Source organism: Nelumbo nucifera, chromosome 1 (genome assembly GCF_055504915.1).
Source record: "Nelumbo nucifera cultivar China Antique chromosome 1, China Antique-T2T, whole genome shotgun sequence".
Lineage (NCBI taxonomy): Eukaryota > Viridiplantae > Streptophyta > Magnoliopsida > Proteales > Nelumbonaceae > Nelumbo > Nelumbo nucifera.
In genome coordinates this window covers 186890894-187035072 of record NC_142649.1, presented here as the reverse complement: position 1 = coordinate 187035072, position 144179 = coordinate 186890894, and the positions used below count along the sequence as shown (strand labels likewise).

Here is a 144179-nt window from a genome sequence, read left to right as displayed (position 1 = left end):
TCTAAAATATGGAAAAAGAAATTCCTTTCTATTCCATGGAGGATTGAGGACCACAAAAGCAGGTTTCATCTGCTCCATTACTTCCCCAAGAGAGCCTCTTTCATCTCAAAAATCTGTTGATTACACTGTTATGAGAAGGATCAAAAAACAAAAAAGTGAATGCAACCTCAGAGAGTAAGCCTTCATTGTCCATGCAAACAACATGTTGATTAAACTTGAGCAGCAAACAACATGGATCTGTTTAGCTATTAACCTAGGATGTTATTAGTGTTGGATAAGGAGAAATGTTTAGAAAATGCAAATCCATTTCTTTTGACAGGCATATAATAGATGAAAAGTAGACAGACAGATAAGGTGCAACTTAGCAACTTTAGAAATTCACCATCCCTTCTGGTCCTAAGCTTCTGACACATTGATACTTGCAGGGTGATCCTTCACAATAGCCACATTGTGACTCAATGAAATCTGAGATGTCAACAAGGGGTTCACTGTGGATGCATGAAAAGTTCACTAGAATACATGAATTCATCAACATAGAGTTGTTATAGACACACACTGTTGAATAGGGTATTTGAGTACATCTTTCACCTTATAATATATCAATATAATCAGACAAGAAAGAAAGAAAAAAAAAGTCTGTGCTCCTAATCAAATCTGCTCATCAGGTTTACTATTACCATTTACCAGCAGGATTGACTTGACATGTTACAGAGAAAAACCAAGTGTGAGAGAATTAAGTAATAAATGGAGATTAATGAATTAAGATGGTTTTGCAATTCAGAAAAAAAAAATTGAAATGTCAAAATCCATCCCTTACATTCATAAATTCATTTAATACTTGCTTACGACTAATCGGTTCACCTTGAGATTTTGAACAATGCAGTCTGATTTATAAAACTAAATGTCAGTTAAATGAAGAGGCAGCATCTAAAAAATCTTCACATAAGATAACATAAGATGATATAGTTATAAATAAAATTTTATTGCACATAATATGAAATTCACAGACATGTGATTGATAATTCCAATGAGTCCAAAACCATTTATAGCATATGCTAATGAAGTTTATTATTAGCAGAAGAGCAGGGGGTAAGAACAAAAATCCAAAATCCCTTGGGAAAAAGACCCGTAGAAGTAACAAGTCAACATGTAACTGCAATGCTAAGTCTTAATTATTAGGATTGTTAGCATTCCATTCCACAATCTTTCTCCATCCATCCCTCTATACTTCTATCTGTTGGAAATAATGTGGTGAAGGTAAGTATTATGGCAAAGCAATCATTACTCAGATTTGAGGATTATGAGCAGGTTTGCTGAGTCAAAACTATCCTTTGTAGAGGATGGCAATAGGGGTGCTAATTTCATGTTTTTTTTTTTGATGAATACTAATTTCATGTTTTTTTCTGGATTTTGTCATGCATGTATGTTGCAGGCTTGCAACAGTGTATTTCTTGTAGTTATATCATGAATTGGTTGTAATTTGAATTGTAAAATTTCTCTCCATTCCTCAGTTGAAATTTGAATTCTAAAATCCCTCCCAGGGCTTCAGCCCTTTTCTCTATTTGGGAAATCATGGGCCCCACCTCTCTTCACTCTTTACTAATATAATGGAGCATACAAATCTAAACAATAGCTCCATCGAATGATTCTCATGGGCCCCACCTCAAAGTACAAACAAGTTAAATAGAATGATTCTCATGGTGTTTTAAGGGATTAACAGCTAAGATGATTTATTTTTTCAGTTTAAGAATCCAAAGAGTTTGCAAGGATGATCCAATTTGTCCATCATTGTGTAGATTCTCTTTGTTAGTTGAAAAAGAAAGAAGTTCTACCATCTTTTGAGTTTTGATGACATCATTTATTTATTTCTTAGAAATGGTAAAGTATAGACTTTCATTAAATCCAAAATGAATATCCCTGTACAACTAGAGGCTGTACAATGAGAATGTACAAAAAGTATCCATTGTCCGTATAGCACTAAAAAGGTATCCCATGAATTTTTACAAAAAGATTGTCATGTACAAAAATGGAATTACAGCTTTTCCATTTAAACAACTTGTGAACTGCAAGCCAAGAATGAAGTTTTCCTACTATCTTCTGAACCACAGAGTCTACTGAACTACATATGTTATGGAAGAGCGTAGAACTTCTCTCCTGCCAAACTACCCAAAATGCAGCAGCCGGTACTATGCTCGAAGCAATTCTTCCTCTTTTACTCAGGCCTTCCAACCTCCATTTTCTTAACAAGTCCATTACTGAAGCTGGGCAGCAATTCCTTGCTGCAAATAATCCCATAACTTTGATCCAGACAGAGAATGTAAAGCTGCGACGAGGCACTAAGTGATCAACTCTATACATTCCTCACCCAACGAATATTCTGCATTTACCATAATCACCCCTCTTCAATAGGTTGTCTGTAGTGAGAATTCTATTTGAACTTGCACTCAAAACAAAGAATTACACTTTGGAAGGTATATCCTTGCACCAAACTTTCCTGGTAAGAAACTCATAGTCATCCAACCTGGTCAAGAAGTTATAGAAAAGTTTAACAGAGAACTGGCCTGTTTTCTCCCAAGTCCACACCCTTCTATCGGCTCTGTTGTACACCACCTGTGTATCCATCAACATTCCAACTTCCAACCTCCCAATCATTTAAATTTCTCTGGAATTGCAGAGTCTGAACAATGTTCCCAGCTTACTTGCATACAATCAGCCACCCTTACTTCCTTGTCTGAAGCTAGCTCAAAAAGAGATGGAACGGTCTCCATTAGTGGGCTGTTCCCACACCAGAGGTCCTTCCAAATTTTAACTTTTTGGCCATTTCCACCTGAAACCATACTCCCTTCATTAAATGACTTTGTACTTTCTCTATTCATTTCCAAACTTAGCTTGAATCACCCTCCTTCACAAGCAGTCTTGCTGCTCCCTGAATCTTCAATACCACTGGCACAAAAGGGATACATTCACCTCCTTCATTCTCCTTACCCTAAGGCTCAAACCTCCCACTTTTTTGTGCCTACAACTTTTCTCCAATAAACAAGGTGGTATTTCATATACTCTTTTCAGCCCATCCAGAGAAAATTTATCATTTTCTTCTCATTAATTGCTGCCATATGTCCGAGACAGGGTACATTGAGAGCAGATACAAAGGTAAGAGATGAGACATGCTTTTCAGCAGTGTAAAGCTTGCACCTATCCATAATTGGTTCCCATACTGCTTTTTAGTTGCTTCTGGCTCCCAATGGCATTCCTAGATACTTTGAAGGCAACTTCCCCTTTTTACATCCCCATTCTTCTGCCCATTGCTCCAGATTTTGCACCTCTCCCACAGCTATCAATTCACTTTTATGTGTATTCATGTGTGGACCAGAGAGCACTTCAAACCACGTTACTATTGCCATTAGGTTTTCGATGCTAGAGTCAAAACTGAAAAGTTAAGATCATGCTTTACATGGATCAGCGAAACAGGATTCATGTAGCCGACCCCATATAGTTGGGATAAGGCATGGATGATGGTGATGTTTCACATGGATGCACATGCAGAACCAGGGCTTTGTTATGTCCTGACACAGAGAGAAATAATGGAAGACTGTGGCTATGAGAGTGGAGGTTGGAGATTTAGGATGGTAGATTAAGTTACATGACTATTCAAGTTTAGGTAAAACAGAGCTATTGTCATGAATTTCTATTATGTCAAAACCTCAAAGGTTGATGGCCAAAAATTTTAGGAATATAATGGTCATGGTAGATCTCATGCTGTTGAGCTTTTATATTAATTTTTTTTGTTGACTGTCTTATGAAACGTTTACGCTATAAAAATTGAACTTGCAAAATTTACCTTAAACAACATCTTTTTATTTGTCAACTAAAGTCTAAATTGGTTCTTAATGGTGCAAAGCAATGACAAGGTAAGCAAAGATGTTGCACATTCAGGAGATAAAAAGAACTTCTAATTATCATTTTAAAATAAGAACCTTTTAAAAACAGAAAAACCAGTAAGGTGCAGAATAAAATAAGAAATCTATCTAATATCCAAGTAAATAAAAATAAGAGATCTCTCTTTAGCTTTTCTAATGGCAATACTTACGCTAATACTGTGAAGACCAGAATCCCGACCAAGATCAAGCACAACAACACTAGATACTGAAAGCACAGTCAAGGCCAGGTCTAGATGAGGAAAAAGATAAATAACGAATTAAAACACATACACATGCACAAAAACAAAGACATCGCATAACTTATTGAAGAAGGATACTATCCATAGCAATATGGAGATGTTCTTCAATGCGCCCATAAACCCAATCAAAGATCTGTAAACGAAAGAGAAGTGGCATTTAATTCCTGTGTAGATAAATGTTTGCGTGTTTAGTCTTTACTTGTTTATTTATATTGTGGTGGGTAGGGGGAATAAGCTTCAAGGCAAACCAGAGATGGACTGCATACATGACAAGAATGAAACCACCAAGGGCCAGAACAGGGAGAGTGAGCGACTTTCGACAGCCATCGTGGTGAGTACTCATCCAAACCCCAAAACAAATAACAGCTATTGCCAGTAGCTGCACAATAAGTACATGGTTAGAACATCAACCATCTCAGAAACAAACTGACTGTGATACATCTTTTTGCGGAGGACATATGTTCTTCGGAATGGGAAGAAAGCTTAAACAGTGAAACAAGTATTATAAGTAGCGGGAAAATTTTCAACTCAAAAAGGAAGGAAGTAAACTCCATTTTATCAAAATAGCAAGAATAAAATTATAAAACAACAGAAATTTGCATATCACAGAAAACAACACATATCTCCGAACATGGAAACTAAATATCATAACAATGTAAAGCGACAAACAGATAGAACAAACATGAGAAGAAAAGAGGGACAAAAGGCTAAGAAAGCGAAATCACAAGGAATGAAACCCATTAAAGAGACGGTAAAAAAAAAAAAAAACAATAGAAGGAAGAAGAAAGGCAGGAGTTACAAAGAAGTTTCAAACATGTAAAATTCACCTTAAGACGACGATGAATAAGCAAATAAATCAGGAGGAAAGGCTAAACAAAAAAAAAACAGGGAAAGAAAACAAAAGCTTACCATGGTGAGAAAGTTGATCCATCTGATCACAAAGGTGCTGGTTCCTGAACCCATATTTCCACTCTGCTCTCCCTCTTAAAGCTTCCACAGAAACGCAGACGCATACAAAGAGAAAGAGAGGAGGATCTCTGCTATGCAAGATTGTAAAGCAAGACTTTATATTTTCTGCTACTATACATGATCCAATTTAAAGAGAAGTAATTTTCTGAGGTGGCACCTGCACAGTTGCACTGCGAAAGAGAGGAGCGATAAAGAAAAAGGGAACAGTAAGGACCTGAGTGGGGATAGATGATCAGAAAAGGGCATTTTGGTCAGTAAAAATAAAAGAACTCACATGGCAGCCATGCTTTATTGCTTGAAGCTTCATTCATTTCGTTACTCAACATAACAAGGAAAGACAAGAGTAAGCAGAGGGTTTACTCCGGTCAATACTCAAAAACACATATAGGATAAGGAGGTTATTTAGTTGTTAATGATGAGCACGCGAGGTCAAGAATTATTTGGTCATACATGATTGATGTATGATATTATAGAGATTTATGTGGGTCCACCATTATATCTATGTAGATCATCATTGATCCTCTGCACTTTGGCCCCTAGATTTTAGATTATCGTCAGGTATGTGGGGGCCAACTATTAAAGTTGCAAGGCGAAGATCAGACCAGACGGTCGTTGACCAACTGTGGGCATAATATGGAAATGTGAATGAACTTGAAAAATAAGGTCCCGATCCAACGGTGGTGGGTAAGAATCCATGTAATCTTGGCCATATGATGCATATGAAGACCGCCCAGTCACCCGACTCGGGGCGGGGGCAACGTCGTAATCTTTTGATGGGATCCCATTACAGAAAAAATCGTGTCCATACAAAACACGACATCCAACCATCCAACCGTATATAGGAATCTATTCTATACATAGCAAGGTGGTCCATGTCACAGAACCTCTCCCTATGCTCCTAATCCTTTTCTTAATTTATAGTTTTAGTTTTATTAATTGCCCATTAAACCAATAAGAAAATAATATAAATAATAATCCCTGTATCTTATTCTTAAAATCTCTCTCACACACATGCAACTCCAGAGACAAGATTGCCCCCCACAACGTTCCACACCACATTCCTGTAGTGTATTATCATTTCTAGGATTATCATCGGAAGATGTTCTCAATACACGACGAAGATGAGCTGTGGAATGTTGTAGGGAGCAATCTTGTGGGGGGCTGATTTGAATTTGTAACTCCAGATCTCCTATCCACAATAATTCTGCCCGCGTGTACGCACAATACACTACCCCATACCTCATGCCTCATGCATTAGGAACATCTCCCCGTGCATAATACTATATAAGAGTATGAGATGTTCTTCATGTATGGCAACGATGATATTATTCTTCATGTGTGACAATAATATTATACATATTTTATAATAACAAATTACAACAAGATTAAAAATTTTAAACATTAATAAACATAGCATAATATCATAACTTAAATTACGGATCAATAACAATTTACTAAATAAATTAAAATTATTAATTTAAACCCTATTTAAATTTAATTTTCAAATAATGAAAAATAAACACAATAAGTCGAGTTCAATACAGGTTTACCTTCATGCTACATAGGCCCTCATTTTGCCACATCATCCGACTCTTAGCCTCTAGCCATGTCACCCTACCTTCCATTTCAACGCTATAACAAAGTTGGAAACTTCTCAAACATTAAACGTATAAGATAATTAATATAATGAAAACATCAATTTATTTTGATGTTTTAGTAATTAATTATTCATAAAATACATAAATAATTGAAAATTGATTTATTCATATCAATAATTATTGAATAATCAAATTTTAATATTTAATTATAAATTTATTATTATATGAAATTAATTATATATTAGTATTATCTGAAAATGACAATTATTACATGAAAATTTCAGTAATTTAAAGATAATTATTTATTTTTAAAATTTCAAAAAAATCTTTTAGCAATTTTTAGGTAATTTCAGAAAATTATTGATTTTGAAATTTAATTTTGGTAATAAAAAATATTTATTGATATTTTCTTTTACATTGGCTTTTGGTAATTATTAAATTGAAAAATTATTGGGGAATTTTAATATTGATAATTATTAATAATTTCTATAATTATCATAATTTACATAGGTTTTTGGTATTTATTGGGAATTTTTAATTTAGCGATTTCCAAAAACTAATTTTCATGTTTTTGTTAATTTAAAATTTTCTTTCTATTTTTTACTTTTTATTGTGCAGACAACATTAAATTACGAATAGATATTTTTATTCATTTAGTTTTAATATCATATGCCAAAGTGTCAATTGTAGCAAAGGCTTGAAATCAAATTCAATTTGCACCAAGGTTGGGAGGGCCCTACTAGTATTCTTAACATGCGACTGGAGTGAACACGATTTTTGCTTTCGGGCCGGGAGATACTGTGCTTAGCTCTTTAAAGCTAGAGGCCCATTAAAAATTAAAATTTGCTCTTACCAAAAATCAGCTAGGTTGGATTATGTGTTATGGTTTTAAAAAGTGACTCGAAAATGGAATCGTTCTAGTCATCAATTTTTGGGTTAATACTTTGATCATTCGGTTTGAATGGATGACCTATTTTAACGACAAAAATTAAAAATAAAAATGGTAAAAAATCGTTGAACGGATCAACAGGTCAATGATTCGACCACCTAGATCAACGAATTATTAACTGATTTAACAGTTTTTTACCAGAAATCGGATTTGAGGTAAAACAAAACCAATTGCCTAAACGATTCTTGGGCCAAACGATCCGATGATCCGAATAACTGCAGTTCGAAAACTATGATTTGTATGACCATACTAATTTCTATTTTTGTCAGGCTGTGGTGCATTTAGTCTATGAGGAGCAAAAGGAGATGAACATTTCCGTCTTACTTTTGACAGTTGGAGCATTATTAAGTAACATAAAGAAAATAAGGCAAAGAATTATGAACTGTAAGCAATAGCAGTAGCGGTGAAAGAAACATCAGTACAGATTACTAAAAAATAATAAATATAATTTCAGGGGAAGAAGCTTTTAGCCGGGTGGCTCCCCTCCCCCCTTTCCCCGGCGGAACACACGTCCAACTCCAACTGAATTACTGGCTTTACAAGTCACAACTCAACTGGCTTTAAGCGGAAACTCAGGTCGATTTTGCTTTTCTCTCCCACAGGCAAAGGTCCAACTTTTATTGTTATTAACTAGTGAATGGAAGTTAATTATATATATATATATATATATATATATATATATATATATATATATATATGGACATTAATAATTTTTATTATTGTTTATAAATTGCCATTTTTAAGACACTCATACATTATATAAGTTCACATAAATTGATTCTTATATGTTAAATTCATAAATTTATGTGGGTCATTAAATTCAACTTGAACCATTTATTACTTTAATTTAACCATTCTTATTATTATTAATTTATTTTAGTATTTAATTTAAATTTTTGTTATATAGTAATAATATTAATTAAATTTGTAATTATTTAAATATTTACTTAAAATATTTTTCTCCAACCAAGTATAATTATTATATAATAGATTTGTTAATTCATATTTTGCATTTACGAATAAGCATTAATGATTTGGCTTAACAATTTTACTTGTTGTTAATAAATATTGATTCTTATTTAAGGTTTAATTACTGTATTTGGTAAATATTATGGGGCCCGCTTTGAATAAACATTAATGATAAGTGATGATTGTTATTTCATTTTTTATTATTTACTTAATTAAGTACTTGATGATTGCTATTTTTATTAATTATTTCTATAAATAACTTATTGTTATTATTATTTACTTAATTCAGTAATTTTCAGCAAGTAATTATTTGATTTAATCTGAATTACTTCAAAATTTTAATTATTTATAATAGACATTTAGGGTAGGCTCTTTATTTGATTTAAGAGATTTACCATGTTTTATCTAGAGAATGACCCCACACTAAAGGCAACTACAGTATTATTAAATTTGAAATTTACTATTTAACAATAAAAAATCAATATCCTGTTGAGCAACCCACTCCCAAAAAAGTAACAATAACTTTGAAATCATTAATCTATATATAAAATAGAAAAGTTAGATGGATGTTTACAACAATATCACCAATACTGCTTAATATATAGGGACATATGAATGGATAAAAGCATTTAAATGATATCCATTCAAAGAGGCAAAGAAGGAAAAAAATTATTCAAAGAGTTATAAGAAAAACAATCCATGCCAAACAATATTTGCAGGTGCATCCATCCTCTAAAGTAAGAGATGAAAAATATATGACTACAATCAAATCATCATCATGTATGGCTACAATCAACTACTAATATAATCAGGACTCCAAAGCCCATCCAACAGAGAAACATGGAAGAAAGGAGAATAAGGGGACCATATCGAGTATGGAGGTCACCTCCAAATAAGGTGGCAATGTTTCTTTTGATCGATCATGGTTATGGATTTTAAGTCTAAGCTCCCCATAGGCTGGGTAGAATTTATCTTTAGGAAAAAGGTAGGGAAACCTATACATAACCTAATGGTATATATGAATTGTGGGAATTGAGAAATAAAAATAGGAAATGTAGGTTGAAATTATAATTTAGGGCATGTTGATGTGTCAAATTCAAGTCAATTAGAACACTCGTAGATTTTAGTTCATTCATTTAGTGGTAATTTGAATATTTTTTTATTCCATGTCTTTATTGAGTAATATAGATTAATAATTATGAAATCAGTAATAATAATAAGTATATTATTATTACTATTATTTACTCGTAATATATTCTTATTATGTGTGTATTGATTTTGAAATCAGTAATATTAAATTATTATTATTATTATTATTATTATTATTATTACTATTATTATTATTGCTATTATTATGAAGTAATTAATTTGTTAATATTATGATTTTTAGTTAATTCCTAAAATAATAATTGCTTTTATAATTCTTTTAGTTTAACAATAATGAATAATTGAAAGTTTTATAATTTAACTTTCACTAAATGATATGTTTATTGGAGAATAATAATAGTATTAGTTATAATTATTTATCATAATAATGTAAATAATTAACACTTATTATATATTTATAAAATAATTAATACGAATTAATATAAATCTAAAATGATTATATCTCAATTAATAATTAATATTATTAAAATACTTCTTAATTATCATAAATTAATTAACATTTCGAAATAATAATTATCATTTATATAATCAAGGAATTAATTATCAATAAGTAATTGCAATCAGTAATTAAATTTTCTCAGAAATTATTATTATTATTAGTAATAATTAATTATAATTATTGACAATAATATAATTATATTAGTTAATATAATATTATTAATTATATTTACTGATAATAATAATATAATTAATTATTTCATATAAATGTATGAATTATAATTTCTGATAATAATTCTAATATAAATAATTAACATTAAATATTTATTTTCAAAATAATTAATATGAGTTAATATAAATATAAAATGATTATTTCTGAATTATTAATTACCATTATGAAAATCAATATTTATTATCATTACGAATTAATAATGAGCAATATTATCAGTAATTAAGTAGTAGTAATAATTATTATTATTAGTGAGCTATTATTATTAGTAATTAATAGCTGAAATTAATTAATCAGAAGTCATTAATTATTATTAGTACCCCTCTCTTGCAAAACGTTGGCTCATCATTATTGTCATCATCAATGACAACAACTTGATAAATACATAATTTGATAAAAAAAGGTAAATATCATTAATTTATTGTTTTATCTTTTAGAAAACTAAATAATAGAAAAATAAAATGGTTAGCATTGAAAATGAAAAATTATTTGGATTTTTGCAAGAAAAAATTATTAAACATAAAAAACCAATTATTCAAAAAGAAGGTCGTTGACCAAAGAGTAATTAAAATTATTCAATAAATAATAATTTTAAGAAATTAAATTAATAATTAATTATCTGTCTGAATTAAAATGGGTAATTTCAACAAATAATTTTAAGTAATTAAATTTTATATTAACATTTTTTTAATAATAATCAGTATTATTGACTAATAATATATTCTTATTATGTGTATATTGATTTTAAAATTAATAATATTAAAGTACTATTACTACTATTATTAAGAAAATTTCTCGATACATGTGAGTGCTAATTTAGTACCAAAACTTTAAAATGCGAAAATTTAATATCCGAATTTTCATTTTACGATAATCTAAAACCTTACAAAATACATTGTTCATATTTCATACGCACCTCGAACGCCTGGAAACAACCAATCCAGATCAGTGACGTCTCCTCCGACGCCGACGGGATCTTCCCGTCTTTCTCTCCCCTCTTGAGCCCCAAAACCAGAACCGTCGCCGCCCGCCTTTAGCTGCCCTGAACCTTTCAACTCTTCTTCCACTTCAATCCAACGGAGCCCTAAAGAATGTCTCAAGACCAGCGACTTCAGACCTTCTACCACAAAGCTAACGATGAAGATTTCCCCGAGAACTTCCACTGTTAGAGCCTTAGGTATCTCATGCGGTGCTCCCACTCAGATCAGTAGCTTCACGGCCTCGAGGTCCCTCCAGTAGAGGTTCTCCTCTGCTACTCCGAAGAAACCCACAATGGCATTTCCAACTCCCTGAGCGTTTCCAAACACCAGGCATGAACCGGGAGTCCAAACGCTCTTACCCTCCACCTTCGAGTTCCTTTGCACCTGCAATTCCTCCCAAGGATTGGCGACCACCGAAACAGAGACAACTTCTTTCTTCCTATTGGGTATGGCTCTGTTCGCAGACGAGTGTTTACCGCCCTGGCATGGACGTTACCAAGGCTGAGCTGGTAGGGCGAACGAACTATAGAAGGCAAGATAGAACGGAGACCGTTGGAGAGTGGAAAGCCAAGGTCTACGAACAGTGGCGGTGAACAGTGCGGGAACAGTGTTCAGCACCATCGACTCCAAACGCTCCAAGCTCAAGCGATTCGATTCGATGGTCGAACTTCCGCTCCAACTTGGTGACGGTGATCAGAGCTACCGCCGCTCTGCTTCTCTGTGAAGAAGATGAACAGTTCAAATCTGGTGAGGGTGTTCATCTTGGTGACGGTGTTCAAATCTGATGAACAGTTCAACTTGGTGACGGTGTTCATCTTCTTCACAGAGAAGCAGAGAGGCAGCAGATTTGAACCCGTGTTGCATGGAGTCGACTCTCTCTGCTTCTCTGCTGCCGCTCTACTTCTCTGTGAAGAAGATGAACGGGTTCAAATCTGTCACCACTCTGCTTCTCTGTGAAGAAGATGAACAGTGCGGGAACAGTGTTCATAGACTGGAATTACACTGGTTTTTTTCTCTGGTTTTCTCTGTGGCGGGGAACGGTGGCGGTGTTGAAGGAGATGATGAACAGTGGTATTAAACAGAAAAAATTACATGAAACTTAAGGACATTTGTGTCTTTTTTCATGACACTTAACAGTGAATTAACGCTAGGTCCTACATTGTCGCAAAATAAAAGTTTGGGTAGTAGATCGTCACATTTTAAAGTTTGGATACTAAATGGGCACTCAACCAAGTACAAGGTACCTATCATCAATTTTCCCTTATTATTATTATAATAATTGAGCTTGGAGCATTTGGAGAGTGGTTAACAGTAATTAATTAGTAATTAACAATAATTATTAGTAATTAATAGTTAGAATTAATTAATTTAGAAGTAGTTAACGGTAATTAATTAGTAATTAAGAGTAATTATTATTAGTAATTAATAACTAGAAATAATTAACAATAATTATTAGTAATTAATAACTGGAATTAATTAATCAGTTTAGTAATTAATCATAATTTCCTTTTTTTAAGCAAGGATTGAGAATGGAAGCTTCCCACTTCTTACAATTCTAGTGGGCTCTGTTTTTTAATTACCATTAATCAGAATTTGACATATATCTAGTGGATTCTATTCTTCAATTATCATTAATCAGAATTTGACACGTATCTATTTTGTTTAAAACTTCGAAAGAACATATGTATAAATGAAGATGAACCACGTTTCTAAGGAGGGGAGATTTTGACGTAAAAACCTTACTTTTAATATATATATATATATATATCAATCAAACCTCCGCTGAATCAGGAGGTTTGAAGTGTTGATGGAACATCCTGAGCAGGCGTATTGAAAAAGACTTGAGACAAAGTTGAAAAAAGTCAAAAATCAAAATTTCATGGTGGTATGTGAAGTAGAGTCTATCCCAACAATGTACCTTGTGGTTTATTTGATCTTACGGCTCATCCGGATCTTGCGAGACTAAACTCGCGATAGCCTAGTATTATAGGCTGATCTGCAATTGGGACTTGTTTATGTCGTCATCATTAATCTCGTTGGACTCATAAATGTGATCTTATCCATAAGTGGTGTAAGATCAATTTTTTTTTAAAGAAAATTTGAAGTCAGTCCACCTCAAAATATATAAGACTGACAGATCGGATTACTGTAAAGGAGGAAAGATTACTAACTTACGAGTGATGTTGGTTATACGAGGTGGGGATAAATACATTTGAGGAATTAATAAATGAATTTTGAGGTAAAGTGGGTTATAAAAAGTACGGAGTGAGTAATTGGGTAGGTTTTACCTAGAAGTGAATGGAACTGACTTTGAACCAGCCCTACCCGATCTGTTATAGGGTAGGTCTGATTCTAAATTCTTGGAATTGATTCCTAGCCAAGCCACTTCTAGGGTTTAGGAGTTTATCCTATCCGAACCGACCTAATGAACCAGATTTGGTTGGCCTTAGTGGAATCTGCTTTAGAATTAGGGGTGTAAACGTTATTCGAAAATCCAATTTCGAATTTGATATTCAACACAATCGAATCGAATTCAGATAATTCGAATATCTAATTGGACGAATTTGGATATGACCTGATTCGATTTGATAAATATTTGAATTTGATTGATTATTTAATTCTTATATATAATATATATAATATTTTATATAATTTATATATAATAATTATGTTATATAAATAATTTATATATTTATTAATTATCTAAAATAATTAATTAATCGAATTCGAATCGAATATTCAAATATTTAATCGGCTTCGAATTTGGATATTAATTTTTAATATCCGTCGGATATCGAATCGAATTCGGATATCAGATTCAAATTTAGATATTGCCTGATTTGATTCGAATTTGATCCGTTTACACCTCTACTTAGAACTGAACTTGCCTTGAAATAAACCCTAGAATACTTTTGGGGATGTAAATATTTGAACCCAAGCACTCATGGTTACAAAAGACAGTGTCTCATTTGACTATTGAGTTACTTTAAGGATCATTTGTTTTCATGTTATACTTGAATGTGTATAATAAGTAATGTAAAAAGTAATACTTACAAAATTTAAATTTTAATTATAAGTTTTGAACCATATAATGATAGTTTACATGTTAACTTATTCAATTTAATCAATAAAGATAATATAAGTTTTAAACTATATATATCATATTTATTGAAAATCAAGTTTTCAAAGAACATTTTTTTTCAAGGGGGAGAGTAAACAAAGAATAGATTCCATGGGTAGACCCTGGAACCGACCCTGGAACCACCAAGGCCAAAACTGACCTTGGAACCGACCTTCACAGGGTAGGTTCTAGTTCCAAAAACTTGGAACCGACCCCTATAGGGTAGGCTCCAGGTTTTGCCATGGAACCGAACCAAGGCCTTTTTTAAACAACTTGTGAGGACCATTCCAATTTAGGGGTTATCATATAAATAACCTTGTACCTTACAAAAATTTATCTTGTATCTTGGGGTCCAAGAAAGAGAACAATGAGTGTATAAAGAAATAGGGAGTGTAAGCTTTGGGTGTATTATGAGCTAAGGCTTTAGTGGGAGGCTATAAACACTGTAATTGTAAATCTCCTTTGCTGAATGGATTTCTACCCTCTAATGCTTATGTATGTAAATTATATGTCAAACCATGTAAATCTTTGTATGTTCTTTGAGTGCTCTATTTTTTGTACTCTTTCCCTTTTGGGGCAAATTTCTTAAACTACACCTAAGGTTTAGGAAATTGACTACCCTATTGTTTCAATAGTGTCTTAAGTTATATTTGATTTGAAGGAAAATGCATAGAAAGGAAGGAAAAAGTAGGGAAACCTTTATAAACTTTGTATAGGTTTCTCTGTCTTTCCCTTCCTTTTCCTTCAAACCAAACATAACCTTAAAGTACACCTACTATTTCTACTTTCTAACAATTGACTAATTCTTCCTTACCGTCATTGTTCATTAACAAAAGAATTTTCAAAATGAGGGCCTGTTAGAAAACACTACCCAATGCTCAGTTTGGATCTTGGGAATGATAGGTGGCACTGATTATAAGGAGCCTCGAACCCATCTTGATGAGCGCAGATCTACCAAATACGGAAGAGCTTCGCCATTCATCTTTTCCAATCGACAGAATAATCTCAAACCCAACTTAGTTTCTTTTCATTTGTCTTCTTCCTCTCCCAAAATGGTTGGCTAGCCCAAACATTGGCTCCTCCTCTATTATTGGTAGTGGCATCAACTAGTGATAGCAGTATCTAGTGGCATTGGCAAGCCCAAGCCTTGCCTCCTCTGAAACGTGATTCTACCATCATTTGAGAGAAGGCTAAAGGTGTAAAACGGACGGCCCACACTACAGTTGTAGAGCTTTAATAATACTTTAGCATATGTCAAAATTTGGATAGGGGAATCGAAATAGAATTAATTTTCAAATTCGTGTAGTTTGCGTTTAGACTTTAAAAGGACTTTCAAGTTAATGGTGTTGCTCGCTCGAACGGGCTAAGGGAAATAAAGTAATTTTGTTTTTGAGTCGAGGGCTGGCTGAAGAGTCTAAGGTTTCTTGTGGCTAAGGGCTGGTAGGTCAGACCTGCAGAGAGGGGGAGGACGTCAGAGGCCTCAGGTGCTAACTCGAGGTAGAGACTCCGACGATCAAGTTAGTATGGGGGAGTAGGTGGACGAGGCCTGAGTGAGGAGCGCTTAGACGAGGTCACACGGGAAGCTATAGAGCTCTTAGTAGTTTGGAGTCCAGATCCTTACCTTGAGGGGGTTGCCCCCTTTTTATACTTGAGGCCGTTTGGAGGTAGGTGGGCTTGGACGATCAAGATGTAGTCCAGTCTTGAGGAGCGCGGCCATCCGAGGCCATCGCGTGCGGCTGCTCCATTGGCTCCGCGTTGCACGCCAACCTCTGCTCCGCGCACGCCCTTATTGGGTCTGCGTTGGGTACCACTGTATTCCATGCGTGTGTGAACTATTGGTCCGGGCACCTCGGGCACAACTCTCGGCTGCACAGTCCGCATGGAGAAGGTGGCTTGTCCTAGCATCAAAGAAGTCCAGATGTTCCTAGTACAGGTCGAGCCTTGTTGGATGGATCCCATCATTGCCTTCCTCCTTACCAAGTAGCTGCCTGCCGACAGAAATCAAGCCAGACAAATTCGACGGTAGGCTGCCCACTACACACTTCTTGAAGGGGAGTTACATAGAAGATCTTTTACCTTGCCCTACCTCCAATGCCTCTACCAAGAGGAGGGCGAGTACATGCTCAAAGTGATTTACGAAGGCATCTGTAGCAGCCACATTGGAGGCAGAGCCCTAGCCCAAAAAGCACTAAGGTAGGGGTATTTTTTGCAGCCGGTTCAAAAGGACACAACCAAGCTGATGCAGAAGTGCGACTGATGCCAAAGACACTCCAACATCTCCCATCAGCTTGCCACGACCCTTTTGGCCCTCAGCAGCCCATGGCCTTTTGCCAAATGTGGCATGGATTTCCTTGGCCCCTTCTCTCAAGCCATAGGAAATAGAAAATACATTGCCATCGCCATTGATTACTTCACCAAGTGGGTCGAAGCTAAACCCTTGGCCACCATCACGGACATAATGATACAAAATTTCTTTTGGAAGAACATTATTTGCCACTTTGGCCTCCCCACATGCTAGTCACCGACAACGGGAAGCAGTTTGACAATGCAAGGTTCAGAGAATGGTGCGCTTCCCTTGGCATCAAGCAACAACACACCTCGATGGGCTATGCACAATCCAACGGCCTAGTTGAGGTCGTCAATAGAACTATCCTAGAAGGATTGAAGACACGACTCAATAGAGCCAAAGTCTCTAGGCTGACGAACTCAATAGCGTCCTATGGGCTTACTAGATGACACCTTGGACTGCCATGAGAGAAACCCCGTTCAACTTAACTTACGGCACCGAGGCCATCATTCCAGTAAAAATTGGTGAGCCAACGCTTCGAACCGAGACATATAATGAGGCTGAAAATGATGAAGAACTTAGAATCAACATAGACCTGTTGGAAGTGGTTCGAGAGCAGGCTCAAGTCAGGGTGGTGGCCTACCAACAGAGAGTGGCCCGCTACTACAATTCACGGGTGAAAGAAAGACACTACAAAGGAGGAGACCTCGTCCTCAGAAAAGTCATGGTGCCCAAGCCCGATGTAAGAAAGCTTGGCCCTAATTGGGAAGGCCCCTACAGAATCAAGCAAGTCGTCGGCCCTAACACATTTTGGCTCGAGTATCTGAATGGAAGACCAGCCCCTCGGACATGGAATTCAGAGAACCTTTGGATATATTAGTGATGAATGTACTCCCTAGTGGACAAATAGTAAATAAAAGTGCAAAGTTCCTCCCCTCCTTGGCTCCAACTCTTAGTGTATAAGTTCTCATCTTGCCAACCGTCAAGACCCCTCGGCCGCTCGACCAACCGACGCATATAGCCTCCCCGAGGTGATATGCTCGAACTGGATGGTGGTTAAGGCACACGGCTCCGTATGAGCCATACGTCCATTTCGCCTGGGACCACGACTATAAGCACCGACCAACAATCTTGGCCTACAACGAACAACCACACTAAAAGCGATCTAAGTACTTCGCCAAACAGGAAGGATGTGGTGGCCTCAGCCGGGCGCAGCTCATTAGCCTTGGCCAAAGTCGGAGAACAAGCCAGGAGATCTAAGGACTTCTCCTCCCTTCCCTCCCCATTGAGGAAAGGGACCCTGAACACCTCGACAGCACAGCTTGGCCTCGGCTGAACTCCTTCAATTCAACACCTTAAGCAAACAACTAAGTGACAAGCCACCTTAGATGGTAACTTCTTTGCTGCTTGTGACCTCTTGGAAGGGGGCACTAACCCCCAACAACAAAAGAGAGAGAGAGAGAGATACGAGTGTGAGAAACAAAAATAAAGGCACAAGTTACGCAAAAAAGTATATTCCATCGAGTATTCATTGTCAGCACTTGACAAAAAATACGCCTCAGATGGGGAGGCCAAGCCCTTTACAAGAAGTAAGTTAAGCAAAATAACAAACAAAAAGAAAGGAGGAAGCAGAAGAAGAGTCGCCTATTTAGCGCCCTCGGCAGCAGAAGTAGTTGGGTCCTCGACAGCAGGGACTTCAACATCCCTTGGGACCTTCAATTGGTCCACCGAGAAGTCCGGCATCGGCCTCAACACCTCGATCTTGGTGTCCCCAGTCCCCTCTAGGTAGGAGTCAACCTCATAGTCGGTGAGGTAGTGTTGGTACTCCTCCATTGTCTTCTAGATGTTGACGGCGTCCCTAGCCCTCTCCTAGGCCTCTGCCACTCACGCTTGAGCTGCTGACAAGGCCTCATCAAGGCGGACATGCTCCAGCTCTGACTTCTTCAAGGCCTGTTTGATCTCGACAGTGAGGGCCTTCTCTGCCTTGAGGTCCTCCTCCAGCATCCTTTGGACCTCCTTCTCCTTGTTCATAGCCGAGACAACAACATCTCGATCGCTCTCGGCCTCGGTGACCCACACCTCGAGCCGCTCCTTATCCTTGGCCTTCTTCAAGTGCTAGACGAGGAGCCCGACCCGATCACCTAGGCCGACGAAGTATTGGAAGACCTACAGCAAAAACACCTTTGTCAGTAAGTTAAAGCCATAAAGACAACGCCAACCAGAGAAGTGATGGAAAGAAAATCTTACCTCGGCCAGGTGGTTCAAGGCGTGGTCTCGGAGGTCAGTCGGGCTCTCGTTCATCATGGCTAGACGATCCCCCTGATCGTAGCCCTACCAACTCCTCGGGTGTCAAGGGAGTCCCTCTCTCGAACGTTCTCCCTGATCATAGCCCTATGGCTCCGATGAAGATAGAGGGCTAGAAGGATGAGGCCCCCTTTGCTGGAGGCCCCCTCGGCGCATTGGCGGCCTTTCCTCCTCGGGCATCGCCCTAGGTTGGGTGGTCCTTGTGTGCCAACCTCTTCCCCGGGAGGGGGGGGATTGAGGTGTATCAGGCTGGCCTCTTCTGGCCAATCTCTCATTTCTAGCTCCCCTCCATCGGCCTCTTGCCTCGGTCAGCTCCAGCGTTGGCAGGAGCTTGAGGCCAAGACGTCCTCTTAGCAGGCGTAGCCTCTCTCGGCATTTGCCTCCTCGGCGGGCCCTCGCCTGGTACCCTCTTCTTAGCTTGGGCCTTCTCCAATAGCAACTTCTTCATGTCAATCGACATCTTTGCAAAAGAGCAAAATACACGTTAGTACCTCTAAACGGAAAAGAGAGCTGACGTGTTAAAAAGCCGATGAAAGAAACTCCCCTACCAAGGCAAGCAGGACTGAGCTCGACGAAAACCAAAGGGAGCTCTACCTCCACTTGGGGCTTGGCCCGAATCATCCTCAACACACGAATGTGGGTAATCACATCGGCTTCATAGTCTCGAAGAAGGACTTTGGCCTTCTCAACCGGCAAGAAAAGCTCCCCCCAGCCCGACCTGAACGACCAATCCTCGGGATAGGACACAAAAAAGAATTTATTCTTCTAGTTATGAACAGACGAAGGGTTGTCAACAGCTTGGCCTCTCCGAGACTAGATATAGTACACACCCCCCTCACTAGGGTGTGGCCTTGGCACAAACATGGCGCAAAAAATCTTTTAGGTCAGCTCCACGTCTCGGAGTCGAGCCGCCACTAGCATAGCGATGTCGTACTACCTCAACAGCTCGACATGAGAGGATGGAGGGGAAACCTATGACCGAATTCTAAAAAATGTTGGTAAATGCAAATTTCCCCTTCCTCCGGTGTCCATGGTCGATCACTGATGTCAGGAACCCTAAGTCTATAGGACCGAGGGATGTAATACTTCCTAGCCAAGGTCTTCACCTGCTTGATGTCAAGGACACTATCTTGCTCCGAGTGCGGAAGGCGGTCTATGTTCACCCCTCGGGCTGTATACTCGGCCACCAGACTCGGGTCGAGCTCAGGGACCTCCTCACCCTTGACCACGTCAAGTGACCTCGACGACCCCTTGGCCTCCCTAGGCCTCATAGATCTGGCGCTCTCATTAGGAGAGTCGTCGCCTCTTTGGCTGCTTTCAGCACCTATAGGAGCAATCCTCTCTCTCAATACCTTGACCTCAGGCCTCGGAGTAGGGACCTCAGGCTCACTTGGGTTGTCTCCACCACCACAGGTAGCAGATGGGGTTCGGAAGGAGCTCACTCCCGAGATATCTGGAGATCATAGCACTCAGGGCCAAAGTACGAACAAGACATGACTGTAGAGGGGTTCTTTACCTAAGGATACGAGGTCTATGAATCTCTAAAGAAAAGCCGAGGTCTCTGAGAGCAACAACACTTGGAGACAAATGGTGGGGGGAAGCATGACTAAGGCCCCTATTTAAAGAAAAATGGACAACCACGATGCGACCGCCTCCACGGCCCAATCGAGCGACTGACACGTGTCGTTCACCTTAGGAAGATGAAATGACGTTGGGTGAGCCGACCGGTCTGCTCGCCACGTTGGTTGGTTTGCCCAGTGACTTTGAACCGGATGAAGCACAACCTGACCGGCCCAATGCCTGTCTCGTGTACGAATACGGCGCAGCACCCTGTCCCGTGCATGATCCTTTCCTGGAACCCGTCCCGGGAACGAATCTAACCTGGCAAAGCAGGAACCCATGACGCACACGGTCTGGACCCGTAGCCGAAAGTCATCCCCTGCACACCTATGGCTTACCCGCAACGAGACCTGTCTTGCACACGATGCAGCCACGACCTCCTGTCACCAAGTGTTACTCTTGTCGACCCCAACCGAGGCCGACACCTCGCACAAACTCGCCTTGTCATCAATGAAACAAGACAGGGGGGCAAGTACCCCTTGCACCTGTATCCAGCATGGACTTAAACTCTCAAGCAACGAAGCTGAGGCCTTCGGGGAGCACAAGCCTTCCGGCACCCCTTAGAGGGAAGAGAAAAGACCAAATCAACACCACCACAACTAGCATTAGATGCATCCTCAGCAAAGGTGAAGCCAAGGCTGAGGCCCTCGCCATGAAGACCCATCGACGCCTCCTAGAAAAGGCAATGCCCTCTCTCCGGCCGAAATAGGGGCTCGTAGCTGAGACCTCCACCACGGCCTCGAGAGTAGGGGGCAAATGATGTAGGTGTAGATGGCCTAGACCAATAGTGCACACGCGCGTGTGGCAGATGATGACACCTGGAGCAGACCCAACAAAGGAGCCAATGGAGCAGCCGTTTGCGGTGGCCTCAGATGGCCACATTCCTCAGGACCGGACTGCATCCTGACCATCCAAGCCCACCTACCTCTAGACAACCTCAAGTACAAATAGGGGGCAACCCTCTCAAGGTAAGGATCTGGACTCTGAACTACTAAGAGCTCTACAGTTTCTCGTGTGACCTCGTTTGAGCGCTCCTCACTTAGGCCTCATCCACCTCCTACTCCCCCATACTAATTTGACTGTCAGAGTCTTTTCATCGGGTTAGCACCTAAGGTCTCTGACGTCCTCCCCCTCTTCGCAGGTCTAACCTTCCTGCCCTCGGCCACAGCAGACCTCAGACTCTTCAGCCAGCCCTCGGCTCGAAAGAAAAATTACTTTGTTGCCCTTAGCCCATTCCAGGTAGCAACAAGGCAAGAGCATTTATTGATCCTCGACTATGGTGCTTTGTTCATTTGAATTAACCAGCGACGAGGCGATGAAGTTGAAGTCAGAATCGGAGTTGGAGCTAGAGACGTAAATGAAGATGGAATCAGAATCAGAGACAAATTTGGAGCCGAAGACGTAGATGAAGACGTAATTGGAAACAGAATCAGAGACAAAGTTGGAGCCAGAGATGTAGACGTAGTTGAAGATGGAATCAAAATCGGAATCAGAGCCATAGACAGTCATAGACGAAGATGGAATCAGAATTGGAATTGGAATCAGAGACAAAGTAGGAGACAAAGATTGACAGAAAATAGAGTAGAACTAGGGTTGATCATGGGTCGGGCCGGGCTTTGCACTTATGATAAGGGCTATAGCTTAGGCCCGGGCCCGGGGTTCTGGGCCTGAAATATAAGCCCTAGCCCAGGTCTATATGGGCCTAGGCCTGGGCCGGGCCTAATTCTGGGCCAATGTCTTTCATATATATAAAACATTACATATCTATAATATTTTATATTAAATGACATAACATGCATATAGTCTTATTTTATACGTTATATAATATAAAATATTACATATAATATAAATTATACATGTCATGTTATAATATTTATATATAAAATATATAATATAATGTAAAATAACTTGTATATATATGTATACATTATGCACAAAATGTGTAAGTTTAAATATATGTGGCTAGGCTGGGCCTGGTTTGGGCTTGAAGTATTAAGCCTAAACCCGACGCTAAAATTTGCGGGCCTAATGTGGGCCTGGGCCCAGGCCAGAACACAAAACCCAGGCCCAAGCTCGGAATTTCTAGGCCAAGCTGGTCCGGGCTGAAATGATTACCCCTAAGTAGAATCATAAAACGGTATTTTAGAGATTTTAAAATATATATATCTGTCACGTTATGTAACTTATAAATGGAATGTAACAGAAAGTTAAAAATTTAAGGATACTTTAAGATAATACAGAAATTTAAAACAATAGGAATACAGTTAGTTAAAAATTTAAAGATACTTTAAGATAATACTGAAATCCCCAACAGCTTGTTTTGGGATTTGGTAGAACTTCAGCTTTGATTGAGTTGCATTGATCAAATACATTAAAGAAGCTATATACCGAAACTAGTTTCACCGAAATGTCAAATTTAGTAGATCCATTAAATTGAATTTTGCTTTCTGGGGTTTTCACCAAGGTTAGCTTTCAAGCATTTTGTGTAAGGCCTACTTGAAAATCATGAAGCCCTCCCAATTGGACAGACATTGATTGAATCGCCTCAGATAATTTACCTTGAAGTTGCAACACCAAAAGTCGGTACAAAGCCCCTCCCTAACGAGCACTGATTTGTTTTGAAGAAGCCCTTAAAAGAAGTTTCAATGAAAAGAATCTGCTAGAACTGCTAGAACTAACTTGCAGCAGGTCATGCAGCCCATTTGGATTTATTTTATGTTTTAAGTCTTAACTCAACGTGATTATATCATGGTTTTGAAAATCGGACCGGACTAGACAGATGAACCAGAAAAATTGGGAACCAGTTTTATTTTTCTCTAAAATCGGAATTTTGTTAGAAAACATTGATTTGGTCAGCAAACTGTTGATCTGGGTGGTTGAACTGTTTAACGATTTTGACATTTTTTTAATTTTTTTTGTCAGAACAGACTATCTATGTGGTTCGAACGGCCAGACCGTTCAACTGAGAAACGGAATCCTGACCGGTTCATTGTCCGGTTTGATTTTAAAAACCTTAATTTATAGGGTGCCCGGGTGAGACATACTTCACACAAAGCCAAAAGCCCTCCCAAACGGGCCCTAAGCTCTTATCTTAGGAATCCGATCCATGATCCAACCCAAGTGCCTGCTTAGGCCGTAATCCTTCTTTTTATCTTTTACCGAAGGGAAAGAGCAGAGAAATGGGCTACCTTATTCCCACAGACTAGTCAGATACCTTTCCGGCAGGCTAGTTGGCACCTTCGACACCTTTTCCATCATATCAAATTGTCCGCTCATATTGTTTTGTATTGTATATTTAGGTTGAGGGTGGATTTGTGGTATATAGGATTTTATCTGTATGAGAGCCCAATTGGATAAGCAACCTGAAGTTGTAGAAACAACTCTTTCTTTTTGCGTAAGAAATGTAAGAGTTGCCTAAAAGCAAAGTCTTGGAAGAAACACTAACTGAATAACAATAAAATGATGATGGTCATCAACGCATCATCATCTCGAGTAAAAGAGAATTTATATAAGCTGTCAACCAGAAGATAAAAAATACAGTTAACAAGAGCAGCACGCCAAGGTCGGAGGGAACCTTTAGGCTATGCTTGGTTTGAAGGAAAAAGTAGGGAAAGGAAGGGAAATGCAGGGAAACCTTTAGGATATGTTCGGTTTGAAGGAAAATGTAAGGGAAGGAATTGAAGGAAAAGGTAGGGAAACCCTTAGAACCCTTGTATTGGTTTCCCTATCTTTCCCTTCCTTTCCCTACCTTTTCCTTCAAACCAAACATAGCCTTAATTTACCACCTCCTATATATTTTTCATCGCAAGTGTGGATGTATGTATGATGGTACTGGACCTGCAATCTCAAGATGACCAAGGCATTTTCAATTGACATATAGGCTTCAACACAAGGCCATGGGGAAATGGAAATTTACAACAATCAATGAAGAAGAAAAATTTAATTGCCTTCACTCTATTCAACCTTATTTGTATAGGCCAGTTTTCAAATCCGTCTAACTTTTCCTCTCAATTTCCCAAACCTATTAAACCTGTCCTGGACCGTTGCACCCAAAAAAAGTTTATTACTTGAACTCGGATCAGTTAATGATAGCATTTAAACTTTTAACACTACCAGTAAGCCATCTTACCTCTGTGTTATTTGATGAAATAAAATAAATTTTGTTAACTTTCATGTTCATCCAAACAAACAATACATATTTATGATTAACAATTATAACTAAAAATTAAAAGAAATAATATTTAAAATTAGTATTTTATAACTAAATGAAATAAATAATTTATCAAATCCAAATTTATATCAAATGATGATTTTAATCTCAAGAAATTTATATAAATAAAAGATTAATAATAGAATAATTATCTTAGTACTTAAAATTTATAAATTTGTGCTTGAAATATATCTTAAAATTTATATAATTATTAGTTAATATTTCAATCTATATTAAATAACATTATATTTATCATTTACAAAAAATAAAAAAAATGTTTACAAAATATAATATTACATTGAATATATCAAATCCACTAATTTACATTTATATGAAAAAAATGATTTTTTGGTTTAAAAAAATTATAGAAGTTCAAATTTTAATAATGAAATAATTATTTTAGTAATTAAAAATTATGAATTTGCATATGATATATACCTTATAAAAGTTAACAAATTGATACATTTTGAGTAAAATTTATATATTTTCATAAATCATTAAATGATAATTGAATTTATATTTGAGAATTGGATATTTAGTTAACCTTTTTGTTAATGTTAAAAAGTAAAAAAAAAATAGAAAAATAATTGATATAATAATTAGGATAAATATAATAGGTTCATATGTTTTGTGTCTTGGACTCTTAATTAATGTATTGTTTGATATTTATGCATATCGCTATATTAATTGTAATATATTTTTTCTTGTACCTCAATATATATATATATATATATATATATATGACCTTAAATTTAGTGTTATTAATGTATTTATGAAATTCATATGTGTTTCCTAGTGTATCCAAGTTTTTCCATATTTTTTGTCCGTGCCCATGCGTTTCCAAAGCATATCTATATTTGTATCCATATCCAAGTTGTTCGATATAATACTCGATATTGATACTTTAGTCCTTGGTTCAATATTAAGTATATAAAAAAATGTTCTTCAAAGTTCATTATCAACCAACATTCAACAAGAACCAATATTACATAGAACACTTCCATATAAAAGAGAAAAACAAGATAGTATAAATCAAATAAATAAATAAAACTAAGTGACATAAGAGAATGGGTAAACAAATAAGTTTGTAATTTCAAAGAATAAAAAATCCAAAAAAAAACTCAAAAGTTAATTACTCTTCAATAAGTCTTGGACTCTTGTTCTTAACTGTTAAACCTTAAGGGTAAATGGGTAAACAAATAAATATGAATGTTGAAGGATTGGAACTTGACTTAAAAAAAAAGAGAAACTCTCTTAATACATTATATATTGTAAATTATTTTATACTATATATTATACCACAAACAAACACACACACACACACACACACACATATATTTAAAACCGGGTATCAGGAATGGGTACTCGTGTCAAATAAAACCATGTATTGGGTATCGGATACCCTAAAGTCAAATCCAAAACCCTAAAGGCATAGTGCATGCCTTGAGAAGAAAAATATTATCTGGGGTTTTAGGGTTCTTCTAATGTTTGGATGGGAATTTTAAAGTTTAGGAACATTTTTTGCTAGAGGGAAGAAAAGTTACGAGAAACATCCCGAAATTCGTAAGGCAAGTTGTTTTGCCACTCTTAAAATACCACCTCACATAAAAATTCTCAATTGGCTTCTTAGCTTCTTTTTCTTGCAAAAATATCTAGTGTTTGGTTTATAGTTGAGATCAGTATCGGAATCAAAACCCATCAGAATCGGAGTCAAAATGATCTATTCCCATAGTCCGTTTGGTTCAGATAAGAATTAGAATGGAAATTGGAATCATCTAGAGTGGAATTTCATTCCCAAGGGTGGGGGAGGGAGTGACCATTCCATTAACAGGCCTCTAGAGTTACTCATTCTTGCATTAACCCCTTTCTCCCCCCATCTGCATCTTGTCATGCTTAGCCTTTTGGTTAGTAGATGAATCTTGTGTAACAAGTAAGTAGTTAGAAGCCCAAGTCAATAAGATCTTTTCTTGGTAGTGATGAAAAGCATCTAAACTCTTGGGAACCAATATTTGATCCATTGGGTAGAGTTGAGATGGTCTTTAAGACATTGAAGAATTTGCAACTTCAGGGGCGTCATGGTTTCTCATACAAAAGGAGGGGGTAAACAATTTGCTAAGATCAGATTTTTCATATGCTTCCATGGAGGCATGATAAGGGAAGACTAACACATGCAAGATCCTTTCCAAAATTTCAACAATTTACCACTATAATTACTACAAGTCGCATGCAAACTCCTTCCAACTTTTTCCAAGTAGTTTTAAGCTCTCTAGGAATCAGGAACCAACTTACCACGAGACTTCTTTTCTTCTCAACAAATTCTTCTTTTTCTCTTGACCTCCCTGAGAACTTGTAGAATTTCTGTCAGCCATTATCGTAATGGTTCTCTATAGAACAGAAAGGCCTGCATGCAACCAAGATTTGAAATGGGAATGATAAAGATTCAAATGACAAGTTTGATCTCTTCAAACATGACAAGAAATTGTTTTTCTCTCGGTTATATGTCTCAAGCAGATTTTCCAATTTCATGTCTGGTGTTCAGAACTCTATTTTTCTGATCCACAAATAGAGATTTTGACCCAGGGAAATATCTTTGTTTTGAACTCCATCACTTCCAAGAAGATTCATATATGGTAAAAATCATATCGAAGAACCAAAAGATGCCTGTAATTGCCACAAAATGGAAATAACAAAAGGATTCACTACATTACATGAATAGAAATGGTGGAATTATTAATTGCATATATGGTGGCATAGTGCTATGTTGTTAGGAGTGCAACTTGGATGTTACGTATCCTTTCTCAGTGAGAAGTGAACATGTATCTCCCTCGAGCAATAGTGCAGAGCACTACTCAGAGGGTTTAGTGAACGAAAGAACACTGAAGAAGAAGAAGAAGAAGAAGAAGAAGAAGATTGATTTAATGGTCAAACGCTCTTGTTTATTGATAGGTTTCACTTATATAGGCTCATGGCTGTTAGTTACAATGGATCTTTAGAGGAGTGATTGACTATCATTACAATCAATGATCATAACGGTAATGATTTGTAATGATTCTATGGCCACGTCAGCACAGAAACGGTTATACTGGGCTGTAATGGTTGGATACTTCTGGATTGGGCTTTGAAGAGAGCTGACTGGTATGACAGGCCCAATAAATCCAAAGGTCTGTAACATTCCCCTCTCCTTAAAAACGGCCTTGTCCTCAAGGCCCCCCATTCGAGGAACTTACGTCATTGACTGTGATAATTCAAGTGTTGTTGTTGCATGACATCGTCTATATGCGTATATGACAATTAGTTCAAAAGCAAACTCATTGGAAGCCCTAGCAGAAGACACCCCTTCAGTTAGAACCACACAATCATAGTCACCCCAGATGCCCTATAGGCCTATACTTGAGACTTGAGTTGCTTGCATCCTCAAATATCATTTCATGGTTTGATAGTGTTGTTTGGCCTCCAATTTGTTTCTGCTGTAAACATAATTGCATCACCCTTGTACTCCCTTTGGATTTGTTCCACATAAAGGCCAAAGCTAGTGCAGCTTTTCCATTCTATGTTGGCCATACCTGATGGTGAGAGATGTGAAATAGATTAGATTGGGAACTAGGATTTGTCCAGAAATCAAGCAACAATGCTGCCACAAATAAATTATTGTCAAACTTGCCAAGATAGTTAATGGCATTGCATTTAGTAAAAGGGAAACATGATCAAGTCATATTCCCTCATCCACCATCAATTCAGGCATGTCAATGACATCCTCTATTGCATCATAGCTTAATGAAAATGTCATCAATGAGCTGCCGCACTTAAAAGGTTCTCACACGGCTATCTTCAAACAAGGCTACTGAACCTTTAACCTGGCCATGTTCTCAATATATGCTAATAACCCGCATAGATTGATCATTGACACTTGCACAGTCAAAACACAATTTTAGAACATAATCTGCCAAGTTTCTACAAGTTGAATGGAAGTCCACTAAAACATTGGCAAATAGTAAACTCATTTGTTCCCATCCAACCTTAATTATGTGGCAATGCAACTGTCCTCCTCCATCCAACAATTCTTCAGTACTATTATCATATATCAAGTAGCTGAAAGTAAAGCCATGTGGCACAACCCCCTTATCCGATCTCATCCTCAAGTAGAATGTTGGCACCTTATTTGATCGAACCAAATGACAGAACCCACAAAAACCCAAATTCCTTTTTAAGACATGAAGCTCTGCAAGTAGATCGTCTTGTAAGAAAAAAAAAGAACATTGCACAAGAAAACCTAAAGAAAAAACAAAAGGGAAGAAACAAAATGGTGGTAAACCCTATACTGTTTTGGAGGATCTTGAAGAAGAAGACCAAACACAAAAAAAAACAAAAACAAAAACAAAAAACAAGAGCAAAAAATGAAAAAAAATGGAACATATCACACACGCTCGAATAAAACCCATAGTAGAAGAAACCTTTGAATAGTGGAAATCCAAAAGCATAAAAACCATGGTTTTTGAATTGCCGTTAAAACCCGGACAGATAGACATTTCAGCCTGGGAACCGTCTAGGCAACCAATTTTGTTTTACCCAAATCCCAGTCCTTAACCAAAAACCGTTGAATTGGTCAATGACCCATTGACCTAGGCGATCGAACTATTGACCCGTTCAATGGTTTTTGGCCATTTTTTTATTTTTTTAATTGGGAACTATCCAGACAATTGGTTCCATTTTATTCCAATCCCGGTCTCTGGTAAAAAACCGTTGAATCGATTAATGACCCATTGACCTAGGTGGTCGAACCGTCGACTTGTTCAATGTTTTTTTGGTCAATTTTTATTTATTTTTTTTAATTTTTGTTATCAGAACAGGTCGTCCGTAAGAACCAGACAATCAAACTATCGACCCGAAAACCAATGGCCAAAACGGTTCCATAATTTTTGTTGTCAGAATAGGTCATCCATTCGAACCAGACAATCGAACCATTGGTTGTTAGAATGGGCCACTCGTTCGAACCTTATGTTTCAATAAAAAATCTTATATATATATATATATAGGCAAATGCTGCCATTTGGCGAAAGGGGAGACGACCCCTTTCCCTTTAATATATATACTAGCGGAGGGGGCCTTACATTGCAGAAGCTCGCTCACAAACTATTAGGCTCAAGCTCGATTCGAATTAGATACTTGAGCTCGAGCTCGAGCTCGGCTCGAGTCAAAAGCTCAGAAGTTCGAGCTCGACTATCTTTGATTGCAGGTCTATCAAGTAGCTGAGGTGCCGAGTCAAGGTCTCCCTCAACTGCTGAAGTGTCGAGCTGAGATTTCCCTAGTTGGCAAGGTGTCGAGTTAAGGTCTCCCTTAGCTGACAAGGTGCCGAGTTGAGGTCTCCCTCAGTTGTCGAGGTGTTGAGCCGAGATCTCCCTCAGTGATCGAGATGCCGAGCTGAGGTCTCCCTTAGTGGTCAAGGTGTCATCTAGCTTGAGCTCGATTCGAATTGGAGACTTGAGCTTGAGTTCAGAAGTTCGAGCTCGGCTCGGCTCGAATTTGACTACCTTTGATTGCAAGTCCCCTAGCAACCGAGATGCCGGGCTAAGGTCTCCCTTAGTTGGAGAGAGAGTGGCATTCTTGTAATTTATAAGGAGAGAGAGATGGCATTCTTGTAATTTGTAAGAGAGAGAGAGAGAGGCATTCTTGTAATTTGAAAGAAAAAAAGCAAGAGAGAGAGTTGGTAGAAAAGAGTGGCATTCTTGTAATTTGAAAGAACAAAAAAAGCAAAAGAGAGAATTGGTAGAGAGTGGCATTCTTGTAATTTCTATGAAAAAAGGCAAAAAATATTGTTAGATTCCATTTCCCTCATCCTCATGCCTTCTTAAGTACACATTTCAGCTTAATATATTTACTAGCAGAGGGAGGCCTGCGTTGCAGGAGCCCACTCATAAACTATCAAGCTCGAACTCGATTCGAATTAGAGACTTGAGCTCAGCTCGAGCTCGAGCTTAGCTCGAGTCAAAAGCTCAGAAATTTGAACTTGGCTACCTTCGATTGTAGGTTTTAAACAGTCGAGGTCTCCCTCAATTGTCGAGGTGCCAAATCTGGGTCTCCCTCAGCTGTTGAAGTGTCGAGCTGAGGTTTACCTAAAAAGCAAGGTGTCAAGCTAAGGTCTCCCTTAGTTGACAAGGTGTCGAGCTAAGGTCTCCCTCTGTTGTTGAGGTGTTGGGCCAAGATCTCCCTCAGTGACCAAGGTGTCGAGACAAGGTCTCCCTCAGTGGTCGAGGTGTCATCTAGCTCGAGATCGATTCAAACTAGAGACTTGAGCTTAAGCTCGAGTTCAGATTGATTCGAACTAGCTTAGCTCGGCTCGAACTCGACTACCTTTGGCTGCAGGTCCCCTAGCAGCCGAGATGCCAAGCTAAGGTCTCCCTCAGTTGGAGAGAGAGTGACATTCTTGTAATTTATAAGGAGAGAGAGAGAGATGACATTCTTGTAATTTGTAAGAAAAGAGAGAGAGAGAGTTGGTAGGAAAGAGAATGACATTCTTGTAATTTGAAAGAAAAAAGCAAGAAAGAGAGAGAGTTGGTAGGAGAGAGTGGCATTCTTGTAATGTGAAAGAAAAAAAAAAGCAAAAGAGAGAGTTGGTAAAGAGTGGCATTCTTGTAATTTCTATGAAAAATAGGCAAAAAAACACTATTAGATTCCATTTGCCTCATCCTCAGGCCTTCTTACGTACACATTTCAGCTTAATATATTTACTAGCAGAGGGGGCCCTGTGTTGTAGGGGTTCGCTCATAAACTATCAGGCTCGAGCTCAATTTGAATTAGACTTGAATTCGAGCTCGAACTTGGCTCGAGTCAAAAGCTCGAAAGTTTGAGCTCAACTACCTTTGATTGCAGGTCTCTTAAGTAGCCAAGGTCCTGAGCCGAGGTCTTCCTCAATTGCCAAGGTGCCAAATCGAGGTCTCCCTCAGCTGCTGAAGTGTCGAGCTGAGGTTTCCCTAGCAGGTGAGATGTTGAGCTAAAGTCTCCCTTAGTTGACAAGGTGCCAAGTTGAGGTCTCCCTTAGTTGTTGAGGTGTTGAGCCGAGATCTCCCTTAGTGACCAAGGTGTTGAGCTGAGGTCTCCCTCAGTTGTCGAGGTGTCATTTAACTCGAGCTCGATTCAAATTAGAGACTTGATCTTGAGCTCAGAAGTTTGAGTTCGATTCGACTTGAACTCGACTACCTTTGATTGCAAGTCCCTAGCAACTGAGATGCTGAGCTGAGGTCTCCCTCAGTTGGAGGGAGAGTGGCATTCTTGTAATTTATAAGAAGAGAGAGAGATAGATGGCATTCTTGTAATTTATAAGAAAGAGAGAGATGACATTCTTGTAATTTATAAGAAAGAGAGAGAGAGAGTTAGTAGGAGAGAGTGGCATTCTTGTATTTTGAAAGCAAAAAGCAAGAGAGAGAGAGAGAGAGAGAGAGAGAGAGAGAGAGAGTTGGTAGGAGAGAGTGGCATTCTTGTAATTTTTATGAAAAAAAGGCAAAAAATACTATTAGATTCCATTTCCCTCACCCTCAGGCCTTCTTACGTACACATTTTAACTTAATATATTTACTAGCGGAGGGGGCCATGCGTTGTAGGGGCTCACTCATAAACTATCAAGCTTGAGCTTGATTCGAATTAGAGACTTGAGCTTAAGCTCGATTTCAGCTCAAGTCAAAAGCTTGAAAGTTCGAAGTCGATTACCTTTGGTTGCAGGTTTCTTAAGCAGTCGAGGTTCCGAGCCGAGGTCTTCCTCAATTGTTGAGGTGCCAAACTGAGGCCTCCCTCAATTGTCGAGGTGCCAAACTGAGGTCTCCCTCAACTGCTGAAGTGTCGAGTTGAGGTTTCCCTAGTAGGCAAGGTGTCAAGCTAAGGTCTCCCTTAGTTGACAAGGTGCCGAGCTGAGGTCTCTCTCAATTGTCGAGGTGCTAAGACAAGATCTCCCTTACTGACTGAAATGTCGAGCCAAGGTCTTTTCCTTAGTAGTCGAGGTGTCGTCTAGCTCGAGCTCGATTCGAATTAGAGACCTGAGCTTGAGGGCAAAAGTTCAAGCTTGTCTCAACTTGAACTCGACTACCTTTGATTGCAGGTCCCCTATAGCCGAGATGCCGAGTTGAGGTCTCCCTCAGTTGGAGAGAGAGTGGCATTCTTGTAATTTATAAGAAGAGAGAGATGGCAAGAGAGAGAGAGATGACATTCTTGTAATTTGTAAGAAAAAGAGAGAGAGAGTTGGTAGGAGAGAGTGACATTCTTGTAATTTGAAAGAAAAAAAAAGCAAGAGAGAGAGAGAGAGAGAGAGTTGGTAGGAGAGAGTGACATTCTTGTAATTTGAAAGAGAAAAAAAAACAAAGGAGCGAGAGTTGATAGAGAGTAACATTCTTGTAATTTGTAAGAAAAAAGGCAAAAAATACTGTTAGATTCCATTTCCTTCATCCTCATGCCTTCTTACATACACATTTTAGCTTAATATATTTATATAGATATTGATATAGATATAGACATAAGATAGGGCAACTTAACTTGCAGGTTGCAGCCCTATATGTTGTAGGGGCCATTGATTGGTTATTTTGTTACAAGGATAATTGTTTGGTGATTGGTACAATCGCAGGCTGAGAAACATGAGAACAAAGGTTCACGTCTAATAAGGGCCACTTTGTATAAGAAAATGCCAAAATGTTGAGTAATGTCCCTAAAGTTGTATAGTGCCATGTTGCTCCAAAACAACAAGGAAAAAGAGTGAATCACATGGAATTTACACAAAAAACTATCAAGCACAGACACAGCACCCACAGTGAAGTGCTCATGTAGCATAGGTTACTACAAAACCTCTAGCCCCACCCATCTGTAGCAGATCTTCAGTCCTGGTCCAGTTAGCGTCATGCTACTGCAGTTACCTAGACTACTCAAGAATTCAATTATACTGGTGAAAGTTGAGCATTCAATGCAACAAGGTCAAACTTTTAATCAGATCATTTTTATGTTTTTTCAAAACCCTTTTCCTGAGCAATCAAGATCATACACCAATACTCGTTTAAAACATATAAATAATCAAATAAAAGAATAGGGATGACCTGTACAGGATCATAAGTGATGTTAATAGGAAATTTCAATTTCAGTCACCTCATATTTTTCAGCATTCGCATGAGTCTGTTCTACCAGGAGGTGATCTTTCTCTTGTGGATGTGTAGGTACAGCGGCCAATAAGCAGAAAATAGAAAAACAAAAAATAAAAAGGAGATGATTTAGAGGAAACCGGATCTGTTCCTCACACAGGGCGCCTCACTCATGCCTCACACGCATATCGTATTATACATTGGGAACATCTCTGTTACTAAGTTATTATTCATGGGAGATTTCCACATTCAAAATGTCAAATACCCCCATTCTATACATCAATGCCTGCTGGTGAATTGGCATCAATTCTGAGCTGGCACTTACATCAAATGTGCTTTGGGCCTAAAAATTCTGACCCTGGAATCTCCTCGTTTTTGCTTCCATGGACCATGGTTCCGTTTTGGAGCTCAACTTTGGCCGGCGTATGGTTGGAGAAGGTCCCAAGTTAACCCTGGCTAAGATCTGCTCCTTGCAATTGCAATCCACTTCTTCTTCTTCTTGATTCCATTTCATTTAACAGATTTATCCCAGACTAACCCTGCTTAGTGTTTGTGGGCTTACAGAACGCATCTGTTTATCATTTCTCCACATAATGGGGAGAAAATATGTAGAAATCTTTTCGAAAGAAGGAAGGTAAACAAGACGACATCGAAGAGGTTTCATCAGTTTTCTGAGTGGTGACTGGTGAGGAAGGACAGCCATCTATTTCCCTGAACAATTTGAATTTGGATCGTGATACAGCTTCCAACAAACCCGACGGCCGAACCTTTCTCTTCTGTGAGCGGTGTTAATACACTACATAGCTCGAGGAAGATCCCGAGCCTCTGCCCGTCACTGGGAGGAGGTTGACAACAGTTCGACCTGTCCTGAAGAAAGGATTCAAATTCAAAGCCCAGTATAATAATTGCGATTTGCGAAGGCAGTGGAATATAAAATACCGAAAGCAGCATTCATATTTCATAATGTATATGTTTGTCTACATTGGCAAACCATTGGCAAGATGGCATTGACATGGAAAAATCTTTGTCTACAATGTTGGAATTCAACCAGAATTTGCTATTAAAGATGCGGAAGGAGTTATTAATTAATAATAGGGAAATTGTCTAAAACTCATCATGAGTTTTCAGCATTTCTCTTGAATTCACCACAATTTTTCAAAATGTCTAAAACTCATCATATCACTAACTTGAGTTAAACAGACTAAAGAGGTGTTAATATATTACCATTTTAACCTTCATAGAAAAATATAAAATATATACAAAATAAATTAACAGGTGTTAATATATTACCATTTTAATATTAAGGAAATTACAAAAATTATTTTCAAATTATAGAAATTATAAAAATTGAAAAACAAAATCAGAAAATAAAAATTATAGAAAAACACCAAAAATTATAGAAAAACACAGAAATTGCAAATAAATAACAAAAAATACAGGAAAATTTATAGATTTTAGAAAATAGAAAAATGTAAAAAACAGAAATTATAAAAAAACATTGGAAATTATAACAAAACACTAAAAATGCAAAAAAAAAAAAAGAAAATTGAAAACTGAAAAGACCATTTTTCCTTTAACTCACCATTCAAGGGTAATTTGGTCATGAAAATTATTATTTATGCTGACATGGACACCTCTGTTAAGAAGCATTAATGGTGCACTAACACTAACCGAAGGTGAGTTTTGGAAAATAAAAACTCATGGTGAGTTTTAGACAATTTCCCTTAGTAATATTAAGTTTTTATAAAAGCCCAAACCAATGAGAGTTCCCAACAGATGATTTGACTTCTGCTGAAGTTGTTGAGCATAGCTTTCTCTTACTATTTAGATGATTAGAGTTTTAAACCTTAAGCTTTGATTACAATTTACAACCACTGGATCAGAGTATAAGTTGAGCTCTTCTGGAAGTGGAAAACAAGTTTAGCATTTTGAATGTTTATAGATCTGCAATGAAAATCAGAAATCTGCAATGGGCCTATCTGTACTTTTTCATTAATTTTTTGTTCCTGAAGGGGAGAGGAAGAAACGGCGGGTGTACTGGTAACTGGTGGTGAGAGTCAGACCGTACGTCCATGGCGGTTGTTTTGCACTTGCCTCCAAAGCCTTTTTGAGTTTTGGGTCATTGAGCCAAAAGGTAATTTGATCCACTAATATACATGGATAATTCCAATTCCTTCGTCCTAGGTTTGGCTCCAAGCCCTCGAGTGATAACTGAGAACTGAGACCAAAATGTCAGTCAAGTGATGTTGGCTAGGAACGAATGAGTGTCATTGATATCTCCTGTTGAAACCGCCCCGAGTTCCGGATGGAATCCAGGTCCTCCAGCTTTTGAATTATTCTCTACCAAAAATAACATGATGTCATGATCTCAACTATCAATTTCAATTTTTCACTTTCTATTTTGATGCTTGATGAAGATTGACACGGTCGTACAAATATGATCAAAGATTAAGTATATATTTGACATTGATGCTGAACAACACCAACTTTTTCTGTTTGGTACCAATGCTGCAGGAAACATTTTTAACACCGGTACCCATTATCTAGTGTCACATCATTGCCATCTCACGTCCCTGCTGGCAGCAACGAGCTGTAGTTCTAAGAAACGCCAAATTTGGTATTGCTCTGATCCATGCCTTCCCGATTTCCAAGGCGTGACTTGGAACACAGTTTTTTATGGAAAAATGGTTCCAAACAAATGCCCGTTTCCTGGAGCACATTTTTTTCTGATGTGGTGCCATTTTCTGGAGCAATGGCAATGATGCCAAATAGACACTAAAGGTAGTTGTGAATTGTGATTGTGCTGATCCTCTAGTAGATTATCTTTCAGGTGGGTCAAGTTTCACAAGCTAGGCAGAGAGCATGATATCCGGGGTAAAAATGCCGGAGGTTAGGTCACCGGAAAACTGGAACCAGCATAGGGTAATGAAGTATGCTTTTAGAAAACATCTCTGCATTGTGGTTGAGAGCTGGTCTGGAATCTGGTAATTGGATGAACTCTAAAGTAACAGTTAGTGTTTCAGACTGGATGGCGGATGCACAACAGATAATCCATATGGCAATTTAGGAACACCAACTTCCCCAGTTTCCTCCATATAGCTAGCTCTCCTTGAAAGTGACCTAGAGAAGTAGAGAGGGAACCATGCAAAACAATATATACATAGGATATAGTTGACTAAGATCAGAAACTCGTTAATGCCAACTTAGCAAAGACGAGATAGGTCATTGATATTACAATTTCTTTTTGCACCGTCAAGCTTCCACCCATCCAGATGGCCCCTTTGATCATGAAAGCAAAGCTACATGTTGTTTAGTAGTATGGCTCTTTTGGAGAAATATTGCTAGCATTGAAGAATGGTTTTCTTGAATAAAAGTCCACTAGGTATCAATAACCACTCTCTAGTTTATAAGAACTAAAAGAAAAAGTTGGGTAAGAAAGTTCTTAGGGAAAGGGTGATCAAAATTGATTGAACAAGTGCTTCTTGAACAGGCAGGCTCTTGCTGCTTTTTTCTATATATTTCTGTACAATTTATACCAATGGAAATCAATAAACATTTATACAGTTTTCATGTTTTTTTCCTTTACCTGCGTTCTATCAGATTAATTTTTATATTACCAGTGTTCCCTCAACTACTTGGTCATCATCTGATGAATCTGTGACCTGAGACTTGGGCTTACTCATGATGCGTGAGAACCCATAGCCATGAGAACTCCCGCTAGCTTCACATAGCTGCGCACAAACAAATTGATGAATCAACCAAACAGGAAGTAGATTTATTTTACACATGCAACTTAAATCACTATGTTAGGACTAGAGGCAATATAAGCATTTGACTCTTTTTTATTCCCACCAGCAAGGCTGATTTTAAGGGAAGCACAAACTGCATTTCAGGCAACTAGGCAAGATGGCAACAGGGGAACCTGAGGGGTGAAAGCAGCTTCAACCTGTGGTCAACCAGCACAAACTGGGAAATCAAGTCATTCCATGGTTATATACCTCAGTAAGTTCAGAGAGATGGCGGGTCCTGAATTCATTGATTGATGCTGCAATTTCTGACATAGGTAGCTTAGCCTGCATAAGGTATACAAGAAGTGATGAGAATAATAAGGGAAAACAGTGACAAGAAATGCTAGGCTCAGAATATGACTTACAACTAGTGTTTTATAGGTACACTTTAGGTGAGTCAAGCCAGAGTTCATAAAATAGCTCATTCTTGATCAGGGATTGCCAAAACATAGAAGATATACAAATTCTTACTGAAGCTATTGAGTTCAAAACTACATTTATTCCAAATTATGTTTCTTTGGTTTAATGTTTATATGCCTAATCAAATGGCCAATAAGTATGGAATTCCTAGTCACCAATCAACATATTTGAGCTATCATGGCCTCATGGGACACTTACATGCCTATGCACCATATATAGTCATTCTAATATTAATACTTTTTCTCTTTGTGGACCAACCAAATTGATCACATATGGACACCCACCACTCAAAGCTTTCATTGTAAATATAATGATAGAGTATTGTATAAACAATCACAGTTTCATGATTGAGTTGTACCAAAGCTTGATGAAATGCTGTGATAAGAGATTAAAAAAGCTATGGTTCATTTATCTTCTGAAACCTATTAAGTAGAAATTTTTAACGAAAAAATAATACTTGGATTGAAGTGTTATTTGACTTTACTAAAAAGCAAAATTGATAAAAAGACTGAAGAAAATAACATTGGATCTGTGAAAGAAGTTTTTTGGAGGGGAGAGGGTATTAAATGATTTACAGGACAAAAACAGACCATAGCATAAATAAAATGGACAAGAAAAAAATATTACTACATCTCAGCGACTTCGTGTTCACCTGTACCAGAACAGCAGCTGCTAACTGTAGACTTGGTTCCAATGTTTATGGGACCACCTGTAAATTTTTAATTTTTCAACACAGGTTTTTAGAAACATGTAACTCAAAAGAAAACATGAAATCACTATATGATAATAATTTCTGAGAGTTTCCCATTTTGTTAGTTGTAAATTTTAGATGAATAAAGCAAGAACAATAACTCCTGAAACTCAATACGAAAATTCCATGCAACTTTCCTTGTTGTAAGGAAAAGAAAATAAGTAGCAATAAACAACAGATACATACCGCTGTTGCCCCTGCCTTCTCCAAATTGAGACCATGATCAACATCATGGGCACGGACAAAAGTCTTCACTTTGGGAAAACACTTGCTTAGAGCCCAGACAGTTCTGTAATTTGCACCTGGAGTATCCAAAGTTATTGCAGCAGCAGATGCTCTTTCAGCACCGATTTTATGTAGGACCTAGTTACAATGCATACCAAGAAGAATGTCAAAGAGAGCTATATAATATGAAACATACATAAGCTTTGATTTCTTTTGATTTACATCTCGGCTCCCTGCATCTCCAAAATATACAGGAAGATCAAGAGCGCATCCAACTGCTACTCGATCACTGAAATTAGAAAGAGATTAATATATGTAATGCATGAAAATGTAGAACATGCCAACCTAGTCAAAATCATAACACTATCCACCATTAAAAAATCAAAATTATAACACAGGTCTCATTCCTTGGTGGTTGATTAGGCATCCATGCATTGTCTTTTCCTAACAATCTGCTTTTTGTTTAACCAAACCATGGAAATGAAAAGGTAGTATCCAAAGGAAAACTGGACACCTAATCAAGCCCCATGGAATGAGAGCTGTGTTATGATTTTTTATTTACCATTAAAATAGTAAATAAAAACATGCATGATTCTCAGCTATGATACTCAGATATAGTGGACGTGGCTGGACAAAGAATGAGAGCTGTGTTATGATTTTTTATTTACCATTAAAATAGTAAATGAAAGCATGCATGATTCTCAGCTATGATACTCAGATATAGTGGACGTAGCTGGACAAAGTCTCTTGTACATAATTTTCACTAAAATTGAAATGTGCAACATGTTGTCATCCATGTACAGGTATTCAGGTATTATAGGTTATCGGTTGTACCATTGAACTCCTGTAGAAGTTTATGAAGGAAATTCTTGGCAAGCTAATCTGTATGCCAAGGGAGAGAATCATCATGTTCATATATTTTTATTTAAATATAATTATTGATAACATGGCTCCTTCTTTTGGGCTGTATTTGATTTCTCAAAAATGAGAAAAGGAAAGCTGGGGGAAATTCCTTCAAGGCATTTTGAAATGCCTGTAAAAATAAACGTAAAAATAACTAAACTACATTTAGAATACTAAGATTTAAGGAAAAGGGCAGCCCAATGCATGAGGCTCCCGCCGATGCAGGGTCTAGGGAGGGATAGATGATGCAGCCTTACACCCTGCACACCAAACTAAGATTTAAAGAAAAGCCAGTGATTAATCATTTAATATAGGACCCCATAAGTAATTGAATCAACTCAATATTTTATCTCATAAGGATATGAAGAACAAAATGTCTAAATGATATACTTAAGAAGGCACCCCAACCTCTTGACATCAAGAGCAACAAATGGAATTAGTCGCTCAGAGAGAAGTTGTGCAATGATCTGAGAAAAACAAAAACATCAGTTAATTTATTTATAAACAAATGTAGCCCAACAAGATTAATAAAAGATCCTATAAAAAAAGTTTTAAGCCTTTCCTTCTTTCATTTTCCTTCAATTACTTAATTTATGTATAAACAAACATACCCAACAAGATGAACAAATATCTCTCAAATGAAAAGTTTTAAGCCTTTTTTTTTCATTTTCTTTCAATTTTGCTTTCTTTCCTTTTTTATGTTCTTCTTTTCTTTTGCCTTTTCTTTATTCTTTTATGAAAAAGCACTAGGAACCACAAGAGCACCTGACCAACGCGCCCAAATCCGCAAATGATAATATGATCTTGTAAATCATCCGTCTGAACATAAAGTTACGGCAAAGACATCAAGACAGAGATAATCAATAAACATATCAAGACAAATGCATGTCTACATTTTCAGTAATGAATAGTTAACCATACATGCGAAAAAAAAAAAAAAAAACTGCCTATATGATGGTCAATGGACAACCTAAAGCATTGACTAAACTCCGAAAGGAACATTTAGAAAGTACTTGGAACCATTATAAAAGATGAAATCACCAAACGAATTATAAGGGAAAAAATAAAATAAATAAAATCGAATGTTTGCTTTCCCTGGAATCTTAGAATGACCTCTGTTTCTATCTATATCTATATTCCTGTAATCATCCTATTTTAGATGATGATCAAATTACAAACTTTAATCGTATGGAAAAAAAATGAAATTATCTCTTTCCAAGTGATTTTCAAATGCCCCTTTATGAAACAAACTAAGCTTTGCTTTGCTAAAGGATTGTAGCATACTAACATCACATGTACTCAACCTAGTTGTAGCAATAATTCAAAACAACAAGATCCATTGAAGGTTGTTTTACAGTGAATGCATGCAACATGATTTACCAGAACTTGAGATGCATAAAACTGAAACCATATGTAAGTTATTTCAATTTTTCCTATAGCATATTGTATAGATAAGAATGCACAGCAGATAACATGCAAAGATCCTTCAAGAATTTGTATGTAAAGCATTTGAAATGAGCACAGACATCTGGCCCTGTTTAGTTTAATTATCCATCAACAATGGTGATAGATATATTCATATAAACACTTATTCCTTGGCTACCTCGCTTTCTACTGGCAATAAACTTCGCATGTCATGCTGTTCAAACCGAGATGCAATTAGTTGGTCTCCAGCTGCTAACCATGGTGTGAGGGCCATAGAGAGGCCCACAACCAGAAACAACAAAGATGAGAGTTGAGAAGACATTATACCCTGCAATCAAAAGGCCATACGTAGAAGTGATTGAAGTTAAACATGAGTCAGAAGTATATCTGTCACAAGAGATATTCATGACAGGGTATTGTTTAACTACACATCATATTCATAACTATTTGCATGTTGCATATTCAAGCATAAATTAACAATGTTACGAAATAAAACAGGCAAAAGTTAATGCTAATTCAAATCAGGAAAAAGTTCTGAAAAACATTATCATAACTTATAGAAAACTCATATAAATGTATCATGAAGTATTTACAAATATCAACTAAACTCAACTAAGCCTCATTCCAAATTTATGGGGTTGGTCACATGAATTCTGTTCTTCTATTCTGCTCTGTTCAGTGTCATAACCATTGTTAAATTATGGTTCCTTAAACCATTTATCACATGAAGTATTTACTAATCACGCATCTATAAACAGTCTACTATAGTGAGATGGACTGTTTACATATTATATTTCGGGAATAGTTTAGCAAGATATGGCATTAAAATAGGAGAAACAATTCATTTCAAAACAGAGAAATGGTTCTCCATGAAAACCTGTGGTAGGCTGTACCAAACATAGTTATCTGAATCACTGGTTCACTTGGTTTGGTCACAAATTCATAATTCACAACCCTTGAATGAATAAAGTTCTCTAGGTCTACAGATAGGTTTCTACTTTTGTTCTCTGATTTGCTAGTGCATAGTTTCTTTGGTAGGGTGTTATACAGGATATTGCTTTCTTGGTAGGGTGCTACACAGAATATAATTTGTTTTGTTGTGTTACAGCTATAGTGTACTGTCATTACATGGTAGAAAATAAAGGACAAATGTTTTAGTTCTTACTTTTTAGGGTTGTCTTTTTCTCCCAAGCAACATATGACATATCTAATTCTAGTCATTCTTTCTATAAAATTTTCCAAATTAATAGGTTTCTTTAAAATCACCAATATCCTAGGCTTTCTTTGTGGAGAATGAATAGAATTCCTTCTTTGTATGTACATCTTTGAGATAATGGATATCCTACATTTTTTTTTCCGTTCTTTTTTCTACTATCGCCAGAATTTACAAACTGACTTGCTTATTGGTTCCAATTGAACCAGTTTGCAGGTTAGATATGTTTCAAGCAGTTTAGGTAACTATGGCATAGTTGCATCATGATGTACGCCCACAACTTAAATTCTTATTTTAAGAAAATATAATGTATGAATTCATTAATATAGGGGCAAGTCTGCAAAATTACATAGAAACTATATCCACCTATACAGTGAGATCTGTACAGATAAAAGATGTGACAACCATACTGAAAAAGACAAACAGATTTTGTGCAGAACACCGTATTGCCTTGATAACCCACTTGGCACTTGCTTATATCTAAATATCTATCTATCTCCATTCAAAAACATAATCATCATCACCAAAGCCTTATCCCAACTATATAGGGTTGGCTACATGAATCCTGTTTCGCCATTCCGTTGTTTAAAGCCATGTCCATTGTTAAGTTATGGGTGATTATCCTAACATACCTTTCTCATTTGACACTAAACTCAGGTCTAAGTGTAGCGAGTCGTTTCTGGAGAATGCCCAAGCATGAGCACGAGAAAGCCATAAACACATTTCCTATATTTCTGTCATAGGTTTTTTTTTTTTTTTTTTTTAACTAATATTCTATGCAACATAATACTTGGACATGGATTTGAAGATTGCATCCTGGCCTTGCAACTTGAGCTCAAAGATGTGGCAATAGTAAACACAAGTGCATGATTTCCTACATGGTTCTCATGTAAATATTACAATATACACTTTTGTCATGGGATTTTTTTAATGATATCAAAATGAAAATGAATTTATTAAACATAGAAAAATCTGAGTACAACATAAATAGGTCTTCATGAAGGTGTTGAGGCAACATCCTAACACTAAGGTGTTCAAGGGACTTGTGAATAAAATAGGTCTTCATCAGGTAAGTATACAAGACAGAAACTGTCCTAAGTTAAGTGTCTGCCTTTCAAATATGTAGATACCAGTAATTGTTTCTTTATTTCATAGATTCGTTCCAGCATAAAGAGACTAATCAAATATTAATAATAACTAACATGGATGTGCATACTATCTTAGTAGGAAACTAGCATATAAGCTACATTATGTGTGATTCTGCAAAACTTGCATGCACACACACACATAAACCAAACCTGATTAACAACCTCTCCAAAAGCTACAAAAGCAAACTCCCCACCAGGTGCAAGAAGAAGCCCAACTCTTATTGCAGCTATGGTAGAAATACCAAAAAGTCTACCAACTAAAGCAACCAATATAGCCTTGCCACTGATCAAGAGTCCCAGTGTTCCCAAAATAACTGGGAAATTTGAAACAAGAAGTTTTGGATCAATGGACATTCTGACCTGAAACCCCAGAAGAATGAAGAAAGTTAATTGCACATAACCAAGTGTTCTTCATCATTAAACTAGGAAAATAAGACAATTAAGCTTGCATACATCCTACAGAACTGTGACAGTTTCAAAGGTTTTTGATAGGTTGGGGGGAGGCCTATTTGGGGTCAGAATTAACAAAAGGGTAAATGTAGAGAAGATGGGCCGAATGGCCCATAGGCTGTTTATCCTTTTTTATCTTTTATGTTCTTTGCTGTAGTGGGCCTTAATCTGGGCCTATTCTTTCTAATGTTATGTCTTTTTAATTTTCTGCCCAACTAAGGGCTTCTCTGTAAATTACCAAAGTTTAACTTAATAAAATAGAATTAAGGGTGTAAGAGAAGAGATTATGTTCAAAAATCTCTCTCTCTGAACCCAAGTTGCCGCCACCTTCTTCTTCATTTTCTCCCCTCTTGAACTCTGATTTCTGCTACTTTCTTTTGATTTTTTGCATCTTTCTAAACAGTCATTTCTTCTCAAAAGGCTGTTTTTCTTCTTGGTATCAGAGCAGGCTCGTTTTTCCCCTTTTTTTTTTTTTCCCATAGAACTGAATCGTATGAATAGTTAGACACCTTTTTCAGCCCAGTTGTTAGTGGTTTCTAGAGAGAAGAGGACTGAATTTGTTGCCCCCTTGACAGATTCAAGTGTGTTGCCCGAAACCCTAATTTTCTGGAGAAATCTGATTGCGGGCCCCACAGGGAGTTTGACCTGGGCGCTCAGTGACTGAAGGCTTTTTCATTCTCCTTCTTGAAGATCGAATCAAGTGGATTGGTGTTCTGTGAAGTCTACAAGGAGCGGCTGAATTTTCTCCGTCCCAACTTCCGGGTGTGACGCAGATTACTGGTACGGCTGCATAGTGGTTGGCTCACAACACAGTTTTGTTCTGTCTCCATTTGGTGTTTTTCGAAGTTGTTTGAAATCATTTTTGAGGTGTCCTCAGGCATTGAAAACAAGCATGTTGCTGAATCTGGACAGGTTCCGGGAGCCTCTGTAGACTCTCTACTGGCTGTGACCACAGTCAAGCTGGATGGAACTAATTATTTGGCTTGGTCACAATCAGTAAAGATTCATATTTGTAGTAGAGGAAAGTGGGGTTTTATCTCCGGGAGCAAAAAGGCTCATTCGGAAGATGATCCATCGTATGAAAAGTGGATGCAAGAAAATTATACTGTTATTGGGTGGCTTGTGAAATCAATGCAACCACAGATTAGTCAACACTATTTGTGGATGAATTCAGCAAAGGAAATTTGGGATAGTGTTGCTGAAACCTATTCCCAAAAATTAAATGTGGCCAGAGCTTACAAGTTGAGAAGTGATGTGAAGAATTTAAGACAAGGGGAGAAACCATTAGCTGTATACGTCTCAATGCTGAAGTCTTTATGGCAAGAAATAGATTTGATAGAAGTTGTAACCTGGGACACCACTAATGATGCTGAGACCTACAGAAAACTGGTTGAGAGAAATAGGGTGTTTGAGTTCTTGACAGGACTAAATCCAGAGTATGACATTACAAAACAAAATATTTTATCCAAAGATAGTGTCTCATTGTCTCAGGCATATGCCTTGGTAAGTAGTGAAGAAAGCAGGACACTTGTCCAGGTTCAAGGGGCTGGTCTAAATGATCACTTTGCTAATATGGGAGTGAAACCCAAGGGGGTTGCAGGGACTCCAAGTAGCTCAGGGAAGAAAGAGATTGTCTGTGAGGGCCAAAACACACTAAAGACAAGTGCTGGAAATTGCATCCTGAGCTCCTACCACTTCGGTTTCAGAAGAAGCCTGATAATAAAAGGGCAGGGAGTGCTAATGTTGCTGCTGGTCCAAATAGTGACAGATACCAAACTGAAGAGATGACGGCTAGTGTGCAGTTAGCAGCTATGAAGGCAAAATATGAGAAGTTTGGGAGGATGATCAGTCACCTAGAGGGTGTGACCTTTTCTTCCAACCCTTCAGAAAATTCAACCTCTTCTGCATTTGCTCATTCAGGTATACGGGCTTCTGCCAATCACACAACCATTTCAGGTAATCGTAGGATCCCTTGGATTATTGATTTTGGTGCTTCTGATCATATGACCAGCCTTTCTACTTTGTTTGTTTCATATGATTTACTTCATGGACGTGACAAAATCACCCTAGCCGATGGCTCTCTTGACCCTATCTCCGGCAAGGGAATTGTTAAAATAATTTAGTTGTTGGTGTAAGGGTCTGTTTGGCTAGTAAAGGTGTTTTTTTTTTCGTTTTTCACTTCTGTTATGTCTGTTATTGTACTCAGGGGCACAAGGGTCTTTTCCCTTGTTATTTCTGCTGCCCTATATATATTATAATAAAGGCTGGCGTGGCCAGTATTGTTACATTGTAAATTCCTTCTCTTCTCTTCTCTCTTCTCTTCTCTTCTCTTCCTCTTATTTCTGGCCGGCCATACTGTCAAGATGGTATTAGAGCGGGAATACTGACTAAAAGAGAGCAGATCGAACAACCTTTACTGAGAGAACAGATCGAACAGACTTGCTGAACCTGGGTGGAACAAAGATCTGAATCTGGACTGAGGAAAACAGCTCTACGACTGGTACAGTTCTTTCGTTTCCTCTTCTTTACCCTCCTTGGTCGTGTACCAAGTGAAAACCAAATGAATCTGGGCTGCTGAATGCTGTCGGATCTGTATACCTCTTTTTTTTGGATCGTGTGATTCTGTTCATGTGTTAAGACGACTGTAGGTGACCTGTCATCTCAATAATTTGACTTGATTATAAGTGATAAGGATCTCTCCTGCTGATTAATGGCTTTAGACATTCTGGAAGGCTGGTAAGTTGGGACTGTTAAAACCGTACAGGTTTGAAATCTGCCGAATATTGCCTCTGTTTTGTCCTGAATTTGGTACTGTTTGTGCTCAGCCTGTTTTTTAAACCCAAGTATGTGGGTGTGGACTGAGTGGAGCATTGTTTTGTGGAGTAAGGAGGGGTCCTAAGTCCGGTGTTTGGGATTGATTATCTATTTTAACCATGTCATCTGATAATTCTACTACTTCAGAGATTTCAGGGAGCCACAATGGAGTGAGTGGGGGAATGGATATGAGTTTTCCCATGGCTGTTATTCCCTTTGATGGTCTGAACTACCTTGGGTGGTCTAGGGGAATAAAATTCTACATCACTGCTAGGGGGAAAATAGGATGCATCAATGGGAGAGTGAAGGAACCGAAGTATGGAAGTGCTGAATATGATAGGTGGAACCAAGAGAATAGTATGGTGATGTCTTGGCTCTTGGTTTCCATGCTGCCACAAGTAAGGAAGACTTTTATGTGGGCTGAAACTGCTTGTGAGATATGGGAACAAGCGAAGTCCACCTATTCAGAGCAGAGACACTATGCCAAGATATATCAACTGCAAGCTGAATCCTCTACTTGCAAGCAGGGGGAGAGGAGTCTCTCGATGTACTATTCTGATTTGACATCGATATGGAAAGAACTTGATCACTATCAAAATGTGAATTGGAAGTGAAAGCTAAACTACTGTAGCCGAAGTAGCAGAAAGGAGAAGAAGAAGAAGAAGAGATGCTGGAATGTCGAACTGAATGCCCCTGATTAGTGATGGGACACCCAGACAACTTAAAACATTAAACAGGATTAGGCCCATTAACATAGGTCCAATACAGGACAACTTAAACTTAAGTATAGGCTAATAAGAACTCTTATCAGTCGAATACTCATACATACAAAGACTTCAATCCAACACTCCCCCTCAAGCGAAGCATGGATATCAATCATGTTTAGCTTGCCAAGCATGTCCCTAAACTTTGCTGCTGCCAGCCCTTTAGTCAGTACATCTGCAATTTGCATCTCAGATGGAGTATAAGGCACACAGAGTTCACCCGAGACAATCCTTTCTCTAACAAAGTGCCGATCAATCTCAATATGTTTTGTCCTGTCATGCTGCACGGGATTGTTGGCAATGTTGATGGCAGCTTTATTGTCACAATACAGCCTGAGAGGACCTTCAGCCTTAATGCCAAGTTCATTAAGAAGAGTTCTGAGCCATAAGAGTTCAGCAACCCCGTGGGCCATAGCTCGATATTCTGCTTCTGCACTTGATCTAGCCACTACATTCTGCTTCTTACTACGCCATGTGACCAGGTTTCCTCCCACAAATGTACAATAACCCGAGGTTGACTTCCTGTCTCCAACAGACCCAGCCCAATCTACATCAGTGTAGGCTTCAATTTCAATTCTATTGTTTTTCCTGAAGAGAATTCCCTTCCCTGGGCAAGTCTTCAAGTACTTGAGAATCCTTTCAACTGCTTTCATATGAGGGATCTTTGGAGAGTGCATAAATTGACTGACAACATGCACAACATAAGCAATATCTGGCCGAGTGAGGGATAAGTATATCAGCTTCCCTACCAATTTTTGGTATCTCTCTCTATCACAGTAGTCCTCCCCTACTGATTCCTGCAGGCCATGATTCTGTTCCATTGGAGTATCTGCTGGCCTGCACCCCATCATGCCTGTTTCCTCTAGGAGGTCAAGAACATACTTCCGCTGACATATGTAGATTCCCTCTCTTGAGCTGGCAACTTCAATCCCAAGAAAATATCTCAAATGACCCAAGTCTTTGATCTCAAATTCAGAAGCTAGAAACTCCTTCAGTCTTTTTATCTCTTCCAAGTCATTCCCGGTAATTACCATATCATCCACATAAACAATGAGTGCAGTAAGTTTGCGTCTCCTTATGAACAAGGTATGGTCTGCACCACTCTGACTGTACCCCACTTTCTTCATGGCCCCATAGAGCCTCTCAAACCATGCACGGGGAGATTGCTTCAACCCATACAATGCTTTCCTTAGTTTGCACACCTTTCTACCAAAGTCATAGCCTGGTGAAGGTTCCATAAATACCTCTTCATGAAGGTCACCATTTAAGAAGGCATTCTTCACATCCAACTGATGAAGTTCCCATGAAAATGGGGCAAATGTTTCCTTGTAGTCAATCCCTTCTTTCTGAGTAAACCCCTTTGCCACAAGTCTGGCCTTGTACCTTTCAATGGACCCGTCCTCCCTGTGCTTTACAGTAAACACCCACTTGCACCCAACAGTGGTCTTCCCCTCTGGCAGATCCACCCACTAATTCCCAAGTTCTTGCTTTCATTAGGGCTTTCATCTCTTCATTCATAGCTTCTTTCTACCTTGGATCAGACACAGCCTCTAAGTACCTAGAAGGAACACGCACATAGGAAAGAGCAGACACAAAGGAGTGATAGGCAGGAGATAAATGTGAGTAAGAAACAAAATCAGCAATGGGGTGCCGGGTGGTGCAAGAGCGGATAGGCTTACGAAGAGCAATAGGAAGATCCAAATCAAAAGTATGAGAGTTGGAATTACCTTGGATTGTAGAGACAGATTGATCCGAATCCAACCGGTTGCTGTCATGAGGTTGAGGGCCCCTTTTTCTTCTGTTGTATGTAAGTATCTCTTTTTGTTGCCTACTGGAGCCTTCAGGAACATCTGCAGCATCAGGAGAGGTAACCGGCACAGTGGGAGCCTCACTGGGTTGACCCGGAATGTCACAACAAGGAGTAGGAGGAGAGGATGGAAGACCCGAGGCAGATAGGGAAACAGAAAAGGAGGGAGAATGAGAATCCTCTTCCATCCCACTAGTCTCCCCCTGAAGAGGATTCTGAGAAGACTGAAAATAGGGTTGAGACTCAAAGAAGACCACATCTCTGGTGACATACTTTCTCTTGGAGACAGGGTCATAACACTTGTAACCCTTTTGTGTAGGAGAGTACCCCAAGAATATTCCCTTTGTAGCCTTAGGATCCAACTTGGTCTTCTTTGGATCCTTCACATGTATGAAACATATACAGCCAAAGACCCGAGGAGGAAGGGGAAAGTCTAGAAGAGTGGGGCACAAAACAGAGAAAGGGGTTTTCATACCCAACACCTTAGATGGCATCCGGTTTATTAGATATGATGCAGAAAGTACAACTTGAGACTAGTATTGCTTGGGGACTTTGTGCTGGAATAGTAAGGCTTGAGCTGTCTCCAATAGATGTCTATTCTTGCGCTCAGCAACCCCATTCTGCTGAGGAGTATAAGCACAGGATGACTGATGTAGTATGCCAGCATATTTCATGAATAAGTTCAAGGATTTTTCAAAGTATTCAGCAGCATTGTCTGACCTGAATTGCTTAATCTTCTTATTAAACTGTGTTTCAATCATCTTGCAAAATGTCATGGTTATCCGTGGTACTTCATCCCGTCCTTTTAATAGGTAGATTCATGTGCAACGAGAGTAGTGGTCAATAAAACTGATAAAGTACCGGAAGCCATCAAAGGAAACAATGGGTGAAGGGCCCCAGACATCAGAATGAACCAAATCAAAAGGAGCACAAATTTCATTACTGGAAATTGGATACACAGTTCTACATTGTTTTGACATTTGACATACTTCACAGGTTAGACTCTGACTTGGAATGCCCTTAAACAATTCGGGAAACAACATTTCTAATGAAGAGAAAGACACATGACCTAGCCTAGCATGCCAAAGATGCAGCTTAGCTATTGACTCCACACTTTCCAGACTACTAGCAGCAGATGCTTGTAAGGCTGAGCCGATGTCTGCATCAAGGTAGTAGAGGCCTCCATACTCATGACCACACCCAATCGTTCTCCTTGTCAATCTGTCTTGGAAGACACAATGAGTAGGAAAAAAGGTTATACTACAGTTCAAATTTTTGGTAAGTTTTGAAACAGACAAAAGATTTGAGGTAAGACTGGGAACATGTAAAACTGATTTAAGAAAGGTCCTTGCTTAGGTCAACCATTCCCTTTCCAGAGATAGTGGAGAAAGACCCGTCAGCAACTCTCATCTTATCCTGACCAGACAATAAATGATATGAAGAGAATAGGGAAGACATATGTGTCATATGGTCAGTAGCACCGGAATCAATAACCCAAGAAGTAGAGTCTAGAGCCAGTGGCACTGAAGGCAGAGGCTGTACCTGATCTGGCAAGAGATGTAGAAGCAAAAGAATTATTTCTTAGACGGGCTAATGCCCTGCTAAGGACCTCAACCTCACTAGTAGTGAAGCCCAAAGTACCAGTTCCAGAGGAATCAGCAACCTGTCCCATAGGAGAAGAAGACACTGTTGGTGTATTTTGTGAGTTGTCATCATTGTTGCTGGTGACAAAATTCCCACTTGCCGCAGGCCTGTTATCTCTAGAAGAAACATCTCTGGGTATTGAAGACATCTTGACTGTAGCCACTGTGTAGGTGACACTGATTAAGACTAGCCGAAGCAGTTCTGAACCAAATCTGGAGCAGATCTGATTAGCCGAAATGATCACAGCAGGTTCTGACAGCACTCGACACAGTTTCAGACTTGCCGAGACTGTCACAGTTCTGAAACAGTTCAGTTACAACAGCAAGCAAGGAGTTCTGGGCTGGTAACCGACCTGAAGCTAAGGGTTCTCAACTATTGTGCTATGCAGACTCCACTTGAACTTCGAGTACTGCAACTGTAAAGAGAGTGCCCCTCCTTGCGGCCAATACTAGGACTGCTGACATCAGTCCTCAACTAGGGTTCACAGTGCTGAACAATCTGGAGCTGGCAGCTCCCTAGGTAATCTCACAGCAGTGGTGAGGGGTTTCGGACTGATAACCACCCTAAACTTGGAGCTGTTTACCACATTGCTATGCTGGTAGAAGTGTTCACAGTGCTGGTAGAACACTAGATAGACTTCACTTGGGCTGAACCAAAACTGCAACAGTTCGGGTACAGTAGCAAGTGAACAGTTCGAGATTGCAACAGTAGCAAGTGAACAGTGGCTCTGTAGAAGAAGCTAAGTCTGTGCGAGTCTTGCTGGAGCACCGAAGCTACAACTGTAGAAGAAGCTAAGCCCCTTTCGGCTAGTTCTAGGACTGCTGAAATCAGTCCTCAACGACAGACCTCTCTTAGTAGCCAAATAGCTACTATTTGCTGGAAATAACCTAGTAGGACATCTACTTCTGGGTCTTACTTCCTTGAGTCCTACAACCAAGAGAAACCCTAGGTTCGAACTTGCTTACTCTCTTACACCCCTAGGTCTTCACTGCAGCAACCCAGAAAAGGAAGAGAGAAGATGAAAAGACAGCAAGAGAAGATGGTGTGTTGGCTGAAACCAGGAAGAAGCTAATGCTCTGATACCATGAAAGCTAAACTACTGTAGCCGAAGTAGCAGAAAGGAGAAGAAGAAGAAGAAGAGATGCTGGAATGTCGAACTGAACTGCTCAGTCGACAGTACTATTATTTATATTATGATGTAGTACAATGATACAGGAAGTTACTAGAATGCCCCTGATTAGTGATGGGACACCCAGACAACTTAAAACATTAAACAGGATTAGGCCCATTAACATAGGCCCAGTATAGGACAACTTAAACTTAAGTATAGGCTAATAAGAACTCTTATCAGCCGAATACTCATACATACAAAGACTTCAATCCAACAGGAAGTGTGATGAAGATGCAAAGGCATATAAGTCACTTGTATCTCAGCAACGAGTTTTTGCCTTCCTCCTAGGGCTGAATCCTTCGTATGAGTCCATTAGGGTGCAGATCTTAGGTAGTAAAGACTTGCCATCAGTTCAGGAGGTGTATGCCTTGGTGCAGTCAGAAGAGAGTAAAAGAAGTGTGATGAATGGTGTAGAAGGGGAGTCAGTTGCCCTAGCTGTCCAGGGAAATTCAGATACAAATGTCGGAGGTGTTTTTAAAAAGGGTGACTCTCAGAAAAAAACAGATGATAAGAGCAAACTTTGGTGCACTCACTGCCAGAAGACACGACACACGAGAGATACATGTTGGGATCTCCATGGAAAACCTAAATGGGCACAGGATTTGGGGTAAGAAGTCAACACCTGATCAGGGCAAGAAACCAGGCCAGCAGAATCAAAAAAGGTATAACTCAGCTAATATGGCGTCGACAGAGACTAGTCCTTTAGTAACTCAGGAGAGGCATCCCAGTTCTGACCCTAAGGAAGATATTATCAACTCCTTTCGTGAACATTTGGAATTGTATGGTAGGACTCTCCGCCAGATGGATTATGGTCCTACTCCCTCTACCTCATTTGCGTCTACATCAGGTAATGCTGCCACAACCTTCCATGTGTCATCTCCTACCACTGATTCTCCTTGGATTATTGACTCCGGAGCCTCAAACCACATGACCGGTAAGTCAAATTTGTTTCAGACATATAACCTTCTCTCTGGGAGAGATAAGGTAAGACTAGCTGATGGTTCTTTTTCTGCCATAGCTGGCCGAGGTACCATACCTCTCCCACTTGGCCTTACCCTTCCTAATGTACTGCATGTTCCAAAAATACCTATTAATTTGCTGTCTATTAGTAGTCTAACTCACTCCTTGAACTGCTCAGTCACTTTTTTTTCCGTCTTCATGTGTGTTTCAGGATTTGGCCTCGGGGAAGATGATTGGTAGAGGAAGCATGGTTGATGGTCTCTACGTGTTGGAGAATAATGTTGGTCTTGTGGCTACAGAGTCCATGAGTTCGTCAAGTGAGAGTCAAGCCTATTTATGGGATAGTCGTCTAGGTCATCTTTCTTTTGAGTCATTAAAAGTTATATTTCCAAAGTTGTTTGAGTCCTTGTTAGTGAGTCAATTACAGTGTCAGACTTGTCAATTGAGTAAGCATTGTAGAAGTTCTTTACCCTTGCGAAATAAAAGATCTGAATTTCCATTTCATATTGTTTATTCTGATGTTTGGGGCCCTGTTACTCTACCTACTGAGGCTGGCTATAAGTACTTCATTACCTTGATTGATGATTATTCTAGATACACTTGGGTTTAGCCTATGCGATCTCGAGATGAAGTGCCAAAAATTGTGAAAGATTTTCAACGCATGGTGTTCACTCAGTTCCAAACGGAAATCCATATCTTCCAGTCGGACAATGCGAAGGAATATTTCCATAGTGATCTCACGGAGTTTTTTGCTTCGAGTGGGTCACTTCAGCGAAGCTCTTGTGCTAGGACACCCCAACAAAATGGTGTGGCTGAACGGAAGAACCGCCACCTTCTCGAAGTAGCTCGTGGCTTATTAATTCATATGAATGTGCCAAAGCGGTTTTGGATGGATACGATCTTGTGTGCTACATATATCATCAATCGCATGCCCTCTCGGCTACTAGAGTATAAGGCCCCACATCAGCTTTTGTTCCCTACAGCCCCGTTGTCCACCATTCCGATGTGTGTTTTTGGGTGTCGTTGCTTTGTCCATAACCTTGTGTTTTTCTTGGTTACCCTTTATCTCAAAAGGGGTATCGCTGCTATGATCCCACCTCTCGCAAGTACTGTCTTCATTGATGTATCATTCTTTGAGAATCAACCTTTTTTCTCGGTTTCTCCTCAGGGGGAGAGTAGGGTTGAGGAGAAACAGGCGACTCAAACTCAACTACCTCCTTTACCCGATCCTCCTCCATTCCGGGTTTTTCATCGTCGCCATAAAAGCCAGCAGAGTTCAAGAGCCGTGAAACCTGACACTATGCAACCAACATCATCGGATTCACCCGAGGCAAATCCGTCTCATCAGCCAGGTACACTTGCTCCTGTTGATATGTCTGTTCCTTTAAATGTTGATTCACCTGTTATCAATGATCTTAATATTCCTATTGCTAAGAGAAAGGGTGTTAGGTCTTGTACCACTAATCATCCTATCTCTAATTTTGTGTCCTATGATCATGTTTCACCTTCATACTGTGCCTTCCTCTCTTCTATGGATAGTGTCCCCGTTCCTAAGAATGTGGCAGAAGCTTTGTCTAAACCTGAATGGACAGATGCAATGCAGGAAGAAATTGATGCTTTACACAAAAATGGCACTTGGGAGTTGGTAGACCTTCCTGAAGGGAAGGAACCAATGGGTTGCAAGTGGGTGTTCACAGTGAAACACAAGGCTGATGGAACTGTTGAAAGGTACAAGGCTAGACTGGTAGCAAGAGGCTTTACACAAGTATATGGAGTGGACTATGCAGAGACTTTTGCTCCAGTAGCCAAGATGAACTCTATCAGGATTCTTCTTTCATTGGAAGCAAATCTTGACTGGGAACTTCACCAATTGGACATCAAAAATGCTTTCTTGAATGGTGAATTGGAAGAGGAGGTGTACATGACCCAACCCCCAGGGTTCTGTGCCAAAGGCAGTGAACAAAAGGTGTGCAGATTAAAAAAATCTTTATATGGGTTGAAACAATCACCTCGGGTTTGGTTTAGTAAGTTCCATTTAGTAGTTCAACAGATGGGGTTCAAACAATGCCAGTCAGATCATACTCTATTTGTGAAAAGAGGTGAAGGTAAAATTGCAGCTCTTATTGTGTATGTGGATGACATAGTGATCACAGGAGATTGGGAGGCTGAAATACGGAGACTAAAAAATTCTTAGCCACTCAATTTGAAGCTGTAGAGAGGATCTTGAGATATCTCAAGAAGTTTCCTGGAGCTGGTTTGTTGTTCTAGAAACATGGTCACTTAAAGGTGGAAGTATATACTGATGTAGATTGGGCAGGAGCAGTCAATGACCGAAAGTCTACCAGTGGGTATTGTGCCTTTGTAGGAGGAAACCTGATCACATGGAGAAGTAAAAAACAAAGTGTGGTGGCTAGATCTAGTGCTGAAGCAGAGTATAGAGCGATGGCTCATGGGGTTGCTGAAATCATGGGGATAAGAAATCTGTTAGGTGAACTGGGTTTCGCAGTGAGCAATCCTATGTCACTCTACTGTGATAATAAAGCTGCCATCAAAATTGTTGCTAATCTAGTCCTTCATGATAGGACGAAACACATTGAAGTGGACAAGCATTTTATCAGAGAGAAACTTGAAAATGGAGAAGTGTGTATACCATATGTCAGCTCAAAAGAACAACTTGCAGATATCTTCACCAAAGGTCTTCATCATGTGCGACACAAAGATTTATGTGACAAGTTGGGCATGATTGACATCTATGCTCCAACTTGAGGGGGAGTGTTAAAATAATTTAGTTGTTGGTGTAAGGGTCTGTTTGGCTAGTTAAAGTGTTTTTTTTTTAATTTCGTTTTTTTTTGTTATGTTTGTTATTGTACTCAGGGGCACAAGGGTCTTTTCCCTTGTTATTTCTGCTGCCCTATATATACTATAATAAAGGCTAGCGCCGCCAGTACTGTTACATTGCAAATTCCTTCTCTTCTCTTCTCTCTTCTCTCTTCTTCTTCTCTTCTCTTCTCTTCCTCTTATTTCTGGCCGGCCATACTATCAAGAGGAACCATCAAGGCTGTAGACTCCTTGGTTCTTCCTTCTGCTCTTCATGTACCTAGACTAAATACAAACTTGTTATCTATAAGTAGCCTAACTAAGTCATTAAACTGTTGTGTAACCTTCTTCCCTTCCTACGGTGTTTTTCAGGATCTGGAGTCTTAGAAGGTGATTGGGAGTGGCTGTGAGGCGAATGGAATATACCTGCTAGATACTCCTGGACAGTGCCATGAACAACCTGGAAAAGCTGCTTTTGGGTCTACATCTACAGAGTCCATCAGTCGAGTCATGTTATGTCACTTTCGTTTGGGTCATCTTTCTTTTTCTGCATTAAGTCATTTATTCCCAGAACTTTTTAAGGGAATTAGTTTGTCCAGTCTTCATTGTGAGTCTTGTGAATTGTCAAAACATTGTGGAAACAATTATCCTTTGAGTAATAAAAGATCTTCTTCTCCTTTTAATATTGTGCACTATAATGTGTGGGGGCCTTACCACTTACCCTCTATGGGTGGCTACAAATATTTTATCTTGTTCATTGATGACTTTTCTCGGTTCACTTGGATATTTTTGATGAAGTCCCGTGATGAAGTTCCGAGACTTGTGAAGCAATTCCATGAATTTGTCCTAACCCAGTTTGATACCAAGATTAAAATTTTCAGATCCGACAATGCAAAAGAATATTTTGAGAAAAACTTGACCTGCTATCTCACTGATTTAGGGGTTATTCATCAAATCTCCTGTGTTAGGACCCTAAAACATAATGGAGTTGCTGAAAGAAAAAATAGACATATTGTTGAAGTTGCAAGAAGTATTCTATTTGCCTCACATGTCCCTACAAAGTTTTGGTGTGATGTTGTTCTCACTGCTACCTACCTTATAAACCGTATGCCATCCAAGGTTTTAGGGTTTAAGTCTCCCTTTAGTCTCCTTCATCCGGACAATGATCTTTTTCCTATTCCTCTTCGTGTCTTTGGCTGCACCTGTTATGTACATATCCCAAGTGTCCAAAGACAAATTTGAACCAAAAGCCCACAAGTGTATCTTCCTTGGTTATTCCCCCATACAGAAGGGTTACTGTTGTTTTGATCCGAAGACTGGAACTCGATATGTCTCAATGGATGTCACCTTTGATGAGCTTTCTTCCTTTTATGGTTCTTTTCTGGAGAGACATTGTCCAAAGGGGAAGGATTTGTCACAGCTGTTTGCTCTTCCTCTTCCTGTCCCAGTTGAGTCTTTTGCTGAGTCTCTTCCTCCTTCAAATGAATCAAGGGATGATCAGTCACTTCACTTTCATTTCAATGTTCCTATTCCTCCTCCTTTACCTTCTCGCCTTCTTTTTAATCCCAGGATGTATCAAAGGCAAAGAACCAGAAATGAGCAGGTTGTTTCCCCTACAACACATGAGCCTCATGCACTTCCAGTTACAGATGAGACAATAGGTACTGTTATAGCCCCTTTGGATCCATCATTCCCAGACCTTGATATCCCCATTGCTATTAGGAAAGGAAAAAGGAAAAAGGAAGTGTACTGCACATTGCATTTCCAAACACCTTTCTTATAGTTTGCTCTCTCCTTCATATTTTGCCTACCTTTCTTCTGTTGCCTCTAACCCAATTCCCAGGTTTGTGTCAGAAGCTCTTAATATTCTAGAATGGAGGGATGCTATGAGAACAGAAAATGATGCCCTGCACAAGAATGACACTTGGGAAGTGGTTGACTTTCCTGAAGGAAAGGATCCAGTATTGTCAAGATGGGATTGATTATCTAGAGACCTTTGCCCCTATTGCCAAGATGACTTCTGTGAGAGTTCTTCTATCTTTGGTTGCACACTCAGACTGGCCACTTTATCAACTGGATGTAAAGAATGCATTTCTGAATGGAGAATTACATGAGGAGGTTTATATGTCTCTTCCTCCAAGGATGTATGAAACAAATATGAAAAGAAAGGTCTGCAGACTGAAGAGATCTCTTTATGGACTCAAATAGTCCCCTAGAGCATGGTTTGAAAGGTTTAGGGCTGCCCTTGTCAGCTTTGGCTATATATAGACACAGTCTGATCATACACTCTTTGTGAAGAGGAGAGGATTCTTGGTTGTTTACCTGATTGTGTATGTTGATGATATTGTTGTGACTAGTAATGATGTCTCGGGAATTAATGATCTCAAATCTTTCCTTCATAAAGAGTTTGAGATCAAAGATCTAGGGGAATTGAGATACTTTCTTGGCATAGAAGTTGCTAGATCCAAGGATGGGATTCTTATCTCTCAGAGGAAGTATGTTCTTGATTTGCTTTCTGAAACAGGGAAGATGGGTGCTAGACTAGTTGCTACTCCTATTGATATGAGACATAAACTCTCTGCTTCAGATGGAATATTGTTAGAAGACAAGGAAGTCTTCCAGAGACTACTTGGAAAACTTCTTTATCTATGCATGACTCGGCCAGACATTGCATACGCTGTCAGTTGCATCAGTCAATTCATGCATGCTCCCAGGGATACTCATATGGCAGTAGCAAAGCGGATTCTGTGTTATTTGAATGGCTCCCCTGGAAAGGGAATTCTATTTTCCAAGCATGGCCATATGAAACTTGAAGCCTACACAGATGCTGACTAGGCTAGAAACATTGATGACAGAAGATCTACCTCTGGGTACTGTAGCTTGGTGGCAGGTAACATTGTCTCTTGGAGAAGCAAGAAACAATCAGTTGTTGCTCGATCTTCAGCCGAAGCAGAATACAGAGCCATGGCACATGGAGTTTCTAAACTATTGTGGCTTAAATCATTGATGGAGGAACTGGGTATTGAGCATGATAAGCCAATGATGTTATACTATGATAATCAGGCCGCCATCAACATTGCTCACAACCCAGTGCAACATGACAGAACTAAGCATATTGAAGTTGACAGACACTTCATTCGAGAAAGAGTGGCTTCTGGTGAAGTGTGTCTACCTTTCATCACCTCTGAGGGACAGTTAGCAGATTTCCTCACCAAGGGCATTCCCAAGGCTAAACTTCAGCATGATACTGGAAAGCTTGGCATGATTGACATCTATGCTCAGCTTGAGGGGGAGTGTAGAGAAGATGGGCCGAATGACCCATAGGCTGTTTATCCTTTTTTATCTTTTATGTTCTTTGTTGTAATGGGCCTTAATTTGGGCCTATTCTTTCTAATGTTATGCCTTTTTAATTTTCTACCCAACTAAAGGCTTCTCTGTAAATTACCAAAGTTTAACTTAATAAAATAGAATTAAGGATGTAAGAGAAGAGATTATGTTCGAAAATCTCTCTCTGAACCCAAGTTGCCGCCACCTTCTTCTTCATCTTCTCCCCTCTTGAACTCTGATTTCTGCTACTTTCTTTTGATTTTTTGCATCTTTCTAAACAGTCCTTTCTTCTCAAAAGGCTATTTTTCTTCTGTAAAGAAGACAAGAAGGGCTTTGAAGAGAAAAAGAGAGTTTACTATTTCAATAGAGGAAGGCTTGAGGGTAGGTACATTAGTCATGTGCTCAGATGCTCCTGAGTCTATAATCCAGGAAGGTCCCTCCTTACCTGAAGTGGATGCAAAATTTGCAGTTGCATATGAGCTACCCGTATGAGCAAAAGAGGTGGTGTAGTTGGCTCCTACACTCTGTTGTCCATCTGGAAGGCTAGAACTAGTTGTATCTTTCTTTCTCATAAGCTGTCCAAACCTCTCCAATTCTGTTCTAACTGCTGCTACTGCAATGGATTCCCAATCAGTTTGGGAAAGGGGGGCCGAAGAGTCACCTATAGTGGCCACATTTGCATTTCCCTTTTTGTTCTTGATCCGAGCAGGCACGAGATGTGGATGGAACTTCCAACAAGTGTCTCTGGTATGCTTAGGTTTCTTACAATAATCACACACCAAGTCCTTCTTATCCTCCCTCCTAGTCTCACTGCTCCCCCCGTCTCCATTCGGCTTAGGTTTGGTTGTACTAACCATAGCCGATTGATCAATCCCAAGCTGTCTCAACATGACATTCCTCCTGCTCTCCTCTCTAGAAACAAAGGCATAGGCCTAAGAGAGTGTCACACTCTCTCTAGAAAGGATATGCTGCCTAGCAATGTCGAATTCAGGGTTTAGTCCTGCCAAGAACTCAAAAACCCTATTTTTCTCTACCAACTTTTGATAGGTTGCTGCATCATTTACACTTTCCCATACCACCATTTCTAAGTGATCTATCTCCTGCCAAAGGGTTTTCAGCATTGAAAAATACATGGCAAGGGGTTTATCTCCCTGTTTTATACTAATCACCTGATTCCTTAACTGATAGGCTCTGGCTACATTCTGCTTGTGAGAATAGGTTTCAGTCACTCCATCCCAAATCTCCTTTGCAGTATTTGCCCATAGAACATTGTTGGAAAATTTCTATAATTATGTATTATATCTGATTATGTGCTATTTTAGGTAGTTGAGAGATTTGTGAGCTGTACCAATTTTTAGGAATCAACTTTTTCTTTCCTTAATTAGGGAGATTTGCTACCTAGTTTGTATCCTTTAATTAGGGAGATTTGTTACCTAGTTTGTATCCTAGAGAGAGCTATAAATTTCGATGTACAGAAGCATAAATTATTATCCCATTCTTCATATCTTTCTGTCTCTTCTTTATGGTATTAGAGCAGAAAAGACCTAGGGTTTGTTTCTGCGTTTCTGTCCCTAAAAATGTCCGAAGTCACGTCCAGTTCTCAGTCTGAGCCCCAGATTGTCCGGAATCTGCCTGAAAATCACCCTATTCAGATCACTACAATCTGACTAAATGGTGACAACTTTCTCCGATGGTCACAATCTGTTCGCATGTATCTCAGAGGGAGAGGGAAAATTGGCTATATCTTAGGAGACACGAAGAAGCCTGATATGAAGGATCCAGCCTATGTTGTTTGGGATGCTGAAAATTCCATGGTGATGACATGGTTGGTTAACTCCATGACTGAAGAGATAGGTGCAAATTATCTTTGCTATTCTACAGCCAAGGAATTATGGGACAATGTCTCACAGATGTACTCTGATTTAGGGAATCAATCCCAAGTGTACGAATTAACTCTACAACTCGGAGATATTCGCCAAGGTGAGAACTCTGTGACTAGGTATTTAATTCTCTTAAGAGAATTTGGCAGGACCTGGACTTATTCAACGATTACAAGTGGAAGTCACCCGATGATTGCAATTATTACAAGAAGATGGTGAATGTTAGCCGAGTCTTCAAGTTTCTTGCACGTTTAAACGTTGAATTCGATGAGGTTCGTGGCCGAATTATTGGAAGAAACCCTCTGCCCCCAATCGGTGAGGTATTTGCAGAAGTACGTAGAGAAGAAAGCTAGAGACAAGTGATGCTTGGAAAGAAGGCTGCAGGTACAACTGGACTTGTGGAAGGGTCAGCCCTGATTATTTCCGAGGCCCAAGTCAGTCGAAAGTCAGCCCAAAATCAGCGGGTTGGAGACAAGAATAACCTACGCTGTGATTACTGTGGGAAACCTCGCCATACCCGAGAGAATTGCTACAAACTACACGGGAGACCATCAAATTGGAGGGCGAACAAACCTGGTCAACAGAATATACCTACAACAAACGAGCTGAATCATCCCCATTCAGTAAAGAGCAAATAGATCATCTTCTTAAACTTCTAAAATCCTATTCGTCACCTAATACTCCTGTCGGGTCTATGGCACAAACAGGTAGCAATTCTTTGGCACTCTCAATTCTAGGAAAATCCGGTCCATGGATCATAGATTCAGGGGCCTCCGATCATATGACAAGTTGCTCTAACCTATTTAGTTCCTATTATCCTTGTTCTGGTATTGAAAAAGTGAGAATAGCTGATGGTAGTCTTTCATCTATTGTAGGCAAAGGAAACATTAAAATTTCAGAAAAAAATTACTCTGAAATTTGTTTTACATGTTCCAAAACTTGCCTGCAATCTTCTTTCTGTTAGCAGATTGTCGAAAGATACTAACTGCTCCATTCTTTTTCTTCCTTCCACTTGTGTTTTTCAGGACCAGAACTCAGGGAAGACGATTGGAACTGCTAGAGAGATAAATGGACTCTACTACTTTGATGAAACCGCTACTGGTAATAAAAAAGTTCATGGTTTAAGTAGTACGACTTCAATCCCTGTCTGTGATCAGGTTATATTATGGCATAGAAGATTAGGGCATCCTAGTTTTCCATATCTCAAACATTTGTTTCCTAAATTGTTTAAAGGAGTTGATTGGTCAAAACTTCATTGTGAGGCTTGTCATTTGGCTAAAGATCATCGTGTTTTATTTCCAATAAAACCTTATTTTGCTTCAAAACCATTTTATTTGTTACATAGTGATGTTTGGGGCCCATCTAAGGTTAACACACTTTCTGGAAAAAAATGGTTTGTGACTTTTACTTGTTGGAAAGGAAATCAAAGGTTGAACAAAGATTTAAAGAATTTTTCCTAGTGATTGAAAATCAATTTCAAACCAAAATTGGTATTCTAAGATCAGATAATGAGACTGAATACTTTAACAAATACTTAGGAGCATTTCTAACCGAAAAAGGTATTATCCATCAATCAACTTGTCGTGACACACCACAACAGAATGGAATTGCTAAAAGAAAAAATAGGCACCTTCTTGAGGTAGCTAGAGCCATCATGTTTTCTATGAATGTACCTAAATATCTCTGGGGGAATGCTCTCCTAACTGCATGTTACCTGATAAATAGAATGCCATCTTGAGTTTTAAAATATGAAACCCCTTTATAGAATCTGAAAATTTGTTTTCCCACATCTCGAATAACTACGGATCTTCCTTTAAAAGTTTTTGGTTGTGTCTGTTATGTGTATATACCAAATGTTTTTCGATCAAAACTGGATCCAAAAGTTGAAAAATGTGTGTTTCTTGGTTATGCATCTGTTATGGGCCCGGGCGTAGGATCTCGTCACGGGTCGGTCCACGGGGAGAACCTCTAGTTTCCCCTTGCCCCTCCCTTTTTGTGCAGACCCTATCGTGGCGACCTAAGGGGTGATTTGTCCAAGAGATCACCCTAACTCTCCTTTACTCTTCTCCTTGACTGAAATTTTGGATGTTTTATTCTTTAATTGCAGCTCCTTAAATAGGAGATTACAAGAGGTGAGAGTCCTCCTTGTAGGAAGACTCTTTGTTGAATTTGACTGCTTATAGATAAGACTCCTAACTTGGGAAGGATAAGGCTCCCTAAGATAAATCAAACTCCTATTACTCTTCTACTAGTCCTTATTGGAATAGATAAAGTAAGAAAGAGATAAGATAAACTGCTAAGGATAAGATAAGCTACGGCTGGCTAAATAATCCCACGTGGACCCCTCATCACTATTGCTGCTGGACACCTCATCATTGCTACTACCGGCGGTGGTACGTCTTCCCAACGAACGCGTCCACAACATTACACCCCTCCTGGGCAACGAACTTGTCCTCAAGCTCGAGATGCGTCTTGAAGATCAGTCCAGGGGATCCAGGTGGCCTCGGCCAATGATAGGTTGACCCATTCCACCAGGACTTTGAGAACACCCCGATTGACTCGGGATCGAACAAGAGCTCGAGGCTGGAGAATGAGTCTGGCATCCTTTAAGGGTGGTAGGGGGGTACTTGATCAGGGGGAGTACCTGTAAATGGCTTGAGCAAGGATATGTGGAAAGTATCATGGAGTTTGTTGTGTTCTGGCAATTCTAGCTGATATGCAACTTTCCCGATTCACCGTAAAACCTTGAAGGGTCCGTAAAATTTGGGAGCTAATTTAGGGAGAGCCCTGCGTCTTAGGGAGTGTTGCCGATAGGGCTGGAGCTTCAACCACACGAACTGTCCTGGTTCGAGAGTTAATTCCCGATGGTGCTGGTCATAGGCATTCTAAATGCGTGATTGCGCTTGCTGTAAGCAGAGAGAGACTTCGGCCAGGAGGGCATCGCATTCTTGTAGGGAATGATCAATCTCATCCAACCGCGTCGAACCGTGTTCGTAGGACAATAGGCGAGGAGGGTCTCGACCATAGACGACCCGGAATGGTGTCATCCCAAGAGAAGAATGATAGAACATGTTGTAACAGTATTCGGCCCAGGGAAGCCAATCAACCCACCGCCGTGGTTGGTCACCCACAAAACAACGGAGATACATCTCTATCGTACGGTTTACCACCTCTGTTTGACCGTCCGTCTAAGGGTGGTAGGCGGAGGAAAAAGCTTGGGTTGTACCCTGCAACCGAAACAGCTCCTTCTAGAAGGTGCTAGTAAAAACCGGGTCCCTGCCATTGACGATGGATTCTGGTAGCCCATGCAAACGGAAAATATGCATAAAGAAAACATGGGCAATTGAAACCGCACTATATGGGTGGGACAGGGGAATGAAATGGGCATACTTGGAAAAGCGATCCACCACCACGAATAAGACCGATTTCCCGCCAACCTTGGGTAGGCCCTCAATGAAGTCCATAGAGATATCAGCCCAGATTTGTGTTGGGAGTGAAAGAGGCTAGAGAAAGCTTGCCGGGTGCAGGTTTTCCCATTTTTGTTGTTGGCACGTGGAGCAATTCTGGATGAAGTCCCAAACCGAAGTCTTCATGCCAGGCCAATGGAAATCGGCTTGGACGCGATGCAATGTCTTCTGAATGCCTTCATGTGTGGAGTTATGTATACTAGAGATGACAGGCCAATGGAAATCGGCTAGGAGGTATATCCGTCCTTTGTATAGCACCAGCCCATCGTGAATGGACCAAATCGAGTTGGTCGTTCCGGACTGTATTTTCTGAGCAAGGTCCTTCCATTCCGGTGATTGGGGCAGCGTGCTTCTAATGCCTTCTAACAGGGTGACGCGGGGCCATGAAATCGCACAAAGGAGCATAGCGTCTTCGTCACATCTAGACAGGGCATCTGCGGCCCGATTTAAGGACCCCGCCTTGTAGTCCACCCGGAAATCAAACCCGAGCAGTTTGCTCGCCCAATGCTGTTGAGGCGGAGTGGTAAGCCGCTGCTCCAGTAGATACTTGAGGCTGTAGTGATCAGTCTTGACGACGAAGGATCTTCCCCACAAGTATGGCCTCCAGTGTTGCACGGCCTTAGCTAGCCCAATCAACTCGCGCTCGTAGGCGGGTAGCTTTAGATGTTGGTCAACCAGTTTGCGGCTAAAGAAGGCAATTGAGTGTCCTTGCTGTTGCAGTACTGCTCCAATACCTACACCGGATGCATCGCATTCGATTGTAAATTCTAGGTCAAAATTCGGTAACTGCAGCACGGGTGTGGAGGAGAGGGCATCCCTTAAGTTCGCAAGGGCGGCGTCAGCTGCGTCATCCCACTGGAATGCGTTCTTCTTTAGCATATTGGTTAATGGGGCAGCCAATAATCCATAATTTTGCACAAACTTGCGGTAGTACCCTATCAGTCCTAGGAACCCACAGAGAGCCTTGACGGATTGAGGTTTGGGCCATTCCTGAATTGCTTGGATTTTGGAGCCATCCACTGTGACACCTTGCCCACTGATTATATGTCCTAGATAAAGAACCTGGCACTCCCCAAAAGAACATTTGGGCCGCTTTAGAAAGAGCTTGTGTTGGCGCAGAAGTTCAAAAACAGTCCGTAGATGTACGTGTTCAACCCATGATTTACTGTAGACTAGGATGCCGTCAAAGAACACTAAGACGAATCTGCGAAGGTGGGGCCGAAATACCTCGTTCACCAGCAACTGGAATGTGGATGGGGCGTTGGTGAGACCGAACGGCATAACTAGAAATTCAAAGTGACCATGATGCGTCCGGAAAGCTGTTTTCTCCACATCCTCGGGGGCCATCCGGACCTGAAAATATCCCGATCTGAGGTCTAGCTTCGAGAAGTACTGGGCTCCGTGGAGCTCATCCAACAGCTTGTCCACCACGGGAATAGGGAATTTATCCTTGACAGTTCTGTTATTGAGCTCTCAGTAATCCACACAAAACCTCCAAGTACCGTCTTGCTTCAGCACCAATAAAACCGGCGAGGAGAAGGGGGAGCGGCTAGGGCGGATGATCCCTTGTTTCATCATGTTCATACACTGCTTCTCTATCTCGTCCTTCTGCAGATGTGGGTAGCGATATGGCCGGACGATGACCGGCTCTGAACCTGTTATCAGAGGAATCCGATGGTCACACGATCGGGCGGGTGGAAGTTCCTTGGGTTCTTGAAATATATCTGAGAAGTCGGTGAGGAGTCTTTCCATATCTGCTGTGTGCATAGTTTCGCCTTGGAGTGTATGCACTTGCGGTTTCTTTGCCTTTACTCTGGTTCCCCCCAAGTAACTTGTTTTCCATTCAGGTGGAATGACATTGTTGGGGCGCTGAAATCCCATAGGATAGGGCCTAGAGTAATCAACCATTTAACTCCAAGTACTATATCAAACTCGTCCAAGGGTAGCACAAATAAATCAGCAGAGAAGGGTTCGGATTCGACCTGTATTTGGATGTTCTTACAGATTCCAGGGTTGTGAACCCTCTCTCCATTTGCGACGGCTACCTGTAGTTGCGGTCTGCTTTCCACTGGTAGTTTCAGCTGAAGGGCAGCTTGCTCACTTACAAAGTTGTGCGTGCTTCCCGAATCTACGAGGATACGTATTGGTTTCCCTGCCACCTGCACCCGTAGCTGCATAGTTTGAGAGGTCTTTATCCCGGTGATGGCGTGGAGGGAGATCTTGGGTTCTAATGCTACAGGTTCGTCCTCGTCTTCCTCCAGTTCGTCTACCAGAAGGCAGAATAGCCTCTTGCATCTGTGCCCCGCTGAATATAGCTCATCGCAGTTGAAGCATTGCCCTCTTGCCCGGCGATCTGCCATCTCGGCTCTGGATAAACGTTTGATGGGGGGTTCCGTCATGCTGCTTCCTGTGCTAGGTGTCGATTTAGGAATGATACCTGTGTGAAGCTTTTGTTCCCTGCTGGTTGCCGAAGAAGGGGCCACCCCGGTTGACTTCGGGGGTGTCCATGATGTCGTTGGTCGACCCATGCTGAAGGACCCTCAGCTGATCTGTAGCTTACATTCGAAAGCACGAGCTAGGTTCATGGCTGTGACCGGGTTGGGAGGATGTTGCATCTCCACATCTACCCTCAGGGGTTCAGCTAATCCGGCGGTGAACATGTCCACCTGCTGATTTGGGCGTACCGAGGCTGCTCTGGCAAGGGGGGTCTAAAATTGGCGCTGGTATTCAGCCACGGTGCCTATTTGCTTGAGGTTGATTAACTCACCTAGCAGGTTGCTCGTCAATGGGGGCCCGAACCTGAGGAGGCAATAGGACTTGAATTGGTCCCAGCTGAGCCCGGGTTCCTCCTGCTCCACTCGGTAGAACCAGAGTTGTGCTTCCTCCGTTAGATGGAACGTGGCCAGACTGATCTTATCTCTTTCCTCCGTACGCTGATTGCGGAAGAATTGTTCACAACAGTATAGCCATCCCAGTGGATCTCCGCTGCCGTTGTACGAAGGGAACTCCAGCCTACTATACTTGGGGATAACTGCAGCTGCCAGGGCGACGATCTGCCGTTCGCCAGATGATTCCGCCAAATTTGGTCGGCGGCTGTTGGTGGTTTCCGTCCCTTCGGGGCTCTTCTCCCTATTAGAGAAATACGATTCTAGCAAGCGATGAAGCTCCCGGACATCGTCCTTGACTTCTCGTACTTCTGGGTGGTTCTCCACGAGCTAGTGCTCCAATTCGTGGACCCTGGATGACGGCTGCTCCAGATCGCCCATGACGTTTGGCTTTGATACCAAAATGTTATGGGCCCGGGCATAGGATCTCGTCACGGGTCGGTCCACGGGAAGAACCTCTAGTTTCCCCTTGCCCCTCCCTTTTTGTGCAGACCCTATCATGGCGACCTAAGGGATGATTTGTCCAAGAGATCACCCTAACTCTCCTTTACTCTTCTCCTTGACTGAAATTTTGGATGTTTTATTCTTTAATCGCAGCTCCTTAAATAGGAGATTACAAGAGGTGAGAGTCCTCCTTGTAGGAAGACTCCTTGTTGAATTCGACTGCTTATAGATAAGACTCCTAACTTGGGAAGGATAAGGCTCCCTAAGATAAATCAAACTCCTACTACTCTTCTACTAGTCCTTATTGGAATAGATAAAGTAAGAAACAGATAAGATAAACTGCTAAGGATAAGATAAGTTGTGGCTGGCTAAATAATCCCACGTGGACCCCTCATCACTGCTGCTGCCGGACACCTCATCATTGCTGCTGCCGGCGGCGGTACATCTTTCCAACGAACGCGTCCACAACAGCATCTAATAAAAAAGGGTACAAATGCTTTAATCCAGTTACAAAGAAATTTTTTGAGAGTATGGATGTACACTTTGTTGAGGACCAACCTTTCTTTCAAAAAAATTCTCTTTAGGGGGAGAACATAAGTAAGGAAGATAATTTTTGGGAAACTTTACCTATTCTAGAAGAATTTATACCTTTGATTAATTCTGATAAGCAAGTTTCGGAAACAATTGTTGAAAGAATGGAACCTAGTGATAGTACTCTTAATCTAAATTTGCTAGATACTACGTTATCAGAGACAGGGGGAGAAGTACTTCAAACGGATCACAATCCTCATCCTGAGCTTCAGTTTTATACCAGGAAGACGTTTCACAAAAGTACTAATGTTCCAGTTGTTCCTACAGTAGAAGTCCAATCCAATTTGCCGAGTGAAGGTCTTACAACTCAGAGTAATCCTTCTTACCCTATTCCGTCTTTATCTAATGATTTACATAATCTGTCCTCTTCAGATCTTGACATTCCAATTGCATTAAGAAAAGGTACCCGAGCTTGCACAAAACATCCTATTGCAAAATACTTGTCATATGAGAAATTATCACATACTCATAAAGCATTTGTGTCTAGAATTTCTAATTTGTATGTGCCAAGAACTGTTTAGGAAACGTTAGATGATCCGAAATGGAGGTTAGTTGTGATGGAAGAGATGAATGCTCTTAGAAAAAGTAATACGTGGAGTATTACTGATCTACCCCATGACAAGAAGACAGTCGGGTGCAAATGGGTGTTTACAGTGAACTGCAAGGCAGACGGAAGTGTGGAGAGATACAAAGCAAGACTCGTAGCAAAAGGATTTACCCAAACTCATGGTATAGACTACCAAGAGACTTTTGCTCCTGTTGCTAAAATTAACTCTATCAGAATACTTCTTTCTCTTGCAGTTAATTTTAACTGGCCACTTCGTCAGTTCGATGTCAAGAATGCATTCTTGAATGGAGACCTAAAGGAAGAAGTATATATGGACCTACCACCAAGATTTGAAGAAAGTCTTGGAAGAGGCAAAGTTTGCAGGTTAAAAAAATCCCTATATGGGCTAAAGCAATCACCAAGAGCTTGGTTTGAACGATTTGGGGATGCAGTAAGGCGGCACGGCTTCTCACAAAGTCAAGCTGATCATACTTTATTTTTCAAGCACTCCACCGAAGGTAAAATAGCTATTTTGATAGTGTATGTAGACGAATTATCATGACTGGGGATGATTTATTTGAAATCAACAAGTTGAAGAATAAACTTGAGGTTGAATTTGACATTAAAGACTTGGGGAAACTTAAATATTTTCTCGGAATGGAGTTTGCAAGGTCCAAGGAGGGAATCCTTATCAACCAACGCAAATACATTCTTGATTTGCTCAAGGAGACAGGGATGACAAGTTGTAAAGCCGCAAAAACTCCAATGGACCCAAATATGAAGTTAAAAGCAGTAACAACAAATGAGGTGGTTGATCAAGAACGTTATCAAAGATTAGTTGGAAGACTAATCTATTTGTCACACACAAAACCTAACATAGCCTTTGCAGTAAGTGTAGTAAGTCAGTTTATGCATTCACCTGGACCTACTCACTTTGAAGCTGTGTTCAGGATTTTGAGATATCTGAAAGGAACTTCGGGGAAAGGACTCTTGTTCAAAAATAGGGGTCATCTCCAAGTCGAAGCCTACACAGATGCAGATTGGACAGGTGATGTAAATGATAGAAGATCTACTTCAGGTTACTGCACTTTAGTAGGAGGGAATTTGGTCACCTGGAGAAGCAAAAACCAGAGTGTTGTTGATGTGGGCGCCGGCAGCAGCAGTAGTAAGGAGCAGGCCCACACGACAGCTCATCAGGGGGCCCACACTTATCTTGCCACAACAGTTCTGTTCGCCAACTCACCGCCAGCTTACATTATCCCTCATCCCTTATCCTTATCTTATCTTATGTTCTTAAGAGTTTTGTTTGACACTAGAAGTAGGAGTTTGTTTACCATTAGAAGTAGGAGTTTGAGTTTGATTTAGAGAGGGATTATCCTAGCCTAGCCGAATACATCAAGGAACCCCCTCTTGTAATCTCCTATTTAAGGAGCCTATGAATTGGAATAAAGCATTCAGTTTTCCAGTAAGAGAAGAGTGAGGAGAGTTCGGGTGGTCTCTTGGACAAATCACCCATTCGGTTTTCCACAATAGGGTCTGCACGTAAGGGAAGGCACAAGGGGTCACTGTGGATGACTCCAAGATTCAGGCGATCAGGGAATGGCCCAGACCGCAATCCGCCAAGGCTCTCCGTGGGTTCCTAGGGCTGACAGGCTACTACCGCAAGTTCGTACAAAATTACGGACTTTTGACGGCTCCACTAACCAATTTGCTCAAGAAAAATGCCTTCCTCTGGGATAGTTCAACCGATGCAGCCTTTGTGAGTTTAAGGGAAGCCCTCTCCTCCATGCCGGTTCTACAGTTGCCAAACTTTGATCTTGAGTTCACGGTGGAATGCAATGCATCTGGCACCGGCATCGGCGCCATACTACAGCAGCAAGGACATCCAGTCGCTTCAGCCGCAAACTGGCCGACCGCCACCTTAAGCTACCCGCCTACGAACGGGAACTGATTGGACTGGCAAAGGCAGTGCAGCACTGGAGGCCGTACTTGTGGGGCAGATCCTTCGTCGTCAAGACGGACCACTACAGCCTCAAATACTTGTTGGAACAACGGCTTACCACCTCGCCGCAATGGCACTAGGTCAGCAAACTTCTTGGGTTCGATTTCTGGGTGGACTACAAGGTGGGAACCTTGAACCGTGCCGCAGATGCCTTGTCTCGCCGAGAAGAAGACAATATGCTGCTTCATGCGATCTCACAGCCCCGGGCCACCCTATTGGAAGACATTCGGAGCATACTGCCGCAGTCACCAGAGTGGAACGAGCTGGTCAAGAAAATACAAACCGGAACGACCAGCCCAAACTGGTCCATGCACGACGGGTTGGCACTATACAAAGGGCAGATTTATCTCCCATCCGACTGCCCTTTGATTCCCTCCGTCATCTCCAGCATACACAACTCCACACACGAAGGCATCCAGAAAACATTGCACCGCATCCACGTGAACTTCCACTGGCAAGGTATGAAGGCTTCGGTGCGGGACTTCATTCAGAACTGCTCTATGTGCCAACAGCAAAAGTGGGAAAACTTGCACCCAGCAGGCCTTCTCCAGCCACTGGCACTCCCAACTCAGATCTGGGCAAATATTTCCATGGACTTCATCGAGGGCCTACCCAAAGTTGGAGGGAAGTCGGTCCTATTTGTAGTGGTGGACCGTTTTTCCAAATATGCACATTTCCTCCCCTTATCCCACCCTTACAGCGCGGTTTCAGTCGCTCACGCCTTCACCCACATCTTCCGATTGCATGGGCTACCCGAATCCATCGTAAGTGACAGAGACCCGATCTTTACTAGCACTTTCTGGAAGGAGCTATTTCGTCTGCAAGGAACAGCCTTGGCCTTCTCCTCCGCCTACCACCCGCAAACTGATGGCCAAACGAAGGTGGTAAACCGAACAATAGAGATGTACCTCCGCTGTTTTGTGGGAGACCAGCCCCGGCGTTGGGTGGAGTACTTTCCGTGGGCAGAATATTGTTACAACACCTCCTACCACTCCTCTCTTGGCATGACTCCCTTTCGGGTTGTTTATGGTCGGAACCCCCCCCCCCCCATCTATTATCTTATGAGCCCGATTCAACACAGTTGGAAGAAGTGGATCGCGGACTCCAAGATCGTGATGCCCTCCTGGCCGAAGTCTCCTTGCGCTTACAGCAGGCTCAAGCACGTATGAAGAATGCCTATGATCAGCACCACCGAAAGGTCACCTTCGAGCCGGGACAGTTCGTTTGGCTGAAGCTCCAACCTTATCGGCAGCTCTCCCTCAGACGCAGAGCCCCCCCTAAGCTGGCTCCCAAATTCTACAAGCCCTTCAGGGTGTTACGACAAATCGGGAAGGTTGCTTACCAGCTCGAGCTACCGGAACACTGCAGACTCCATGATACCTTCCACGTGTCCCTACTCAAGCCTTTTACAGGGACTCCTCCTGATCAAGTACCTCCCCTACCCCCCTCGAAGGACGGCAGACCCATTCTCTAGCCTCGGGCTCGTGTCCGATCCCACATCAACCGGGGTACTTCCGAGGTCCTTGTGGAGTGGGACGATCTACCATTAGCAGAGGCCACCTGGATCCCCTGGTCAGATCTTCACGACGCCTACCCTGATCTCGAGCTTGAGGACAAGCTTGTTGCCCAGGAGGGGTGTGATGATATGGATGCATTTGTGGGGAAGGTTTACCGCCGCCGCAGGCAGCAGCAGTAAGAAGTGGGCCCACACGACAGCTCATCAGAGGACCCACACTTATCTTGCCACAACAGCTTTGTTCGCCAACTCGCCGCCAGCTTACATTATCCCTCATCCCTTATCCTTATCTTATCTTATGTTCTTAAGAGTTTTGTTTGACACTAGAAGTAGGAGTTTGAGTTTGATTTAGAGAGGGATTATCCTAGCCTAGCCGAATACATCAAGGAACCCCCTCTTGTAATCTCCTATTTAAGGAGCCTATGAATTGGAATAAAGCATTCAGTTTTCCAATAAGAGAAGAGTGAGGAGAGTTCGGGTGGTCTTTTGGACAAATCACCCATTCGGTTTTCCACAATAGGGTCTACACATAAGGGAAGGCGCAAGGGGAAGCAAGAGGTTCTCCCCGTGGACCGACCCGTGATGAGATCCTACGCCCGGGCCCATAACATTCTTAAGACTGAACTGATAAGATAAGACTTCCTTAATCTATCCTATTGAATTGATAAGATAAGATAAGAACTGTAATTAGATAAGATAAGACTCCCTTAATCTATCCTACTGAACTGATAAGATAAGACTCCTACTAATCCCTGCTACTGAAAGCAGATAAGGTAAGAATATTGAATAGATAAGATAGGATGAGAACACTAAATTGCTGCTGCTGAGAACACTAAATTACTACTGCTGCTGCACTAAATTACTACTGCTGCTGCCAGCGCCCACATCATTACTCCCCTCCTGGACTACGAGCTTGTCCTCAAGCTCGAATTCAGGATGGGTGTCTTGAAACACAGTCAAAGGAATCCCGGATAGGTGGAATGATTTTGCCCTCCTGGATCGGGTTCCAATGAAGAGGGTTCATCCTCAGACAGCTGCAATGAGATACCAAGATTTGACCATGCATAGCTGCATTCTTTGCCGCAGGCAACTGCAGCCTTAAGGTACTTCTGAGATGTCTTGAACTGTAGAGTACAAAGATTGTGAAGGCCAAGCTGGTGCCACTGAACAGCGTCATCTGGATCCTCTTCTATTGCCTGCTTTAGGGCATACAGAGCTCGCTGAGCCTTGTGAACCATGGCAAGTCCTGCCCATGCTATCCGAAGCTCAATTGTTGCAGAGTCCCCTTCTCTGAGTGAAGCCATTTCATTCGCAGCCCATGAAAGTTGTTCAGTGGGATCCTGAGAACCTTCTGCATCCTTGATACGATGAAGCACAACAGCATTTCGAGTTGACATGCAATTAGGCTCCAATTTTGCTGCCTTCTCCAGGCACTTTCCAGAACTTCTATGATCACCAGCCAAATAGTATGCATTAACAAGATTCACCCAGATATGTGCAGCCCTAGGATCTGATCTGACTGCAGCTAACGAACACTCTTTTGCAACATTTGCAGCCGCAACATGAGGAATACAAGCTCCTTCACCAGCGATGACGACCTTGGAGTAGTTGCTCTTATTCTTCTTTGAACTCTCGTTGATGGAATCCTCGATGACACCGGATTCTTGCTTAATCGGAACATTCTGGGTGTTGCTAACCTGCGCTAGGGCAACGACCTGCTGCTTGCCGGACGATTCTGCCATGTCTGGTCGGCGGCCGGTTGTGGTTGCAGTCCCTTCCGGGTTCCTTTCCTTGCTGGAAAAGTACAACTCCATCAAGCGCCTTAATTCTCGGACGTCGTCCTTGATCTCGCGCACCTTCTTGTTGTTTTCCACGAGTTTGTGCTCCAGATCATGAACCCTAGACGTCAATCGCTCAAGGTCACCCATGACGCCTTGCTCTGATACCAAATTGTTATGGGCCCGCGAATAGGATCTCGTCACGGGTCGGTCCACGAGGAAAACCTCCTGTTTTCCCTTGTTCCTCCCTTTTCTTGAAGAACCTATCTTACCGCCCAAAAAGGTGATTTGTCCAAGAGATCACCAACTCTCCTTTGCTCTCTTTCTTGACTGAAATTTTCGATATGTTTATTGAATAATATCAGCTCCTTAAATAGGAGATTACAAGAGGTAGAATCCTGCTTTTAGGAAGACTCCTTGCTAATCTACTACTCTATCCTATTAAATTGATAAGATAAGACTGAACTGATAAGATAAGATAAGACTTCCTTAATCTATCCTACTGAATTGATAAGATAAGATAAGAACTGTAATTAGATAAGATAAGACTCCCTTAATCTATCCTACTGAACTGATAAGATAAGAACACTGAATAGATAAGACTCCTACTAATCCCTTCTACTGAAATCAGATAAGGTAAGAATACTGAATAGATAAGATAGGATGAGAACACTAAATTGCTGCTGCTGAGAACACTAAATTACTACTGCTGCTGCACTAAATTACTGCTGCTGCTGCCAGCGCCCACATCAGTTGTAGCAAGGAGTAGTGCAGAGGCAGAATTCCGCTCTGTTGCACATGGCTTTTGTGAAGTGTTATGGATCAAAAGGCTCCTAGAAGAGTTGAAGGTTCCTACACCAACACCTATTAAAGTCTATTGTGATAACAAGGCAGTTATTTCCATAGCTCATAATCCAGTTCTACATGATAGAACAAAGCATGTAGAAGTGGATAAACATTTCATCAAGGAGAAGATAGACAGTGGTGTGATATGCATGTCCTACATACCCACCACGAGCCAAGTAGCAAACATTCTCACCAAAGGGCTTCCTAGGGCGCAGTATGAGAACTTAGTTAGCAAGCTTGCCATGAGTGATATATTCATGCCAGCTTGAGGGGGAGTGTTGGAAGATTTCTGTAATTATGTATTATATCTGATTATGTGCTATTTTAGGTAGTTGAGAGATTTGTGAGCTGTACAAATTTTTAGGAATCAGCTTTATCTTTCCTTTAATTAGGGAGATTTGTTACCTAGTTTGTATCCTTTAATTACGGAGATTTGTTACCTAGTTTGTATCCTAGAGAGAGCTATAAATTTCGATGTACAGAAGCATAAATTATTATCCCATTCTTCATATCTTTCTGTCTCTTCTTTAAAAAATTTTTCCAATGTGAGGTAACATAGAATTACACAGCCAGGACATTACCATGTAATTCTCTTGCACCCATTGAGAAGAATCTGTATCAGGTTTCTTCTCCTCCCCAATGATGTAACCTAATTTTCCACGGGCACCAATAGCCATCTTGGCTGATTGTGCCCATTCTAAATAATTTTTACCATCAAGCTTTACTATAGTAATGATTCTAGACCAAAAAAATATCATTACTACCTCCAACACCCAGTCCCATGTTACCAGTGGATTTCACCTCAGTACTCCAACTCTCCATCTTACTTCAAATAGTTCAATAGTAAGAAAAACTAGGTTGGAGAGCTTCCAAAAATAATTCAATCTTACACACAGAAACAAACCCTTCCGGAAGAAGAAAACCCTATCCGGAGAGAAATCTGTCTCCTCCCAATGCCTCCCAACAGAGAGAAGAGTGAATTGGCCACTCCAGGAGGCCTAGAAAACTCCGGAAACTTAACCGCCCTCTACAGAAAAACAAAAGAAATCTAACAATACCTGAGCGCCCCAGATCAGATCAAAAACAAAGAGTCCAGCTTTTCTAGGACTCTTCCCCGTACTCCAGTTCTTCCTGATTTCGATGCCAAAACGAATATCACCTTCCTGATGACTAGATCCCACCAAAAAATCCAAGAACTGGGCAATCAATAGCAGATCAATCAGCCCTTTATTACTTCATGCAGTCGGCCAATCGATCAGCCCTACTGCTTCAAGAACCCTAGCCAAAGCTCTGATACCAAATAGAAATCTGTTGAATTCAAAAATATGAAAGAAAAAAGTAGTTTCTTGAAGAGAGAAGGAAGAGAGAAGAAGAAGAGAAGGAAAGATCTTGAAAAGAAAGAGAGCCAAAAAAAAAAAAACTGGCCGCCCCCTTCACTTAATATTTATATTAAAAATATAAGAGGAGTACAAAGACTACTATGCCCTTATAGGGCGGAAAAACATAAAACAACATACAAAAGACAAATAAATAATAAAATTTGGACTCACATAACTGCTGTGGTCCCCACTTCCTATCTAATAACTAACATAAAACATCTACTCTTAAAACAACACAAAACTGACTAATCTTCAACACAGATTTTACAATTGAGAAATTATTATCAGTTAAACAATCCCAGTTTTTCGGGCATCCAGAAAAGCAGTTTGATCCTCATTTGTGTTGCTTTGTGCAAGCATGTACCCTCAAGCTTATTTAAATCCAAGAAATAGAAAGCAGTAGGGCACATGTTGAGAGGCTTTAAGCATTCAACTATCATCAAGAAGCACCTAAGAGGCTGCAGTAAGAAGCTTTGTCTATCTTCAGGGGGAGTTTAATGCATTTATAAGCTTAGGTTTAAGAATTCAGCTTTCATGATATTTTAGTTCTACAACAGTTCTAACATGTTCACCTACAAATGTGCAATAAATAGCATTTTCAGACCAAGTTTATATGATTCAGGAAGAAATTTATGAACATAAATTGATGCACCAAAAATGCACAAAAATTACCAAGCGTCCACCGGCAATTATGGCAGTGATAGCAACAATTGCCTTAACAGCTGCTAGTCCAAGAGCTTCTGCTATGGCTTGAAAACCAACCTGTACCCAGCTGAAAAATGTTATCCCATAGAAATTATAAATATAACCAGAAATAACTCCAAATCCACACAGAAAGCAATATGAACTGATCCTTGATTTATGATACTCGAAAGGTATTTTAATCTGTATTCTTTGAATAAGAATGTTCACCAAAAGGTCGAGTTTGTCAGGCTTGGAGTTCATCTATACTTGATTGGCTTCAAGTCCTATTATACATGATAAAAACATAAAAAGACAAGAACATACAGGAGAAATTACTCTTAAAGTCTTAATTTTCCACATGAAATAATACTAACTCAGAAATAATGTTGAAATTTTCTTGCAGTGCAAGAGATATATTGTAGAAAAAATGCCAAACATTACTATGTCAATGCAAAATAACAAATGGAAAGGTTAACATGCTAAAATAGCTATAAAAAAGTTAAATTATGTAAAAACTGATTTTCTTATCAGTAACGGATCAAGTCAATTGAACTTAAGAAAGCTGTATCTCAATGATATGGGATCATCTACATGAACCTTGTTTCTAATTCCACCCTATCAAGGATTAGATAAGTGACTTGATCAAGCTGAAATTAGGCCACAGCGCCTGGCTTGTTAGTCTAACACTTCACTTAAAATTAACAACAAAGAGGCGCCAGACAGAATGTAGGAGGGTTTCTAAAAATACTAAACAAAAGGGAACAGATCTGGTAGGTTTTTAAGAGGATAGAAAATACAGCCTACAGGTTGGGTGAACAACTTGCAAAGGCTGGTTAGAGGCTTAGGAAAGCCATTCATTCACTCTATCAATGCTCAAAAGTGTTTATATGGAGGATTAAAAATATCTCTCTTGAGATCTATAATTTATTTTCCTAAACATTGAAACTAAAAGAAAAATACTTGCTCGAAAAAGAATCTTCTAAATCCTCCAAATATTCAGCAATCTTAGACTTAGAGATTCAATCAAATTAGGAGAATTTTGAGAAGATTTTATTAGAATTGAATCTTCTACATATCACATGGGATCAAAATGAGTTGGCAACCAACTTCTTGGGCTTGCTTGAATGGACTCAATGATGTGAGTCTTCGAATCAACTCAACAATTTATTGAGCTTTGCCTTGGGCTTGCTGGCAAATATTTTCAAGCCCATGAATTCAGTTAGGTTCGCATGGATTAATGAAAATCTGATTACCAATCCATTACAACAACCATCTATAGGCCCATCTAAATTTAGAGGAAGGAATGGGTTTGACTTCCCTTTTATCAATGTTTGCTTCTGCATCATGTTCATTACTTATTTGCTTGGATTCTTGCTGCAGCACTTCCTTGCTTAGATTTAATGTGGTGTTTGCTTACTGATTTAGAATCTTCAGATTCATTGTGTTGTAATACTATTTTCTCTTTTTTTGTTTGGATTTACTATGCTATTGACTTGGGATTTACTTATTTATTTGAATTCTTGCTATATGAGAAATCGTGATTTTAAGTATGCCTAACTGCTTTGTTGAACAGAATTGCTCATGAAATTAAGAATGCTACATATTGATATACAAGATTCATTATTATTGGTTTTCTTTTAGTATTTTTAATACAAACTAATAGGAGTCATTTTTTTATGCAATGATAAATCTTAGGCTCACAAGTGTGATAATGTGTTAGAGGCACAAGGGGGCAGGAACTACAAGTATATTCTAGAAGGAGAAGAAGGCCACCTCAGCATAAGGAAGCCAGTGCAAAGACAGCTGGAGTTAACTGAATCAAGTTGGAGTTAACTAAATCAAACAAGTTGACAAGTTGTTATAATTCTGTTGTAAATCAGTTAAGGCCACCTCAGCATAAGGAAGCCAGTGCAAAGACAGCTGGAGTTAACTGAATCAAACAAGTTGGAAAGTTGTTTAATTCTGTTTTAAATCAGTTACATTGAAGGCAAGATTGAATAAATACAGAGGTGTACTTACAATAAGGAGATAATAAGATTTGATCTCTTTCTCTCTTCACTCTCACTTTCCCCTATTCTGGAGGTTATCCTCCCTCGAAGAGGATCTGAGTTGGGCAGCTACCCAACATAATATGGGTTCGAGTCTAAGATCCCAAGACCCTAGATAGCTGGGACCCTAGAAATTTGTGGGCTGAGCTTTCAGGCTGGGCTAGAAATGATCACCCCTAATTGAAATGCCATTATATTAGGTCACCCCCTATAAGGATCCATCACCATTCATCCTACAAATTTTCATCCTAAAATTACATAAAAACTCTAATTTCTAGAATTTTAGTTGTTCCTCTCATGAAAGAAAATTTTTATCCTTTTGTGTAGAACCTACCACAAATGCCTTAAATTAAATTACTCCGTGCAACCTAACAATGATTCTAAGCATCTCCGAAAGTTTCATTAAAGAATTCTGTCTCTGTACTACTTGTCTTCTATATTTTCACCATCCCATAGAGAATCTATAATTCTCAGAAATTTGGCCTAAAACCCTTGCAAGTGTAACCCCAATGAATGCCTACCTTTAGTTCTAAAATCATACTTAAATCCTTTTGTAGTCCATTGTTACCTACTTAGTCTCATCCTTGGGTCATATCCATCCTATATTAATTGGTAACGAAGCAGTCCATCAAATATCAACTGCCCAATGCCTCAAAGGAGAATTTCACGTTCTCAAAGACAAGTCCATCTTTTCTTTTCAAACTACCCACATTGCTCATATGTTGGCCCCTATACAATTAACACCATGACATGCTGTTCAAACCATAACAAGAAGAAATACTGAAGGGGGAACACCTTATAAGGCACATGGATTACCACCAAAATAAAGAAGACATTATAAATGGATCAACACCAAAATATGGGGTTTTGTGGTGTGACTTGTGGGAAGTAAGAAAGGCTCACATAGCTGTTGGATCATATGGGCATGAATTGTGGTCCTCACTAGTGATCCATGTGAGGTGCCAGGTGTGTGAGGTGTTGGAGATCTGTTCACAATTTCACAGGCCTGTTAAACTTGTGGTTACTCCTGCACTACTTGTATTTCAAAATAGGTTTCATATTGCATTAAAAAAAGAAGGTCCCATATTCGTGCTTGATACTTCAGTTTCTAGAGCAACTTCCAGGAACTGAAGTACTAAACTATGTCCTGCTGTCTTTGTTAATATAAGTTTGATGTTTGAATCTTTCTGGACTGCCACATGTGGTATCGCATGTAATTCAACAGGCTTTTCAAAATCTTCTACATATGCATGAAAAATAATATAATACAAAAAAAAATAATAATAATAATAATAGAAGGCCTCCACTATTGAGAATATAATATATATAGTAATCAGAGGTTCATAACAACACAAGGTTAGTCATAAAAAAGGTTACCCCTCCTTTGGAAGAATTTGGTCAAATAAGTAGAATCAATACGAGCAAAACCACAACTGCCAAGTCCTGGAAAAGGAGGGAAGAAAAAATGAGAGAAAAATAGGTAAGATAGTGGTCATCAAGTTACAAGGTTCATAATCATCATCATTTAAGCATTGTCCCATCCATATGGGGTTAGTTACATGAATCTTGTTTCACCATACCGTTCTAATGCCATCAAATAAACCAAAAGGAAATAACTTAAAGCTGCAGCAAGTAAGCCCAAAACAAAGGACAATGTGGAATAGGATTAAAGAAATCATGATTGAAGAATGCAAATTCAGAAAATAGACCCTTTAGGAATATTTTTCTGAACTATGACCATGTTTATTAATGGTACATAGTTAAGTACAAAATTCGCTAGTTTGCTTGTGGTTCAGGTTCATATTTAGCATTTCTCAACCAAGAAGATATCTGCCAGGGATTCTGAAATCCAACTCCCACGCCTATCCTTGTTGAGGTGAAACTAAAGTTTGGTGGGAGCTCTCAAGGAAGCTCCCTTCACATTCCAGGGGCAACAACTGGTATTGAAAATGTGTTTTAAGATGTGGGTGAAGACATTTTAGGGGTGTAAGTGGGCCAACTGAAGATGCTGACTCATCAAAGGCAGAGGTTATAGTAGTCGATCAAGACTACAATCAGTCTTGAATTCAAAAGAAAATAAAGAAGAAATTTCAGAAGAGAAGAAGAAGAGAGGGAGGGTTGATCAGTTGATTTGCCGACCCGCTCTTAATATTTATATATGTTGACTAATTGTAAAAGGGCTGAATTGCCCTTATTGCTTACATGGCAAATAAACGAATAATAAAGCTGAAATAACAAGCTGTAATAACAAACTGATAACTACCAACTAACGCTGACATAACTAACAAAAAATATGCTGCCATACGAACACAGTGGGGACCACAGCAGTGGGTCCACATCAGTGTTCTCTACACTCCCCCTCAAGTTGGGAATAGATATTTGTCATTCCCAACTTGCATAGGTCTGCCTCTAACTTCTTCCTTGGAACAGCCTTGGTGAGAAGATCTGCGAGCTGCATGCTGGAGGTGATATACGAGAGACACACTTCTTGAGACGAAACCCTTTCCTGACAAAATGTCGGTCGACTTCGATATGCTTAGTTCTGTCATGCTGTACCGGATTATGAGCTATATTAATAGCAGCCTGACTATCACAATACAACATTAAGGGCTTCTAATAAGCAATACCCAACTCCTCAAATAATGACTTCAGCCATAAGATTTCAGCCACACCATTAGCCATAGATCTATATTCAGCTTCAGCACTAGAACGAGAAACAACACTTTGTTTCTTACTCCTCCAGGAGACAAGGTTACCTCCTACAAAGGCACAATATCCAGAGGTAGACCTTTTATCATCAACACTTCCAGCCTAATCAGCATCTGTATAAACCTCTATCTTCATGTGATCATTATTCTTAAATAATATACCTCTACCTAGACATCTCTTCAAGTATGCTAATATCCTCTCAACTGCAAGGAGATGAGTAGTTCTAAGAGAGTGCATATATTGACTGACAACGCTGACTGCATAACTGATGTCCGGTCGTGTGAGACAAAGATAGAGGAGTTTTCCAACTAACCGTTGGAACATAGCTTTGTCTTCAAGTGGCTCTCCACCCTTTGCACTAATCTTGTGATTCTGTTCAATAGGTGTATCTGCAAGCTTAACACCCAACTTTCCAGTTTCTTCCAATAGATCTAGAACATACCTCCTTTGAGAAATAAAAATCCCATGTTTAGATCTAGCAACCTCAATACCCAAGAAATATCGTAGCTCTCCCAGATCTTTCACCTCAAACTCTTGATGAAGGAGTTGTTTAAGAGACTCAATCTCACTGTTATTATTCCCTGTCACTACAATATCGTCCACATATACAGCAAGCAAAGTCAAGGATGAGTCCTCTCTTTTAATGAACAATGTATGGTCTGACTGGGCCTGTACATAGCCGAATTTTTCAAGGGCTTGTCTGAATCTATCAAACCAAGCTCTGGGGACTGCTTTAGTCCATACAGGGCTTTATTCAACCGATAAACCTTCTTTCCTGTAAGTCTCCATTGAGGAATGCATTTTTAACATCCATCTAGAACAAGGGCCAAGAATAACTGGCTGCAAAGGATAACAAAACTCTAATAGTGGTCATCTTTGCTACTGAGTAAATCCCTTTGCAACTAACTGGGCCTTATACCTTTCAATGGAACCAACAGCACTATGTTTCACAGTAAATACCCATCTACATCCAACCGGTTTCTTTCCTTTAGGCTGGTCAACTAGCTCCCAAGTATTATTCCTTAGAAGAGCATTCATTTCAACCTTCATTGCATCTTTCCACTCAGGAACTGACAAAGCTTCCTGCACTGTTCTGGGAATAGGAATATCAGCAATGAATGTGAGAAAGGACCTGTAAGAGGGGGACAAGCAATCATAGGACAGGAACTGGGAAATGCAGTGAGTTGTGGATGTGGTGCAATGCCGTTTGCCTTTACAGACTGCAATGGGGAGGTCAAGGTCATCCAAATGAGGTAAAGTAGCAACAGTGGAAGGTATCTCAATGGGACCTGGATCTGATAAAGGGATTGTGGTACCTGGATCTGGATCCGCAGAAGGAACTAGGGCTGGCCTGGACTGCTGATGACCGAAATCAACCTACCTCCACTGCCTGTGATAGACTCTCAAATCTTGACACCTCTGACAACCCTCCCCATTACATCCCTCATCACTCAATGGAATAGGTAAAGGAACTTCTAATGAGTTAAACCCACTCTCACTACTCTCCCCCTGAGGAGAAACCCTAGGGTAATAGGGTACCTCCTCAAAGAAAGTAACATCCATTGAGACAAATCTCCTCCCAGAAGTAGGGTCATAGCAACAATAACCCTTTTGAGTTTGTGCATAACTGAGAAAAATACATTGGGAGGCCTTAGGATCAAATTTGGAACGATGAGGTCCAAGAATCTGAACAAAGCAAGTGGAACCAAAGGCTTTAAGGGGAACAGTAAACAATTCTTTATCGGGGTATAGAAGGGTAAATGGAGACTTCATGTCAAGAACCCGTGAATGAACTCGACTAATGAGATACACTGTTGTAAGAATAGCATCTCCCCAGAAACGAATAGGCACATTAGAGTTAAACATAATGCTTCTAGCCACCTCCAATATGTGCCTATTCTTCCTCTCAGCAACCCCATTAGGTTGTGGTGTATAAGGACAAGTACTCTGGTGAATAATCCCATGATCAAGCAAATAAGAGGCTAATGGGTTGGTAAAGTATTCTTTTGCATTATGGGATCTGAAGATTTTGATTTTGACCCCAAACTAGGTTAAAATCATATGATAAAAGATCTGGGTCAAAGCAGAAACCTCATCTCGAGAACACATAAGGTAAACCCAAGAAAAATGGGTATAGTCATCAACAAACAACAAGAAATATCTGTATCCCCCCATAGAAGTGATGTGATACGGGCCCCAAACATTGGTATGCACAATATCAAGAGAATTACTACTTCTTTTATTACTCAAGGAATAAGATGTTCCACAATGCTTTGCAAGCTCACAACTCTCACATCTCAAATTTGACATCTGAACAGACTCAAACAAATTTGGAAACAAACTCTTCAAAGACCGAAAGGATAAATGACCCAACCGATTATGCCAAAGCATAACCTGACTAACAGACTGAGAAACAAAAGACTTCCTATCTTCACGATCTTCCCAATGAGAACTCTCTCCAAGCAGATAGATCCCATTCATCTCACGGCCAGTCCCAATCACCTTCCTTGTCTCCAAGTCCTGAAAAACACATCAGTCAGGGAAAAAAGTTGCTGAACAATTCTGATGTTTTGTAATACTACTGACTGAAAGCAAGTTAGTATCAAGCTTAGGAACATGCAGAACTGAAGATAAGGAAATGGTATTAGACAACTTGATGTCTCCCTTGCCAGAAATGGGAACAAGGGAACCATCAGCAATGGACACTTTATCTCTACCAGAAGATAAGTGATAGGTAGTGAACAGTGATGCAAACTAGTCATATGGTCAGATGCACCTGAGTCTATTACCCAACAATGTTCAGTGTTACCAGGAGTTGAAGCATGGTAAGCTGAGGCCCGAGTACCTGAATGAGCAAAAGTTGATGTGGGAGGAGTTGATGGTGGCTGAGATGATTAAGCTGAATTCCCAACTTAGCTAGGGCAGCCCGGACAGCAGCTACGGGTCTAGAGGCGTGCCTTTTGTGCCCGATGAGGATGAAGAATCGATATTAACAGCCATATGAGCATTACCCCTTTTGTTCCTCAATTTTGCTGTTACTAGATGAGGGTGCAGCTTCCAACATGTGTCTTTAGTATGCTTAGGTTTCTTGCAATGTTCACACACTAGATCCCGCTTATCTTCCTTCTTTATATCCTTCTCCGTATCACCCCCAGACTTAGGTTTAACTGCTGCTAAGGCTAGTGGAAAGGGCTGATGCTACATCATAACCTTTCTCCTAGTCTCTTCACTATGCACTAAGGAGTAGGCTTGAGATAAGGTCACACTGTCCCTTGTTAGTATTTGTTGTCTCACAGTACCATAGTCAGGATTCAGATCAGCTAGGAATTCAAAAACCCTATTAGTTTCAACTTGCTTTCTATGAGTCTGTTCATCCTTCTGACTTTCCCACTCAAGTGTTTCTAGGTGGTCAATTTCATGCCACAAAGATTTCAAGGTAGAGAAGTAAACTGAGACTAGTTTCTCTGCTTGCTTAAGGTTGTTAACCTCACACTTCAATTCACAAGCTCTAGCAACATTAAGGGGTTGGGAGTAAGTCTCTTTCATGACATCCCAGATTTTCTTGGTTGTTTTTGCCCACAAATAGTTCCGGCTGATATGTGGCTGCATAGAGTTGCACAGCCATGTCATAACCAAATAGTTCTCCTGAACCCATTTCGTATAAGTTTGGTCCTCCTTAGTTGGTTATTTCACATCTCCCAACAAGTAACTGAGTTTTCCTCTACCCCAATGGCCATCATGGCCGACTGAGCCCATTCTAAGTAGTTTGATCCATCAAACTTCACAGTTGTAATCTGAAAGGCATTCTTAGACATGTTACTAGAATTGCTAGTCCCAAAAACACCTTCCCCCTGATTCTTGAACTCCATTCTTGGTCAAGAATTAATAATAAAAAACCTTTTAAACTATTGCAATAGAAAAACAGCACCCAAAACAACTAATAACAGCCGGCCTAGGTCTTCCAAAGAACAAAGAAACAGAATTTTGTATGAAACCAATTCAAAATCTGATCTGAAACCAACAACAGTTCTGAATTTTAGGGTTTTCTCTCAAAACCCTAAAGGAAAAAAAAAAAAAAAAAAAAACAGATTTTCCAGCCGCACCTCTCAGAATAGACCAAGATGATTTTTTCCAAGGTTATTCTCAAGAAAAAACTTACTTTATGAAAGAAAACCTCTGGCCGCCACCTTCTGTCTGATGCAAAACCCTAATCTTGAGGATCCGAAGCCTTTTCTAATTCTTCTTGACTACTAGAACTCTCCCAGCCTTTCTACAATCTTCTTAGTAGCAGCCGCACACTACCAGTAACCTCCAAGAATCAGCCGATCCTCCTTCTTTGTTGAACAACTTCTAAACCTAGGAAATTCTCATGTAGTCAATCTAATTAGACTAACATAAGAGCTCCTAGGTCGGCTCTGATACCAAGTAGTCGATCAAGACTACAATCAGTCTTGAATTCAAAAGAAAAGAAAGAAGAAAAGAAGAAAAGAGGGAGGGTTGATCAGTTGATCTGCCGACCCACTCTTAATATTTATATATGTTGATTAATTGTAAAAGGGCTGAATTGCCCTTATTGCTTACATGGCAAATAAACTAATAATAAAGCTGAAATAACAAGCTGTAATAACAAACTGAAATAACTACCAACTAACACTGACATAACTAACAAAAAATATGCTGCCATACGAACACAGTGGGGTCCACATCAGTGTTCGCTACAGTTATGGAATTACTTATGGGAGTTAGTGTTGCCAAGCAGCAGCAGTTTCACTCCATCCCATGGTATATGACTCTTCTAACACAATTCTGTGAGTTAGTGGGCCATGATGGAGACTTGCCCATTTTCCAAGGAAATAAGGGAAACTATAGAGCTTATTTCAGCTCAGATCAGATGTATATTAAGGAAACTAAATGCAATGGCAGATGGGCTTGGTAAATCAGGGTTTTGGAGGGCCTTTTTGTATAGTGGAAATGTATTCCCTGTTTAAAATTTGAGGATTTCTGTAAATCTTCTCAGGTGCTCTTGCTTTGCCTCTATTAGTACATGTACACATTACCTTTTTCTCAACAAAGAAAAGCACTTCTCAAGTTTTGCACATGTTAGCTTGGTTTGAACATGGTTTACTCTGGTTTGCCAATAATCAGTAATGTCTAGTGCTCTAATTGTACCAAATTTTGTTGGCTCTCACCTAGCTTCTGTGATTGGGCCACATTTATGTTAAGAAGTTAATCTTATTCAAGTAATATAAAACCACACACATACACACACCCACATATAATTTACTACATCAAGTCAAACCATACATATAAGAGTTTTTTTTTTTTTTTTCTGAAAAGCATAGTGTAATAATACTTGCATTTTTGTGTGGGGGTAGGGGGTAATCATTCTTGCTGTAGATCATGAAGATTCTCTTGTTAGTTTATTAGGTATTTAGGTGTATAGTGTTATAGCGTCAGTGTCTTATACTGTGGTATCGCCTCCCAAATTTTTGTCTCGTAGGCATATTTATCATTTCCAAATGTATTACCTAGAGGGATGATAGTAAATAGCAAGTTCATGCAGATCTTGTACTCTCACCCTATTGTCACAGTCCACCTAAGTAGAGCATCAAAGGAGAAGAAGGCTAGAGGTTTAATGAGCTTTTCCAGAGACTTATAGCCAATTCAAGAGAATTCTAGAGCCTTCCAAAGTGATAATGAAGAGTATGGAGTCTTCTAAGTGTAGAATCTTCTAGAGTTGTCTTGAAGTCTCTTGAGTAGTTTTTAAATGTTTGGAGTATTCTCGAGTGTTATAGAGAAGTCCAAGTCTAGAATGACCTGGGCTTGTCTTGTAAATATCTTGTAATTTTTTTTTTTGATCATCAAAGGAGACTTTTATTTGAATTTGGATTTAAAAGTTTTACAACTTTCTGTATGGGACTAGAAGTCCCACACTATTACATATTTCTGTCCCTTTTACAATGCAGCCCAAAACAATTGTTTCCTCAAAGCCCCTTGTTTAGCAAGATAAACATGAGGAGGTGATAAACATGTGATGGAGATAAGGAGTGCTATCAATGGATAGGGTAAGGAGATAGAAAAATGGACAGTTACGATTGCACCTCAAAGGAGGTGGAGGTGCCGATAAATTGGGCCCCTCCCTATTTGCAAGGGCAACCAAGAGGAGTTCATCCTAAAGTGAGAGTTAGGAATCCAAGAATTAGGGGTGTAAACGGATTGAATTCGAATTGGATCAGGCAATATCTGAATTTGAATCCGATTAGAAAATCCGATATCCGAATTCGATTCGATATCCGACGGAATTGAAAATTAATATCCGAATTCGAATCCGATTAAATATTCGAATTTCGATTCGATTCGAATTCGATTAATTAATTATTTTAGATAATTAATAAATATATAAAATAAATATTTTATTGATATAAAGTATATAAATATATAAATTATTTATATAACTTAATTATTATATAAAATATTTTATATATTATGTATAAGAATTAAATAATCGGTCGAATTCGAATATTTATCGAATCGAATCAGGTCATGTCCGAATTCAAATTTGATTAACTATTCAGTAAGAATAGAATATCCAAATTCGACTGATTAGATATTCGAATTATCCGAATTCGATTCGATTATGTCGAATATCGAATTCGAAATCGGATTTTCGAATACCGTTGACACCCCTGCCAAAAGTGAGTCTTGTACCCCTTTCCTTGAGTTAATTAAGAGTACTTTGAGCTTGCCTAAGTGTGAGTCTTGGGAGTGAGTCCACTTAGTCCAAGACCCAAGGCTGCACGTGACACTAGTAAGGAGTCTAGGTGTATGACACTATGCATATATTAATTAAATTTGAAAAAGATAAGTAACAAATGAATCATGATTCAAACTTCTCCATAACTCTTTTCTTTTATTTTTTCTCTCTTCTCAATAAATTTAGCTTTACACTTTACCAGAGGATATGGCCCTTAATGGTGAGTAGATCAGAAATACAAAATTCATGAATCTGACACCATATAATTGGGATAAGGTTTTGTTTGTTCAGTTGAGTTTCTCAATCAATCTTGAGCTACTTTCTTGTCGGGACTGGCATTTTCTTATGGAAACTTTAATAAACAAGAAAAGAACTAATCCAGTGGAGAATGTAATTATATTCACTTGACTCAATGTGGGAAATATTTGAGAAAAAAAAGAGGTCCCAAGATATAGTTTTCTTTTCTTTTTTTTCTTTTTTCTTTTTTCTCTTTTTCATTCTTTCTTTTTTTTCTGTATGGGTGTTGATTCAGGCACATCCATTTTTGTCAAATAGAGCACATCCCCAGTGAAAAGGAAAAAGATATTCCATATAAGGATAGCAGTTAACAAAATGGGTACTTTTAACTAAAAACGAGCAATCTATTGACTATAATTTAGGGGCATGCCAAATTAATCAAAAAGGGGATGTGCTAGTATCATACCCCTCTTTTTGGTCCATGTTTATTAAATTAAGATTTTTATTTTTGGTTGGGAGAAAGGGAGATACAAGTAGAGATACATTGACAAATTTGAAAATGTATATTTCTTATTGTTCTTTTTGCTTTTCATTGTCATGGTTAGAAGGTTTAAGTGACACTTGTTCAATGAACTAGGCAAATTGTCACTTTTGTGAAGTGGGCATTATGGACTATTTTGTAATTAGCTATGTTGAATCTGGTCTAAACTTCACAATTCATGATAATATCTTCTATTAGAAGCCTGCCAAACTAAGATTTAAGAAAAGGTGAGTGCTACCTGAAAAAGTAGTATAGAAAAGGTAGCATGCCCATGGCGTGATGTGCTTTCACCTCGTTCCTGTAACACCTGAAGAAGACCAGCAATTTCAATTTATATATCTAATATTACCAAGGGTTTCCATTAATCATCACATGACATTTTGAATCTTGATTCAAAAATATAACTGCAACACACTTGGGTGGACAAAAGATCAAAAGTTCAACTAGAATTTTCACAAGCTTAATAGTAGAAACATTTCTAGAAACGAACTTGTCCTATGCTCTAACTCCTATCGTCTTCATTATCTGTGTATGTATGAATTCTCTCAATGTGGTAAAATTCCATATGTACAAGCATGCTATCTAATACAATAAAAACAGGTATAGTTGTAAAATCATGAATAAATAAAAACTGAATCAACAAACATGCTTTAGTATAGAGGACCATTACCCAATGTTGGTCCTACATATCCGCTCCCAGACTCAAATACACATTCTCACACTTGTCAGCCCAAGATTTTATCATTGCACCAAGCAATGGCTCCTTGTGATTAAATACACTGTATTGTCCCTCTAGTAAATCTAAAATAGATTTTAGAATCACATGAAATATGCAACAGACACATACAGATGGCCAGATCTAACGTATCAAATGAACTATTGCTCAGGAAAAAAAAAAGAGAAAGAGAAATCTAAACACCAGGGTACTTCTTTGTGTGAAACTTTGCTCATCATATAGATCTGGTAACACTGGCAAGCTAATGAAGAATACACAAATGAAAATGCATGTAATCATCATAAATTCCTTTGGAATAGTTACATGAGTTGAACCTGCTGTAGGCTGTTGGAGTGGCGGTAGTGATCTGTGGAACTTTGAAAGTCTGACAGACTATAAGCCCGTTGCTCCAAGGACAGTGATAAGCTTTAATGGAGCAAATGTGTTGTCAGAAGTCCCCTTCTTGGAGACCAAGACCTTATATAGTGTCTCCCCTCTCCACATTGGGCAGAGGCGATCATGCAGAACCTTTTGTTTGTTAGGTAGTTATGAAGGAAGGTGGCCTATTACGTAATCACATGGCCCTCTAAAACACTACGCACTCCACTGCCTATAGTTGGACTAGTTTACTATTCTCTAAAGTTTGTCGTTTCATATCCCACCTGTTTCACGGTTCGCATGATCACTCCCATGCTCCGTTTTAGTGGCACCCAGTTCATGCTACTTCAATTTGCATCACCGGATGCAGTGATCCTTTCGCACTCGCTCTTCCTGTGCTAATTTGTGGTTCATGGATCTCTCCTTTTACACCTACATTGGCATATTACAAGAAGATGTAAATCAGTCCTCTGATATCAAGTTTAAATTCAGTGATTAGCAGAATAAAACAGATCTGAATAACTGTATAAGAGAAGAATATGACGAAGGGAAGAGGTAGGAGAAGGAGTCGAATTAATTCTCCATTCTCCTCTAACCCTATTTTATTAAGATCTAAAAAATTAATGATGACAAGTATGCCCTTAAGTGGACGGCCAGCTTGGCAGTTACATAAAGGAAATAAACAAGAATAAATAACAGGCCCATTAAGTGTGGCCCATCAACATAAAATAAAAGATATTACAAGAGAAGCTGTTAGGGCCCATTCGGCCCAGTCTCTTTACACTCCCCCTCAAGTTGAGCATAGATGTCAATCATGCCTAGCTTGCTTATATAGTGTGTCAATTTCCCCCTTGGAACTCCCTTGGTCAAGATATCAGCCAGTTGCTCTTTTGATGTGATGAATGGTAAACAAACTTCTCCTGAAGAGACTCTTTCTCTTATGAAATGCCTATCAACCTCAATGTGCTTAGTTTTGTCATGTTGAACAGGATTATGTGCAATGTTGATAGCAGCTTGGTTGTCACAATAGAGCATCATTGGTTTCTCATAGTCCACCCCCAATTCCTCTAGAAGGGATCGTAGCCATAGTAATTCTGACACACCATGAGCCATTGCCCTGTATTCTGCTTCAACTGAGGATCTAGCAACTAGTGATTGTTTCTTACTCCTCCAAGACACAATATTCCCAGCAACTAGAGCACAATAACCAGAGGTGGACCTTCTGTCATCAATACATCCTGCCCAATCTGCATCAGTAAAGGCCTCCAGCTTCATGTGACCATGCTTAGCAAACAGAATACCCTTCCTTGGAGTACCTTTCAAGTAACACAGAACCATTTCTGCAGCAGCTAGATGAGTATCTCTGGGAGAATGCGTAAACTGACTAATAACACTTACTGCATAGGAAATATCTGGCCGAGTCATGCAAAGGTATAACAACTTCCCAAGCAGTCTCTGAAACACTCCCTTATCAGGCAAAGGTTCACCATCTGTGGCAGAAAACTTATGATTAGGATCAATGGGAGTGGAGATGGGTTTAGCACCAAGTTTACCAGTTTCAGCAAGAAGATCAAGGACATATTTGCGTTGAGATATGAAGATACCATCCTTAGATCGAGCAACTTCAATGCCCAAGAAATACCGAAGATCTCCCAAGTCTTTGATTTCAAATTCAAAGTTGAGAAATCCTTTTACCTTGCTGGCCTCTTCAATGTCATTACCCGTGACCACAATGTCATCAACATAAACAATCAAGAAGGTCACCAGAGAGTCATTTTTCTTCAAGAATAGTGTATGATCAGATTGTGTTTGAATGTAGCCAAATGAGACAAGAGCAGCCCGAAATCTATCAAACCAAGCCCGAGGAGATTGTTTGAGACCATAAATAGATCTGTGTAGTTTACACACTTAGCCTTTCATTTTTTTCCCATACACTCCTGGAGGTAGAGACATATAGACCTCTTCATGCAAGTCTCCATTCAGGAAGGCATTTTTAACATCAAACTGGTGTAGGGGCCAGTCAAAAGTAGCTACTAGAGAAAGTAAAACCCTGACTGAAATCATCTTAGCAACAGGGGCAAATGTCTCAAGATAGTCAATGCCATACATTTGGGTGTAACCTTTAGCAACCAACCAAGCCTTAAATCTCTCAACAAAGCCATCAGAGTGATACTTAATAGTAAACACCCATTTACAACCCATTGGTTCCTTCCCTTCTGGCAAGTCCACAATATCCCAGGTATGGTTCTTATGCAATGCATCAAGTTCAGTCATCATAGCATCCCTCCATTCAGCTTGAGATAATGCTTCCGGTACAGACCTGGGTATCACATGGGAAGACATAGAGGCAAGAAAGGAGTAGTAGGAAGGGGAGAGAAGGTTGTAAGATAAGTGTTTGGAGATACAATGGGTTGTACACTTCCGCTTGCCCTTGCGAAGAGCAATAGGAAGGTCAAGGTCTGGGACAGTCAGAGATGGGTCAGTAGAGGGCTGACCTGTTTCCTCAGGAATGATGGGAGTGGCAAGACGCTCTTCTGAAGGAGTGGAAACAACCTACACATGTCTGAATCTCTGCCTTTGGTACCACCTTTGGAGAGTAGGAGCAAAAGGAGGAGGAGGAGTTGGGATATCAGAGGTAGGTCCAGTGGAAGAGGTGGACACCCCATGATCGGACTCACAAGGGATGGGAAGAGGAACGGCTGGAGACACAGCAAAGGGCTCATCAGATTTCTCCCTCTCAGGAGGGATACTAAAGAAGGGAGTCAACTCGGCAAAGGTGACATCCCGAGATACAAAGCGGGTGCCACGAACTGGATCAAAACAACAATAACCCTTCTGTGTGGAGGCATATCCCAGAAACACACACTTATGAGCCTTAGGTTCAAACTTGTGCCTTTGGTGATTATGAATATGCACATAGCAAGTACACCCAAACACATGGAGAGGAAGAGAAAAGAGATCCTCATCCAGAAAGAGAAGACTAAAAGGAGTTTTAAAGCTAAGGACCTGGGAGGGCATACGGTTGATCAGAAAGGTAGCAGTAAGAACAACATCTCCCCAAAACTTTACAAGAACATGGGATGCAAACAAGAAGGATCTGGCAACCTCAACCACATGCCTGTTCTTTCTTTCCACCACCCCGTTTTGTTGTGGAGTGTAGGAACAAGAACTTTGATGAATAACCCCAAAAGTTTCAAGATAGGTGGAGAGGGTTCTCTCAAAATACTCCTTACCATTGTCAGAGCGGAATATTTTGATACGAGTATTAAACTGGGTGAGGATGAATTCATGAAAATTTTTCACAATAGCTAGTACTTCATCCCTGGATTTCATGAGATAAATCCAAGTGTAACGTGAATAATCACAAATAAAAAGGATAAAGTACCTGTAACCCCCCATGGTTGGCATGTGATAGGCCCCCACACATCAGAGTGAACAATATGGAAAGGAGAAAGTGATCTTTTATTGCTAATTGAATAGGAATGTCTACAATGCTTTGCCAGCTCACATGATTCACAATGAAGACTTGATAAAGACACTCCTTTAAACATATCTGGGAACAGATGACTCAAAGCAAAAAAAGACAAGTGACCAAAACGACAATGACAATAAAATTTTGTTAACAGACTCTGACACGACTGACTCTAAGGCAACTCCATGAGGTGGTCCCAAAGCTTGATCTGGTGTGTCCAGCAAGTATATTCTGTTCGCCTCATGGCTACTCCCAATCATCCTCTGAGACTGCAGGTCCTGAAAAACACAACGAGTGGGAAAGAAAGTTATGCTGCAATTCATGGACTTTGTTAGGCAACTAACAGATAAGGGGTTTGTGTTAAGCTTAGGGACATGAAGAACAGAAGATAAGAACAGGGTGTCAGAGGTCTTTATATCACCTTTACCAGAGATGGGGCAAGGGACCCATCGGCAAGGGATATTTTCTCTTTCCCAAAGAGAAGGTGATATGAGCAAAAAAGGTTAGATAGACTGGTCATATGGTCTGATGCACCGGAATCGATAATTCAAGGGATTTTATGATTACCTGAAGCTGAAGCATGATTTGCAGAAGCACGAGTACCTGAGTGAGCAAAACCCGATGAGGATGATGTACTGTTGGAAGGGTGAGCTGAAGAAACTGTAGCTTCCAAGTGATTTAGGAGTCTCCCATACTTCTCAAAATCCAGCTTCATTGCAGCCAACTGTTCAATGGTTGATGTCTCCTCATTCTCCTTACTTCCCCCTTCAGGTACTGTAGCAACATTAGCAGTCTTAGGTTTTCCCACCTAACTGCCCTTCTTAGGGTTATTATTGTTCTTAAACCTATCAGGGAGAAGTCCAGAATGAAGCTTCCAGCAGGTGTCCTTTGTATGTCGTGGTTTCTTGCAATATTCACACACTTGTTCTCTCTTCTCAGTAGGGCCCTTTGGTTTCATTCCCGCATGTGCAAAATGTTCTGTAGGTGGACTCTGCAACCGAACTTGCCGCCTACTCTCCTCACTACTTATCATAGCATATGCCTGTGAAAGAGTAACCTCATCCCTGGCCAAAATATTCCGTCTGATAATATCAAACTCAGGGTTGAGTAACCTCATCCACCAGCTTTTTATACATTTCAGCATCCTTTTTACTCTCCCATACCACTGTCTCCATAACATCAATTTCTTGCCATAGGGATTTTAGTATAGAGTAGTAGATTGCCACACTCTTCTCCCCCTATCTCAGGTTTTTCACATCACTTTTCAATTTGTACGCTCTGGCTACGTTCAGTTTCTCTGAGTAGGTCTCAGTTACACTGTCCCATATCTCCTTGGCCGAAGACATCCAGAGATAGTGCTGGCTTATATGGGGTTGCATAGAGTTAACCAACCATCCTATAACAGTGTAGTTCTCTTGCATCCATTTTTCAAATTCAGGGTCTGTCTCTTCGAGTTTCACCTTATTGCCTGTGAGATACCCGAGTTTTCCTCTACTACAAACATAGATTTTTATAGACTGTGGCCAAGCAAGATAGTTCGTCCCATCGAGCTTAATTGTGGTCACACCATTCAAAATGGAATCTACTGAGGCAGGTCTAGAAACCGGCACCTGCTTGAACTCACTTCCGTATGTCTCCATTAATCAAACAGAAATCAAAGAACAAAAAATTTTGACTATGTAAACTTACTTGAAGCCAAACCAGAACTTGGGTGCTTGCAAAACTAGGGTTTTGCTCCATCCAGCAGATGGAAGGAAGAGAGAAGATGTTGTTGCACCTACCAGACTAACCCAAACTCTTCCAAACCTGAACCGCCCTCCTTTAGCAGACACAAGACACCTTCCAAGCACAGAGTGCCACACCCGAGCTTCACCTTTCCTGGTGTGATAGAACAAGAATTAGAAGAAATTAATGTCTTTCTATTGAGAAAGTAGTACATATATATACAACCTTGTAGATACTAAAAATGAAGAAAATCATACAGCCTTGCAGATACAAAAAATGAAGAAAATCATACAGCTTTGCAGATACAAAAAAGGAAGAAAATCATATAGCCTTGCAGATACAAAAAAGGAAGAAAATCATACAGCCTTGTAGATACTAAAATAGGAAGAAAATCAAAGAAAGAATAATTCCTATAATCAAGCTATTCCTAATTAGGCAAACACTACATATTTACAGCCTATAATTTCGCAACACTCCCCCTCAAGATGGAGCATAGATGTCAATCATGCCCAGCTTGTTACAAATATAAGAAATCCGAGCTCCATTAAGAGCTTTTGTAAAGATATCTCCTAACTGCTCTCCAGTCTTCACATATGCTGTAGAGATCAAGTTTTGTTGAATTTTCTCACGAACGAAATGACAGTCTATCTCGATATGTTTAGTTCGTTCATGAAAAACTGGATTCGAAGCAATATGAATCGCAACTTGATTATCGCACCATAGCTTCGCTAGAACTAAGACTTTAAGACCGACCTCAATTAAGAGTTGAGAAACCCACATAACCTCACACGAAGCTTGTGCCATTGCTCTATACTCAGATTCTGCACTAGATCGCAACACCACATTTTGCTTCTTACACTTCCACGAAACCAGATTACCACCAACGAAAACACAATAGCTAGTAGTGGACCTTCGATCAATCTTGGAACTTGCCCAGTTTGCATCAGAAAAACACTCGATGTTACTGTGACCATGATTCCGATACAGTATCCCCCATCCAGGAGCTCCTTTCAAGTAACACAAGATTTGTTCTAAGGTTGCCCAATGATGCACTATAGGAGAGGACATAAATTGACTTACAATACTAACTGAGTAAGCAATGTCTGGACGAGTCATTGTGAGATAGTTCAACTTTCCAACTAATCTTCTATATCGTTCAGGATCATCAAAAGCATCTCCATCCTTTGTGAGTTGCTGGTTAGGAAGCATTGGAGTACTGCATGGTTTGACTCCCAGTTTCCCAGTTTCTGTTAATAGGTCCAAAACATACTTCCTCTGAGACAGGAAAATGCCTCTTTTACTCCTTGCCACCTCAATCCCCAAGAAGTATTTTAGGTGCCCCAAATCTTTAATATTGAATTGGCTCTACAAGAAGGATTTCAAGGATGAGATTCCCTTCGTGTCACTCCCAGTGATAACAATATCGTCTACATATACAACAAGTAGAATGATGCCAAATGTGGACTGCTTATAGAAAGCAGTATGGTCAGATTTGCACTTCCTCATCCCAAACCTCTCTACTGCCTGACTGAATTTTCCAAACCAAGCTCGAGGACTTTGTTTTAGTCCATACAGCGATTTTCGAAGACGACAAACTTTCCCAGACTTCCCCTGAACAACAAACCCAGGTGGTTGCTCCATATAAACCTCCTCCTGAAAAACTCCATGCAGGAAAGCATTTTTAATATCAAGCTGGTAAAGTGGCCAATCATATGTAGCTGCTAGAGAAATAAATAATCGAACTGAAGTCAATTTTGCCACAGGGGAGAAAGTATCAGAATAGTCCACTCCATATGTCTGTGCATAGCCTTTGGCCACCAGGCAAGCCTTTAGGCGAGCCACTGATCCATCAGAATTAAATTTGACTGCAAAGACCCACTTGCATCCAACCGCTTTCTTACCAGCAGGTAAATCGACCAGATCCCAAGTACCATTCTCAGTCAAGGCATTCATTTCCTCAAGCATGGCATCACGCCACCCAGGATGGGATAAAAGCCTGGTGAACAGTTTTGGGAATCCATACAGAATCAAGAGAGGCAACAAACGAACAAGAAGTAGAGGACAAACGATCATAGGTAACATAAGAGGAAATTGGATAAGTACATTGACGTTTACCTTTCCGAAGAGCAATAGGTAGATCAATATCACTGGGCATTGGATCTGATGACGAAGAAGAGACCGGTGCCGGACTTGTCACAGGAGGATTAGGTCGTCGAGAATAGACTTGAGTAATAGGTAGTTTTGGTTGAGAAGGTGGGGGGGGGGGTATTGGAACAACACTAACATCTGGACCGGTGACATGATACACTAGTAGATCATCATCCTCTTGTGAACACACAGGTGTAGATGGAGCAGTAAAGAAAGGAAGATGTTCATGGAATGTAACATCAGCTGACACAAGGTACCTGTTCAAGAGAGTAGAAAAACACTTGTACCCTTTTTGGAGACGAGAGTATCCCAAGAAGACACATTTTAATGACTTGGGGTCCAATTTGGAAACCTGCGGACAAACATCACGAACAAAACAAGAACATCCAAAGATACGAGGTTTAACAAGAAACACAAATTTATTAGGAAACAAAATCTTATAAGGGATCTGATAATTTAGAACAGTGGAAGGCATGCGATTAATCAAAAAACACGCTGTAGAAACAGCATCAGCCCAAAACAGTTTAGGAACATGTGTTTGAAATAAAAGAGCCCTGGCAGTTTCAAGAAGACGTCTATTTTTTCTCTCAGCCACTCCATTTTGAGATGGAGTATCAACACAAGATGATTGATGAAGAATTCCATTCTGAGTCATGTAAGTCTGGAAGGAATCAGAGAAATATTCTTTGGCATTATCACTTCGCAATATTTGTACAGACACATCAAACTGAGTTTTTATTTCAGCACAAAAGGTTTTAAAATGTGAAAGCAACTCAGAACGAGATTTCATTAAATAAAGCCAAGTCATACGAGAAAAATCATCCACAAAGGTAACAAAATATCGAAATCCAGTTTTAGACATAATAGGACAAGGTCCCCAAACATCTGAACGTACTAACTCAAAAGCATGACTAGCCCTTTTATTAACTCGAGAAACAGACGATAGACGATGATGTTTTGCAAACTGACAAGACTCACAATCTAAAGAAGATACATCATGAAACTAAGGAGATAACTTCTTTAACAAAGGTAAAGATGGATGCCCCAACCGACAATGAGCTTCAAAAGGAGATAAAGTACTGGAACAGGCAATGGTCTGAGGTTCCTGGGTATCCAAAATGTACAGACCTCCTGATTCTCGTCCTTTACCAATAATCCTCTTCGTCATAAGATCCTAAAACAGGCAATGATCAGGAAAGAATGAGATACAACAGTTAAGAGTACGAGTGAGTTTGCTAACAGATACCAAATTAAAAGAAAATTTTGGTAAACTCAATACAGATGACAAAGAAAGTGTTGGTGTGGGATTGATAGTGCCAGAACCAAGAACAGAAGAAATAGAACTGTTAGTAAACCCTAGCAGATTCTAGGTTGAAGTAGAGAAGAAGAAAGAAAAGAGAAAGAAGAAGAAGAAGAAGAAGAAGAAGAAGAAAGAAAGGTTCGGCCAGACTAGAAGAGAGTCAAAATCACACTCCCCTAGCTGACCCACTTGTATTTATTCAAAAACATAGAGTTACAGGAAAGACCGTTTTGTCCCTCATAGAAGATGGGACACATAACTTAAACTCAGATACAATAGACCTTTCACTCTCAAGCAGATAATCCAGAATGACCAAAATACCCCTGACTTGAGCATTCTAACACTCCCCCTCAAGCTGGAGAGTATATATCATATAGTCTCAGCTTGATACAAATGTAATCTATTCTTCCCCGAGACAATCCCTTTGTGAGGAGATCTGCCCACTAATTTCCTGAGCTCACATGAGATGTGGTTATCACCCCACTTATCACTTTATCTCTTACAAAGTGACAATCAACCTCAATATGCTTAGTTCTCTCATGAAAGACGGGATTGGAAGAGATGCTCAAGTCAGGGGTTATTTTGGTCCATGCTGTTCCAGAGCCATGTCATTATCTGTGCATCTACTTGTTCCCAGTCACTGAACCCAGGGGAATCAGAGGGAGGTTTCTCCTCTCTTACATGTTTTACCTTCCTCTTGGCCTTCAAGAACACCTCCACAGATTTTGCCCATGGTACATAATTCTCACCATTCAACTTGATAGATGTCATTTGAACACTTAGATAGTCTGGAGAAAGCATGACACCTGTTTTGTTATCATTCCCATTTTCAAATGAAGCCATCTTAATTATTTCACCTTCAAATATACAACACAACCTCACACTCTTTCACAAGACTTATCTCACTTATAACACCACCAATTCCAGCTTCTTTAAATACACATTACACACCACACACGAAGGCTGGAATCACTCAGTCTTCACATCAAACACCTGGGCTGCACACTGCAGAACCATTCACCATCAACACACCAAGACTGAAATCACTCAGTCCTCACATCAAACGCTTGGGCTACACACTGCAGAACTGATTACACACAAGGTATAGGAGATCACTTTTAAATATTTTGAAACATAGATACACCAATCACCACGACACAACCACCACCAATCTAGTGCTGTTGTGAACTTCAGCAGTCGACAACTCTTCTTTCAACATACATACGAAGAGAAATGCAGAGGAACACGACTGAGATGCATATCAGTCACATTGAGCACCACCACAACCAACTTTTGAAACAAAAAGAAACATTCACAGTCCCTTACTTGGACAAACAACAGTAGTGTTCATACCTGTCCACATTCAGCCCTCTTCGATACTGAATAGAGGGTTTAGTATACCACTCCAACGACCACCACAGCAACGACCGGAGGCATCCTCACCTCCAGGCCCACAAAACGATAGCTCCTTTTCAGCCCCTTATCGAACCTCCACTCAGGTCAGTCGAAAAGGAAGAAGATGACTGTGAAAGTTGGCGGTGAACCCAGAAAGAGAACAGCAGCAAGAAAGAAATGAGGATACGACCTTACAGCTCTGATACCATGTTAGTAAACCCTAGCAGATTCTAGGTCGAAGTAGAGAAGAAGAAAGAAAAGAGAAAGAAGAAGAAGAAGAAGAAAGAAAGGTTCGGCCAGACTAGAAGAGAGTCAAAATCACACTCCCCTAGCTGACCCACTTGTATTTATTCAAAAACATAGAGTTACAGGAAAGACCATTTTGTCCCTCATAGAAGATGGGACACATAACTTAAACTCAGATACAATAGACCTTTCACTCTCAAGCAGATAATCCAAAATGACCAAAATACCCCTGACTTGAGCATTCTAACAAGAACCATCTGCTAAGGTGACTGAAGAAGGAAAAGTGTGTGATTGGAAAGTGGAAAAGAGACTAGGATTACCTGTCATATGATCTGTTGCACCAGAATCAATGACCCACTGAGAGGAAGAAGAAAGAAGACATGTATTGGTTTTACCTGACTCAGCAAGGGCAGTGATGGACTGAAAGGAGTTCTTTAATGCCTCTTGATACTGGGTAAATTTCGCATACTCATCTGCAGAAATTGTAATGGTCTGACTTGACGATGGATGAGGAGCATCACTCGTAGTTACAACATGAGCTGACTGAGACCCAGAAGACTTCTGGTTTTTCTTTAGCAATTTCTGGCAAGTCCTTTTAGTGTGTCCTGATTCATGACAATAGTAGCAAACTACACCCCCTATGGCCTAAGTTCCAGCATTCCAACCACTATTGCTGCCACCTCTGCTACTATTCTGAGAACGAGACCAGCCAGTTGATCCACTATTCTGACTGACAAGTGCACTAGGTTGTTGTACAGGTGAGGTATGGGAACCAGTATCTGTACGAAGGACCCTAGTAAAGACCTCTTTTAAAGAGGTAATCTCAGGATTAGACAAAATCTGTGACTTAGCACCATCAAATTGAGGATTAAGGCCAGCCAGAAAACTCATAATAGCCATCTGTTCACGTTGAGTCTGCTGAACTTTGATATCAGTACTGAAAGGTAACAAGGCGTTCAAATCTTCATAAGTGCGCTTGAAATTCATGAAATAGGTCTGAAGAGACTGATCCTGTTGTTCAGCCCGATAAAATGTCTTGCAAACATAAAAAATACGGGAAATATTTTCTTTACCAGAGAACAGAAAAGCCAAATATTCCATTAGTTCTTTTACAAACTCACAGTGAGAGACATGACCGACGTACTCATTCTCAATAGAATTGCGGATTTGCAAAAACAATTGAGCGTCAATCCTTAGTCATTCAGTGCGGGTCTCATCAGTAGAAGGGTCCTTAGTCAGATGGTTGTCCTTAGAGATACTCCATAAATACAAACGAACAGTCTTACTCCAGTCTAAATAATTAGTTCCGTGTAGTTTTTGTTCAGTGATCTTAGACAGAATGGGGATAACACTAGGCATAGCCAAGTTCTTTTGTTCAATCGCCATCATAAACACAGGAAAATAAACTTTTAATCAACCAGCAAAGCCAATAAAATAGGATCGACAGCAGATGCAACACCCAAACAGCAAGAAACCACAACTGGCAGCACCGAAATATCAACTGTATAAAAAGAACAGAGAAGAAAGACTTTCCTGATGGGCAAACAAACACCACAGGAGTAACACCGAGGCTGCTGTGCTACTCCCCGACCTGTTGCAGACTTGAAAGCCCTCTCCCGATCGAAGTGAAGAAGAGATGGGTGAAGGTGGGTAGGCCGATCTGAGATTCCGCTTCCACTGGTAAGGGCGGTGAGATGCAAATGTCACTCGGAATGGGTGACCTAGAGATCGCAGCTTCTGCTCACTTGGGCAACGTAAAGAATTCAAAGCTGCTCACTTGGGCAGCAAAGGGAAGAAAACCAGAAATTAGTTTCAGACTGGAATTGGTGTCTCCAACTCTGATACCATGTGATAGAACAAGAATTATAAGAAATTGATGTCTTTCTATTGAGAAAGTAGTACATATATATATAACCTTGTAGATACTAAAAAGGAAAAAAATCATACAGCCTTGCAGATACAAAAAAGGAAGAAAATTATACAGCCTTGCAGATACAAAAAAGGAAGAAAATCATACAGCCTTGTAGATACTAAAATAGGAAGAAAATCAAAGAAAGAATAATTCCTATAATCAAGCTATTCCTAATTGGGCTAATACTACATATTTATAGCCTATAATTTCGTAACACTTGGTAACCTCGAAAATCTCTAGTCGGCTAGGGTTTCGGGCAGCAGCAGAACAGCAACACTTCTTGGCAAAATCTAGCCAGAACTAAACTCTCCAAACCCTTCTACCAACTAGGCAAGTGATTCTCTATACTATAGAGAACCTATCTCTCCATACACTCTCTTGATTTTAGAGTGTACAGGAACGAAGAAAAAGAAGGAAGAGGAACTAAACCTACTCTGATACCGAGATGTAAATCAGTCCTCTAATATCAAGTTTAAATTCAGTGATTAGCAGAATAAAACAGATCTGAATAACTGTATAAGAGAAGAAGATGGCGAAGGGAAGAGGTAGGAGAAGGAGTCGAATTAATTCTCCATTCTCCTCTAACCCTATTTTATTAAGATCTAAAAAATTAATGATGACAAGTATGCCCTTAAGTGGGCGGCCAGCTTGGCAGTTACATAAAGGAAATAAACAAGAACAAATAACAGGCCCATTAAGTGTGGCCCATCAACATAAAATAAAAGATATTACAAGAGAGGCTGTTAGGGCCCATTCGGCCCAGTCTCTTTACACAAGATAATCATGCACTGGGAAAAAACTGCAAGATCATAGTTATTATACAGTTCACAAGGTCCATCACTTCAACTTTGTTGGTTAGCCCTAACTTTACATGTCATGCAACAAAAGAATAGAAACATCCTTACTGCTTTTGTAGCAGTAACATAGCACCACAAACCCATTACAATGGAACTACAAACCATGCAGCAGCAACCTGATGACCCTTGGTGAATCATGGGACCAAGCAGCTAGCCCAATAAACAGGAATCCAAATTTTTAGGCCTAGACCATTGAATAACAAATTTTTAGGAGAGTCCATGCAACACCAATTTTTTGGTACCTAACAATAACAACACTACTACTACTGCTATTGCTGCTAGCCTGCTACTACTACTTCAAAACCTATATTGTTCAAGAAAGCTGAGGTATAATCTGCATAGATTTTGATTATTGCTATTCTAAGCATACTAAGAAGAAAAGAAGGAACAGAACAAGACTAACTAATATCTAATTATATAAAACAATATTAAGAAAAATGTGAAAAGCAAGTTGAAGCTTGAACTTTTATTTTTTTTCTTCAAATTTTTAATACAAGCATGCATATTGCAAGCCTAAACAAAGTCTGCAAGTCCACAGTCCTCCCATTTCTTAATATATTACTCTCACTGGTCTGAGTTATTAGTAGGATGAAAATGAATTTTAATATCCTGTTGTATTTATAGAAAGAAAAGTGAAATCACTGAATAAAGATGCCTTCATTTGTATTGCAAGTATTAACATCTTCAATTTGCAGTAACTTGAGAGTCCAAAAGACAAGCCAACTATTTTTTTCAAGTAGATGTGCAAAACATGTGAAACTGGCTACGTGGATCTTGCCTTTAATACGATATCACTAACCTGGAAGTGTGATTATACATGCAAAATATGTTAAACTGAGAAAAAAAGAAATATTCCCAAATCATGGAAGAGTGTTTTTTGAATATAAAACTACCGACCAAAGAGAAAATAGGACTTAATTCAGTCAGCTAAAATCTTTAAAATTGACCTAAATCTACATAGTACAGAGTAGCACCTTTACAGAAAACAAAAATAAAATGAAAAACCATGACAAAGGGAGAAAGTAACTATGAAACTTTGACCATAGGCCTCCCATACTTGAGCCAGAATATACCTCCATGACAAAAGAAAAAATGATAATAATTATTTCTGAAAATAACCAACATTTCATCCATTGAAGACAATTATTACCATTTACCACTAAGCCTAATCATGTCACCATTTGTTTAAAGCAGAAAGTAGTTCATAGTCATCACCTGCAGGACAACAGCTGTTGAGGATAATGCCAGACCATTCCCAATAACAATTGCTGCAGGACCAGGCTGCCCAGAAACAAAATGAGCAACCAATCCAACTGCCACTGCAGTAACTAGGACCTGCATTTTATTTTTACATACAAAAATAATGAATTATGTATCAGATGCATAGAAGTAAAACGGTATCAAGGAGACCACATAATGCAATTAAATTTTTCAATCACCTGCGCAGAGCCTAATCCAAAAACATATTTCTTCATGGAACTTAACCTTTCCACAGAAAGCTGGAAATGTAAAATATAGATTATGATTTAGTTTTCTACGGAACAAACAAAGTTCAATGTTATAGAATAGAATAAAATCCAAAACTTAAAGCACTCCACCTCCAGGCCAATATTGAATAGCAAGAAAACAACACCAAATTCAGCAATTGCTTTTGTTCCATGAACATGACAAATGATAGAGAGACCATAAGGCCCAATCAAGATACCAGCAGCTAGGTAGCCAGGTACAGGACTCCCTGAACACCACAGAAAATAGCAGAGACCATCAATATGCCAACATAGTAACATCTGAAAAATCAATAGACAATGTTAAAAGGGGCTAGATAGACCTCTTGACATGTATTCCATCAAATGGAAATGTACAAAATATTGAAACTATATCATATTTAAAGCAATGTTTTAAAATGTGGAGGCATGACATGAGGTGTAAGCCTCCTTTCCTTTCTTTTTTTCTTTCTTTTTTCTTTTTCTTTTTCTTTTTCTTTTTTTTTTTTTTTTTGGTCTTTTTCTATGAGGTATGTTTGAGGCACATGAGGCGTATGCCTCAGAGGTGTAAACACCTCAGGCTGTTCTGGGGATGCCTCTTCCACGCCCTTTAAAACACTAATTTAAAGTAGAAAACTTATATACAGAGATGAAGTCTACCTCCAGGAATTTTCTGAAAGATAGGCACAAATACAACACTTGCGAGGAGTAACCACAGCATGTCAAACAGAGAAGCCTCCTCATTTATCTGAGAAAAGAAAAGTAGCAACATAACAAGAACATAATTCAATCACCAAAGTGAGAGAAAACTCAGATAGTATTAGACAATTAGTCTTGACCCAAAAAATGAGAGTTAACTAAAAGAAAAGGGTATATAGCTTTTTTAAGTTGGAAAGGTCCACTGGAGGTTCATGCTATAGACCTAGGCTCAAAACCATCTTTCAGCTCTAACAACTAACCATTAACCCATTTGCTTCATAAAAGGAATAAATTAATATATATATATATATATATATATATATATATATATATATTCTGTACCTCTTGGTGGGGTAACATCTCAATCATTTTCTTCACTCTCTTAGGGAATCTCTGTACTTCTCGAAACAAAGGCTTTACATTTAAGGACACTTCTCCAATACCAGTAGTTATAGCATCTGGATGTTGAAACAGCTGAGTACTCTTTTCTGCTTGATTATTAAGAAAGGCAATCCTGTGATAATTTCAGCATATGTGATCAGAAAAAGGCAATCTTAAACCAAATATGACAGTGTATCACTAAAGCCAAAAAGAAAAAAAAGGTTCAATAAGAAAGAAATCAGAAAACTTTTCAATTAACTGCCGAAGAACTAGAGAAAGATTAGGCCATAAATTAAGAAGAACATATGCTTTCTCTCAATATCATATCTTTCTATTTCTACCATGAGGTTTTCCATGCAAACTAATCATGGCATGTGTTTCCATAGCCGTCTGAATAATGCTTACTTACATGAGCCAGGCAGCCAACATAAAGGGATTAACCTTCAAACTTTACTATCTGGCCAAATTCATAGTTTAAGTTTCAATTGGTATTTTTCCATTTTGAGTTTCAGAACCTAAATCATGGAGATTAAATTAACAAAACAAGCTACAAAGCTGGATTTATATTTATGCTTGTATATCTTAATTCTTAACCAAAAATATGAAAATGCGACTATATTTGATAGCCCCTAGAATGACTAGGGTCTTACATGATTATGACAATAGGAATGCCAAATAAAACTGGGAAAGATCAGAGGTTGACTACATACCCAGCTCCAACAAGCAATACCCCAATTACCAGTCTGGGTAATTGCTTCCTTGCAAATACAATGAAACTTTGGAACAATGAAGTTGGTGTGAACTCAGTCCCATCTACTGAAAAAGAGAAGAATGATGCAGAGAAAAAACGAGGAGATTTCTTCAGCAATGCCTTGGGAGCACTGGAAAATGAACTCTCGTTAGTTAAATTCCTCTGTATTTCCTGTTTTTTTGTTTGAACCATGTTCTTTGACTTTTCAGCTTCAGCTTCTTTATGAGAATCTAAATTCAATTTTCCATTCGGTTGATCATGCAAATCATCAGAAAGCTTTAACTCTTCAAAGGTCTGTCCAGTTGTATCAGGTTCGTCATCCATTGAAGGTTTGCCACCCAATAAACCATCCCTCTCCAAATCATCTCTTTCCCTTCCAACATCAATGTGACAAGAAAATCCTTCATTCATCCCATCATCCCCAACAAGATATTCATCCTTCACTGCATGACCTTGTGGTGATGGTACTGTCAAAGTTTCTGATGCATTAACATTGGAACTGCATAGAAACTTCTCTGCTCTCTGCAAAGCAATCTCAGCATCATTTACACGTTGCATGGCCTCAAGTTCAAAAGCAACAGCTTGCAGCAAGAAGCATTATATCTGCTACATCTTCTTCTGCTTTCAGTGCATCCATCTGTACTTTCTCTGCAACCTCATTCAACCTCTCCACTTCCTTCTGTAGCTCCTCTTTTCTATTCTGTAAGCATCTTAACTCCGCTTCACAATTTTCTAAAGTAGCTTGACAATCCCTAATTTCGTCCTGGCTCACTAGAAGTGCCACTTTCTCCTCCACCAATGAACTCGATGTTTCTGCAGTTTTTACATTGTCTGCATCACTTTCTGTGTAAATTTCAGGAGAATCATCCATTCCTTGTCCAATCTCTGGAGACTTTACAGCCAACTGAAGCCTTGCTTCAGCCATTGACAGGGCCATGGTTGCTTTTTGAACAGATTCCCTGGCAACATCTTCTTCACTGATGATATCTTGAATAGAAATAAGAGTAGATTTACATCATTCCAAGCTTTTGTTGCCTCATCTTTCAGTGCAATAGCCGCCTCCGATATCTTCTGAGCCCTTTCCTCAAACATGGTACTGTTAAGCTGAGCAACTTCCAATTCCCTGAGAGCTTTCTGGAGAACTTCCCTCAAGTCATCCACACTAGGTATCTCAACTCCTTCCCCTGCCGGACTACTTGGTTCCGCATCAGACACAGGTCCTTTTTCTAAGCTCTCTGGGGACAAACTTTTCATGTCCCCGTTAGTACTGTCTAGGAATTCAGTGTTTAAAGAATCATTGCCTTGGCACTGTAATCGCGCAATTTCCCTGCTCACCTTCAAAATATGTCCTAAATTGCCATCCAGACACCCTTTTAGAGGTGATGCCCACAAAAATCTATCAAACTCTCCTGTGCGACGCTGACATGAAGCAATCGAACCACTAACGATTTTCTTCGTCTTCTTTGATGCGCAGCCTTTCGAAACAAGCCTCGGATATCCAGTATAGCTGTAACTGAAACTTCTACATCTAAACCTCAAACGCGGATTTAGACAACCCAACGTCCGAGAACTTAAAATTTCACCAACAGGAAACGCATTTGGCTGCCGAAAATTACAGGTGAAATCCATTCCTCCGGTTTTCTTAGAAGAATCTCCTTAGACAAAATAACTATATGAATAAACCGAATCCAGATACTCTTCTAACATCCAAAATCTTCAGTTAGAGCATTCCAAGCTCAAGACGTTTTGCAAATTGCAACCAATTGGTCGCCATTCAAGCACCCGGCAAGGAAAGGCTAATTTCATACACGAACTAAGACATTGAATGAATTAAATTTACATCTCTACTTTGTTCGAAGCTATATACAGTGCAACCAAATTCCTTACTGCAAGACTGCAAGACTGCAAATTGCAAAAGCTAAAAGAAAGGAGAAATAATTCTAATGTTCGAGAAAACCAATACTCCCCCGATCATGAGAAGTGTATCTCGAGTTCCAGTTGCAGATATCCATGGCGGATTATCTATACAACTAAATACGGAAGAAGAACCGTTGAAGCGAAAGCCGAATAAAACCAGCATCATTTTCCATCTCACGTCATCAAAATTTGAGGGAAAAAAAAATCGAATCCGAATTTTTTTGGGCAGGAGGGCCGGCCCTTTAGGAGAATCAATCGGATTTCGGTAGATTCGAACTAGGATTCGTTCGCAGTCGAATTCGAATCGGATCTTGTCCAACGGGATTTTATAGGATTCCAGTCAAATTGTTACGGGTCATTTATCAGAAGACCCGAGAACCATCTGATCATGCCAACTCAGTTAATACAGGCATTTGTGACTCAAGTGGGTGGTTATGGGATTCAGTAGGCCGTTATTATTCGACCAATCATGGCAATCATTGTAACCATTACTGATATAACGGTCTCACAGTGACTATATATATGTAATCCCTCAACCTAATGGATCATCATTAGAATTATCCTTCATTATCCCCTGGTCTCCTTCTCGTTGAGTAGGTAACCTGCCCTCTGTGAGCGGTGCTCTGGCATTATAGCTCGAGGGAACCCTCCTCTCTTGTCAGTAAAGGGAATAGGTATGTATCACAAATCCAGATTGCAATTGGCTTGGATTTAATCTGATTTACATCATAAATTTCAAGTATATGGTACATATATATTTAAAATGAATTGGGTCCGATTCTAGGGTTAGAAATGGATCGGATTTAATCTGATTTTGAATTCGAAATCATCCATTTACGTAAGTTTTGGATATCCATTTTTGTCAATAATCAGATCAAATCCGAGAACATTATATGATCATTAATCAGATCAACTTCAGATATTGCTTCGATCCACTAAGATCTTATATAATCCATATGTGTATTTGTGTATATTATGTTTTAGTATTTACTAGTTGTGAAACTTGTGATGCATAGAATTTTTTAATCGAATTGCAAATTAGAGTTAATGAACTTTTAAAGAGCCCTAAATAATTATAAACACCTTACCATAAAATTTCATCACAGATACCCCTATTTAAACCTTTATCACACTAAGATTTTAATTTGGGCTATCTCATTGGTTAAGATATTCATTTCTTAAATGCCCTTGATCATATCATTTATGGACCAATCAAACCTAGCAAATGACCCAAGAAACTAATACCTCTAGAAACCTCATTCGTTAGCACCTAATCTTTGCTTAATTCGTCGTCGAAATCCTAATTTACCTCGAACACCCAACCAAACCATTCTGATCCTTTCCGAGTACCTAAAAAATTCTTGAACATCATCATCAGACATAGGACCTCCTAAAATATCTGCCCCTGAAAATTCAACCCAAGATTCCCCTCCGTTTATTTTTATTATCAAACCAAGATTCCCTTTGAACCCTCTCGTTAATCTAAAGCATCCACAACCCAAATCTCCTTGATCCTAACACCTTTGAATCAATTAAACCATACAACTGAACCTTAGACACACCAAAAACAACTACCTATAAATCTTCAACCTAAAACACCCCATTTGCCCCATCATTAAACAAATATTCAATTTCGAATGCTCTCATTGACCCAATTTTTTGTGATTTTGGCACTCGAAAATCAATCAGACGTTTCCATAAGATCCTAGACACCCTAAAAACTCATCCCAAAATAGCTTCATTTACCCCTCCATTACACTAAGATTTCATTTCAAAGCTTCACATTGATTGGATCAAGTCATTTTTTAATCTGTCCAATCTTGGCATAATTGGGCCAATCTGACCTTACAAGTTAACCCATAATGCCCAAAAACACCACCTTGCCAAATTTAAACCAAAGATTCCCTCATTTTCCATTTTACCACACCAACATTATGTTTCAAAGTTAATAAATTAACTAAATCGCTACCCCTCTAAATTTGCTTAATCCAAACCTATTTAGGCCAATCTAACCCCACCAATTGATTCAAAATACCTAAAAACCCCACCTTATAAAATTTCAGTAAAAAAATACCCTTGTTTGCCCTTCATATAAAAAGATTCCTTTTGGCCAATTTCATAGGTCCTTACATGCAAAACCATTATATATACTTAAATCCATCTCCACCCTTCATTTTTTAACCCAAAATACCCACCATTAGATTATAATATTGTTTTGGCCTCTGTAAACTTGAATTAACTAAAATACCCCCGAGCTTACCAAAATTACCAAAATACCTAAAATAAATAAATAAATACCATAATTAATTATGGTATTTTTTAACAATATTTTTGTTATTAATTATGGTATTTATATATTTATTTAATTATTTAAATTATTTAATTAATAAATAGTATTTATGAAAGTACTATTAACTAATTAATGGTGTTTTGATATAATTAATTAGCAATTCATTAATTAACAATATTTTTTATTAATTATGGTATTTGTCTAATTATTTAATAATATTAGATGTATTTTTTGTAATAGTATTTTTATTAGTTATGGCATTTAATTAAATAAATGTTGTAATTAATTAATAAATACTATTAAATAGTATATTGCTAACACTCTTAATTCATTAAATACATTAAATAATTAAAGAAATATCATAAAATAATGTTAATTAATATTGGTAATTAATTAAATAAATTAAATAATTCATTATGAGAGAGGGAGAAGGGAGTGATGAAGTGGCTTCATGAGGGAGCAACAAAGACTAAAATGAAGAGTGTTTGAGTTCTTGATTTGAATAAGGGAGAAAGCTCAAGCCATGACGTGGCATTTATATATATATATATATAGAGAAAGAGAGAGAGAGAGAGAGAGTAAGAGAGAGAGAGAGAGAGAGAGAGAGAGAGAGAGAGAGAGAATGAAACTTTTCTATTAAATAACAAAACAAAAATACATTTATACATAAATATTGAAAATATATTTATCACAAAAATATAATAAATAATTACTAAAAATACAATAAATATAAATTTTAGTATATATAAACCTTTGGTGAAAAATATTACCTATTTTTGTTATTTAAAAGCTTCAATACCTCTAAATTACTTAATCTATTTTTCATTATTTCAACAATATTTAAAAAAAATTAAATTATTTATATTTTAATTCTTATTATCAAATATTATTAAATCTATTATAATAATTTTTGTGTTTTTTATAAAACTTTTAAGGTTATTACATAATTTCTTTATTTAATATATTTTATTTGTTTCTAAAATATGATTTAGTTATTATTTTTTTAATATCTAAAATATTTAAAATTATTTATACACAATGTTATCCATCTATTTAAATAATATCACTATTTAGTTATTTCAATATTACTTATTGAATTTCATAATCCATATAATTATAAGTTATACTATTATTACATAATTTTGTTATTAATTTTGTAAAATATAAAATTTTATTAATTCAAATATCATGAAATCTATTATAATGATTTTCTACTTTTAATAAAATTCTTAAGTTTGTTACATAATTTCGTTACTTTAACTATTTAAAAATTAGTTATTTACAATTTCATTATTTAGTTATTTTAACTATTAAAAATTTAGTTACATAATTAAGTTATTTTAACTATTTAAAATTTATTACATAATTTCGTTTTTTAAATATTTTATTTATCTTAAAGTTATTACATAATACTAAATATTTTTCTATATAATATTTTTAATATTTTGTTATTTATAATATTTTTAATTTTTAATTTTTATTATTTTAATAATATTTAAATTGAATAATTCATAAAATTATAATTTATATTGTTAGTACACAATTTCATTATGAATCTCATAAAAGTATAAAATTATTAATAATATGAATATTATTAAGTATATGATATTTTTTGTGTCTTTAATAAATATTTTAAAGATTATATAATTTTATTATAATTCAAGCTTTATTTTTATAGATATAGATGAAAAGTGGGGGAGAGGATAAATAGGAATTAGACATAATTTAAGAGAGAAACTCTACTAAATTAGAGATAACTTAGGAGATAAATAGGAATTATAGATAATTTTGGAGAAAGTGGGGGATAGTAGTGCCACTTGGCTAGATCAGATTAGATTTTGGTGAAAGGATATTTTAGGAATAGTTTTAGGAAGGGATATCCAAAGGGATAAACATAGAGGAAAGGGGGGTGGGCCAAGCATGATGAAGTGTAATTATGAGAGAGGGAGAAGGGAGTGATGAGGGGGCTAAATGATTATTTATTATAGTAAACTAATGTAATTATGGTAAAGTACATTATTTTTAATTAGAAGTAAAACATTTGTTGTTAATTAATGTAAAACCAAGTATGGTTGAAGTCAACCAAGTGGTCTAGACCAGTGTGGATAGATTTAATAATTTTCTTAAATTATTTCATAATTATGTATTAAAATAATAATAATGGATTGTTATTTAAATAAATATGAAACAATTTTTGATAGATTAATTTCCTAATTTAATTTTCCTAAAATTTTGGACTATTATTTAAATAGTTTTGGAGAATTTTTTGTAGATTAATTTCCTAATTTTTTAATTATTATTTATTTAAAAATTAGGATTATTAGTTAAAGAGTTTCCCTGAATTACTTGATAATTGTTAACTATAACTATTGATTTTATAGAAATAAGTAAATTATGCCAATTAGTAATATTGTTTATGAATAAATAATTGTTGTAAGAATTTATTAAATTACAACGATTAATGTAAATTACACTAAATATTAAAAATTTTGAATGTCTAGTTCCCTAACCTGACCAGATCAATTTGGTTAGCTAAACAATTTCCAGCCAAACTGAATTGCTTAGTGAACTCTCCTAATTTCAAATAAATTAATAGCCTAATCTCTAAAAAATAACAACAGTTTAATCTCCAATAATTATTGAAAATTTATAGCGAAAATATACAATTGCTGAAAATATATTTATAATGAAAATCTATACTGCTTTAAAAAGTACGAATGGCCTAAGGATATTTCTAGAATTTTTAAGGACAAAATTTACCCCTCTATATTTAACTTTATTGATAAAAAATAAGGGCAAATAGGGTAATCGGTTCTTGATATTAAATGAGTTGAAAAGAGATAAGTTAAAGATACTCGATGCATCCAATTCTCTCTCATTAAATCCAACATTTAAGTGATTAACTTGCATTCATGTTCATTGAATCATATATTTAAGTCATTTTTGTTTCTTCTCATCATTAAGTTCTATTAATTAAAACCATACTTAATAAATTAAAAATTTTAATAACATAAAAGTTTATACTTTTACAATCTACCTAGCAAAAATAGTGTTTTCATCTAGGTGGTGGTAAGAAATTAAATCATATTGGGTCAAATTGGTTAATCCATGTTGCCACGATTAAATAATAAAATTAAAAAATAGATAAAATGAAAAAAATAGAAATTAAAAAAATTAGGAACATTTTTAACATACATATTAAATAATAATAAGTATGATAAATAAGAAATGTTGTTATTAATGATGGAAATTGAATGTAAAATTTAAAACCAATTGGGAATACAAATATTTTCTTATTTTCCATCATTAAATCCTATATTTAGGATATATTTTTTTCATCATTAAATTCTTGTAATCAAATCCACAATATTAATTTTTATAGTATAAAAATAAATATTGTGAAAAGTAATTTAAAAACAAAACCATTTTCTACCCTCTTGGTGGTGGGTAAGCAATTTGATCATTTGGGGTCAAATGGGTTAATAAATAATGTCATAATTAAATAATAAAAAATAAAAGTAAATAACTATGAAATGTAAGAAGTATTTTTATTAATGATGAAAATGGAATGCCAAATTCAAAACCTACCTATAAATGAAATGATGTCATAGTTAAATAATAAAATGTTTAATAATAGAAAATACATAAAATTACAAAAAAAAAGAGAAAAATTTGGGCACATATCTAATGTTTTATATTTATAAAAAATAAAATATTGGGTACATCTTTAATATTGTGCATTCATTATATTGAACAAAAATAAGTTTTATAAATGAGAAATAATTCATCAATGATGGAAATGTAATACAAAATTTGATGTCAACGTAGAAATCAAACAATTTTTATTTTTAGATGGTGGATTAGTGGTTTATGTCAAATGATACCATAGACAAACAAAAATAAAGTGTGATAAGTAAAAAATGTTTTATATAATGTAAATGAAATATATAATTTAAAAGGAAAAATTATAGATGAAGTCGGTTGTACATTTAAAATTAGGCTGCAGGTTGGTCCTAATGGAGGATGATTTGACCCAACCTGCTGAGATGATGACACGTGGGCCTGACTCAGCACGAGCAACAGCTCAGCAGCATGGCTTGACCGCGACCAAGTAACGAGTCTGTAGAATAGCTTGCTACGTCATAGCTCTCTATAGGGGGAGCTCGCTACAACGCGAGCTCCAGGTCCCTCGAGCTATTGAGAAGGGAATACTCCAAGATTATTTCAGCTCGCTCGCCAAGGAAACCAGCTCGCTCCAGCACCTGGGCAGAAGAACTGCCCCGAAGACCAACCTTGATAAGGGTCACCCCGAAGTACTCCTAAAAGCTTACTACAAAGTAGCTCGCGACTAAGCAATGTTACGCCCTCAGGAAGCTTCTATCTGACGACCGTACTCGTTAGACTGCGCCATGTCTCTTGACTGACGGTGTAGTCCTTGCCCGTTTGACAGCCTGCCCCACGTCTCTCGACAGATGGTGGCATGCCTGTCCCTTAGAAGACATGTCACATAGCCAAGCGGGTAGTACATTGTAACGATCACCTGCGCAGCCCTAGCAGGTAACGGTTGTGACGGGAGCCCAGTGGCGGTTACGCCTGATTTGACAAGAACACCCCTATAAAAGCCCTTTAAGCGGAGAGAAAGACTCTCCCTCGAATTAGATCTGAACTTGCACTCTTACTTGCTCACGAGCTAATCTTGAGACATAGTGATCTAGCGCGACCTACAATCTTAGCCTTTTACACTTTTTTCTTCCTCCCTAGTGTTCAAACTTAAGCTTCGGAGTATTCCCGCCGGGCAAATCCCCCAGGAATCCTTCATCTTCCTCTTCTCAGGGGCCGTCCGTTGCCAACAAGGAGCCAGTCAGCAGCCAGCTAGGAGTGCCCAGATCGTGCCGCATCATTTGGCGCTGTCTGTGGGAAACGCTTCTAAAAGCCTTCTTCCAAACTTTTACAGCACCTTCTTCCAAAAACTTAGCATTCTTCATGGCTTCTTCCAGCAATATCGGACGTGGCGACAACTAGAATGATTCTGGGGAGCAGCCCCAGCTACCTACTGTCTGTATTGGACAGTTTACCATCCCCCTCTCCGTGGACAGAGTCCCAAGTTTGAATGTGCCTCTTACAGTGGCACCCGTTGTTGCTCTGCTCCCTTCTACAATAGGGGCAACCTTTGCTGAACACTCGGTTGTGCCCCCAACGACCAACCTGAACCAACTGGAGGACTTGGTGCAATGCATGCGGGCCATGTAGGCTCAAATGCAACAGTTCCAACAATTCCAACTCTACCAACAACAAGTGCTGCACCAGGTTTCCCAGTACCAGTACCAGCAGCAGTTTCCCTCTCTGCCTCTGGCCCAGCTGTCGCTTCCCCCTCGGCACCCGGCCATGAAACAGGCCAAGCCCACCCGCCGAAGTGAGCGGCCTCGTCGGGGAGAAGCCTCCGGTCAAGGATTCAACCAAGAGCCAAGCCTCTTCCTGTAGCAAGAAGCAGAGGCCGGTTACCCCCGCCTCGCAGCCTGTGGGCAGGTCAAGGGCCTCTCACCCAACAAAGCCCGTGTCACCACAGCCTTCGTAGTTCGAGCTCCCGCTTGCGGACAATCCGTTCGAGGTCCTAGCAGCGGACTACAGACAAGGCCCTTCGGTCCAGAGTCGTCACCAGCGGTCCGAGCCTATCGAGCTCGGCAACACCGAAGCGTTGAGCACCAACATCGAGCCAGCAAAGCAGCAGTGAAGACGCCAGCGAGCTCGCCGAACTGCTTCCAAAGCCTCTCCCGAGCTCAAAGGAAAAGAGGAGGTATGCTCAGTTGAAGTGAAAGCTACCCCCCTCCTCTTGGTTTCTTTCCCGCTATTTCCAGAACTCCTTGTTGTCCCCATGCCAAAGGATTTCAAGCTCCGTCCTCTAGACAAGTATGATGGGTCTTTCGATCCAAATGACCATGTGGACGCCTTCCAGTCCCAATTGCACCTGGCACGAGCCAGTGAGTCCTGTATGTGCGTGGCCTTTTCCACTACCTTCAAAGGAGTGGACCACACCTGGTACCAAAACCTCGCGCCCAGCTTGATAAGAAGTTGGGCGCAGTTTATGCAAGTTTTCACCTCTCACTTCGTCACCAGCAAGAGGTGCCCGCGAACTCAGGAGAGCCTCCTCGGCATAGTGCCAAAGGAAGGGGAGTCCATCCGGAGGTGCCCGCGGTTCAATGATGCTTGTTTGTAGATACCCGACCTGGATCCCACAGTTCGCCTCACAGCAGCCAAGCGAGGTATCATCCATAAGGAGTTCAAGTGGCACGTAGTTGTCAACCAACCCAAAACCGTAGCCGAGTTCCTTAAGCTCGCGGATCAGTTTATTGGGACTTAGGAGGAGATCAATTAAAAGGGCGAGCATGCCTCAGAAAAAAGAAAGAGGAAGCCAGAACCCCCGTCTCAGGGCAACAACAAGAAGAAGAAGGACATAGCTCGGGGGGCGAAGCCAGTCCAACCCTCCCGAACTCTAGTAGCAGAAAGGGACTACACGCCCCTCAACACAAAACGGGCTAAGATCCTCATGGCGATCAAGGACGCTCCATACATGAAGTGGCCACCTCGGCAGAAGGCCAACCCTAGCACCCGGAATATAAATTTGTATTGTAGTTTTCATAAAGATGACGGTCATAGTACCGAAAGTTGTAAAAACCTCTGCGATGAGATAAAAGAGCTCATCTGTCACGGATATTTACAAAATTTTGTACAAAATAATAATAATAATAAAGCAGGTCGACAAGGGGAGCAAAGTAGAGACGCTCCCGAGTCCAGTAGGCAAGCGGAGCAACCGTAGAAGCAGCCCCCAGAGGAGAGACCAGTTTGGGGGATCATCCATGTTATAGTCGAAGGCTCGATTGTGGCAGGTTGCACCTCAGCAGCAGTTCGCGCGTCAGCTCGCGAGACCGGTAGGGAAGGGCAGAACCCTCCGAAGCGACGAAGGACAGAAGACCCCATCTTCTTCACAGAGGATGATGCACACGGGGTCCACTACCCCCATGATGACGCACTAGTCATAAAGGTGAAGATCAATGACTTCGAAGTCAAGCGAGTCCTCGTTGATTCAAGTAGCTCGGAAGACATCCTCTTCAAAGCAGCCTTCGACAAACTTCAGCTTTAGGAGAGCGACCTAAAGCCCGCAAACACTCCCCTGGTGGGCTTCAGCGGAGATGAAGTTCGGCCTCTAGGAAGGGTGACAGTACCTGTGGAAGTCGACACCTGGCCTAGCATTGTGAGGCTCAACCATGACTTCTTGGTGGTCGCGACCCCCTCCCCGTACAATGTCATAGTAGGTCGGCCAATTACCCAAGCTTTACGGGCTGTGGTGCCCACCTACTACTTAGCCATGAAGTTCCCCACGGACTTTGGCATCGGGGTAGCGCAAGGGGACCAGCTTGAGTCTCGCAAATGCTACGTCGCCACCCTCAAGGGAAAAGCCAAGGTGGCCGACAACCTCGAGCTAGAGCGACCTACGGAACAGAGCAAGGATCGGGCTGCGCCTACAGAGGAGACCGTCTCTATCCCAACCTCGGCAGAGGACCCTGCCCGAATGCTTCAGATCGGTGCTTCCATCGAGGAGCCCCTGCGATCTGACTGGTACGCTTTCTACTTAAGAATTTAGATGTTTTTGCTTGGTCCGCGGCGGAAATGCCTGGCATAGACCCAGCATCATAACTCATAAGCTTAATACTGATCCTGTAGTTAGGCCCATTAGACAAAAGAAACGCAACTTAGCCCCGGAGCGATGGAGGGCAATCGACAAGGAGGTCGGGAAGCTCCTTGCAGCCAATTTTATCAGGGAAGTCCATTACCTGAGCTGGGTGGCCAACCTCGTTCTGGTGAAAAGGGCTAACGGTAAATGGTGCATGTGCGTCGACTACACCGACTTGAACCGAGCTTGCCCAAAGGACTACTTCCCACTCCCCAAGATTGATCGCCTAGTGGACGTGACCTCGGGGCATGAGTTGCTGAGCTTTCTAGACGCCTACTCGGGCTACAATTAGATCAGGATGAACCTAGCAGATGAAGAGAAAACTGCCTTCATAACCGAGCTTGGCATGTACTATTACAAGGTCATGCCCTTCGGATTAAAAAATGCTGGGGTAACCTTCTAAAGACTTGTAAATAAACAGTTTGAGCCATTGATTGGCCAAAAGGTGGAATGTTATGTAGATGACATGGTCATCAAAACCCAGCTTTCTTGCGACTTAATACAAGACTTGAACTTAGTTTTTGAAATTCTGCGTAAATTCAATATGAAGCTGAACCCGAATAAGTGTGCCTTTGGGATCAACTCAGGTAAATTCCTGGGGTACATTGTGAACCGGCGCGGCATTGAGGCCAACCCGGACAAAATAAAGGCCATCTTAGACATGCAACCACCCCGAAAAATGAAGGAGGTTTAGAGGCTGAATGGTCGAATAGCCGCCCTGAGCTGCTTCATGTCCAAGTCGGTAGATCACTGCCTACCTCTCTTTAAAGCAATTAAAAGCAAAGGGTTCGAATGGACCCAAGACTGTCAGCTCGCGTTTGATGAGTTCAAAAAGTACCTCGCTAGCATACCGGTCTTAACCCGGCCCAAAGAGGGCGATGTTTTAGAGTTGTACCTCTCAGAAAGTGACGAAGTGGTCAGCTCGGTACTAATAAAAGAAGTAGACTGGGTCCAGCGACCTATCTACTATGTTAGTAAAGTGCTGCAGGGAGCAGAGACAAGATACCCAGAGATAGAAAAACTGGCCTACACATTGGTTATCGCAACCCGAAAGCTCTGCTCGTACTTCCAAGCTCACACTATAATCGTTCTCACCGACAAACCTCTGAGGCAAGTCTTACTCAAGGCCGAGGTCTCCGATCGACTGACGAAGTGGTCTGTTGAGCTCAACAAGTATGACCTCTAATATAAGCCGCGGACTGCTATTAAAGCCCAAACCTTAGCAGATTTCATTGCAGATTGCACTTTCAGCTCCGAAGTCCCCAGGCCGATTGAGCACGAGGCCCCTAGTTCGGGCGAGCCTGAAGCTCCCAGGCCGGTTGAGTCCGAGCACCGTGAGGTTGCAGCCAGTGCGGCATCTCTCCAAGTTAGGCTAAGCGCGAACTGGGATGAGGAGCCCTAGATCCTTCTCGTAGATGGCTCCTCGAACCAGCAGGGTAGCGGAGCCGGAATAGTCCTGCACGGCCCAACTGGCACAAAGTTGGAGTACGCACTGCACTTCAAGTTTGCAGCATTCAACAATGAAGCGAAGTATGAAGTGTTGATAGCCGAGCTAGCTCTACCCAAAGAAATGAAAGCCAAGCACATCATCATCTATAGCGACTCCCAGCTCGTGGTCAATCAGGTCACAGGAGAATACGAAGCACGCGAACCGACTATGATTGCCTATCTAACCAAAGTACAGGAGGCCCTGCTCAACTTCCAGTCATATTTCATCAGGCAAATCCCAAGGTCAGACAACGCTGAGGCCGATGCTCTGTCCCGGTTAGCCAGCACCAGTGATAACACCATGAGAACCGTGTACATAGAGAACTTGCCTCGGCCTAGCATTCTCGAGGGGGCAGAGGAGATTGCTCCTGTCGTTCAAGCAAAGCCGAGCTGGATTGACCCGCTCGCAAGCTTCTTGCTACATGGGACCCTCCCTGCATATCGCAACGCCGCCAGAAGGGTAGAGCGCCAGGCGGCCAAATATGTCATAATAGACGAACGGTTGTACCGAAGATCCTACACGCTCCCCTACCTGCGCTGCTTGCAACCTATCGAAGTCGAGCTCGTACTCCGTGACACTCATGAGGGTCTGTATGGCAGACACTTGGGGGGCGGGGCCCTCGCCCAAAAAGCACTACGACAGGGATACTACTGGCAACAATGAAAGCAGATGCCATTGAGCTCGTCAGAAAGTGTGACAAGTGCCAGAGGCATGCCAACATCCACCATCAGCCTGCTGCTGATCTCAAGTATCTCACTAGCCCGTGGCCTTTTGCACAATGGGGCATCGATATACTTGGACCGTTTCCACCAGCAATAGGCCAAAGGAAGTTCCTAGTGGTCGCAGTGGATTATTTCACCAAGTGGGTAGAAGCTGAACCCCTTGTAACAATCACAGCCCGAAACATTCAAAACTTCTTTTGGAAGAACATAGTGTGCCGCTTCGGGTTACCCCGGGTATTGATTTCTGATAATGGTAAGCAGTTCGAGGACATCAAGTTCCAGAACTGGTGCCAAGACATGAGGATCCGACAGAACTTCACTTTGGTCGCACATCCTCAAGCAAACGGTCAAGCAGAGGTTACAAACAGAGCTATTCTTTGCGGACTCAAAGCGCGCCTAGACCGAATTAAAGGATTGTGGGCAAACGAGCAACCTAGTGTTCTATGGGCTTACCGAACCACAGAGAAGACCGCCACAGGAGAAACCCACTTCAACCTCACCTATGGCACTGAATCAGTCATCCCAACTGAGATTGAGGTTCCCTCGCTACGACTGGAAGCATATGACGACAAGGCAAATGAAGGCGAGCTACGTACCAACCTCGACCTACTCGACGAAGTGAGGGACCTTGCATATATCAGGACCGCAGCTTACCAACAAAGAGTAGCTCGGTACTATAACACCAGGGTCAAGAAGCGGAAACTCCGCGTTGGCGACCTGGTCCTTCGAAAAGTTATGGTACCAGAGGCCGGCGTTGGTAAGCTCGGACCGAATTGGGAAGGACCTTACCGGGTGAAATGAGTTCTTGGGGAAGGAACATATGAGCTCGAAACCCTTGAAGGAAAACAAGTACCTCGGGCATGGAATATTGTCAACTTAAGGCAATATTACCTATAACTACTGAGTGGACCATGAGTCACTCCCAGAACCTAAGGGCCAAAATGTCGAGTTAACACGACCTCAGCGCAACAAGACCCAGTCGCCTCCATGGCATGGGAAAACTTCAAGGGCAGGCTATAAGTCACCCCCTCATCCTAAGGGCTAAAATACCGAGCTAACTGAGACCTCGGCATCAAGAAAGACTTAGCCACTTCAGCAGTGAAGGCAAAGTATGAAGTATCATAGGCATAAGCAGCTCGGGTCTAAACCCACGAAACATAGCTCGTCTCAGTACGTTGGTTGAACTAAGGAATAACTAACGAACACATAGTTCGGGCACACATGGTAATCACTTCGTGGTACACCATAGAGATTCTTCAAACGTTAAAGGACAGCTCGGGCATGTATCTCTGAAAGCTCAAATGACGAGATCGCTTTGGCAAAAATAAAGGGAGCACACCATATTTAGAAGAAAAAAGAAAGGAATTTCATTACCATTTCAAAAAAAAAAAAACAGAGCAAAACAGCTCAAGAAAGTTTAGTAGAAGGTAAAAAGGGCACAACCACCCAACAAGATCTTTTCATGACCGGGTTTATGGCACCCCGGGGCCACTAGAAATCAGAGCAAAAAACCAACGCCGCCAACCTTAGGGGTCCACCTCGTCCTCGTCCTTCGAGGAGTCAAGCTCTTCCTCCTCCGCCTGGTCCGCCATCTCGAGAGACAGGCCCTTCATGGTGATGCCGTCAAGGTTGAGCCCAGAAAATTTCTTTCAGACCAACCAACGACAGAGCTTGAATCCAGAGCGCTACGAGCTCGAGCCATACTCCACCTGGAGGTCGTGATACTCCTGGGAGTCCTTGAAGTCCCAGACCGCTCTCTCCTGCTGGGCCTCCACCATGTTGTCGAAGTTCCGAGTTCGGTCCAAAAGAGTGGACTCCAAGTCCCGAACCTGTTGGCGAAGGAGTTCCCTCTCCACCGCCACCCTCAATGACTCCTCCCTGTAGCGCGCGCTCTCTTCAGAAAGCCTGACAATCTGCGCCTCCTGGTCTCGGATGAGCAGCTCCTGGGACTCGCTCCCCTTGCAAGTGTGAATGAGCTCGCCCCGAGTCCGGTCGAGCTCGCCTTGGAGCTTCTAAACGATGACCTTCTGGTAACGAGCATCGCTGGAGTGGACGTGCGTCTGGAGGGCCATGGCGTGGATGGCGGTGTTCACCTGCCAACAAGAGACTGGAGTCAAAAGACAGCAAAAGGAAGCGAAAGATGAGAAGAAAGGAATGACCACTTACCACCATATAGTGATAGGCGGCAAGCACGGCAAGATCCCTAGGCTCCATCGCCCCCCACTTGGCAACCACCTCATTGCAGATCGCCCTTTGGCTCCTCTGTCGAGCCACAACGAAATCGTTCACACCCTCCCAGTTCCCCATTGGGAACCGCGGGTAGGGAAACGGCTGAGAAGGACCAGGAGGGACCACCCCTTGCTACGGGAGCTCGCCCTCCTCGAGGCTGGCCCCGCCAGCACCTCCTTCAGATGGAGGCGGCAGAAGAGGTGAAGTCTGGCTCAGTAGACCCGAACTCGGTGCCCCCAGAGGTGGAGGTCCGGTCGGAGCGCGACCTCTTCACTTTGTGCTTCTGGTTGCTCGAAAGGAGGCGGCACGAATCAACACCAGACATGATGGTTGCCAAAGAAGAAACCACAGGATATCAGTTCGGTAAAGAACAGAGTACATGTATATACGCAATATTACTACAAGGCACTACGCGACCTAAAAAGACAACCTACCCGGACTCATGCCGGCCTGCACGAGCTTCTCCACGGTCAAGTAGACCGAGCAGAGGAAGCCTACCGATGCCCAGGACAGCATCATTTTTCGAGTTTCGGGGTCCAGCTCGGCCCCGGGGTCCTGGATAGCGCCCCTCCAAGAAGTTGGGAAGGGCCACCCCTCGGGGTTACGGACCACAAAATAATCCCGCTTCTAGGCGTGAATCTTATTTGGTAGCTCGTACAAGAGCTTATAGCCGTGGCGGGGAGAGAGGTAGTAAAAGTGCCTCTCCGGTGGACCCCCAGGAGTGACATTTTTTATACAAAGAATAGAGGCAAAAATGTCAAGGTTCAAGGGAAGACAATACTCATAACACAAAGATATAGTCCCAACCATGTTCCGAATAACGTTGGGATGAAGCTAATTGATGGTGACGTTAAAATGGTTTACCACTTCCACTATTAAGGGGTGTAGAGGGAGACGCAGGCCAGCCTCGAGCTATTCTTGGAAGATAACTATATCGTTGGGACCATGCTCCCAAGGGAAGTTGCTAGTGGGGAGGTTGTAGACCAGGTCCCCAGGGAGGTGAAAATAGCGGATTAGAGACCTAAGTCTCTCCGCCGTCATGGAGGAAGGGCCGAAAGTGTCAGACTCCCTCCCCCGAGAAGTAGATGCTACATCACCAGAGGTCTCCCGAGCCTCCGGGACCTTCTCCCAAGCTCCCCCCAAGCTCGAGGGAGCATCATTGTCCTGGTTACCGCCCCGGTGATAGGTATGGTATGGGTACCCAGACATGGTTGACAGTGATTGGGATTCACCAGAAAAGACGAAACAAAGTAAACTGAGGAACTCGAGTAGACTAGATGGATGCACGACCTCATATTCCGAAGGCAGCAAGATGGCATGAAAGGAAATGAGGCCCAAGGTGTCCTCTTATTTATAGTCACTGTGCCCCCAAATCAATGGCCCAGATCGAGGCAGATTTGACGGTTCGCAGTCAAGCTGACCGCACGCCTTCTGAAACCGAAATGTGACTGGCTGCACGTATCCCATGATTGAGGTAATGACGGTTGCACAACATCTAGAGTTAAGATCCACTTCACCACGTTTTTGGTATTCAAAAAGTCAAAAAATCCCATGATTCCCGCGCAGCCATTTAATATGAGCAGTCAATCAAGTTTGAATTTCGGTCAAATCAATCCGTCACACTTCATGAACTCCTCGCGCTAAGGAAACACTCTTAGCTCGAGGAGTGGGGGGCAATTGATGGAGGATGATTTGACCCGACCTGCTGAGATGATGACACGTGGACCTGACTCAGCACGAGCAACAACTCAGCAGCATGGCTTGACCGCGACCAAGTAACGAGTCTGTAGAATAGCTCGCTATGTCATAGCTCTCTATAGGGGGAGCTCGCTACAATGCGGGCTCCAGGTCCCCCGAGCTACTGAGAAGGGAATACTCCAAGATTATTTCAACTCGCATGCCAAGGAAACCAGCTCACTCCAGCGCCTGGGCAGAAGAACTGCCCCGAAGACCAACCTTGATAAGGGTCACCCTGAAGTACTCCTAAGAGCTTACTACAAAGTACCTAGCGGCGAAGCAATGCCACGCCCTCAGGAAGCTTCTATCTGATGACCGTACTCGTCAAACTACGCCACGTCTCTCGACTGATGGCGCAGTCCCTGCCCGTTTGACAGTCTGCCCCACGTCTCTCGACAGATGGTGGCGTGTCTGTCCCATCGAAGACGTGTCACATAGCCAAGCGGGTAGTACATTGTAACGATCACCTATGCAGCCCTAGCAGGTAATGGCTGCGACAGAAGCCCAGTGGCAGTTATGCCTGATTTGACAAGAACACCCCTATAAAAGCCCTTTAAGCGGAGAGAAAGACTCTCTCTCGAATTAGATCTGAACTTGCACTCTTACTTGCTCACGAGCTAATCTCAAGACGTAGTGATCCAGCGCGACCTACACTCTTAGCCTTTTACACTCTTTTCTTCCTCCCCAGCATTCTAACTTAAGCTTTGGAGTATTCCCACCAGGCAAATCCCTCGGGAATCCTTCATCTTCCTCTTCTCAGGTGTCGTCCGTTGCCAACAAGGAGCCAGTCAGCAGCCAGCTAGGAGTGCCCGAATCGTGCCGCATCAGGTCCATAAACCAACAAAACCCTGATAACTGGCTCTACATTTCAAACTATAAAAACCCCCACCATGTCACCGAAGGCTTATGTGGTTGTTTCCAACATGGAACTCTTCGTCCATGTTGGACACAACAAAAAACCTATACCGAAAATAGATTTTCAACTACTCTTCCACTCCCTTTGTCTCTCGATCCTCCCTTCTCTCTCACTCTCACAATCATCTCTCAATCTCCCACTCTCTTAGCTTCGGTCTGTAGCCAAATCAACATCTCTCTCTCCCTCTCTCTTTCTTTATTGTTCTCCTTCAATCTTTCTCGTTCTTCTCCCTCACTCTCCCTCTCTGTCAATATCTCCTTCTCCCTCAATCTTTGTTGTTCTCCAATTGGTGTTAAATTCATAACTAATAACTTGTGAATTTTTATCAAATTGGTGTAATAATTTTTGAACCATACCAAGTTGGTCTCAAGTTCTTTTATACAATCTAATTAATATCATATAAGCGTGTAAGAAAATAAAAAAAAAACGAGAGAAGGAGTGGAAGAGAAACTAAGGGAGAATGATAGAAATTAAGGGACAATGAGAGATCGACTAAGAAAGAGAAGGAGAGAGATTGAGGGAGAATGATAAGTTGAGAGAGAGAGAGAGAATGAGATAAATTGATATAGAGAGCGTAAAGATGACTGTGAGTGAGAGAATGTGATGGAGATTGTGTGTGAGAGAGAGAAACTAAAAACATTTTTTTTTTCTAATCACCTAACATTAAAGGGCAATTTCAGTATAACCTTTTTGTTGTGTCCAACATGGATTAAGAGTCCCATGTTGGCAATAGCCACGTAAGCCTCCGATGACATGGCGATGGCTTTTATAATTTGAAATGTAGAGCCGATTGTGAGAGTTTTGTTGGTTTATGGACCAACTTGTAGCCTAATTTTAAATGTAAAGCTGTCTCCGACTATAATTTTCCCTAATTTAAAACTAATCCAAAAGCAAAGCTATTTTATTATCTAAATGGTGGATCAATGATACAACTATTCAAAGAAACCCATGATGCCATAATTGGATAATAAATATTTAGGTTTATTTTTAATCATATTATTACTTTTATTAATTTTCAATTTCTATCTTAACTATGATATATCTAAAATTCAAGTAATTAATATGAAGAAAATTTTCCCACGTATAACGCAAGTGCTTAATTACTAGTACAATAAATAACTAATAAAAAGCTTTAGTACCTTTAAGGTGGGTATTATTTGAGAGCTTTAGTGCTTATTTGAGAGGGTCAAAGAACAACTTTTGCCTTTGTGAGGTGGGTCCCTATTGATAGCTTATAAGCTATATCTATACTACTTTAAAAAGCACAAATAGCGTCAAGAATATTTCTGAAATTTTGTAAGGACAAAATCTACCCATCTATATTTAAATTTATTGATAAAAATGAGGGCAATTAAAATAATTGGTTATTGGTATTAAATGATTTGTAAAGAGGTAATTTTAAGATATTCAATTCACTCTCATTAGATCCAATATTTAAGGTATTAACTTGCATTTGCCTTCATTGAATCATATATTTAAGGCATTTTCGTTTCTTTCATCATTAAATTCTATTAATTAAATCCATATATAATAAATTAATAATTACAATAACATAAAAACTTATACTTTTAAAATCTACTTGAAAAAAATAGTATTTTCATCTAGGAGGTGGTAAGAAATTAAACCACTTTACATCAAATGGATCAATCCATGTTGCTACAATTAAATCATAAAATTCAAAATTAGATAAAATACAAAAAAAATTAAAAATTTTAAAAAAATTGGGAACATTTTTAACATAATATATTTTGACATATTAAACAATAATAAGTATGATAAATAAAAAATGGTTTTATTAATTATAGAAATGGAATGCAAAATTTAAATAAACCATTTCCCGATTCTATCTCATTAAATCCTATATTTAAGATATATTTTTTCTCACCATTAAATTCTACAAATTAAATCTACAACATTAATTTTATTAGTATAAAAAATATTTCAAAAACTAATTTGAAAACAATACCATTTTCTTCCCTCCTGGTGGTGGGTAAGCAATTAAACCATTTATTTTCAAATGGGTTAATAAATAATTACATAATTAAATAATAAAAAGTTAAAATAAAGAAAATATATAATTAAAAAAAATAAAAAGAATTGGGCATGTTTCTAATATTGTATATTCGTTATACTAAACAAAAATAAGTATGAAATATAAGAAGTAGTTTTATTAATGATGACAATAATGGAATACCAAATTTAAAATCAACTTAGAAATGAAATGATTTCACAGTCAAATAATAAAATTTTTGAAATAAAAAATACAAACAATCATAAAAATTAAAAAAAAAAAGAGAAAATTTGGGCACATATCTAATGTTTTATATTTATAAAAAAAAATAAAGGAAGAATGACCAATCAACCCAGATCAGAATTTTATAGCTCCATAGTACAGGGGGAATGCATCCTGACCGTGAATTGATGCCAAATTCATGGGCAGGATGTAGTTTATAGGGGGGGAGAGGGCTAGTAGTAGGGGGAGCTGGAATTCAGAATTCTGCATCAAGTGTATTCGTACTTCTCTGAAAAATAAAATATTAGGTGCATCTCTAATATTATAAATTCCTTATATTAAAAAAGAATAAGAATTATACATATGTAATAATTTTATCAACAATGAAAATATAATACAAATATATAATGAAATGGATTAATCGATTATATGATAGTTAAACAATAAATCTTAAAAAAATAAAAAAGTACAAATAATCAAATTAATATATATATATATATATATATTATGTTAAACAAAAAATAGGTGTAATAAGTAAAAATTATTTATAAAATATAGATGAACTATATAATTTAAAACTGATCCGAAAGCAAAGCTATTTTCTTATCTAGATAGTGAGTTTGTGGCCCAACTTTTCAAAGAAACTCATGATGTCATAATTGAATAATAAATATTTAAAAAAATATAGAACATAAAAAAAATGAAAAAGTACAAAATTTTATTGAAAAAATTTGGGAACATTTCTAATGTTATATATTCATCGTATTAAATAAAAATAACTGTTAAAGTAAAAATTATTTTTATTTATGACAGAAATGAGATACAAAATAATAATAATAATAATAATAATAATAATAATAATAATAATAACAATAATAATTGTTTGTGCGTGATGTGGATGCTCCTAGCTGTAAGGCAGCTCGGACGTCGGTTGCCAAGTGGATTGTCCAAACTACAAGAGAGAGAGATTAGAGAACCCGGGGTGGCTAACCCGGCGAGGTCGCTCCGTGCTTAAGTTAGTACTCAGCAGGTAGATGTGACTAGGAATCAATATAGTAGAAAACTAAAATGCACTTAATCGCGCGTACCTTCTACTATGGGGCGAGTGCCCTTGGTGTTCTGTTAAGTTTTTCTGCAGCTCCATTAGATTCCGGTTGATAGGGAGCTGTGGTTTTCATGTATAATTCAGTTTTTTTCAAAGAATTTTCTAATGGTTTGTCTATTATATTCAGTCCTTCTATCTGTTCTATGTCTTTTTATTTTCTTTTCTAACTGATTTTCTACTTCAGTTTTGTAGTTTATAAAAGCTTGATCAGCCTCATCTTTTAATCTAAGTAAAACTACTTTTGCATATCTAGAGGAGTCATTTGTAAAAGTTATACAATACATTTTTCCTCCTTTAGCTTCATGACATTTAAGGTCGCCTAGATCACTATGTATAAGTTGTAATAATTCAGTTTCTCTTTGTACACTTTTATGAGGTTTCTTAGTGAACTTTGTTTATACACATACTTGGCATTTTTCATTTATAAAATTAATAGGAACATTTAAGACCCCTAATTTACATAATCATTTTAAATAAGGAGCATTACGATGTCCTAGTCTAGTATGCCAAATATCAAAAGATTCAACAATATAAGTAGAAGAAGAAGTAGTTTTATTCATAACATTATCAGAAATATTCAGTACAAACAGTCCTCTAGCATTGTATCATTTTCCCATAAAAGCATTATTTTTAGTTAACACAGCCTTGTCTGTTTCAAATGTAAGCTTCAGTCTTACTTTGTTGAGGAGTTCTCCCGATACCAAGTTTTGTCAGATCTCTAGCACATGCAGCACATCATTCAGAATTAGAATTTTTCTTGAAGTCAGTTTTAGGAGCACCTTTCCTTTGTCGATGACCTTCGAAGTTTGTGAGTTTCCCATGAAGAGTTGCTCTCCTTCAGACTGAGTTGTATACTCATACAAGGAGTTGCAGTTCCCACATATGTTCTTGGTAGCACCAGTGTCCAGTACCCACCCATTCGGCTTATCAACTAAGTTTGCCTTAGTTACCATGGCTGCGATAACATCCTCAATTAAAATGACTTTCGATTTCCCAAAGTCCTTCTTTTAGTACCGGCAATCCTTCTTATAATGTCTGGATTTGTCACATGCATAGCAATTTCCTTTCTTTTGTTGCTTCTTCAATTTTTTATCATTTTTCAAATTGAAGTTCTTTTTGAATTTTGTAGTCTTTTCCTCAACCAAATTGGTTTTGGAAAACTAATCCTCATCTTTCTTTTTGTGCTTTTCTTCTATCTTAATTCAGACCACTACTTAGTCCAAAGTAGTGTCCTTTCTCTTATGCTTCATACTAGTCTTAAAATCATTCTGTGTACATATGTGGCAATTTCTCTATAAGAGAACCGACAATGAATTCATCTGGCAATATCATGCCTTCTTTTGTTAGTTCCCCCACAAGAACCTAGAACTCATCTATTTGGGCAAACACTTCCATGTCTTCTTTCATGGTAAAGTGCAGGAAATTGGCAATTACATATTTCTTATTTCCAGCATTTTCCAGAACATACTTATTGTCCAAAGCATTCTAAATTTCATAGGCATAATTGTAGGAAGAGTAGACATTATAAAGCTCATTGGACAAATAGTTGAGAATATGGTTGTTGTCTAGTGTTCTACAACAACAGAACGGGTTGGTTCCTCCATGTTTAGTGGGTTCGGTTCGGTTAGAGCAAAGGCTACCCCTAACTGCTCTAAGGCAAATAGCAAACATTATCTCCAATGCTTGTAGTTGGTTCCATTGAAATGTTCAATTTTAGAGAAATCGAGAACTGTTGACAATATCCAGTTCCTCACGAAGGGGTTAGCAAAAATAGGTTCCATAAATGTGGTTTTAAGATTGTTGTAAAATAATAAAGAAGGCAGAATGGAACTTATCGGTAATCGCTTTCCAAACCAGAACTTACACAAGTGTGATGTTGCAGAATCTCGAAACTGAGAGAAGGAGGGTTGAGTCGTGCCACTTGGTCACTCTCCTTAAAACTGCATTTGCCCCCTACGGTGTAGCCGGGTGATCGCAAATCAATCACCAAGATAAAACAGCCCACAGGCCACACTGGCAGGCATGCACTCGCTTACCAGACTTCCGCAAACCATAGAGAGATGATGCTCAAATTTTTAAAGAAGACAGAGGAGAAGAACACCGAAAATATTGCTATGAAAACTTGGTTGTCCAACACTCCTTTTATAGAGTGTCCTCATACTCTGTGTCCATTCAGACAGGTGCCTCTTTAGAACAATGCACCTATTCGAAGAGACACAAATAGGAGGGAGACACGAACCTGTTTGAAAAGACACAAAAAGGAGAGAGACACACCCAGGAAAAGAAATCCGTTCAAAAAGGTTCATTTGAATTTTAAAGTCAAATGGTTAAATCGGTAAAAGACAAAACTGATTTGGTGCGTCGTGTACACGCACATGCACACACCTCGGCTCGACTCGACCCCAACCCCCCTCACATGCATGGAATATCTATAGTGCTCTCCTCCTATGGGTCCCTACCCATAAAGAGAGCAAAACTATAGATATACTCAACTTTCACTCTTTTCCCAAGCAATGTGGGACAATGAGTCTTCCCATGCACTCAAGAGTGGGAAGAGGAAGACAAAAACAAAAGAGGGAAGAGAGAGATTCTTGAAATTTTGAATCTCCCTCCAACAGATTTACTCTAAAGGCTTCGTTCGTTTTTCGGTAAATTACTTATGCGAGTAAATGCAGTTATCTGGGTATGTTTTTCCTAAGAAACACTTATCCAGTAACTGCATTTACCCATATTCTTTTATTTCTCATGTAAATAAGGCAATGATCATTTTATCTATAAAATTCCATTATTAAAAGGGGCATTTTTGTCCCATTCAAGTGTTGGCAACTTTCTCCCTAGGTGGGAAAATTATTTACCCACCTAGGAGATACCTAGGAAAATAAGCTTTCCCTGGTCCCCACATAAATCTGAAAAAAGAACATGGGATTCTTGGTCAATGGGAACCAAAATCCCATTGACCAACCTTCCCCCTTCTCAAAATCCAAAAAAAGAATGCCCCCTAAGTCTGAGTAGGGGTGTAGGTTGGGTTGGCCTGAGTTAACAGTTTACACCATTTTGGATTGGGACTTTAGATTGGGCTCATTGAAATTTTAACAAAATCCCAATTCTAAGTCTGGGCCTATCCATGATATAAAGTTAAAAGTTCAGGCCCACGTTTGAAACCCAATGTATGTCTTGCAACATCTTAATTCTATCTTCTAGGAATGAGTTGGTTTTTGATTCGCATATGGTTGGGATCTCTTGGGATTGTTCGATAGTAAATTCTATACTTTCATCAATCATTTTTAATGAAGACATTGATGTTCATCTTAATTTTGATATATATTTAAAATTGAAACTTAAATAAAAAAACAAAAAAAAAGGAGTATTGTTCGAAGTATCGATACACTTCTGTCGATACATAGAGGTGTATTGATACTTCGAACCATGACTACCATAATAGTATTTTAACCAAATGTACATACATGATCTAATAGGCGAAACATTGAGTCATAAACAGGTTGTTTTCATATTAAGTGTGTTAACCTGAAATTGATATATTTATTAATCATGTTAAACGTGTCGACATGATTTTAACCAAGGTTTAAAATTTTGACACGATACGCCCGATACGGGGCATATTGTATCATATCTTTTAATGGAAGATACGGGATACGCAACTAAATTAGGTGTTGCGTATCTATTCTTCCGTACTAGTACCGTATCATAACATACGGTACCATTTCGGTGGCGTATCGGTCGATACGCCCCCAAAGTGATATGGACGGAAATTAAAATGTTTGAACGGGAGAAAGAAGGCTTCTTTCTCCCAAAAAAAGCCTTCTCTCTCTCCAAACCTCTCACATACGTGCTTAGACTGCTAGATCTACAAAAAAAAAAAAAAAAAGAAAAACAACAACAACAACAACAAAAACGCATCAAACTTGAAGATTTGGGAAAATTTTTGATGTTTTCAAATTTTTTTTCATTTAATCTCTTTGATTTGTTGTTTCTTTCTTGTTTGAATGCTTGGAAGTGCTCTAAACTTAGCTGATCTACATTTACCATGTCAAAAATCACAATTTTTTTTTATTATATGTGTAGATCTATGGGTTTTTTATGAATAAATATGGAAAAATAAAAATAAAGAAAATTTTAAAAAAATGTTTGTTTTTTTATCTGAATGTAAGCACTTAATATGTTAGAAACCTATGGATGATCTACCATATCTGATGATGCACAATCTGGCCGGTCTTAGCTGTCGATGATCTTGCCTCTGAACTGAGTAACGGGGACCTGAAACGGAAGGAGAAGAGAAGCTCCGGGGAGAACCCGGCGTAAGGGCTCTTAAGCTCAAGTTAGAATCCTTCAAAGGCAAGAATAACCAGATAGCGCGAAAGTTAGCATACCTCATCCCTGGGGGGGTAGAAGCCTTTTATAACCACCTCGCGCACTCACTTCCAGGCCTCCGTCAGGTCGGGCATGATTACTTCTAAACTCCTGCCAGTTCGGGTGTCATTTCCTCTGGTCGGTCAGAACCGCCACTGTTCCTTTTGTCGGAGCCGTCTCTGCGGCTAGTGACGACGGTTGCAGGTGGCAGTGGCAGGAAGCCGTTTGAAATGTGGCTGTTAGGCGTCAGATCCCAAATCAGTCAGGTACGTCGCCCTTGGATAAAGACGTCCTTGGTGTCGGGTACGTTTGGCTGGCTTGGTGCTTTGGAAATGAAGTGTTGGAGTGGTGAGCGAGGTGCCTTGAGTTCGGTTTGGAGTGTTCCGAGCTGTCACGGGTCAGCTCAGGTCAACTTTGTGAGGCTTGGAGCCCAGTATAGTTCGTGCTCCTTGCAGGGAGCTCGGGTTCTCAGTAGGGAGCTCGCTCTCGGACTCCCAGTAGGGAGTTTGTTCTTAATAGGGAGCTCGGTTTTTAGGGAGCTTGGGTTCTTACTTGGGGAGCTCGGACCCTTAACAGGGAGCTCGCTCTTAACAGGGAGCTCGGGCTCCTAGTAGGGAGCTCGGGTTCTTAGGGAGCTCGGGCTCCTAGTACCGAGCTCGGACTTGGGGAGCTCAGGTTTTAGGGAGCTCGGACTTTTGACAGGGAGCTCGCTCTTAATCAGGGAGCTCGGGCTCCTAGTAGGAGCTCGGATTTAGGGAGCTCGGGCTCCTAGTACCGAGCTCGGACTTAGGGAGCTCGGGTTTTAGGGAGCTCGGACGTTTGACAGGGAGCTCGCTCTTAACAAGGAGCTCGGACTAAGTACAGCGGTCTGGAGTTCGGGCTCGGTAGTGAGTTTGGACTTGCTTTCGATGTTCGCTTTGGGGTGCTCTACTGTCCCAAGCTGCTTGCCTTTGCCACGTGTCGGGCGATCGCGAGGCCGGGCCAAATTTCCCTTCATCAATTGCCCCCCACTCCCTGCGACAACGGTTCCGTTTTGGCGCGGGGAGTTTGCAAGGTAGCAGGAGGGTTTTGGTCCGTGCTGAGCGCGCTTGCTCTAATTTGATTTTCAAAAAAGGGCACGCGTTTGGGAGTCGTGACGGCAGTTGTTCGGGAGTTGCGCTGTAGACGCTTTTATTGCGAGGAGACGTGCGCCGTTACCCCGTCAGTTTCGGGAAGACGCGTGCCGACACCTGTCCTCTGACAAGACGTGTGTGACGTTCCGTCAGTTTCGGAAAGACGTGCGTCGATTGGTCTTGGAAGACGTGCGGCTTAGCGCGGCTGTGGGCCGTTGGATTGGCTTCGATCTGGGCCGTCGCTTTCCGTACGCTGTGGATATAAATAGTGCGCGGGGGGGGGGGGACCCGTCCTTGCTACTGTTGTACATCTTGAGCTCGCGCCTTAAGTTTCAGCTCGCATCCAGGCTTTTCAGCTCGCATCCCAAGTCTTCTTGCTTGTTCGAGTTCTCGCGGTCTGCTTCAGTCTTCTTCCCGGGTGAGTGTTTTTGGAATCCCGTTCCGTTTCACGTTGTCTGGTTTGGAGGGTTCAGACTGTTCAAGCGGGTCTGATGTGGGTTCTACGAACCAGTTTGCGTCCCACGGTAGTTCAAGTGAGCCCGATGTAGGTCCTGAGGAAGGGGTCGGGCCTACCACTTGAGGAGCTTCGGGTAGGTCGGCATCCACCTCCCGTCGTGGCCGGGTTGTAGATCAGTTCGGCCCTTCGACTATGACGCTTGAGGAACTTCAAACCCTCGTAGACTACTATAATTTGCCCAGTGAGTACGATTACTTTATCCCTACGGGGAGCTTTCCTTGGGAACACGGTCCTGATGAGATGGTGATTTTCCAGGAACAGCTCGCCACGGGGCTGCGACTGCCCTTCCACCCTCTTCTTGTCGAGGTCCTAAACCACTTCGGTTTGACGGTTGGCTAGCTTCACCCGAACTCTATTAGGAACTTAGTGGGAATGATCTCTTTATTTTGCGATGAGAACTTCCCTCTGGATCTGGAGATTTTTTCTTCTATCTTAATGTTGAAAAAGCAAGTGGGTCCCCTTCCTGGGCGTAGGCGGGCATACTACCTGTCCCCTCGCCCGGGCTTCAAGCTCTTACACGGACTCCCCAATAAGGTCCCGGCGTGGAAGCGGGACTATTTCGGGGTGCGAAATGCGATGGGGTGGCTATTTCAGACCGGCTGGGGGGTGGCCGCTCCTGATTCCGGCATCACACTTGATGAGGAGACGGCGAAGGGCCTCCGGCAATGGGCGCGGCTTGGGATGGATTGCCAATGGTATCTGACGGAGGCCAAGCTTATTGCTGCGGGCCTGAGTTCAGGTAGGTTCTTTCCCTAGTGATCTTGTCTTGCTCTTCTTTTACGTCTTACTGATGCCGAACTCCTTTTCGCTGGTACAATGGATTCTCGAGGGTCCCGAGGTGCGCACTTGTTCGAGGAGATGAAGAGGAGAAAGCGGGTGGCCAAGCGAGCTCGCACCGAGCCATCCCGAGCTGCGGAGCCCGAGGTGCCGGATTATCCGGCAGAGGAGCCCGAGATGGTTCCTCCTATGCAGGGGCCGGCGGGGGCTCCTTATGCCGAAACCACACACACGGGGGCTCCCGCCTATTCCGAGTCCGCTCATATGCGAGCTGGGCCGTCGGGCTCGGAGGCCCCGGGGGACTTCAGGAGCGTGTTGTCGCTTGTGCATGCTCTTCAACGGAGTAAGGAGGCGATGTTTCCTGAGGAAGTTGCGGCGTGGACCAAGCTCCCTCTGCACCAAGTGGCCTGCCGTGCCGTTACTCATGCCATGGTGGTAAGTGATCCCTTCTTTAGAGCTCGGCTTCTATTCTTTTATTCGTTTCTCTGATATCGTTTTCCTTTGATAGGTGAACTCCTCCATCCACGCCTTGGCGAACCAGGTGGAGAAATGCTCGTGGCAGGCGCGAGCTGCCGAGGAGAATGCTCGTGCTGCTGATGCTGCTGCTCGCCGTGCGCGGTCTAGGCAGGCGAGGTCTCAGAGGGATGCCGAGGCCATGGGAGTGGTGGTGCAGCGCATGGCGGAAATGAAGCTGGACTTGGAGCACCAGGTCGAGTATCTTCAGGAGGATATCAAGGAGAGGACTCAGATCTTCTCTCAAGGCATCGAAGACGCGAAGAAGAAGGCTGTCAGCGATTACATTGCTTCGCCGGATTTCGATGACCTGATGGTAGACTCCTACAGGAGGGGTTTCAAGCTAAGTCGGTGGATGATCCGGAATACGTACCCCTACCTCGACACCAGCGCCATATCCACTTCGCGCATCACTCCGGAGATGGCTAATGCTGCGGATGCTGAACCAGACTCCGAGGGGGAGGCAGGTCCTTCGGGCGTTGTCGGAGAGGCTTCTGATAACGATGAAGTAGCCCCGGGCTTGTGAAATGAAATGAAATGAAATGTCTCCTTTTTTTTTATGTACACATCTATTTTGAAATGAAATGTCTTTTTGTTCATGTACTGGTGTCTTCGAGCTATATTTTTTGCCGAACTGTCCATTTCGGTCCTTTAGTTCGTTTTATGAAATGACTTCGGCGTACTTGCCTTGGTGGCCTATAGATAGTACCTTCTCAAGTTGACAACGTTCCATGCTCGGGGTACTTGTTTCCCTTCTAGGGTTCCGAGCTTGTACGCTCCCTCACCGAGTGTTTTCAGTACTCTGTAGGGTCCTTCCCAGTTTGGTCCAAGTTTCCCTACGCCGGGTTCGGGCACCATGACCTTACGGAGAACCAGGTCGCCGACGCGGAAGTTCCTCTTTTTTACTCGCGCGTTGTAGTACCGAGCTACCTTTTGTTGGTAAGCCGCAGTTCGGATGTGTGCGAGGTCTCTCACTTCATCCAGTAGGTCGAGGTTGGTGCGTAACTCGCCCTCATTTGTCTGTTCGTCGTACGCTTCTAGTCGCAACGTAGGCACTTCTATTTCCACCGGGATCACTGCTTCGGTGCCATAGGTGAGGTTAAAGGGGGTCTCACCCGTGGCGGTCTTTTCCGTGGTTCGGTGTGCCCATAAAACACTTGGTAGTTCGTCTGCCCACAAGCCTTTGGCTCGGTCCAATCGCGCTTTCAGTCCGCGGAGGATGGCTCTGTTCATTACTTCTGTTTGGCCATTTGCCTGCGGGTGTGCGACCGATGTGAAGTTCTGACTAATCCCCATGCTTCGGCACCATTCTTGGAACTTGATGCCTTCGAACTGTTTGCCATTGTCGGAGATCAGTACCCGAGGTAGCCCGAAGCGACATACGATGTTCTTCCAAAAGAAGTTTTGTATGTTTTGGACTGTAACTATTGCCATGGGTTCGGCTTCTATCCACTTTGTGAAATAATCTACTGCCACCACTAGGAATTTTCTCCCGCCTGTCGCTGGTGGGAATGGCCCCAGGAGGTCGATGCCCCATTGGGCGAAGGGCCATGGACTAGTGAGGTATTTGAGGTCGGCAGCGGGTTGATGGTGGATGCTGGCATGCTTCTGACACTTGCCGCATTTTCTGACGAGCTCGATTGCCTCTGTCTTCATCGTTGGCCAGTAGTATCCTTGTCGAAGTGCCTTTTGGGCGAGGGCTCTGCCCCCCAGGTGTCCGCCACACAAGCGTTCATGGATGTCGCGGAGTACCAGCTCGGCTTCGGCTGGGCGCAAGCATCGCAGATAGGGGAGCGTGTAGGAGCGTCGGTACAACCGTTCTTCTATCATGACGTATTTGGCTGCCTGGCGCTGCACCCTCTTGGCTGTGTTGCGGTCCGCGGGGAGGGTTCCGTCTAATAGGAAGCTCGCGAGTGGGTCGATCCAGCTCGGCTCCGCTTTGGTGATGAGAGCGACCTCTTCTGCCCCACCGAGAATGCTGGGCCGAGGCAAGTCCTCTACATACACGGTTCTCCTGGCGTTGTGGCTCGTGCTAGCCAGTCGGGACAGGGCGTCGGCCTCAGCGTTCTCTGACCTCGGGATTTGCTTGACGAAGTGTGATTGGAAGTTGAGCAGTGCTTCCTTTACTTTTGCTAAGTACGCAATCATAGTGAGTTCGCGTGCTTCGTACTCGCCTGTAACTTGGTTGACCACGAGCTGGGAATCACTGCAGATAACCATGTGCTTTGCTCCGACCTTGCGTGCTAGGTTTAGCCCGGCTATCAGTGCCTCGTACTCCACCTCGTTGTTGGATGCCGCGAACTCAAAGCGTAGTGCGTATTCCAGTTTTGTTCCGCCCGGGCCGCGTAGCACTATTCCAGCCCCGCTGCCTTGTTGGTTCGAGGAGCCATCTACGTGAAGGATCCAGGGCTCCTCATCCCAGTTCGCGCTTGGTCTAACCAGGAGGGGAGCCACGCTGGCTGCTACTTCATGGGGTTCGGACTCGTTTGGCTTGGGAGCTCCGAGTTCGCCCGAACTGGGGACCTCGGGCTCGACCAGCTCAGGGGCTTCGGGGTTGAACGTGCACTCTGCGATAAAATCTGCCAAGGCTTGGGCCTTGATGGCAGTTCTTGGCTTGTACTGGAGATCGTACTCGCTGAGTTCGATGGACCACTTCGTCAGCCGGCCGGAAACCTCGGGTTTGAGTAAAACTTGCCTCCGAGGTTTGTCGGTCAGGACGATGACGGTGTGGGCCTGGAAGTACGGGCGGAGTTTCTGTGCTGCTACCACCAGGGCATACGCTAGCTTTTCTATCTGCGGGTACCTTGTCTCTGCTCCCTGCAAGATTTTACTAACATAATATATGGGTCGTTGGACCCGGTCTACCTTCTTTACTAGTACCGAACTGACCACCTCGTCGCTAGCCGAGAGGTACAGCTCTAAGACTTCACCTTCCTCGGGCCGAGCTAAGGCTGGCACATTGGCGAGGTAGCCTTTTAGCTTGTCAAACGCGAGCTGACAGTCTTGGGTCCATTCGAACCCTTTGCCTTTGATTGCTTTGAAGAAGGGTAGGTAGCGATCTGCCGATTTGGACATGAAGGGGCTTAGGGCGGCTATGCGGCCGTTTAGCCTTTGGACTTCTTTTATTTTCCGAGGTGGTCTCATATCTAGGATGGCTTGTATTTTGTCTGGGTTGGCCTCGATGCCACGTCGATTGACAACGTAGCCCAGGAACTTGCCCGAGGTGACGCCAAAGACACATTTGTTGGGGTTTAATTTCATGTTATACTGACGCAGGATTTGGAAGACAGAATCTAAGTCTTGTATTAATTCTTGCGAAAACTGTGTTTTGACGACCATGTCGTCTACATAGCACTCTATCTTTGTGCCGATCAGGGGCCGAAACAGCCTATTTACAAGTCTTTGGAAGGTCGCCCCGGCGTTTTTTAACCCGAAGGGCATGACCTTGTAACAGTATAGACCGAACTCGGTTATGAAGCTGGTTTTTTCCTCGTCGGACTGGTCCATCCGGATTTGGTTGTAGCCTGAGTAGGCATCCAGGAAGCTTAGCAATTCATGTCCCGAGGTCGCGTCCACTAGGCGGTCGATCCTAGGAAGGGGGAAGCAGTCTTTCGGGCAAGCTCGGTTCAGGTCGGTGTAGTCGACGCACATGCGCCACTTGCCGTTCGCCTTTTTCACCAGCACAGGGTTGGCCACCCAGCTCGGGTAATGGACTTCCCTTATGAAGTCTGTCGCGAGGAGCTTTTCGACTTCCTCGTCGACTGCTTTCCAGCGCTCCGGGGCTAAGTTCCGTTTCTTCTGTCTAACGGGTCTGACTAAAGGGTCAGTGTTAAGTTTGTGAGTTATAAGACTAGGGTCAATACCGGGCATATCGGCCGCGGACCATGCAAAAATATCTAAATTTTGGAGTAAAAAACTTACCAGTTCGGTCCGTAGGGGTTCCTTGACAGAAGCACCAATCTGGAGTGCGCGAGCTGGGTCCGTAGGTGAGGTCGAGATCGCGACTGTTTCTTCTGTTGGCGAGGCTCGTTCTTCGCCTTGCTCCGTAGGCCGCTCCAGATCGAGGTCGCCGGCCGGCTTGGACTTGCCCTTTAGGGCGGCGACGTAGCACTTGCGGGACTCGAGCTGGTCGCCCCGCACTACCCCCACATCGAAGTCCGTAGGGAACTTCATTGCCAAATAGTAGGTAGAGACCACCGCCCGCAGGATATGCGTGATTGGCCGTCCTATTATGGCGTTGTATGGGGAGGGGGTCGTGACCACCAGAAAATCGTGGTTGAGTCTGACCGCACAAGGCCACGTGCCGACTTCCACGGGCACCGTTATCTTTCCAAGGGGCCTGACTTCCTCCCCGCTGAAGCCCACCAGGGGAGTGCTTGCAGGTTTTAGTTTGCTCATTGGTAGTTGTAGCTGATCAAATGCCAACTTGAATAGGATGTCCGCCGAGCTGCCTGAATCTACGAGCACGCGCCTAACTTCGAAGTCGCTGATCCTGAGTTTAATGACAAGTGCGTCGTCGTGAGGGTAGCGAACTCCCCGCGCGTTGTCTTCTGTGAAGAGGATCGGCTCCTCGGTCTTCGGCCTATTCGGGGGGTTCCGCTCCTCGAGGACCGCTTCGCGAACTGAGGTCCGAGCTGCTGCTGATGTGCACCCCGCCACCACTGAACCTCCCACAATTACATGGATGGTTCCTCGAACTGGTCTTTCTGCCGGAGGCTGTCGCTACATTGGTTCGGCAGGCCTGCTACTAGTCTCCGGGGCGTCTTTTAAGTGTTTGCCCAGCCAATCCGCTTTATTGCTATTATTGTTGTGCTGTACAAAGTTTCTTAAGTATCCACGACGGATGAGCCCCTCTATCTCGTCTCGGAGGTTATTACATTGCTCGGTACTGTGACCGTGGTCCCTATGGAAACTACAATACAAATTCTTGTTTCTTTCGTTCGGATTTCCCTTTAGGCGAGGTGGCCATTTCACGAAGGGGGCGTCCTTGATCGTCATTAGGATCTCGGTCTGCCTCGTGTTCAGTGGCGTGTAATCCGTCCGAGCTGGCAGGGGAGCTCGGAACGACTGGTTCGGTTTTGGGTCCCGGGCCGGGTTTTTTCGGTCAGCCGAGCTAGAGGGCTCGCCGTCCCTCTTTCTTTTCTCGTTTCCGCCCTCGGTTCTTTGGTTGATTTCCTCCTCCGTCCTCATGAACTTGTCCGCGAGCTTGAGGAACTCGGCCACGGTCGCGGGCTGGTTAGCTACCATGCGCCACTTGAAATCCTTGTGCGTCACCCCTCTTTTTGCTGCGGCGAGCTGTACCGCGGGGTCTAACCGAGGTATCTGTAAGCATGCCTCGTTGAATCGTTTGATGTAGCCCCGTATAGGTTCTCCTTCCCTTTGGACTACTCCGAAGATGCTTTCCTCTGCTCTGGGGCACCGTTTGCTGGTGACAAAGTGTGCAGTGAAGACCTGCACGAACTGAGCCCAACACTTTATTGATCCGGGGACCAGGTTCCTGTACCAAGTGTGGGCTACCCCCTTGAGGGTGGTGGTGAAGGCCACGCACTTGCATGATTCGCTGGCCCTGGCGAGGTGCATTTGGGACTGGAAAGCGTCCACGTGGTCGTTGGGGTCGAAGGATCCGTCGTACTTGTCTAGGGGCGGGAGCTTGAAATCTCTAGGCAAGGGGACTACCAGGAGTTCTGAGGTGAGGGGGGAAGGAACTGAGAGAATCGGGGCGACTCCTACCTCGTCCGAGCTCGTCTCGCCTTTGCCTCTGAGCTCGGATAGGGCGCGGGTGGCAGTTCGTCGACTTCGACGGCGCCTTCACTGCTGAGTGGGCCTTGTACTGGCGCTGCTGGCCTCCGTGTTGCCGAGCTCGATGGGCTCGGAGTGCTGGTAGTCCGCTGCTGCCAGTGCGCCGAATCGGTTTCCCACCAGTGGGGACTCCGGCTTGGAGACCCGAGGTGCTGACCTCGCGAGGCGGGGATGACTTTTCTTTCTCTCCAGCCTGGGGACGAGGCCTGGCTGTTTGGGGGGTTCTGAGGCCTGGAGGCCTTTCCTTGGTGGAGGCGCCCATCCTGCGGAGAGGCCCTTGCTGGCTTCGGGGCAGGGTGGCGAGGTGGAAGTAGTGGTTGGTTCGGTGTCAGTTGGGGGAACTGCTGCTGATAGTGGTATTGGGAGAGGTTGTGCAACACTTGGTGCTGGTGAAGCTGGTGTGGCTGGAACTACTGCATCTGGGCTTGCATTGCCCGCATGCATTGCATTAAGTCATCCAACCGATTTTGGCTAGCTGCCAGGGGGACGGCGGTTGGTTCAGTGAAGGTAGTCTCAATGGGAAGAGGGAAGGGGATGCTTGCGGAAGGTAGGCTTACAGGTGCCACTGCTTGTGGCGTAGTCAGATTGGGGATTCCATCCACCGTGAGGGGGATGGTGAACTGCCCAACACACACCACGGGAACTTGGAGCTGTTCCCCGGTGGTGTTTGTCTCTGTGCCGCGTCCGGGGTTGCTGGATGAGGCCATGAGTAATGAGTTTTTCAGAGAAGAAGGAAAGGGTATGAAAGTTTTGGAGGGAGGCTTTTTGAAACGTTCCCACAGACGGCGCCAATTGATGATGCACAATCTAGCCGGTCTTAGCTGTCGATGATCTTGCCTCTGAACTGAGTAACGGGGACCTGAAACGGAAGGAGAAGAGAAGCTCCGGGGAGAACCCGGCGTAAGGGCTCCAAAGCTCAAGTTAGAATCCTTCAAAGGCAAGAATAACCAGATAGCGCGAAAGTTAGCATACCTCGTCCCTGGGGGGGTAGAAGCCTTTTATAACCACCTCGCGCACTCACTTCCAGGCCTCCGTCAGGTCGGGCATGATTACTTCTGAACTCCTGCCAGTTCGGGTGTCATTTCCTCTGGTCGGTCAGAACCGCCACTATTCCTTTTGTCGGAGCCGTCTCTGCGGCTAGTGACGACGGTTGCAGGTGGCGATGGCAGGAAGCCGTTTGAAATGCGGCTGTCAGGCGTC

General features: G+C 40.7%; 2 protein-coding genes across 11 annotated transcripts in view; both read right to left on the bottom strand.

Annotated features, from left to right (window-relative positions):
• LOC104596125 (tetraspanin-10) overlaps nucleotides 1-5316 on the bottom strand; it is a 7455-nt gene extending 2139 nt beyond the window's left edge. The window contains exons 1-4 of the mRNA XM_010257151.3: nucleotides 5087-5316; nucleotides 4444-4556; nucleotides 4256-4310; nucleotides 4088-4143 (exon numbers count right to left, since the gene is read on the bottom strand). Of these exons, the coding sequence (XP_010255453.1) occupies nucleotides 4088-4143; nucleotides 4256-4310; nucleotides 4444-4556; nucleotides 5087-5140 (278 nt within the window). The 5' untranslated portion in view covers nucleotides 5141-5316. The remainder of the gene's footprint in view (nucleotides 1-4087; nucleotides 4144-4255; nucleotides 4311-4443; nucleotides 4557-5086) is intronic.
• A 28759-nt stretch (nucleotides 5317-34075) lies between these two features.
• Nucleotides 34076-109638, bottom strand: KEA2 (K+ efflux antiporter 2). Of its 10 annotated transcripts, none has more exons than XM_088895621.1 (18): nucleotides 107486-109637; nucleotides 106737-106908; nucleotides 106356-106443; nucleotides 105810-105946; nucleotides 105651-105710; nucleotides 105427-105546; nucleotides 90302-90370; nucleotides 77763-77852; nucleotides 44152-44361; nucleotides 41819-41968; nucleotides 40981-41034; nucleotides 40624-40682; nucleotides 39535-39601; nucleotides 39274-39450; nucleotides 38989-39045; nucleotides 38127-38201; nucleotides 37715-37859; nucleotides 34076-34995 (listed from the first exon to the last, which is right to left on the bottom strand). In XM_088895621.1, the coding sequence occupies exons 1-15, from the start codon at nucleotides 108082-108084 to the stop codon at nucleotides 39034-39036; spliced, it is 2064 nt and encodes a 687-aa protein (XP_088751747.1). In that variant the 5' UTR covers nucleotides 108085-109637; the 3' UTR covers nucleotides 34076-34995; nucleotides 37715-37859; nucleotides 38127-38201; nucleotides 38989-39033. The 10 variants fall into 10 exon arrangements, with proteins under 10 accessions (XP_088751747.1, XP_088751748.1, XP_088751753.1 ...); XM_088895622.1 differs by having other exon boundaries at nucleotides 34076-34990; XM_088895627.1 differs by lacking the exon at nucleotides 34076-34995 and having other exon boundaries at nucleotides 37574-37859; nucleotides 38964-39045; nucleotides 39274-39389; nucleotides 39509-39601; nucleotides 107486-109638.
• Between the last annotated feature and the right edge of the window lie 34541 nt (nucleotides 109639-144179).

Excerpts from the sequence above, each read along its gene's own strand:
- KEA2 (XM_088895621.1), bottom strand. The coding sequence starts at position 108,084 with ATGCAACGTGTAAATGATGCTGAGATTGCTTTGCAGAGAGCAGAGAAG. Across the intron at positions 105,711-105,809 it reads TATTCAATATTGGCCTGGAG|CTTTCTGTGGAAAGGTTAAG; the intron begins GTGGAGTGCTTT and ends TTACATTTCCAG. Across the intron at positions 39,602-40,623 it reads GTTGCTCTTGATGTCAAGAG|TGATCGAGTAGCAGTTGGAT; the intron begins GTTGGGGTGCCT and ends TTCTAATTTCAG.